General features: G+C 44.4%; 3 protein-coding genes across 3 annotated transcripts; all 3 read left to right on the forward strand.

Moving 5' to 3' along the window:
• Window positions 1-5946: 5946 nt before the first annotated feature.
• Window positions 5947-29530, forward strand: LOC115134524 (very-long-chain 3-oxoacyl-CoA reductase-A-like). Its single transcript, XM_029668588.2, has 11 exons — window positions 5947-6256; window positions 19578-19624; window positions 20246-20321; window positions 22041-22148; window positions 23416-23480; window positions 23788-23832; window positions 24567-24601; window positions 25421-25502; window positions 27845-27910; window positions 28305-28454; window positions 29366-29530. The coding sequence occupies exons 1-11, from the start codon at window positions 6079-6081 to the stop codon at window positions 29519-29521; spliced, it is 1008 nt and encodes a 335-aa protein (XP_029524448.1). The 5' UTR covers window positions 5947-6078; the 3' UTR covers window positions 29522-29530.
• Window positions 29531-42179: 12649 nt separating this feature from the next.
• LOC115134525 (alkB homolog 3, alpha-ketoglutarate dependent dioxygenase) lies at window positions 42180-59275 on the forward strand. The gene is made up of 10 exons (XM_029668589.1): window positions 42180-42265; window positions 42657-42768; window positions 43030-43133; window positions 43310-43344; window positions 43468-43515; window positions 43784-43887; window positions 51639-51727; window positions 52149-52358; window positions 54282-54380; window positions 58658-59275. Exons 2-10 carry the CDS (start codon window positions 42693-42695, stop codon window positions 58772-58774), a joined length of 882 nt encoding a protein of 293 aa, XP_029524449.1. The 5' UTR covers window positions 42180-42265; window positions 42657-42692; the 3' UTR covers window positions 58775-59275.
• Window positions 59276-77140: 17865 nt separating this feature from the next.
• On the forward strand, window positions 77141-79129 carry LOC115134526 (uncharacterized protein C11orf96 homolog). The gene has a single exon (XM_029668590.2). The coding sequence runs from the start codon at window positions 77910-77912 to the stop codon at window positions 78237-78239; it is 330 nt and encodes a 109-aa protein (XP_029524450.1). The 5' UTR covers window positions 77141-77909; the 3' UTR covers window positions 78240-79129.
• Window positions 79130-109777: the final 30648 nt, after the last annotated feature.

Raw genomic sequence — 109777 nt, forward strand, 5'->3', positions numbered from 1 at the left:
TATTTCATAGTTTTCACATCTTCACTATTATTCTACAATGTGGAAAATAGTAAAAATAAAGAAAACCCTTCAATGAGTAGGTGTGTCCATACTTTTGACTGGTAGTGTATATTAGGCTATTAATATATAGGCTATGTCCAGCACATATTAGGAAGTCAATTTTGATGCAGATAATTTATGATTTGATTACTAGAATACACAAATGTCCTTTGAACTCGCAAATAATATTCAGTGTGAGAGAAAAGTGTGTGTGTGTGTGTGTGTTTGAATAGTGTGTGTGTGACAGTATACAGTGTGTAAGAGGAGTCTGTGAAAGGGAGTGTGTGTGTTTGAAGAGTGTGTGTGTGAATGTATACAGTGTGTAAGAGGAGTCTGTGAAAGGGAGTGTGTGTGTTTGAAGAGAGTGTGTGTGTGTTTGAAGAGTGTGTGTGTGACAGTATACTGTGTGTAAGAGGAGTCTGTGAAAGGGAGTGTGTGTGTTTGTAGAGTGTGTGTGTGAGAGTATACAGTGTGTAAGAGGAGTCTGTGAAAGGGAGTGTGTGTGTTTGAAGACAGTGTGTGTGTGTGTTTGAAGAGTGTGTGTGACAGTATACAGTGTGTAAGATGAGTCTGTGAAAGGGAGTGTGTGTGTTTGAAGAGTGTGTGTGTGTGTTTGAAGAGTGTGTGTGTTTGAGTATACAGTGTGTAAGAGGAGTCTGTGAAAGGGAGCGTGTGTGTTTGAAGAGAGTGTGTGTGTGACAGTATACAGTGTGTAAGAGGAGTCTGTGAAAGGGAGTGTGTGTGTTTGAAGAGAGTGTGTGTGTGACAGTATACAGTGTGTAAGAGGAGTCTGTGAAAAGGAGTGTGTGTGTTTTGAAGAGAGTGTGTGTGTGACAGTATACAGTGTGTAAGAGGAGTCTGTGAAAGGGAGCGTGTGTGTTTGAAGAGAGTGTGTGTGTGACAGTACACAGTGTGTAAGAGGAGTCTGTGAAAAGGAGTGTGTGTGTTTTGAAGAGAGTGTGTGTGTGACAGTATACAGTGTGTAAGAGGAGTCTGAAAGGGAGCGTGTGTGTTTGAAGAGAGTGTGTGTGTGACAGTACACAGTGTGTAAGAGGATTCTGTGAAAGGGAGTGTGTGTGTTTGAAGAGAGTGTGTGTGTGACAGTACACAGTGTGTAAGAGGAGTCTGTGAAAGGAAGTGTGTGTGTTTGAAGAGTGTGTGTGTGCGAGTATACAGTGTGTAAGAGGAGTCTGTGAAAGGGAGCGTGCGTGTTTGAAGAGAGTGTGTGTGTGTGACAGTATACAGCGTGTAAGAGGAGTCTGTGAAAGGAAGTGTGTGTGTTTGAAGAGAGTGTGTGTGACAGTGTACAGTGTGTAAGAGGAGTCTGGAAAGGGAACGTGTGTGTTTGAAGAGAGTGTGTGTGACAGTGTACAGTGTGTAAGAGGAGTCTGTGAAAGGGAGTGTGTGTGTTTTGAAGAGAGTGTGTGTGTGACAGTGTACAGTGTGTAAGAGGAGTCTGAAAGGGTGCGTGTGTGTTTTGAAGAGAGTGTGTGTGTGACAGTGTACAGTGTGTAAGAGGAGTCTGTGAAAGGGACTGTGCTTGTAAAAGGGTGTGCATGAATATCTTGCTAGAAAAATATTTGAAGAAATGGAATCGATTTTAGCAGTAGACAGTTAGACTTTTTTTTGCTAGCAAAATCATGTGGCCTTTATGTACGACCTTGTGTAGTGATTTGATTTGACCACACAAATATTATCATTGTACTGTCATTTTTCAGATTGACTTTAATTATGTAGTAAAACTAAAACAATAGAAAATGGCTAGTTTGTTTGGGATTGTTTTATAAAGATAGAACTGAAATTATTCTGTGTGTGTGTGTGTGTGTGTGTATTATCACCATACTGTAATTTTTAAGAGGCAAAAAATACGTTAATTTCACATAAAATGCCATTTGTTCTGTGCAGTAATAGTATGACAATAGTAAATTGCTTCCCACTTGGCACAGACGTCTATTCCACTTAATTTAATTGAAATGACGTGAAAACGACGTTGATTCAACCAGTGTGTGCCCAGTAGATTGTTAGTTTCAGAAGTGTTTGATAAAGTTAGAACTGAAATGATTGATACACACAGCAACCTACATGGCAAGAAGACTATGCTTGGGATCTGTAGAGTATTGCTATTCTTCTCAGTTAGAACGCGGTTTACTCGTTTGTGAAGGAGTAGGCGGTTTTGTGGTAGCCTATTTGAAAACCCTGCGTGTGTGGTACTGTGACAGATGTTGCAGACGTTTGTCAGGACACCAGTCTTTTGTTCATTACTCCTACACAAAGGATGGTGTACAACTACCACTTTAATATTTTGTAAGCCTGTTTCAAAAGTTGTGAAATATTAGAGCAATTCGGTAGCCTAAACATGGCAGTTTCATTGTGTGACCAGGTTAGAATTGATCCGATACTTGAAGTGCAGGTCTGTAAATTCAAATATAATTTTAAAGCACGTGCAGCACGTGGTAGCAGTAAATAGCTCGAAAAAAATGCAGGCCCTGTGCATATTTTGTGCATACCGGTCTTTGGAACCCCAAAAAAGTTACAGAAAAAAAATATAAACAACTGCATTGATATCGAGGAAACGTTTCGAAGTCTGGGAACGTGTGAGTGGCGGAGGTGGAGACTGTTGACGAGTGTCGCTGTCCAATGAACGGTGGTGCTGAAATGTAGCGCTCTTCGTATGACTGTTGGAAGCCATTTTAAACACATACACATCAAGGAAATTATTGATTGGCATATAACAAATGTCAAATGTGGACTTTTAGTGCAGAACAGAGATAAACATGTACATGTGATTAAAAAAAATGGGTGCAAAGTTATATGCACTGGACATAAATGAGGGAAAGTTGCAGCCTAGTTTTCATTGTCAGACACCTCGTCAGCAATTATGTGGATGGGCTATGGGCACACTTGAATGTATCGATACTAGGGGAGTGGCTGTGTGTTTCAGTGGAAATGTATGCAACACCCAGGAGTTTCAGAATATTGTCAAGATGAGAGTCCATATATTTTCTATAATTCTGAATGAGTTTGTCCCATTCCAACTGCACAAGACTCTTTTGTTTATATTTCCCCTCAAAGGAGATATGGCGAATTTCAGTAACTTCCATATTTTGTATGTGTTACTGGGAACACTTTCTGTTTATGTATAATCGATGTGTGTGTTTGCCTATAGGCATGTGTGAATACATGCTTGTCTCTAATTTCAGACGTGATGATCCATTGAAAAATGACATGTTGCCAACATGTTCTCCAAAAGAGAATATGTTTTTTTTTGCAGGGCATGATAGTATAAAATTGTACCAAAAGAAGCTGTCGGTTGTTTAGAGAAGATCCACAGTCGTGAAGAATCTTTACAATTTGCTGCTGTTTTTATTTGATTTACAAATTGTCATATTTGAAATCATGGCTGATAATGACAGCTGTGAGTTATGTTGTGTTATAGCTGGGTAAATATGAATACTTCTTTGCTGGAGATTGAGAAGCTGTCGCATATTTTCAGCGTTGAGGTTGTTGCTGTTTTAAATCATTCAGAATATGCGTGTGTGAATGGGGTGATGAATTGTTGATTTCTCTTCTATTTTTTTTATTTAAAAAAAAAAATCTTCTATTTCTGGCTGCGGTGTCATTAAGTATTACTTTGAATGACTGTTTTTCAGATGTTTGTGGTGGGATCTGAGAGCAATTTGAACAACTACAGGTGCAACTCGTACAGATGGACGTAACGTATGAAATGTGCTGAATATATCCATGTATTTAGATCCTAATATGTACACATGGAATTGCTGTATTCATTTGATGCTTTTGGAACGTCTCTTCATAAAATCTCAAATGCTGAAATATCCTGGCAAAATACATGCTTGGTGAGTTTATTTGGCTCTTTGCTGTCTTTCATTTATAGATGAATTCTGAAGGACCTTTATAAGATAACACTGTAGTTGGCCACGTTAAATTACATCCTATTCATACGCCTGGTCATCTAAGCAGGATGAAAATAATGGGCTCCGTTTTAATGAACTACCAATTTTGGATTAATAGCCTATCATGTTAAGAGATAAGCATGTAAAAAAATATATGTTTGGTGATATGTCAAATGGGCTATAAAATGGGATTTCGTTGTAAACTGCTGAAAAGCCAGTTCATCCAATCCTATCGGCCCAATCCCATCAGCTCCACAAGCCTCCGGGAATATTCACTTCTGTCAAAGAATGCAAATGACGACATGACGATTTCTACAAGTCAATTGATTTTCCCAACAAGCACATTTTGATGAGTACACAACACCTGTCAGTTATACTCAGGCATTTCTGGTTGGTCCATACTTTATGTTTATTTACATTACGGTGTAAGCATACAGCTAGTATGGCGATAGTGTGTGTGTGTGTGTGTGGGGGGTCTTGAAGACAAAAGCAGCCTAGGCTACACTGTTGTGAGACTTTCTGTCTGGATTACAAGCTAATGCATTTAACATAAAAAATGTCCAACTCTCGAGTCGTGACATCCCGCCAAGGAGACGCATATTCTCTTAACAATCCTGTTCGAGTCGTGTGGTTCACAAATGTACAGTGCGATGGAATAAAGTGTTAAGACATCCACTGACTGTCTCTGTGTTTATTTAAGGGGAAACACTTTTCCCCCCCGTTAATCACACATTCTCCCATCTCTTTCTTCCGTGTTTGGGAAATGTACTATGGCAAATAATTTCTATTATATTGACAAGATAATCGAGTGACCGCACTAACAATGGAGATATACATGTCCTGAAAGATGGAAGGCAAGCTGGAGGCGAGATCATGTGGGACCATTCTATCCATTGAGAGGGCAGATATCGCTTGTGAACAACAGGTACTACTCCGATATAAAGGCTTTCCCCAAAGTCGCCGAAACATTCTCACTTATATCAGTGCATTCATAACAACCTGACAATTACAAAACATATATTCAATCAAATAAGCCTCGTGCAGCAAATTAGCAGATATATTGTTTGTTGACCAAATTCGGCACTCTCTCATTGACCTCCATACAAATGTTCCTCACTTCGTGGTCTTATTTTCGTGTACAGATTTTGGATGGAGTAAACAATCTCGCTTCGTTTCGTCTTCTCTGACTAGGGTAAACGGTCTCGCGAATCGTGAGAATAGAATTAAATGGCCATATGGGGTTTGTAGTTTTTTGGGGGGACAGGTGCTCTTGTGCTCATAAAATGTAAGCAAAAAAAATGGGCGCATTTGTTTGTTCTGTTTTAGGGCGCATATAAGCGTTTATCAGTGTGGTGTGTCCCATCACTTGTTGTAATTGTCAATATAATGGTACCAGGGTGCTTAAAATGGGTGAATGAGTCATGTTTAGAAGGGTGCGAGCTGATTTCATAATCGAATGACGTCTTTCCCAAAACTCTCCGGGAGGCGGGTGGATAGATTATTGTTCCACCAATCGGAGCATCCTTCCATTCATAAAGTGGTGTGGGCAGTTTTTTTTTTGAACACGTGGGTTTGGAGGGTTTCATAATCCTGACAAAACCTGAAAAACCTGTTACAACAGGAACCAATGAAAGGCTCGGAAGAGAAGTTTCCGTATTGTACGCCCAATCGCTCCTCACCTAGGACCACATTTGAGCCACCCTGCTTCATAAAGAACACTGGGCACGTTTGTTTTGCATGGCCCTGTGCCTCAGGGGAATGGAGACCAATGGAGACCAGTGGAATGGTCTATAATGTACATACTCCGTTTACCCGGAGCACCGGGACATGGAAAACGAATGCGCCCAATGCATGAATGGGAATGGAGTCTTGGGGATTGGCATGTAAATTCACCAAAGGGTGGGACGTTTCTATTGTTAGACAGCTGTTGTAACCAATCACGAGCAGAGGTGGGTTTGCAGGCAGGCTATAGAGTAGGTGGTGGGTGTGTGTTTAAATCAGGATAGACTAGTGTTGTGGGAGTGTGATGCTACAACCTCCTTATAAAGGGATTCGCACATTGTGTCTTGAAATTAGAGCACATTGCCTAAATTTGAGGTCTCCACAGAGTCACTGAAAAACAACTGTCATGTATTCGTTGAACGTGGAGGACATGCTTCCTGTGGTCGAGACGCCACTCTTCTGGGTCGGAGCATTCACCGTGGCCTCACTGTCTTTGTGGGTGCTCCACCGACTCGTCCAAGGTTTTCGGATTTGGGTCTGGGGAAATGGCCAGTTGCTCTCGCCGAAACTGGGCAAATGGGCAGGTGAGTTGGTCACATGGATTCCTTACGACAAAAAGTCACGAAGGCTTGAGCTCGACAAGAACATTTAAAAATTAGGCTATTTACTCCAACTTTATTATACATCAACGAAAATACTGCATTCTCATCATATTTGACGTATCACCGACTTTAGAAAGTTAAGTTGTGTATCAGGACTATCGCGTAAACGCCCTAACATGTTAACAAGATCACGTTTATTGGCAGTGTGCAACAGCCGCACTTCAGCACCCGAAGTTCCAGACCCCGAACCAGCATTGTTTTTCGCCGTCCATTCGAAAGGATGAAGATGTCCAGTACAGATAAACTACAAACCAAATTCCGCAGGTTGTGCGCTCATTTAGAGATAGGTAATATGTGGGTGAGAATTCATCCAGCGGCAAAGTGAACGAAATTAGCCCATCCACCTGATATATATATATATGCCCAATTAAGACGTGACCTATATTAGGATTTACCCCAAATATAGATTCCTCTCTGTAATGTTAACATTTTCATAGGTTATTCAACAGTTTATAATATACCCCAGGCTATATGTTGGTCATGCGTGCAATGTTGCCATATGTTTTTTTGTTTACGCAATTAATAGGCTACCTAAAATGGGTTATCAAATGGATTGATCTTAATTTTTCGATATTCTTATCTGATTAGCTTGAAATTGATTTGAGTTAACCACATTCTAAGCAGCCAGCTGTATTTGGTCTAACTCGTATCCTGTGTTTTTTTTTTTCAAGTTTTATTTGTTTTGTTCAAACTAGGGGCTTCTGTCGCCGTCCTGGTCAAATAAGAGTATATTCGCTGTTAAGACATTTTAGGATCGTGCCTTTGCATAATGTGGAGCCTAGTCTCGTTGAAATAGCCTTGGCCTATCTTGACCCAGTTATCCAGTCTTGTCTTTCGAGAATACTGCTGCGTCTAGAGCAAAAGCTCGTTCTCGTCTTGCTGCGCAATTTGCCGAGCGCCCCCCATACCATCCTCTACGTTCTCTTATCCAAAACGATGACAGTGTATTGTTTTTAAAGCTACGCTTTTATCTATGCATCACCACGTACGTTTGTCTAAAGTTGTTTCTGGGGTTTGATGGCTTTGTTTATTTGGTTTAAAATGAATGTCATGTGCGTTAGATGGATTCCAACTTGTGTCGCATTGGTGGAATGCTTATTGAATGCGTAATGGCATAGTTTGATGTTCTCTTGGTTTATATGCGTCGGGGTACCAGTGTACATCGGCGGTCTAGCTATGTGATCGGTCATTGCCTTGTCATATATTGCGACACGTTCCCAAAATCACGTCTTGGCGCTCACGTTGACTGGTCGCTTGAATGTAACCATTTATATAACCCTTGCAGCCCATCTCCGAATTTATTGTTGCACATTCTGAGGTTCGGCATGCTGCTAGCCCACATCACTATATACTAATGTTATAATTCATCATTTCTGACTGATAATTGGATTTATTTTGTTTTTTGTGGGGGTGCTATGTTTTTGTTTAAAGTGCTTACCTTCGTATTTTTTGTTCTTGTGAAATATGCATGCCTCACCCTGAAACCAACAGTCATAGGAGTACCAGTCTGACTTGTCTCTTCTCACATTAATTTCCAATGTCAGTCCCTAGAGTATGCACAGCGGTTGGAGGTGATAATGCCCCAGGGCATGGCGAAACTGGTTCCTGATCCTGAAGCACAGGTCTGGCAGCCAGGTTTACCACGCATGCATGCTCGCTCACTCTCAAGTCACTTTACAGCCTCTTCTCTTATAGCCTGATCCCACATCTGTTTGTGCTCTCTTGCCAACTCATATGGTCATTGTTTAAATCACACCAACAGATCTTGGACAAGGTTTCTCGGACATAAGTCCTGGACTAAAAAGGTGTATGCATACACTTTTGTAAATTAGGTCTTCACACTTAGGTTAATTATGTGGACACCCCTTCAAATGAGTGGATTTGGCTATTTCAGCCACACCCTCTTCTGACAGGTGTATAAAATTGAGCACACAGCCATGCAATCTCCATAGACAAACATTGGCAGTAGAATAGCCTTACTGAAGAGCTCAGTGACTTTCAACATAGCACTGTCTTAGGGTGCCACCTTTCCAACAAGTCAGTTCGTCACATTTCTGCCCTGCTACCCCGGTCAAACTGTAAGGGCTGTTATTGTGAAGTGGAAACGTCTAGGAGCAACAACAGCTCAGCCGCGAAGTGGTAGGCCACATGGCAACAACGGTTCAGTTGCGACGTGGTAGGCCACACAAGCTCACAGAACGGGACTGTCACATTTTGGATATGCCATGTCTTGCAATATGCAGACAGCTGGCTTAAAAGTACATTTACAAAAACACGATTTTTCAATTGCACACTTGTTGACCAGGACTAGGCTTAATCTGGTTCTGGGATACAGGCCCGAGAGTATTACTAAAAGGTCACCAGTGAAGAAATTCATTAAAGAAAGGAGACGTTCTCAAATCTCCATTCTGTTTTATGCCCCCCTTTTCAACCTTCATATGTATCGTGCTGTAGCCTGCCAGTACATTGGCTACATCTCTTGTGCACATACTTGATTTACGGGCTATGCAAGAATTTCACTGGTGTTCCTTTGGATGCTCCAGCGATGCTGTTGTGTTCCCTGAGTGGAGGGGACCCCTGGTGGTAGGTTTGGAGTCATACACCCTGCCTGACTCAAGGAGGCATCCCCTCTTGTTCTCCTTGCTTAACGATAACATCTTATGTGGTATGCAGTGTCCTCCAATAGTTATGAAATTCAAGTGATCTACGCATATATAAGTAACAGATTTATATCCAAAAATGTGACATTGTGGTTTGGGGGAAAATGAATAGTTGAGGGTGTTTTAGAAATGACCAAGATATTCTGTAGGTTTAAAAATTTATTTGAGACGTAACGAAGTTATTTCTAGACTCGACCGGTCTGTCTTGCAGAAATTCTCCCCACCTCTTCATTAGTTCACAGAGCAGCACATCTTGCATAAGGTTACCAGTGTGTTGCAGATTATATACATTGCATGTGTGAGGAGGGGGGGGGGGGGGGCAGTACAGAAGCTTCTAATTCCTTTTTTAGAGGCATGGATCAAACCAAGGAGTAAGATTTTAGGGGGAGGGGGGTTTTGCCTCTGTAAATCTAACCAAACGGATGATGCTACGGTGTAGGAGACTTTGAAAGGTTATTCTTAGGATGTGGCTCCTGAAAAGGTAATTGACATTGGATTCAACGTTAGGGCCACTAGGTTCTCTGCGCTGTGTTTCAGCCGTTGAGGGGCAGAGACTTCCCACAGGGCATTTGACATGCAACTTGTCACAACCTCTAGCTCGTCTTATCCCTTTCTCTTATCCCTTATCGCTGAATTAGTTTATTCAGGTTACATATTATAAGGGATGGGTGTAGCCATTCAGGAGTTGGTGTCGGCGTGACATGGAAGACTGGTCAGTTATTCCGGAATGTAAAGGACCCTTTTTACTTTGGTTATGACTGTCATGGCAACAGCCTATGGCTGTGCGGAAATTTGTCTTTCGATAAAGGGAAAGTTGTTGGAAAGTGACATGTCAAAAGGTTTTCAGTTGGTGTACTTGTCATGAATAGGCGCTGTGTTTCATTCATTGTAAGGAACATGCACATCCAGTCAAAAGTTTGGACACCTACTCATTCAAGGGTTTTTCTTTTCTAAATTGTAGAATAATAGCGGAGACATCAACTATGAAATAACGCATGGAATCATGTAGTAACTAAAAAAAAAAAAAAGTGTTAAACAAATCAAAATATATTTGAGATTCTTCAATGTAGCCACCCTCTGCCTTGGACCGCTTTACACACTCTTGGCATACTCTCAACCAGCTTCACCTGGAATGCTTTTCCAATAGTCTTGAAGGCGTTCCCACATATGCTGAGCACTTGTTGGCTGCTTTGTCTTTACGCTGCAGTCCAACTCATCCCACACCATCTCAATTGGGTTGAGGTCGGGGGATTGTGGAGGCCAGGTCATCTGATAAAGCACTCCATCACTCTCTTTCTTGGTAAAATAGCCCTTAAACAGCCTGGAGTTGTGTTGGGTCATTGTCCTATAGTCCCACTAGGCGTAAACCAGATTGGATGGCATATCGCTGCAGAAAGCTGTGGTAGCCATGCTGGCTAAGTGTCTTGAGTTCTAAATAAATCAGACCGTGTCACCAGCAAAGCACCATCACACCAGCAAAGCACTATCACACCAGCAAAGCACTAGGCTTCACGGTGGGAACCACACATGCGGAGATCATCTGTTCACCTACTCTGCGTCTCACACAGCCATGGCAGTTGGAACCAAAAATCTCAAATTTAGACTACTCAGACCAAAGGACGTATTTCCACCAGTCTTATGTCCATTGCTCGCATTTCTTGGCCCAAGCAAGTCTCCTTCTTGGTGTCTTGTCGTAGTGGGTTCTTTGCAGAAATTTGACCATTTGGGGGCGGCACACTAGTGGTTAGTGTTGGACTAGTAAACAAAAGGTTGCAAGATCAAATCCCCGAGCTGACAAGGTAAAAATCGGTCTTTCTGCCCCTGAACAAGACAGTTAACCCTCTGTTCCTAGGCCTTCATTGTAAATAAGAATTTGTCCTTAACTGACTTGCCTAGTTAAATAAAGGTTTAAAAAAATAAATGAAGGCCTAATTCATGCCTCTTAACAGTTTGTCTGTTACTTGAACTCTAAAGCATTTATTTGGCCTGCAATTTCTGAGGCTGTTAACTAATGAACTTATCCTCCTGCAGCAGAGGTAACTGTGCGTGTTCCTTTCCTATGGCGGCCCTCATGAGAGCCAGTTTCATCAAAACGCTTGATTGTTTTTGCGCCTGCACTTGAAGAAACGTTCTTTATTTTCCGGATTGATTAACTTTAATGTCTTGACGGAATGGACTGTCATTTCTCTTTGCTTATTTGAGCTGTTCTTGCCATAATATGGACTTGGTCTTTAACCAAATAGGGCTATCTTCTGTATACCACCCCTACCTTGTCACAACACGACTGATTGGCTGAAATGCGTTAAGGAAAAATTCAAGGGTGCAAAGCTGTCGTCAAGGCAAAGGATGGCTACTTTTGAAGAATATAAAATGTATTTTTATTTGTCTTACACTTTTTCCATATGTTTTGATGTGCCCATCTATTCTACAATGTAAAAAAAATAAAACCCCTTATTGAGTAGGTTTCAACTTTTGGCTGGTACTGTATATGAATGAAATGTGCCGGTCACTGAGGAAGGGTCAGCAGCTCCATCTGTGCTTGTGAATGTGCTTCCCCCTAGTGTTATAAATGGGAGGGGTGGATGGTTGGAGACGGGAGGGAGAGCAGCGTTGCGTTTCATGTGACGAACACGCGCTGTGACACGTGCTGCAGCCGGGGCTGCTGGGTAGAGAAAGCTGTAAGCGCTTAATTTCAAGCCCCCGTCACTCCTTTCCTAAAGCCAGCCTTTCTCATCTCTTGTTCTATCCCTCTTATCAATTTCTCATTCATTTCTTGCCCTCTGTGAGCCCCCCACTTCTCGCTCCGCTGTCACGACTCGTGTTACTTTATTTGTTAGAAAAGGAAGTTCCATCGGTTTCTTTAAAAAATATATTTTTAAATAGCCCATGTTTGCACTTAGTCTCAAAAAAAGAAATGCAATCAAACAAATACTGCTATTCCAGTCCACTTGTTCAGACCATTCGGTACGTGTATGAATGAGACTGGTGTAAACCTGCTGTTTTCAAATTCCTTTTGTTTAATGCCAGGTTTTTTTTTTTTTTTCGGCAGGTAGCCTAGTGGTTAGAGCGTTGGACTAGTAACTGGAAGGTTGCAAAATCGAATCCCCGAGCTGACAAGGTTCAGGGGCAGAACGACAGATTTGTACAAGGCAGTTAACCCACTTCCTAGGCCGTCATTGAAAATAAGAATTTGTTAACTGACTTGCCTAGTTAAATTAGGTTAAAATAAATTCCACCTTTTTATTTTAGTAATGGGTGCTGTTAGTGCTTAAGGGCACAGGTGCATGAAGTACATTTCACCAAGTTAGGAGAGCCCACCTTAGCAGTATAGTTGTAATGGGGTGAATTGAATACTATTCACTGCATAGAACTGCACAAGGTTTTTGTTGATTTCGGTAGCGCAACATGCCCAGAACCAGAGTCCATCAGTGCATTTGCATGCACAACACAATGTGATAACCTGTGATTGTATTGCATCATAAATTAACTTCCTTAAAGCCCAGGCTCTTTCAGTTGAGTTGATGGGTTTTGTAATCGGTACATCCCTAGGCAGTAACTCTGAACCCTAACCCAATTCTCCTCTTGCAAAGACTTCCTATGATGTCTTGGTTGTCTGAGAAACTTGTGTAGATTTGCTCAGCGTTGACGGAAAGCTTTAAAGACCTGCATTGACGTTGTGAAGCTCTACAGTTGAGTTTGGGTTATTGATTACCTCCTTGGCAAAAGTGTTAACTGCAGAGCTTTACACAATGTCGACGAGGAGTATTGTCTCCCCTATGTTTGATAACCAAGACCTTATTGGAAGAGTATGTAAGATGGGAATTGGGTTAGGGTTCAACTGAAGCAAGGGTTGTGTCCCAAATGGCACTACATGGGCTCTGATCTCTCGGACTCTGTCTGAGCAGCATAACGCTGTCCTACTGGGTTTTCCTGCTGTCTCCTGTTGAGGCGTCTGAAATCTCTCTAGTGCACTTTGGTACCCCTCTGCAGAAAAACCAGAAACCTTTTAAAGTTGTAGTTTGTCTTGCAGTTAAGGTTAGGTAACATTAATATACGTTCATCTGAATCTAGACAACTACAATTTCAAGTCTAGACTTTAATGCAATGTGCCGCCGTAGTTATTTACAATTGTAGTGCTCTACAGTTGTTACTGCACTGTTGGAGCTACGAACGCAAGCATTTTGCTACACCCGCAATAACATATGCTAAATATGTGTATGTGACCAATAAAATTAGATTTTATGATTGGCAGGTGCCACAGGAGGTAATGTGACGTTGCAATGGACAACCGTTGCAGATGACAGGGATTCATCATGGAGGCTCCTCAGGGGAGGACCATCCTCAGTGAATTTCATAAAAATGGAAATTCATTGAAGTGAATATATTTAGAATGGTTTTATCTAAAGGATAACATATGACCAAATTGATTAAAGCACACTGTTTTGCAATGGAGGTCTACAGTAGCTTCAACAGCACTCTGTAGGGTAGCACCATGGTGTAGCCGGAGGACAGCTAGCATCCGTCCTCTGGGTACATTGAGTAAAATACAAAACGTAGGAGGCTCTTGCGCCTCACCCCCTTCCGTAGACTTACACAGTAATTATGACAGGATGGGGGATGTCCTCCGGAAGTGCAGAGCTCTTGCAGCATGACCTGACATGTCCTCCACCCAATCAAAGGATCAGTGAATTAATCTACTACTTGAAAGAGTAAGCTACAGCTAGCTAGCATTGCATAAAATGTGATGAGTAGTTGACTCAAAGACTATAGTTCAACAGTTTCAACAAATAGATTTCTTAAATAGATGCAAGTTTCTTTTATGTTTTTCAGTTTCACTTAGCTAGAAAATAAATGCAACTGGCTAGTTTAGTGGCTCAAACAGAGGGATGCTATGTTAGCTAGCTGACTGACTATCCAACACAATACTGGAACTCTTCCAAGTCAAGGTAAGCTTTTGGTTGTATTAATTTGTTGCCACCTGGGCATGCTAGTAACTGCATGATTGTAGTGTGTTTACTAATGCTTTAGTTCTACAAGCTATGTTGGCTAGGATGTTACTTTAGCTAATATGGTGACAACTGTGTAGGGGTTATGATATGGTTTTGCTTGGAAAGGCTTTTTTTGCCTGGTCACATACAGCTGATGTGTTGTACATTGAAGTCCACTAACAAAGGGAAAATGTGAGGAGGCTAGAATGAATACAAGGTGGCTGTTATGATCAGGGGTGTGTTCATTCTACTGATTCTTCTGTTTTTCCTTTTTTTTTCTTAAATGTGAAATGAAATGGGGATAAAAAAAATACCTGAATTTGTCCAATAGAAACTCTTGTTTGCCACTGGACTAATGATTACAAGCTAGATGCAGGCAAGATTGTGAAAAGCCGTATTGAATGTCAGTCACGCACAAGGTTAATCTCGACCTGTGTGCACCTACATTGCACATTTTCATTAATATGCTAGGTTATCGCAACCTTATGATGGGTATAGGGAACATTTTGAGTATCATATAGTAGCCTAAACCTATCGATGTTACATTGAACTGGGTGACTGGAATATGAATGACAGTCATCCAACATGCTGTAATGGACATAAGGCCATGCTCATGAAAAAAATAATCGTCCTATCGCGCATCCTAAACTGCACTGACCGCCACTGGGATTCATAGTTACACTGTTGTAAAGGAAAGCCTGTTCTGGTCATCAAATTCATATCTGCGGCAGTTTATTGCCCATTGAGATTGAAGGAATTCATTTATTTCTTTTAGTAAGTTATCGCAACTTCTCACGGGGGATATGAAGAAAAATAACAAGCATGACTGGGAATTTTTACACACTGTACTCAAATATAGACGCTATATTTGGTCGTGGGCGGCTCGAAGTAGATTTATTTTTGCTCTCGGCTCATAAAGCAGTAGCTGTAGACTTTTTGCCCACGTGACTTGCTGCTTTTTCTGCTATTTAAAGCAACTTTTTGAGGTGGGTGAAGCCAGGGATGGCGGTCGCTTTGGGTTTTCTACTGCAGCCCGCCTCCCTACCCCACACCTTTCTCTGGCAAGGGGAGGGCTGGCTCGTTGATAGGAGGGACAGGGGTACGACAAATGACTTAACCGCTCCTGATGAAAGGAGAGGGGCAACAGGAGGACCGCATCCTCTCCACGAATGTTAATTGGGCTTTAGTGAGGGATGGAGATCCACTTTTAGTTTGGCACCCATTTTGATTTGCGCAGTTTTTCTGGAGCTGCAGCGCTATATTATATACAGCCATGAACGGTGCTGCAATAGGATGCTGAAATGAGCATGATTGCTCCAATGCCGTTCTGTACTTTCTTTTGGGATGCATTGCAGAGTAGACCCCGTTTTGCCCCCCCCCCTGTCCATTCCTTCCTTGTTGGTATTCAGGTGCTGCGGCAGGCAGGCGAGAACCAGACGAGGCTGCGCTCGGCTCCTCGCTGCTATTTTTAACTCGTGCTCCTTTTTTTAGCCCTCAATATGAATATTGAGCAGGCGACAGGCAGGGGCAGCTCCACTGTGCATCTGAGGTGGGAACGTCGATATGCAGCAGCGACGTGATGTGTAGCGCCGAGTGCAATTTAAGCCCCCCCCCAGGGGATAACTTGAAAATGTGTTATTGTCGTAAATCTATAGAGATGGGAGTGGCACATCGGAGCCTCTGAGACATTCTACACTGAACACAATATTAACGCAACATGTAAAGTGTTGGTTCCATGTTTTTAATGAGCTGGAAAAAAAAGCATGATCATTACCTTGTGCTGGGGAAAATAAAAGGCCACTCTAAAATGTGTAATTTTGTCAGTGTGCAATTAGTACGCTGACTGCAGGAATGTCCACCAGAACTGTTGCCAGAGGATTTAATGGTTAATTCTCTACCATAAGTTGCCTTCAACCTTGTTTGTAAAGAATTTGGCAGCATGTCCAACCGGCCTCCACTACAGACCAAGTGTAACCAGGGGGTGCTGAGGACTATTTCTGTCTGTAATATAGCCCTTTTGTGGGTAGAAATTAAAATTCTGATTGGCTGTGCCTGGCTCCCAAGTGGTCTGCAGCCCTGCCCCAGTCATGTGAAATCCATAGATTAGTGCCTAATTTTAAGTTGCTTGAGTTCATATAAAAAGGAAAATAACTCTGTCAACTTTTAGAATTGGAATAAAACAAATTCAACAGTAGAAAGGTGCCCATGGACAAAGACCGCTCCCCAGCGACTGACGTGTTAGGCACGTCAGTCGCTGTGGTGTCACTTGTGTGCCTGCTCGCGGAGCTCCTTCCTGTCTGCAGCCGTCACTGACCGTAAATGCTCACGTGAGGGTAATTTTAAAATCCTGCTCTGTGTGAATTTAACAATGGGGAAATTTGGGACACAATGTTCCTTTCCGGATCTAATGTGTGGAAATGTTGACTGAATGGGTGGTGTTTAATATTTATTTAAATGTGTATATATATATATATATATATATATATATTCCAGGGTCTTAACAGATTTGAGTTGAATCTATTTTATTTAGTTTGTTACATATCAGAGTATTTTGGTTGGCATGAGTAAATGCAAGTCTTAACATTGGTTGTCATTGTAGATGTAGCGCACAACACAATGGGGATGACTGGATGTAAAGTCTGTGGATGCATATGATCTGGCCCCCTATTCCCTATATAGTACACTACGTTTGAGTCCTATTTTGGGCTCTGGTCAAAGTAGTGCACTTCATAGGGAATCATGATCCTGACGTGCCACCTATACAGTGCGGGTGCCATGAATTACGATATCCACTTGCCAATTTTTTTATTTATTTGTCCTTTCATCCTTTCCAAAATGAGTTTGAGGGCACATGGTTCTCTTCTATGATATGAGGGAGCGGTGTAGCCCTTCAGGAGTTACAGAAGGGAGGCGTGAAGCGGCTACATTTCATACTGAGCTGCAAAACCATCTGACTAACTTGAATCAGCAATGGTCTTTTTGTGGAGGTGGAATCAGGGTTCAAAACCCAGTTCATATTCCCATTGCCCTCTTCACCGTTCCTGTAGGCAGATGGCGTGGTATGCAACCAATTGCGCTTCCTCCTCCCTCCCACTCACCCTGTGTCTTGTGAATACCCCTCAGTCTCCCGTCTTCTAGTCCCACATGAACACACTATATTCCGGCGACCATGAGAACCCGCAGTGGTGAAAGTGTAAGCGGTAATGCACTTGAGTGTACAGACACTACTCATCCCCTGACAGGTGGAGAGAAAAAAAACATGTGCCCTACAGTTCCTGTGGGATTCCATCGGCATTTAACTTCTAGTGAGTTGCATACCCTTTGTTCCACATGTTTAATATCTCCGTGGAATGCAGTCGGTGCAGATTCAGAACCTCTCCTACCCCCGGCCCATTCCGTTCTCTTTTTCTGTCCATCTGGTTTTGTTGGTTCATCCAACCAATCCATGGGACTGTATGGCCGTTGTTCCCCGAAAGAGAATGTGTTGCTGAGAGGTGTATGTGACCTGAACTTTGGGTCAAGTCTCGGGTGAAGCAGGGCGGGGGAGGAAGTTCAAGGAGTCCTTGAGTGCAGGAACTTCCAGTCCTGACAACACTGCCCTTGTCATAATGAACCTATGCGGTTGCGTTCACAAAACGATGTGCGACCATTTAATAAAAACTCGGATGAAATTACATGTGCAATTTGTGTAGGCATCATGCACTCTCCTATGCCGGATTAGGAATACACCAGATCTCACGACCAACTGCGTGGTTCACTATCTAGCATACATTTCCTCTGTTGCTCATGTACAGAAGCTCACTATGGCATTTCTCTTGAGGGATGTGTTGGTATACTGTCATCTTTAGCCTGGCCATACTCTGCATGTAGCCCCTTGTACAGGGGAGTGTACCGTCTCAGCCTGATGCGACAGTCAGTTGCCCATTGAGGCTTTTCTGCCAAGGAGTGTTTCATTCTTAAGCTGGGCGGGGGAAAACAATCTGCTTCTCTCTCCACTTTTGACTGCACTCTCTTTCTTCTCCCTCCTTTCACTCACTTGTTATTTTCCTCTCTGTTTCTATTTTTAGCCGCCCCTAGGATCCCTGTCCTCCCTCCCCTCCTTTCTCTCGTGCTCCTTGTTCGTCATCATTCCTCCCCTCCCTCTCCTTGTTTCCCCCTCCAGCTTTGTGCCAAAGAATGGCTACTACCTGTCTGAATCTTTTCATCAACCCTGGGTTGGTTCCTCTGTGCTATTTCATAGTGCACAATGGTTTGTGCTGGGGGAATAGTACGTATTGGTGCCCACTTAGCTTCCCACCCTAAAAATCCTGTATTTGGGTGCTTTGGTTAGTGTTAGCAAGAGGGGTGTGTGAGACTGTGACGATTGTTCAGGCATGGAATAGGGGTGATGGGCAGAAGGCTGGCTAAAAATAGCTGTACGTTGTCTTGACAAAGCGAGCAGAGAATGACACAGAACATCCGTCCGGACTCCTTGTACCTCCTAGCCATCCTCCTTTACCTCCACTGTCTAGTCTCTTGCTACCACTTTGAATGGAACTCTCTTCAGGCAACTGTAAAAGAGCATTGTCGAGAGGCCTTGTTTTAAAATGTAGTTTTAGCTTAATGGTCACATTTAGACTTACGTTTTTATTCGGTACCACATGATAATGGACGAACAAGGTTGTTGGGTGCGTCTCAGCTGATTTGGGTTTTGTCATTTATTTTTACTGTTTGCTATCCGGTCACCCTTGAAGGCTACAGTACTGTGTTGCTGTTTGCATCCCCCAAAGAAGCAGTCTGACCAGAAATGAAGGCGTGTCATGATTTCGGTTAAGACAAGAATTTTCTCTGCAATTGGTTTCTTTGAAAGCCTTGACAGAAATTACATGACACGTGTGTGTTACTTTATGTTGGACCCCCAATATATTGTATATTCCCCACTACATGTTAGCGTTATACACTGTTATCTAGTGACTTGGAGCCAGGCTGCATTTAAAAAAAAAAAAAAAAAAAAACTGAACCTATTGGCACCAAAGTGGTGATCGCCTCTGTCCAGAATGACTGTCACATTCCACTGTTGCCGAAATTATGACATTTACATTTACATTTAAGTCATTTAGCAGACGCTCTTATCCAGAGCGCACCACAAATTGGTGACCTTATGACATCAGTGGTCCAAAGTGCACTGTCTGAATTCCACTATAGTTCCTTAAAATCAGGTGTGACATTGCCAAAGTAGTCATATATTTAGTAGGAAATGACTTTGCTAGCAGCATGTGAACTCTCCTTTAGACAGATGGAAATGTTGTCACTAGCTAGCAAAGTTAGTCAAAAATAGCTAGCAATGCTAACATTGGTTAGCTAAAATCTGGTGGCCTCCCCTCAATCTTAGCTAGCTAACGTCATCTGGTGACATCAAAATGTTTTTTCTACTCATTTAGTTTTCCTCTTTTTGAATGGCATTGTATTTCCAAGCCACTGTAATGCACTTTGGACCATCTTCATCAGCTCTCATTGACTGTATTGAGTTGAATGCTCAGTCGAGGCATCGGTCCAAAACGACTGTACGAAACATGCAACCATGAGTACTATTTTTTTCTTTTTTTTTTTCTTCAGTTGTGACGGGAGCCACAGACGGCATCGGTAAAGTCTATGCGGAGGAGGTGAGTTTCCTGCATGACCCCTTTATTTAATTTCCTCCATTGGAAAAGCTTAGTGACGCACAGGCCATGGTAGGGAGGGCTCTTCCAGGTCTATTGTTTTAAAAGGATTCTTGCACGCGCCCACACTTGTTTTTTTTCTGTCCTTATGGTGACCTAAAATTTCCAGTCAATCCTATTTTCCCTTACACCTGACCTTAATTGTAACCCTCACGCTAAACCTAACCCCTAAGCTAAAAATAGCCTTTGTCCTTCTGGGTAATGTTCCCACCCAGAAGAATTTCTTGTTTTACTATCCTTGTGGGGTTGGGGGATTTCCCGTCTCCACGAGAATGGAAGAACAAGAGCTGTGGTAACAAGGCTACCACTCAGCTCCTCACGACATTCCATGTTGAGTTGGAGCACCCTTGTCAATGGGCCATGCATGTGTTTAGAGCAGTAGTGAAGGCTCTGTCAAGACCGTAGTTGGCTGAGGTAACCGTGACATGGTTCAATAGGAATCTAGTAAGTCTCTCCGTTTTTTTTTTAAAGAACCGCAGAGTTCCCTGTTTCAATATAGTCTTCAGTGCTTGTGGTGTACTGTTCCAGTCTACTCATCCCATCTTTCTTGCTCCCCTTTCTCAGCTCGCCCGTAAAGGGTTCGCCATGATTCTCATCAGTCGCTCCCAGGACAAGCTGGATGATGTCGCCAGGCAGCTTGGTAAGTGGGCAGCAGGTAGCCTAGTGGTTAGCGCTTGGGACTAGTAAACGAAAGGTTGCAAGTTCAAACCCCCGAGCTGACAAGGTAAAAATCTGTGGTTCTGCCCCTGAACAAGGCAGGTAACCCACTGTTCCTAGGCAGTCATTGAAAATAAGATTTTTTTTTCCTTAACTGACTTGCCTAGTTAAAGGTGTTTAAAGCACCTGTCTGTTGGACATGCTAATTGGTGGAGTATAGTGTGTGCCTCGTCAGCCAACTCTGTCTGCTGATGTACAAAATATGGCCACTGTAAAAAGCTTCCCCAGCCCTCTCTAAAAGGCTAGCCTGTATGTCATTACAGGACACTGGGATGAGCACACGCACTCCAGGAAAGCATGGAAGTTGAGGATGTCCAAATAGGCAGGCCTGCCTTGACGCATGTCTGCCCCCATTCCCTTAGCCCTTCACTCATCCATCAGTCAAATGTATTTATAAAGCCCTTCTTAAATCTGCTGATATCTCAAAGTGCTGTACAGAAACCCAGCCTAAAACCCCAAACCGCAAGCAAGGCCGGAACCTAGGAAGAAACCTAGAGGAACCAGGCTATGAAGGGTGGCCAGTCCTCTTCTGGTTGTGTTGTGCTGGGTGGAGCCCTTATCTTCACTTTTGGGGTGTGGAGTTGGCTGTATATTTAGTTTATCTGAAGACCCTGAAATTCTCAGTGCTGTGCAATTTTGTTTCTCAGGTGCCGTATATTAAATGTATAAAGGATACCGGCACACTGACTAAAGGCGCGTTTTCATTTTAAATGACAAATTGTTTGGTTGCGTAAGTCAGTGGTCTCGTTTCCTCATTGCGTTTGAATGAATGCTCCTTTTATTTTGGAAAATGGCACCCTAATCTTAGACATTCTAGCCTTCCGATAATGCAACCGTAAAAGCGATTGGATTCTGGTCTCTAAGCCTTCACCTTGGGTGCAATGTCCCCTGTCGTGCTGACGATTGAGTGGGCTGATGGGTTGTCACGTGCAGGGCTCAAGGTTCCAAACCGCTGGCACTCCTCCCGCTCAATCAGCCTGGCAACTTAACCCCCCCCAAATCTGCCATCCCCAATCACTGTGCCAACAAACTATACCTTTTCTGTACCTCTAGTCACCTTTTTTCTTCAATTGGCTCACAATGAACCTGGTAACCCAAACCTATTTAATCTGGCAGCCCCAATCACCATAACAAACCCTGTGACTAATTCCAACTCTTTCCCCCCCCTCAGTCTTGGACGCTTTGAGGATATAAAAAAAAAAAGGTCACGAGCTAAATATAGCTTCATGAATAGGGTGTGTCGGTTCATGGGGATATTCCAGCCCAGCCTTGTATCTCTCCACTAGACTTCTCTACTCTCTTGTGGAAATTTCAACCCTATCCAGCAGTGGTAACGCTTGCCTGCGTATCCCTCTGAGTGGCACATCCTGGGATTTTTTTCCCCTCTTGGAACTTACCGGGTTGCCCATCAGACAAACAAGTTTTTTTTTTATACATGCTAATTGCAGCAGGCATATCGATGGAAGGAGAGCATCGGGTGTTTTCAGGTTTTATTAGTGGGTACGCAGCGCCCTCTCCTGTTTGAGAAGTTGTCTTTTTACTGCTTATTTTTCAATGGAATATTTGGTGTTGAAAAGGGTACCATCTGTTTTTATGGGGTGACTGCTGAGTGTGATCTTCTTTATTTGCCTCCTGTCCACAGAGACTCAGTACAAGGTGGAGACCAAGACTATCGCTGTGGACTTTGGCCTGTCGGACATCTACCCCAAGATCGAGGCTGGACTGGCTGGACTGGAGATCGGAGTCCTGGGTAGGTGTTCCTTTGGTCTGGCCTTCGTCACCGTGTGGCTGTGTATACCACTTGTCCCCACACTACACTATCCTCTCTTTAGACTGAGTGTACAAAACTTTAGGAACACCTTCCTAGTATTGAGTTGTACTCCCTCTTGCCCTCGGAACAGCCTCAATTTGTCCGGGTATGGACTCTACAAGGTGTCTCAAGCTTTCCGTAGGTATGCTGGCCCATGTTGACTCCAATGCTTCCAACAGTTGGGTGGCGGTCCGTTCTTGACACACAGGAAACTGAGCGTGAAAAACGAAGCGGAGTTCTAACCAGTGTGCATGGCACCTACTACCATACCCCGTTCAAAGGCAATACACTATTTTTGTCATGCACATTCACCCTCTGAATGGCAGACATACACAATCCATGTCTCAAGGCTTTGAAATCCTTATTTAACCTGTCTCCTCCCCTTTATCTACACTGAAGTGGATTTAACAGGTGACATCAATTAGGGATCATGGCTTTCACCTGGTCAGTCTGTCATGGAAAGAGCAGGTGTTACTAATGTTTTGTACATTTCACCCACAAACTAATTATTTATCTAACTAGTCAAGTCTGTTAACATTCTTATTTACAATGACATCCTTCCCCTGCCAAGGCCATACTGTCATCGGTCTCATAATCACCACTGAGAAACTACTCTTGCTTGCACACACTATTGCCATTGAGCTTTTATTTGTCCATAATCGTGCAGAAGTGTAAAATTCTGTCATTGTTGCAATTATTTTAAGTACATTTCCAGAACACTGACAACGTGTTGTGGAATGCATGTTAGCGTTTTGCTTAACACAGCAACACATGCCACAGTCAGTCTTGAGTTCTAACCCTGGAGTTACCTGGGAGACACGAAGCCAAAGCAATATGAGTGGTATGCTATTGGGGCAGCGTCGTCATTTACAAATAGCCGCCTACTACTGTCATTTTAATTTCCTTGGGCGTTTTTATTAGGATGTGTTCGTACAGAAAGTGATACCTGTCCACATTCTTGGTGTGACTCACATTCAGGTAATTCTTTGAGGGCATATAAGTTCATGTGCTGCTTGGCTTGCTCTTCCAGTTTCTAAGGTGCGGTTATATGCCCCGTTAAAAAAAAAAAAATCTATTTATTTAAATGGAATGCCTGGCTCTCTGAGGTCCTGTTGCCTCCTGGTGGTTCGGAAGTGTAACGCCATCAGTTAGATTTTTCTTATTTGCAGTAACAATGGCCTCGTTGGCTTCTATTTTTATTTTACAGTGAATAATGTGGGGATATCCTATCCCTACCCTGAGTACTTCCTGCATATTCCTGACCTGGACAATGTGAGTTTTTCTGGAGTTAATTCTGTGTAGTTGAGGGACATGTTTACTTGAGACTTCTTCGAAACCAATTGAGTGTCAATTAGGCTGTTTTACACAGGCAGACAAATTCAGTAATTGTTCTTTTGAACAATCGGATCATCGTTTTATTTATTTTTAATTAAATTAATTTAATTGGGCAAAATATCAATATTGAACAGGGCTGCCTGTTTAACATTGCCAAAGTTCCTAGCTGTACTTTGTGTAGCAAGCACTTTTGGAGTTAAGAGGGGAGAGTAGGTGTCAAAGATCCTTGTTCTTTTTCTTGTAGTTCATCACCAACATGATCAATGTCAACATGACCTCTGTTTGCCAGGTAAGAGTTCTCTTGTTTCTGTAGCAGTTCTGTGTGTATAAATCTATACCACGGGGCAGCTATGCATGTCTATACCATAGCTGAAAAACTAGATGAATATCTATTTTATTTTTATTGCACAGGTTGTGTGCACTTTTGTCGGTCTGCGGCAAAGTTCAGGGAGTTCAGTGTTACAATGTGTCTGCTAAATGACTTAAATGTAAATGTACAGTGGCGCAGGTGGCATGTCAATGGGCGTCCCATCTTTCACGCTTCCTCTTCATCCTCTTTCCTCTCCGCCACCGTTGCTGCCGCGCTACCTGTGGTTCCCAGAGCAACGGTGAACTACACCAACGCTGTCTGTGTTCACCACCCACCCACGCACCACCATTTCTTCCCCCGATTTCTCTCGTTCCTTCTCTCGCTCGCCCTTGCCTCCTACGCGGCTGAAATGTACCCATGTGCTATACATCTCCCATAATGCTGCTGGGTGGAATCTGTAGTGGTAATGTGAACTTCCTCGTTGGTCCTGTGACTTCATTCCCTTGCCATTTCAGTATTTAATTTTTTAAATGAAACGATGTATAGGTCGTGTTAGCATCCATGGAAATGGAAATTTGTCTTGAAGTTGAATATTTACATATAATGGTGTCCTGTTTGACTTCCTTCATGTGTGCTTCCTGACCATGCTGTTTTGTCAGGTAATCGAACTGTTTGTTCAGGAGTTAACCTTTCTTTCCCTGCTCCCGTTTCAGATGACTCGTCTAGTTCTACCCAGAATGGTGGAGAGGTGAGTTTTTCTTTAAGTGCTATTGCCACATTATAAATGAACAAACTTTTTATTTATTTTTGATGCTATTGATAGTCCAAGTGTGTCTGACTGGTCAAAAAAGGTTGTCTCGGATGTAAATCATTAAAAAAAAAGGGTTTTACACGCTCATCCACATGACAAAGCTGTGCTGCACTGTAAAACTACAAACACTAAATCAAATCCTTTGTAGACCGAATTTTATTTTGGGTACCAGTCTGTTCAGCTTTCATCCCACTGCTTGCTGTTCCTTTTTCATAAAGGAACAGGCCGGCACCAAGGCTGTCCTAACGCTGGAACTTACATCAGAAAAGCCTAAATGTTCTCCATTTTTTATTTTATTTTTTAGAATGACCATGAAATGAAGACATGGGCCTGAAATGTTCAGGACATGGAGTTCAACAGTGTTATGCAGAGGATGCCTTTCTACCCTGCTTCTTTCTATCCCTTTGTTCCCTGATCTGACCAGCTGCTTTTCAATTCACACAAAGTGCACCCTCTTCCGATTGGCTCTGACGAATCACATGGGCTCTCTGCGCCAATGGGAAGGCGGGGCACATTTGGTGCCGTGAGGGGCAAACCAACCCGTTTTTCACTACATCACTGCAGCAACCGGAGTGCTAAATGCGTAAGCAAGCCGCTGCCATGGCAACCCGCACAGCGACTATGATTAGTGTGTGTGCATGGCAGTCTACAGTGGTACTAGGCTGCTTGTACTCTTGTGATGGACAGGAGGCTCTTTTGGCACTCCATGGCAGGAAAAAACAACTTCTAATTCCCTTTTGGTTTTTGTGGTTTCAGGTCCAAAGGTGTGGTCCTCAACATCTCCTCTGCCAGTGGCATGTACCCTGTCCCTCTTCTGACTGTGTACTCCTCTTCCAAGGCAAGTGCCAGTCTTAGACCTCCCACACGTTTACACCTTAAATGCACACACTTTGTATACATTGCATCGTTTAACTGCACAACTGCTAGTCAATGTCTGAGTATGCTTTTCTGTCCCCTACCACTGATTTCAGTTAGTCTTCACACTGATTTGGTGGAACAGCTTTGGTGACATGTCCTCTGACTTCAGACTCTGTGGCAGCAGATATGGTACAGCACTGATGAAGGCAAAGCTGAAACTTATGCTTTAAAGATTTTTATTTTTTTACATAGCACTTTGCTCTTTCGAGGATGGATTCAGTTCCTGTTTTTGCATCTCGGGCCTCCTTAGGTTATTCCTTTTTTTTAATGGTTTTGAGTGCCAGTACATTTTGAACTCTACAGATTCTCTCTCCTATGCGCCGGCTGCCTTCCACTCTAGCCTGACCTCAAACTCTAATACTAGCTATCTAGGCACCAGATATAACCCCCCCACCCCCCAAAAATTGTCTGCCTGTGGCTCACCCTGATTAAATGGCCACGCTCGTGCTTTAAAAAGTAACTCGGAAACGCTGAATGTAAATGGAAGACCTGCTTACTTCCTAGTATTCTGAGCTAATTAAGGATCTGAGAAGTTACGTTGTTGCTGTTGAAGAGGCAAGGGTGAACTACTTCGCTGCCCTGATCTGAGTTCTTCCACAATCCAATTCTGTGGAAGACTATTGTGTCTTACACACAACAATGCCATGCCTGCATCCCCTGATATCTTCAAACTGTTTGAGTCTTTACAGAAAAGATAAGATCCTATATTGACAGTAGCTGGGCCCCATAGTGTTTCTGGTCAGGAGGCACTTGAGACAACTACCCTGACTGTCTACTGCTTCCTTTGTGCTCCTTTGCGCAGATCCTTTGAGTCCCTCCTTGATACTGAAGACCTGTCCCTTGGGTGTGATCACTACTAGACCACTAGAGGTTATGACTTTTGGCCCCAGCATTCTGTCTATTGTAAATGGCTCCCTGACCTCTGGCTCCTTTCCAGACTATTTTAGAACTGCTCTGGTCCGACCTCTCCTTAATTAAAATGCCCAGTCTAGACCCCCCCCCCCTCCCTGAATAATTATAGACTCCTCTCTTAGCTTCCTTATTTATCCAAGATGTTAGTTGTTTTTCAATCAATTTGAGTATGAAGTCAGGCTTCCGCTCACGTCCTAGCACGGAAACGGCTTTATTGGAAGTCCGTAATAATGACCCGTCTCTGCCGGTAGACGCTCTCCTAGTTCTTTCGGATCTCTGTGCTGTGTTTGATACTATTGATCATAACGTCCTTGTTGACCAGCTGGAGAGGTGGGTGTGACTCTCTTGTGTTGCTCTAGACTGGTCCGGTCCTGCCTTTTAACGTCTAAGAAGTGTAGGTCAAGTCTGACTGATTTGGAGGAAGTTATGCATGGTTTTTATTTCCTCACGCCTAGATTACTGTAAATCTTTGTGTACCCATCTGTCAGAAATCACTCCACCCAGTTATTTCACAATGTTGCAGTACTGCTTTTACCTGGCACCAGGAAATGTGACATCACACTTAAAAAAGCTATTTTTTTTTTTAGCTGCTCTACACTGGCTGCCAGTCACTTTCTTTTTTTTTTTTTTTTTTGTGTTGTATAAAAATGAAGTTTAAGGCTAGATTTGGTTTAGACCCCAACATATATTGCAGAACTTCTCTCCCGTAGGAGCCAAAACGTAGCCTGAGGTCCCCTGGTAAAGCACTGACCGTTCCAAAGTCTAGGTTGAAAACAAAAAGGTGACCGGGCATTTTCCATTTAGTTCCCTAGACTTTGGAATGGTCTCCCAGAGGTGGTCAGGCTTGCACATTTATTGCAAATCCGCCTTGGAAACACCCTGTTTTCTATAGATTTTAATTGGTGCTTCTCCCTCTTTTTTAAAATGTTCTTTTGTTACTATTTATTTTATTTAATGATGTGAAGCACTTGTATAGAAAAGCACAATACAAATGGTGTTATTGGTGCCCATCACAGGAGGCTGCTGAGGGGAGGACTGCTTATAATGTCCAGAACTGAGCGAATGACATCAATCACGGGAGCAATGTGTTTTGACGTATTTGATACTATTCCGCTCCAGATGTTACCACAAGCCTGTCCTCTCCAATTAAGGTGTCACCAACCTCCTGTGGTGCCCATCCTCATACTGCAGGCCTATTTTCCATAGGATTTGTTACATATAGAAACAATGGCAAAGCTGTGTTTAAAAAATACATTTATTTTTTTGGTTATCCCAGTCTTACAGTTCAGTAGGGGAAGCACTTTCTCTCGTAGGTGGTAATGGTCAGTATTTCTTGTTCGCTCCTTTTAGGCTTTTGTGGACTTCTTCTCCCGGGGACTTCAGGAGGAGTATAAGGCAAAGGGAATCATTGTCCAGGTGAGTACTCTTCCTGTTCACCTGGGCCACATTCAGCAGGACACAATGTTGGCCACCATTCAGATACTTGTATTATGTTAAAAAAAAAAATTTTTTTAAAGAACCTGCTTCTCTGGCATTTTATCTGCGAAGTCCAGCAATGTTTTGTGTACTGAACACGGTGCTGTTCGCTACTAGTTGCTTTCCAGTTCGTGTGACATGTGACAGTTCCACAAAGGTCAGCTAGTATGGCTTCTTCCTGACTGCTCTTCAGCACAGAACCGTACCGTCATGCCTCTGTTTTTGTGGCTCACGCTACAAGGCTGTTTACCTCTGTCACGCGTCTCTTTTTAACGTGGCTACGTTTGCTGTGTTTTTATACATTGTTTAATTTAAGCCAACTTCTGTCCTCCAGAGTGTGCTGCCCTTCTTTGTGGCGACCAAGATGACCCGTATCAGGAAGCCCACCTTGGACAAGCCCACCCCGGAGCGCTATGTGGCTGCTGAGCTGACAACCATCGGACTGCAGGACCAGACCAACGGCTACTTCCCCCACGCAGTCATGGTACGGCTCCACCGCTCATCTCCCTGTTTTGATAACTTTGAAAACAAAAATGTCTTGTTGGACAAATCCAGGGGTGTATTCACTAGGAAGTAAATGGTAAGCCAAATGGAACAAAACCTGGAGGGACTTACCTGAATTTGTCCAATAAGTTGCAGAACGTTTTGCCACTGTTTGCGACAGTCTTCATCTCCTAAGGGCGTTTTCACACGATTCAAATCCAAGCTAGACTTCAAACGGGGGGGGGATGCGTAATCAAAACCACATGTCCATGCAGGTCATTTGTTTATTGGACAAATGTTATCAAGTTAAAAATCGGTTTACAGTAGGATCACTTATGTGTCCTAAACTTCATATTTTCGCTTAGGTCTTCCAGCGACATGCAGGAGAAACCGGCGCAATAGCAGTTTAAAACTGCGACGTGACCCCCGTCTCCCCTAATCTGCGTCGGATGCGCTCATAAATGTTCTGCTACGCACAATGTTTCAGATCTCGAGTTAACAACAAACAACCAATAGTAACAGAAAGGGAGGTAAGGACAGAAGAGAGAAAGGGAGGTAACTCGGGGGGGGGGGGGGGGGTCTGGACTGTGTTCTCACCTGCAGCGAACCGCATACCCAAGGGGGTAACCGCACCAGAGTTCTGGAAAAACCACATCAAACCAATTTGGTGTGAAAGACTCCTAACTGAATACACCCCACGTAGCCCCTCCCTTTTCAGTCGTTGTTCCTCCGTTTGGTGCTGAACTTTCCGTTTTAGAAATGTGATGTGTAGACCTGACCTATTTTATATAATTTTGTTTGTCATGTAGAAGCGACCAGTTCCGAATCACTGAATAGTGATTACGCCCCCAATGTGTTTATGTCCACACTGAGTGCCAACTAACCTCTGACCTTTTGTCCGTGTGTCCTCAGGGCTGGCTGACCACTGTCCTGGTGCCCATTAACCTGGTCATTTACTTTGGGGCAAGGATGAACCGAGCCCAGCGTACTGGCTACCTGAAGAGGAGAAAGCTGAGGGAGCTGGCCAACCAGAGTAACGGGAAGAGTGACAGGCTGAAGAACGAATAAGAACAACACCCCCCCCATATAACAGAATGGAAGCTGACCATAGAACTACCATACAACCACTCTGACTAGCCCTGACTCTGTCCATTAGTTAGTAATGTTGAATGATTCACGGGTGTGTTTTTGAGGATCTTTTTGTATGTTGACGCTAACGGATTTCTTCCTTGTAGCCCATATTGCCCCCACATGACACGTCCTTTTGAATGAAGTGGTTCAGCGACAACGTCTCTAACCAAAACGGCAGCTCTAACAGAGTGGCTGCGACAAAAATACATACTCTGCTCTCAGCACAGGGAATAGTTATTTTTCTATGTGACAAAAAATGATTGTAGAGAAGAACCTTTAAAGGCCAAGTGCAGTCAAATGTGATTTTTCTTTTCTTTTTTATATTAGTTTCCACACTGAGGATGGAATAATACTGTGACATTGTGTTAATGAAAATGCCCTTTTAGTGTAAATGCTGTTTGAAAAGACCGCCTGAACTTCAGCCTCTTTTGGTGGTATGGAGTTTTGGTCTTCTACATCACCATGCAGTAAATTAGTTAATAGCCCAATAAGAAAGCATTCCAAACCTTTCTGCCAATAACCGCTAATTTTCAGTCCCCTCCTCGCTCTGACTACTCCCAGATAGTCCTAGCAAAATCCTTGCTTGAGCAATTGCCCTATACTGTTATTTTTGACCATTTTAATGAACAATCACAATAATTTACTTGTTACCCAAAACATATTTGATATTGAGAAACATCTTCATTGGACCTTTAAACAGGGTGATTTTCGTTGACTCTGCTGTTGTAAGCAGAATGGTGGCGGGCCAAATTAGTTTTTTTATATATATATATATTTTTATACATGTACGTAAAACCAAGCCGCAGGCACATCTTCAGGTACTTCGCACAGTGAAGTGCAGTTTACGCATTGGCTGTGCCTGAAGTTTACAAGCGATCACTCTATTTACGTTTATTTGTGTATTTAAAAAAATATAATAATAATGGTGGGATTTGTTGCACTGATCTATTTCTCTTTTTTTCCCAGTTGTCTAAACTTTAATTTTCTTTTTTTTTTTCTCAATGTCATTCTTATCCACATGCCTTCCACCTCATGCTGGCATTGATCACGTCCAATGAGAGGGAGTCTTGCACATTCAAGGCTTTATATGGAGCTGTGAATGCGCTAAATGATAGTAGTTCTATTGAAGCTAATGCTATACAATTGCCCTACAGGCTCAGACTACTGCCAAAGATTGTATACTATATATTGTGCACAATAGCCTTTTTGGAGTGGCGAGGGACTTCAACAACATGCACAACTGTTTGTCTGTGTGTTGGTCTATGTTTGACTTGGATCTCTGTATGACTTGTTCTGACCAATGTCCAGACTTTAACCATGGTGCCTTATGAAGATTTCTCAGGTGTGAAACTAGACCAGTTTATCAGGAATTTTGGAATTGCAATGTACTCTGTCACTCTTGCTGCTTTGCACCTGTACGAGTTAATCTGAACTTTCTACTTGAGAAATTCTGTACAATAAAGAATGTGGTCTGTTTTATTTCCTCTCTGACTTGCTTTCTGAATATTAATGAACAAGAACTATGCTGTTTAAAAAAATAAAAATAAAGAATTCAATGTCAGCTGTTCCTTAATGGTGTCATGACGTTGGCCTGGAGGTAGGTTTATGACAGTCCAAATAACCCCCCCACCCCTTTTCCTCTCTACCCTACTGATGTTACATTTGCAAAAACCTTGGTTAACAGTTTCTGGGAACATCAGAATGTGGTGGGAAATCTGACCAATTGAACATATGCAGTGGTACTTAATGAATATGATGTCATCTGAGACATTCTCATCAATGAGAAGATGACATGTTCTACAGTGGAAAGTCTACACATCGGATTCACATGGAATTGTTCAATTTAAATGTTTGAATATGAAATTATTTGTGATGGTATGAAATGTGAGTTTCAACTTCTAAAATGTGAGATTTGGGTTTTCATAAGTTAGGGCTCTGCTCAGTGGCCTGCCCCTGTGAAGGGACATGGGCTATAAAACTTTTCAAACACGCCATCTCCCTTCCTATATAAAGCCTTGACGAGAATATAACCTCCTGTTCCGAGGATGTAGGACGGCGGTCCGATGTCAATGGTTCAGAACGAAGCCAACATCAGCGTGAGCTTTGGTTGCGAATGGTATGAACTTTGAACTCTTATTCACTACAGAAGTGATACCTCCTAGCCGCTGAGTTAGCAACAGTCGCTGCAAACGAGGGTTAGGACAGACAAAGTATATCATCTTTCACGCAGCAATTTTTCTTTCAAAAATTTGATGATATTACTCCAGTGCTAGCCTCTACACTGGCTTCCTGTCAAAGCAAGGGCTGATTTCAAGGTTTTACTGCTAACCTACAAAGCATTACATGGGCTTGCTCCTACCTATCTCTCTGATTTGGTCCTGCCGTACATACCTACACGTAAGCTACGGTCACAAGACGCAGGCCTCCTAATTGTCCCTAGAATTTCTAAGCAAACAGCTGGAGGCAGGGCTTTCTCCTATGGAGCTCCATGCCTACCCATGTCAGAGACGCAAACTCTGTCTCAACCTTTAAGTCTTTACTGAAGACTCATCTCTTCAGTGGGTCATATGATTGAGTGTAGTCTGGCCCAGGAGTGGGAAGGTGAACGGAAAGGCTCTGGAGCAACGAACCGCCCTTGCTGTCTCTGCCTGGCCGGTTCCCCTCTTTCCACTGGGATTCTCTGCCTCTAACCCTATTACAGGGGCTGAGTCACTGGCTTACTGGGGCTCTCTCATGCTGTCCCTGGAGGGGGTGCGTCACCTGAGTGGGTTGATTCACTGTTGTGGTCATCCTGTCTGGGTTGGCGCCCCCCCCCCCCTTGGGTTGTGCCGTGGCAGAGATCTTTGTGGGCTATACTCGGCCTTGTCTCAGGATGGTAAGTTGGTGGTTGAAGATATCCCTCTAGTGGTGTGGGGGCTGTGCTTTGGCAAAGTGGGTGGGGTTATATCCTTCCTGTTTTGCCCTGTCCGGGGCTGTCCTCGGATGGGGCCACAGTGTCTCCTGACCCCTCCTGTCTCAGCCTCCAGTATTTATGCTGCAGTAGTTTATGTGTCGGGGGGCTAGGGTCAGTTTGTTATATCTGGAGTACTTCTCCTTTCCTATTCGGTGTCCTGTGTGAATCTAAGTGTGCGTTCTCTAATTCTCTCCTTCTCTCTTTCTTTCTCTCTCTCGGAGGACCTGAGCCCTAGGACCATGCCCCAGGACTACCTGACATGATGACTCCTTGCTGTCCCCAGTCCACCTGGCCATGCTGCTGCTCCAGTTTCAACTGTTCTGCCTTACTATTATTCGACCATGCTGGTCATTTATGAACATTTGAACATCCTGGCCATGTTCTGTTATAATCTCCACCCGGCACAGCCAGAAGAGGACTGGCCACCCCACATATGCTCTCTCTAATTCTCTATTTATTTCTCTCTCTCGGAAGACCTGAGCCCTAGGACCGTGCCCCAGGACTACCTGACATGATGACTCCTTGCTGTCCCCAGTCCACCTGACTGTGCTGATGCTCCAGTTTCAACTGTTCTGCCTTATTATTATTCGACCATGCTGGTCATTTATGAACATTTGAACATCTTGGCCATGTTCTGTTATAATCTCTACCCGGCACAGCCAGAAGAGGACTGGCCACCCCACATAGCCTGGTTCCTCTCTAGGTTTCTTCCTAGGTTTTGGCCTTTCTAGGGAGTTTTTCCTAGCCACCGTGCTTTTACACCTGCATTGCTTGCTGTTTGGGGTTTTAGGCTGGGTTTCTGTACAGCACTTTGAGATATCAGCTGATGTAAGAAGGGCTATATAAATAAATTTGATTTTACTACAACGTATCCAATTGACAACCAGAGACATTCTTCAAAGGACGAAGGACCAGGTTTGGCAACACGGCCTTCCATCTACCACCAACCTACTGAAGCGCAGCTCAGAGTAAATATTTATTGCATTTTCCTTTTCCAAATGGGCGGTAATTTCAAATGCATAAGATACTGTATTTACGATAGCACAGCTTCGCCCTTTGTTCCTCAATTTTCCCGCTCTTTCACTCAAACCCAGCCCCTTTTCTTTTGTGTAACAAGCTGTCATATCTGTTCCGCCCGCTAGGGACGTTTTCCTTTATGGCGTAATTTGTAATCAAGTTGATTAATTATGTCTATATGTTATTCTGTGTGATTAGTTAGGTATTTAGTAAATAAATAATTAAACCCTATTTTGTATTGCTGATTCAACTTGTTAGCCAGGGTTTGTGCAGATAACCAAGAATTTACAACTTTCAGATGAGACTGAATTAAGATGACGATTAATATTGACTGCTATTGGTGTAAAATATTACTAGGTCTTTAAGAGTTTATTCTGAAGATAACAGCTCTATAAATATTATTTTGTGGTGTCCCGACTCTAGTTATTTACATTTACATGATTAGCTCAATCAGGTAATATTAATTGCGGATAAATTATTTTATAGAATAGCATGTCATATCACTTAATCCGGCATAGCCAAAGACAATGGTAAGATTTATCCCAACAGGGTGCCATTTCGGACCCCCACCCAAGTTTTATTAATTGTCCGCATTGGATTAATCGTCCAAAGAAATGCTTACCTGCAGGTTCCTTCTCAAAGCAACAAAGAAATGATATGACTGACGTAAATGGCGGTGGATATTCGCCTGTAGTCTTCCTTACGTCCACCAACAGCAGTTGGGTGACAAATCAAAAGGATCAAATTTCAATAGACATCTAACCATTACTCCTACAATTTTCAAAATTGGTTCTAGCTAACCAGATGGTATAGACACATTGCGCACTTATTTTTTTGTCGATTTACATCTCACACTATTAAATTATTTATTTACATTTTTAAATTTAAAAAGCTCCGTGGTCATGTGACCTAGTGACTTCAAACAAGGTTCAGAATGTCCACTCAGTGGGCCTACACATTGCACACCTTTTAGTTTGTCCATTTTCATCTCACATGACTTTACATTAGTTTTTCAATATGTAAAATGTCAATAGTTACTGACTTCAAACATGGTGCAGAATGTGCCCTTCTATATTGCACACTCTTGTTTGTGTGCTGTAAAATCAAGCAGTGTAACGTACATTTTTCATAGTTCATAGTTCATAAATTTCAACAGCTCCTTGGTCATGTCAATTACACACCCAAGAAGTGTGCAGTGGATATACACCCATATTGCATAACCTCTAGTTATGTCTCTTCCATATTGTTGTACATTAATATTAGTTTGACAATTAGGGGGTTCAGTCCAATGTTTACTCTTTTATTTCATATTTATAATAATTGGTAGTTCTAAGTACTTATTTTCCCTGTTTGTTTGTCCACAGTATAACAGTGGTACACAATAGAGATATCTCCTTTCGTAGCTAATATCAACAGTAATGGTGACCAGTAAATCAATGAATAAAAATGGAATATTGACAAATTAAACAGAAATTGTAGACCTTCAATATTTTTCAACATGTCAACAGACACTTAACTTCAAATAAGTACGAAACATTTCAGCGTTAACTTTCTCTTTATCCCTGGTTGATGTACATTTCAGAGCCTCTTCAGTGTGGATGGGATATAGCATACATTTTCAACAACAAAGACCGCACTTCCAGTTTGTGTTCTTTACTCTGTTGAACTCTTTAGTCTTCATACCTAGTTACAGCACATGGAACCACCGTTGGCATGCAATACAGTCCATCTAAAACAAAACAAAGTGTAACACGTTATAAATAATATCAAATATCAATTCAGTATAACGAATGACGAATTAGCCCTCCATTGTGTTATATCATAAATTGTCTTACATGCTGTCACTGTTGTCAAAAGATTATAAACATGTTAAATAAAGTTACTAACCCAGTCAGTCTTTGGCCCACATCCAGGTTCTTTATCAGTGGCACACATGAAGCAGTTGTTGGCTTTGTTGAACTCTGAAATCATAGGCATGAACTGAACATATGGCTGTCCCACACAACTACATAAAAATAAAGAATTTACAAAAACCTTTTAAAAAACCTCAAAAAGACTTTTAAAATCAAAATCATCATAAACCAGTCTGGCATTGACTTAGCTGAGAACCTGCTACCAACAAGACAACTGATTGATCACCATATCAAGCTGAGTTCTCTGAACACATGGGCGGGCAGGCAGGTGCGGGCAGCGATCGGTTGAAGAGCATGCATTTAGTTTTACTTGCATTTAAGAGCAGTTGAAAGCCACGAAAGGAGAGTTGTATGGTTAGTTAACACAGTGTCCAAAGAAGGGCCAGAAGTATACACAATGGTGTCGTCTGCGCAGAGGTGGATCAGAGAATCACCAGCTGCAAGAGCGACATCATTGATGTATACAGAGAAAAGAGTCGACCCGAGAATTGAACCCTGTGGCACCCCCAAAGAGACTGCCAGAGGTCTGGACAACAGGCCCTCCAATTTGACAACCTGAACTCTATCTGAGAAGTAGTTGGTGAACCAGGCGAGGCAGTCATTTGAGAAACCAAGGCTGTTGAGTCTGCCGATAAGGTCCTAACTTCCCTGAAAAGTCTCATATCGTGGGGGCTATTCGATGCTAATGCTGTACGGCACAGGGTGTTTTTGTGCTGGTCAAGGGCAGTCAGGTCTGGAGGGAACCAAGGGCTATATCTGTTCCTGGTTCAATTTTTTGGGAACGGGGCATGCTTATTTAAGATGGTGAGGAAAGCACTTTTAAAGAATAACCAGGCATCCTCTACTGACGGAATGAGGCCAATATCTTTCTAGGATACCAGGGCCAGGTCGATTAGAAAGGCCTACTTGCTGAAGTGTTTTAGGGAGCGTTTGACTGTGATGAGGGGTGGTCGTTTGACCGCGGACCCATTACAGATGCAGGCAATGAGGCAGTGATCGCTGAGATCCTGGTTGAAGACAGCAGAGGTGTATTTAGGGGACAGGTTGGTCAGGATGATATCTATGAGGGTGCCCGAGTTTACGAATTTGGGATTGTACCTGGTAGGTTCCATGATAATTTGGGTGAGATTGAGGGCATCTATCTTAGATTGTAGGACGGCCGGGTTGTTAAGCATATCCCAGTTTAGGTCACCTAACAGTACAAACTCTGAAGATAAATGGGGGGCAATTTATTCACATATGGTGTCCAGGGCACAGCTGGGGGCTGAGGGGGGTCTGTAACAAGCGGCAACAGTGAGAGATTTATTTCTGGAAAGGTGGATTGTTTGGGGACAGACCTGGATAGCATGACAGAACTCTGCCGGCTGGATCTACTGCAACTCCACCCCCTTTGGCAGTTCTGTCTTGGCGGAAAATGTATACACATACAGAGAGACATTATTCAGCTGTGATTTTACCACTCAGAATCCAGAATGGATATGACAATGGGGCCAGCACAGGATGTAATACACCCTTACAACAATCTACTTTTTGATCTTCTTGACTTCTTATCTGGTTAACTGCTACTGTGTGTCAAGAAAAGAGCCCCAATTAGGGGTTAGTGTCCTCCAGTAAAAAAGGACTGGTATAGATTAAAAACCATTTCCCTGTGTCCCCGTTCATAGGGGCATGAGAGACTAGGCAGTGGTAGAATTGAGTTGGCACTTTATTGGCCCAAACACTCATTGAACCACAAGGTTGAGGTTACTCATGGACAGTAATTAGTATTTATTTATGTTTTGTATTAATGCCTTGTGTCTTCTAACTGTCCAAGAATAGGATCCAAAGTGTTAGGAAATATTTGTTGCTATAAATACAAAGGAGGATGTCTCTCCTCATACCTCTGGCACTTTAGTCAGACTGCCAGACTGTGCACCACAGAGCCAATCAAGAGAGAATACATACAGGTCAACGGTGCCAACTGAAAGTCAAGGGGAGTGTCTGTGCCTTTTGGATTACTCTCTCTTTACAGAGAACCCCTGTGGTTCAAGTCAAGAGCTATCCTTCCCCTTTCAGTTTGCTCTGCGCATGTCTGAAAGTGACAGAGCCAGCAGCCAAGAGAGTTTTTCAAAGTATGTAATAAAAAATCATTACACTTATGAATGTATGTAAAATGCTAATATGTATTAGATCCAGTACAATGGAATAACTAAGACCTGAATTTGAGTGCAGCGTGTTCCGATTCCTCCTTCACCAAAAACACTTGGCCTGATGGTTCATGCAGATACTGGGGAAGCAATATAGAAATGTATTGATCCCTTAAAGGATTTTACCATTAAATGACCCATATCACAACCCTCATACCTCTTCACAAAAATGCACCTAAATACATTTTGGAAAAAGGATTTTACTCACAAAAGACGTAGGAATTTATTTTCCCAGTTAGAAATAGTAGGCCATGCATCAAATAACTATTTTCATCCGAAAAACGAACTGTCAAATGCACTATTGCTTTTTGCAAGTTGTCTGCAGGAGGCTTGTTGTGAACGCACTCAAATATGAAGTCATTATCAGGTTATGGAAACTGCTTTCTAATTCTCAACGTAGAAGGATTTGTCTTCATGTACAGTATATGAAAGTGATGCTATGAAAAGGATCAAGCTCATCAATCTGACTTAGAAATCACTGCCTATTACTGTGATTAAAAATAACTTATGAAACATTGTTTTTCATGAGGCCCACCTGTGCACCTTCCTTTAAGCACCTCTGTTCGAACACCTCTCCTGTCCTTGATCCATTCCACATACAGCCAATTGCGGATCTTTTCAGTGTCCATGTGAAAGATTATTGCGAGGATGGAACATTTGTTGACTTAAACATATTTTTTAACACCCATGTAAAATGAAGGCCTGCAAAGCTTACAGATTTAAGTCTAATAGCATGATATGTAAGTAGACAAACATCAGAGTGTGCGATATGAAGGTATAGTCAGTGGACATTCTGAACCTTGTTTGAGATCAGTAGGTCACATGACCAAGGAGCTGTTGAAATTTTACATTTAGAAAAATACATGTCAAATCTTGTGAGACGAAAATGGACAAAATAAAGGGTGTGCAACATAGATGTTTAGTCAGTGGACATTCTGGACCTTGTTTGAGTCAAGTGACCAAGGAGCTATTGAAATTCGAATGTAAACAAACGTTTGTACTTTGTTTATGCTCCCTAACTAATTCAACTAGGAATACAAAATGCTGCTCACATTTCCACATGTTTATTAGCTTTGGAAAGCGAATTAACGTTCAAATCGTGAAAATAAGACCTGTGCAATTTTTCCACCGTAATGACACTTATTTGGAGTCTGTGGCTCAAGTGGTTTGAAAGCACAAATATCCGTTGAATATCCAACTTGAAACTGTCTTTACCTCGGTGTGGAATATAATATTTTTGCAGTAGTATAATACATAAAGGTACAATATTTACACGTATTGGGGAGGGATGGGGGGACAAGTGTAAATTGAACAGTATAATGAGTCTGGCACATGTAACGTGGAGAGTCTGAGCCTGTTGGTATCGGACTTCATGCTCCGATACAGTCTGCCTGATTTGCAAGGGAGAGAACAGCTCGGGCGTGGGGGGGTCCTTGATGCTGTGTGCCTTCCTCAGGCACCGTTTCGAGTAGCTATCCTGGATGGGTGGAAGTACGGTCCCGGTGATTTACTGGGCCGTATTCAGCTGCTGGAGGGTCTTGTGGTTGTGGATAGAGCAATTCCCGTACCAGGCCGCGATGCATGGTTCAACAGTAGTATTGGGAGAGGTCCCAGGGCGGAATGCCACGTTTTTATCAGCCGCCTTTAAGAAGTAGAGATGCTTTTGCGCCCTCTATACAAGAGTGGTGGTGTTGGTCTAGGACAAGTCCTCGGTGATGTGAATGCCGAGGAACTTAACTCGTGACTCCCCCTACTACAGTCCCATTGATATGGATCGGAGCATGTGACCTTCTCTGCTTCCTGAAGTCAACAATCAAACTCTTTGCTTTGCTGACGTTGAGGGAGCGGTTGTTGTGATGACACCACAATGCCATTTCACTTACCAACTCCCCATAGGCTGACTCGTAGTTGTTGATTATCAGGCCTACAACCGTGATGTCGTCAGAACATGATGGAGTGGGTGAACAGGGAGTACAGTAGAGGACTGAGGACATACCCCTGTGTTAGGTCAGTGTGGAGGGGGTGTTGCCAATCCTCACAGCCTGTGGTCTGCCCATCTGGAAGTCCAGGGTCGAGTTGCAAAGGGTGGTGTCCATACCCAGGGCTCTGAGCTTGGAGGGAACGATAGTGTTGAATGCTGAACTGTAGTCAGTAAACAACATTCTCACATAAGTGTTCCTCTTGTCCAGATACACTACATAGATAAAAGTATGAGGACACCGCTTCAAATGAGTGGAGTCAGCTACTTCAGCCACACCCGTTGCTGACAGGTGTATAAAATCGTGCAACCAGCCACACAATCTCCATAGACAAACACTGGCAGTAGAATGGCCTTACTGAAGAGCTCAGGGACTTTCAACATGGCACTGTCATAGGATGCCACCTTTCCAACAAGTCAGTTCGTCAAATTTCTGCCCTGCTAGAGCTGCCCTGGTCAACGGTAAGTGCTGTTATTGTGAAGTGGAAACATCTAGGAGCAACAGCGACTCAGCCACGAAGTGGTTGGCCACACAAGTTCACAGAACGGGACCGCAGACTGCTGAAACGCGTAGCCTGTAAACATTGTCTGTCCTCAGTTGCAACACTCACTACCGAGTTCCAAACTGCCTCTGGAAGCAACGTCAGCACAATAACTGTCCATCAGGAGCTTCATGAAATGTGTCTCCATGGCCTAGCAGCCGCACACAAGCCTAAGTTCACTACGCGCAATGCCAAGCATCGGCTGGAGTGGTGTAAATCTCACTGCCATTGGACTCTGGAGCAGTGGAAATGCACTCTCTGGAGTAATGAATCACACTTCATCATCTGGCAGGCCAACAGACAAATCTGGGTGTGGCAGGTGCCAGAAGAATGCTACCTGCCCGAATGCATAGTGCCAACTGTAAAGTTTGGTGGAGGAAGAATAATGGTCTGGTGCTGTTTTTCATGGTTTGGGCTAGGCCCCTTATTTCCAGTGAAGGGAAATCTTAACACTACAGGATACAATGACATTCTAGACAATTCTGTGCTTCCAACTTTGTGGAAACAGTTTGGGGAAGGCCTTTTCCTGTTTCAGCATGACAATGCCCACGTGCACAAAGCGAGGTCCATACAGAAACGGTTTGTCGAGATCGGTGGGGAAGAACATGACTGGCCTGCACAGGGCCCTGACTTCAACCCCATCTAACACCTTTGGGTGTCCGGAGATGGTGTCCGGTTTGCTGTTCATTTAAACCTGGGTATCGTCAACGTAGCAGTGAATGTTGATGTCATAACCTCTGAGCATTTGCCCAAGAGGGGGCATAGCATGTCAATTAAAAACAAGATAGACTCCAGGGCTGACCCCTGCGGGACGCTTCATGTGACTGATGGTGTCAATCTTTTTCTTCAAAAAATCTGAGACACAATTGCACTGCAAAGATGAGGCTGCAGGAGAGCATGAGATTGCAGGGTTGAAATGGTGGTTGATGTTAATCATGGCAGAGATGAAGGCCGATTGTGCTGCTTTTAAGGCAGCAGGGTAGCTTGCCTAGTGGTCTTTATGACTCTGATGGGGAAGAGGTTCCCAAAACTATTTCATTTAAAGGGCTCCTCCAGTAAAATAAGAAACAAGCCAATAGGATTTGTGGAAAAGTGAACTTTCCTGACTCAAAAGTATTTCATAAATAAAAAGGGGTGGGGGAATCAACAATGAAATAGTCAGTTGACGTTCTGAGCGTTTCAATAACCTTTTATGTGTTTTTTTAATGTGTTTTTTCCCACTTGCCGAGCTATTGAATTTGATTAGGTCTTTGTACCCGCATAGGTTTCTGGTTACTCAGAGTAAGCCTCTGGGTATTCAGGTACCTGAGAGCCAATCATATCAACTCAGTACCGGTACCCCGTGTATATAGCCAGGTTATAGTTACTCATTGTGTATTTATTCCTTGTGTTATTATTTTTCTATTTTTATACTATTTCAATTTTTTGGTTAATCTGAATTATTGGGAAGGGCCCGTAAGTAAGCATTTCACTGTTAGTCTACACCTGTTGTTTACAAGGCATGTCACAAATACAATTTGATTTGAAGTCAATAGGCTCAGTGAAACCTGAGATATGAATGGAGACAGATTGGAGAGACATCTGGAGCTGAGTACCGGCACCTAAAACGTTCTACTGCTTGAGCTCCTGATCCTCTTATAGACTATTATCTCAAAAGTATAATGGAGCTCCTTTACCTAAATATTAACAGTACGGACACCCAAATTGAATACCGGCACATATTTTAGTTCAAGTCAGGCTTTCAAGTGGGACATTTCATTATCTGATGGACATATGAACCAACCTACTGAGCAACAGCCTCGCAACGTCACATTCAGATGGGGAAAAGGTTGATGACACAAGACATGGGTTTAAATTTGCACTAATATATACATGTGATATATATGATATAACATTTGCAGCCTGAAATAGATAATACTACTTATTTTGGGACTACACTGTACAATTGTTGGACCGTTTAGGATTGCATAACTAAATAGGAACCCTTAAATTTACTTGAAGTTTCAGGGGGATTTTTTTTCGAGTAACACAGGATAGAGCTGTCAAATTTGATATGTGGATAGCTAGCTTTTAAATTGTTCTAATCCTGTTGGTAAGTAACAACAAGTGATATTTAATACCAAAATATGTTGGAGACCATAGTCCATGTACTGATCTAGTGATACATTTCACTCAAGCTGTAAATTAGCACTATAAGTAACGTTACCAAGCTATGGACTCCAAATGGGTTGCCACAATGCTGCTATTCGCTTAGCTTGCTATATTGTAACGTTAGCTTGGTGGCTGATAAAATCATGTCATTTATGCTATGCCTTTTTATTATACATTGTGTTATTGGAACAGAATTCTACATGGCTTTTGAAATGCATTTTAGCACAACCAGCTTCCTGGCTTCAGAGAACATGCAGTTTGATGTTGTTACACAAAGTTGGCCTCTGGGTGGCAGTATATGCGAACTAAATGTGACTGCTTGTTTCAACCAGTTTCAGACATCCAATCGGTGTCCTCATCTCGATGTGATGTCGGATAAACGTCAGCGTGCAAGGGTCCAGGGCTCTTGGGCCAAACCAATGCCCAAACAACCACGTCCAACAGGTTCTCTCTCTGCCATGCAGACTAAATTAGACCAGGGCCCATATTCACAAAGCGATTCAGAATAGGCTGGGCTAGGATCAGTTTTTACCTTTCAGATGTTAATGATTAAGAAAGATTATATGGGTGGTGGGGCAGCTCTCCTACTCTGAGACACTTTGTGAAAACAAGTCCAACTCTCCTACTGTCATTTGAGAATTACATCCATGGTAATATACATGTTTTTAAATGGTCATATGGAAGCATATACATTTTCTTTGGCAGGAGCAATTCCCAATTCCAGCACTGTTGTGATACCAAGTGCCAATCCACCACCTGCTGGTTGGGGAGTGGGACAGCGGATGTTTGAGTATCAACAGCCCGCTAAGGTAAAAAAAAAAACGAGTATTGGACGTTATTGTGTGAATTGTATTAATAAATAGATATTTTCCGAGAGAAGAAGTTTTTGATTTGAGGTGTCGCCATTGACGAGAGATTAAATCGGCCTTGGGCTGACAAGGATCAACTAATACATTTCCCTTCTTTCTTTCTTTCCCTTGCTCAGCCAGTCAGAAATGTCCCTACGGAGAAGGTGATGGAGTGAGTAACTTGATCAAACAGTCATCTTCTCTACTCTACGTCATTAAAACAACCCCAAATGAAAAATGGTTACGCCTAGTGGAAATATAACAACAATTCTTTACACATGCTCCTGTTCCACAGAATGGGGGGTGATTATAAGATCAGCCATGGTCCATCAGGAGTGTCAAGGTGAGTTCTAATCTAATGCATAAGGAGGACAAATAGACATTGGGTCAACCATATAAATGACAACAGGGGAACACCGTAGCAAAATGCTTCACAATGGAAAATCAAAATGTGTTTTTTAAAATTTTTGGTTCAGACAATACCTCTCCATTTCGAACTGTTTCCTACCATTTGTGTCTACTTAACACAACCCAGAATCTCAGTCAGCTACTGCCTTCCACCCACTTAACCCGTATGCTTCCCCATTCAACAATTCTCTACCCCCCCCCAGACTGAGGCTGATCCATGGGTTCCTACCACCAGAGGAGGCTGACTGGGCCTTCAGTAAACTGCTAGCAGAGCTGCCTTGGTCTCAAAAGACTAACTACAGACAAGGTAGGTCGACAATCATGTCCCCAAGGATAGACCACAGACCAATACTGTACACTCAGCCTATAGATGTGAGCAAACTGAATTTTTTATTTTTATGGGTGCCATGTTGGCATTGGAAGTTTCTCCCAATTAGAATGTTATTGTCATGGAACGTTTGGTATCAATGTAAGATCGACCATCCCTGTACTGCTGATCCAGGATTCAATCTCGACAACACGTCCTATTCTCAAGCTAACGTGCTATTCATTGCCCTACCAAAACTATAGTTATCTACATAGCCGCCTTTACCCACCGTTCCTTCCCATTTTCACCACATGACGGAAGGACTGGATCAGGACAAGTCTTCTCCAACCATAGGTCACAGAAGGAAAAGAGACAAGGAAGGACCATTTAAGTGGAATTGGAACCCAGCCCTGAATGAAGTTGCATCAGATTCCCTATTGGTCTCTCTGTTGGATTGAATCCAGCCACGTTCCATCATTGAGCAAGACACAGTAGCAGACGACAACAACGCGAAGGAGGCGCATGACTCAAAACCATTAAGCCCAACAAGCATATGTAGGAAGAACATGGCCCAGCCACTGCCCCTCACATTGTGTCAACACGAGTCAATTGTGACATCTAGGTTCAAGAGGAAATAGAGGGGGTGCTACTGTTACACACACACACACACTATATGCACACACACACACACACACACACACACACACACACACTATACACACACACACACACACACACACTATATGTACACACACACACACTCCTCTTTATAGACTTTCTGCACATTGACTCACTTTTTCCTACTCAAGCAAGACTCTAAATAGGCTCTACATGACTAAGGTTGTGTTCCAAATAGCACCCTATTCCCTAAAGAGTGCAATACTTTTGACCAGAGCCTTAGTGGCGTGTATTCATGGATGCCAATAATCCAAAGGCTGGCAGATGGTGATATTGATCTGGTATTGAGGGTTTTGTCTTACCGTCCAAACACATTCCATGCAGCTGGCAATACATTTGTATCCTAAAACATTCTCCAGTCAGGCTGCCAAGGTGTCGATTTCCTCCTTAACTAGAGTTAATGGCTAGAAGAATTTGGAAAATATGCATACTTTTCTTTATGAAACACAATTTTCCGCCACCTTATTAGTGGCTAATGCTACATCCCGATGTTGCGCCCTGTGTACAGCCAGGGGTAAACAACAGACTGCTGCAACTTGATTGGCTGAATGTGATAAGCAACATCCGGTACTAGCACTCCAAGGCATTTTGGTGGAAATTGCCATGGAATTTTCCGTGGTGGTGGAAAATTGTGTTTCATAAAGTAAGTTATGCAGATTTTCCCTGTTTGTTATAACTGCCTTCTCGCCATTAAATCTAGTTAAGGAGGAAATGTTTAAGGTACGAATTGGTCCACGGGGATACGAGTGTATTGCTGGCTGCATACAATGCTTTTGGATGGTAAGATGGAAATGACTCTTGCCATCTGCAAGCCTTTTTGCTAGGATGCCAAGGGAAGCCAGGCTTTCCCCAAAATTTGACCAAGAAAGAAAGAAAGAAAGAAATAAAATCATTTATTAAGTTGCTCTGTGTATGACATTGTTGCTGCCCATAGCTTTAAATTCAATAGCAATGGAAGCCAGTGAGCATTTGGCCTCCCTTGATAAAAACAAAATACAAAAGAAAAGCCAATCAGCGTTGAGATGAACTGAGTGAGCTCAAAACTGAGTGCACCAAAAGAAAGTATCAAGGGAAGCCAGTTTGGGTTTGGCTTCACACCAATCACATCAAAAGTAAAACGTCATTGACAGAAACAACGTGAAGTGTTGCATCTCATTGTGTCGTCCTCCGGTGGCTAGCTAGCTAAAATCTGCCCCTACCCTGAGAGGATGGAAGTTCAATATGTAGCTAGATGTACATTGTAGGTTCACATTAAGTAGCTGGCTCATCGTCAAAGCCTTTTAGCTAAGTAGCGTAGTCTAGGTCAACAAAAACAAAACTTGTGTAGGCTACTCAGAGTCATAGACCGTTTTGCTAACTTGAAAGAGAGGACAATGGCATTGGCGTTCCTCAGTCTTCAAGTAGGGTGACATGTTTTTTTCTACTTGAATGCATACATACATACACACACACACACACACATACATGCACGTGCACACAGATTTAATTTGAAAACGGTATTATGGACAGCCACATGATAATTAGCTTAAGTTGATTAGACAATTTGTTTTTTGTATCTTTAAGTTGTCACGGTATTAGACTAAGCATAGGTGATTGGATGATGTTGAAATGGTGAGGAAAGACGTTTGCGGCAGCAGTCCTGTTTTTTTTTGCGACTTGCAGTAATTCTGCAATGGTTCTAAATCAATAGTTGTTTAGTAGTCCGAAAATGTTGAAAACATTCAATTGTTGACCATGCTGTAGGTCATGTAACCGTTTGTTACGTTCAATATTTGCTTTGTGGACTTCACCGGATAGATGTTGCTCTCAGGTTTTGTGAGGAAACAAGCATGTGGTTGAATTTATTCTGTCTACTGTGACTGTCTTCTAGTTGTCTCGCCCTTATGTAACAATGTTGCTTCCGTCCCGCTCCTCGCCCCAGCCTGGGCTTGAACCAGGGACCATTTGCTCACATCCTCAACTGCCTCCCGCGAAGCATCGTTACCTATTGCTCCACAAAAGCCGCGGTCCTTGTAGAGCAAGGGAAACGACTACTTCAAGGACTCAGAGCGAGTAACGTCACCAATTGAAACACAACTTGGGCGCCCTGCTAACTAGTTAGCCACTTTACACCGGTTACACTTATACTGAACAAAAATCTAAACGCAACATGTAAAGTGTTGGTCCCATGTTTCACGAGCTGAAATAAAAAGTCCCAAAAGCTTATTTCTCAAAAATGTTGTGCACAAATTTGTTTATCCCTGTTAGTGAGCATTTCTCCTTTGCCAAGATAATCCAACCACCTGACAGGTGTGGCATATCAAGAAGCTGATTGAACGCCATGATCATTACACCGGCGTACCTTGTGCTGGGGACAATAAAAGGCCACTCTAAAATGTGCAATTTTGTCACAACACAATGCCACAGACGTCTCAAGTTTTGAGGGAGCATGCAATTGGCGTGCCCCCTGCCCAGTCATGTGAAATCCATAGATTAGGGCTTTTTCTTGTATGAATTGTAACTCAGTAAAATCATTGAAATTGTTGCGGCATGCATGAGAGCATCAGCTGTTCCGGACGACTGTGTGATCACGCTCTCCGTAGCCGACGTGAGTAAGACTAATACACAAGGCTGCGGGGACAGACGGATTACCAGGAGGTGTGCTCCAGGCATGTGCTGACCAACTGGCAGGTGTCTTTACTGACATTTTCAACATGTCCCTGATTGAGTCTGTAATACCAACAGGCTTAAAGCAGACCACCATAGTCCCTGTGCCCGAGAACACAAAGGCAACCTGCCCAAATGACTACAGACCCGTAGCACTCACGTCCGTAGCCATGAAGTGCTTTGAAAGGCTGGTAATGGCTCACATCAACACTATTATCCCAGAAACCCTAGACCCACTCCAATTTGCATACTGCCCAAACAGATCCACAGATGATGCAATCTCTATTGCACTCCACACTGCCTTTTCCCACCTGGACAAAAGGAACACCGGTGTGAGAATGACTTCATTGACTACAGCTCAGAGTTCAACACCATAGTACCCTCAAAGCTCATCACCAAGCTAAGGATCCTGGGACTAAACACCTCCCTCTGCAACTGTATCCTGGACTTCATGACAGGCCACCCCCAGGTGGTGAGGGTAGGTAGCAACACATCTGCCACGCTGATCCTCAACACTGGAGCTCCCCAGGGGTGCGTGCTCAGTCCACTCCTGTACTCCCTGTTCACCCACGACTGCATGGCCAGGCACGACTCCAACACCATCATTAAGTTTGCTGACGACACAACAGAGCCTGATCACCGACAACGATGAGACAGCCTATAGGGAGGAGGTCAGAGACCTGGCCGGGTGGTGCTAGGATAACAACCTATCCTTCAATGTAACCAAGACCAAGGAGATTATTGTGGACTACAGGAAAAGGAACACCGAGCACGTCCCCATTCTCATTGACGGGGCTGTAGTGGAGCAGGTTGAGAGCTTCAAATTCCTTGGTGTCCACATCAACAACAAACTAGATTGGTCCAAACACACCAAGACAGTCGTGAAGAGGGCACGACAAAGCCTATTCCCCCTCAGGAAACTAAAAAGATTTGGCATGGGTCCTGAGATCCTCAAAAGGTTTTACAGCTGCAACATTGAGAGTGTCCCGACCGGTTGCATCACTGCCTGGTACGGCAATTGCTCGGCCTCCGACCGCAAGGCACTTCAGAGGGTAGTGCATACTGCCCAGTACATCACTGGGGCAAAGCTGCCTGCCATCCAGGACCTCTACACCAGGCGGTGTCAGAGGAAGGCCCTAAAGATTCTCAAAGACCCCAGCCAACCCAGTCATAGACTGTTCTCTCTACTTGCATGGCAAGCGGTACCGGAGTGTCAAGTCTAGGACAAAAAGGCTTCTCAACAGTTTTTACCCCCAAGCCATAAGACTCCTGAACAGGTAACCAAATGGTTACCCGGACTATTTGCATTGTGTGCCCCGCCCCAACCCCTCTTTTACGCTGCTGCTACTCTCTGTAAATCTTATATGCATAGTCACTTTAACTATACATTCATGTACATACTAACTAAATTGGCCCGGACAACCAGTGCTCCCACACATTGGCTAACCGTGCTATCTGCATTGTGTCCCACCACCCGCCAACCCCTCTTTTTACGCTTCTGCTACTCTCTGTTCATCATATATGCATAGTCACTTTAACCATACCTACATGTACATACTACCTCAATAAGCCTGACTAACAGGTATAAAGCCTTGCTACTTTTTTTTTCAAATGTCTTTTTACTGTTTTATTTCTTTACTTACCTACACACACACAACTTTTTTTTCCTCTACACTATTGGTTAGAGCCTGTAAGTAAGCATTTCACTGTAAGATCTACACCTGTTGTATTCGGCGCACGTGACAAATAAACTTTGATTTGAAGTTGGATTCATATTTTTGTTCAGGAAATATCACAGTGGTGTATAAACTAACGGGTAATAGAGCAAACAATGCAATTATCACAACACACCGTTTGTAATATGGCTTTTTTTCCTGGCTTGGCTTCCCGAATGAATTTACCCACGCACTGCTACTGGAACCATATGGGCCCTGGTCAAAAGTAGTGCACTGTGAACGGAATAGGGTGCCATTTGGGTTGCAGCCCCATGACCGACTAGAGTTTTGTTTATCCTTGTCCTGATATCATCTTTTTTATGGGTACAGTGAAAGGTTTTGTTTTTAGCAATAATAAATGAAGTCATGTCTAAATATTTGCTTTGGGCCTAATGTATGAACTGTGAAGTCTCAACTTGAGGACCAGTGGGACAACGTTTTGGCTTTGTGACTGTTTTCTTTTATGAAATGCCCAAATGGAGCTCTTTGAGAAATGTATTAGTGCTTGCTTCCATAGAAAAGAGCGATGGAGCAAGGTTTTATAAAGATGACCTGGGAACTGCAGGTTTACCACATTTGGGGTGGCTATTTCATGGTACAGAATAATTTATGAAAATGTCTCCCTTGGAATAAAACAAAGCAGTGGAAGGCACTTAGAACAATGACCACATTACTTTGCCCACACACTGCCAAATATGGATGCAAATGTATGTTTTTTGGTAATTTCTCAAGAAACACACACACAGTATCAGTCACAAGTTTGGACACTTACTCATTCAAGATTTTTTCTTTATTTTGACCATTTTCTACATTGTAGAATAATAGTGAAGACATCAAAATGATGAAACAACATATGGAATAATGTGGTAACAAAAAAATGTGTTAAACAAATCAAAATATATTTTATATTTGATATTCTTCAAAGTAGCCACCCTTTGCCTTGATGACAGCTTTGCACACTCTTGGCATTCTCTCAACCATCTTCATGAGGAATGCTTTTCCAACAGTCTTGAAGGAGTTCCCACATATGCTGAACACTTTTTGGCTGCTTTTCCTTCACTCTGTGGTCCAACTCATCCCAAACCATCTCAATTGGATTGAGGTCGGGTGATTGTGGAGGCCACGTCATCTGATGCAGCACTCCATCACTCTCCTTGGTCAAATAGCCCTTACACAGCCTAGAGGTGTGTTTTGGGTCATTGTCCTGTTGAAAAACAATGATAGTCCCACTAAGCGCAAACCAGATGGGATGGCGTCTCACTGCAGAATGCTGTGGTAGCCATGATGGTTAAGTGTGGCTTGAATTCTAAATAAATCACTGACAGTGTCACCAGCAAACCACCCCAAAACCATCACACCACCTCTTCCATGCTTCACTTTGGGAACCACACATGCAGAGATCATCCGTTCACCTACTCTGCATCTCACAAAGACATGGCGGTTGGAACCAAAAATCTCAAAGTTGGACTCATCAGACATAAGGAGAGATTTCCACCTGTCTAATGTCTTTGCTCGTGTTTTTTGGCCCAAGCAAGTCTCTTCTTCTTATTGGTGTCCTTTAGTTGTGGTTTCTTTGCAGCAATTCGACCATGAAGGCCTGATTCACGCATTCTCCTCTGAACAGTTGATTTTGAAATGTGTCTGTTACTTGAACTATGTGAAGCATTTATTTGGGCTGTAATCTAAGATGCAGTTAACTCTGCTGCAGAGGATATGTTCATTAGAGGTAACTCTGGGTCTTCCTTTCCTGTGGCGGTCCTCATGAGAGAGTTTCATCATAGCGCTTGATGTTTTTTGCGACTGCGCTTGAAGAAACGTTCAAATTTTCCACATTGACTGACCTTAATGTCTTAAACTAATGATGGACTGTCGTTTCTCTTTGCTTATTTGAGCTGTTCTTGCCATAATATAGACCTGGTCATTTACCAACTAGGTCTTCTGTCTTCTTGTCACAACACAACTGATTGGCTTAAATGCATTAAGAAGGAAAGAAATTTCACAAATTAAGTTAAGGCACACCTATTAATTGAAATGCATTCCAGGTGACTACCTCATGAAGCTGGTTGAGAGAATGCCAAGAGTGTGCAAAGCTGTCATCAAGGCAAAGGGTGGCTACTTTGAAGAATCTCAAATATATAAAATATATTTTGCTTTGTTAAACACTTTTTTTGGTTACTACATGATTTCCATGTGTTATTTTATTGTTTTGATGTCTTTACTAGTATTCTACAATGTAGAAAATAGTAAAAAATAAGGGAAAACCCTGGAATGAGTAGGTGTCAACTTTTGACTGGTGCTGTATATATTTAAGTATACATCACCATTTACAATGACATTACTGGGACCTGAAATACAGTTTTGTTGTTTACTGTCCATATGTGTTCAACTTTATATCACTACACTATTTATTCTTGTCCCTGACAGAGCTCCAACTAGTCATGATTTCTCATTTTTGTCAAATTGTCTTGACGCAAATTTAGTACCAGTTTAGAGATGATTCACTTGTCCCTGACTGCCCAGCTCTATTGAGTCAACTCATTTCTGTGTGTGTGCAATGTACATGCACTACAGTAAGTGGTTTTGTGTGTGTGTGTGTGCGTGCGTGCGCGCCTGCACCTCAGTATGTACAGAAAATGTGCTTCTATCACTAGGGTCTATTCAAGAACCCAGGTTATTCATGCAGTGTAACTGTATTGTCACTGTGTTGTATAGGTGAGGCCTACGAGGAGCCCAGGTTAACCTGCTGGTATGGAGAACTCCCTTACACATATGCCCACTCTACTCTGGAGGCCAACGCACAGGTATGGTATATCCGCACCTCCTGCTGCATGACGGGAAAAGTGGAGCTGAATTGAACGAGTGTTGTGCCTGCTTGTAAAAGAGATTTGACCATTTCCTCATGTATTTCCCCTTCACCTCAACCACTTTTGCTCTTTACCATTTCTCTCGGACTCTTGCGTTCGCTCTACCTCACTCTTCTTGTTCCTCCTTTTTACTCTCCTCTGCCAATGTTTACACTACTGCTCACACAACAGCAGCTTATCTATATACTTATTCCCCATCCCCTACTACCTCCCTAAGAAATGCTAAGCATATAAATAGTCAGTGAACATGGTGAAACACTGTTGAAAAAAGGGCACTATTAACATCTAACATGAGCCGCGGTGCATAACCTTGTTCTCCCTCTCCGCCCTTCTCTCTCTCTCTCTCTCTCTCTCTCAGTGGCACCCGCTGCTGGTCACCCTGCGCTGCGCCGTAGAGAAGGCGAGTGGCCACCGTTTCAACTCGCTGATGTGTAACCTGTATAGGAACTGCAAAGACAGCATCGGCTGGCACAGTGACGACGAGGCCGCGCTGGGCACCCGGCCCACCATCGCCTCCCTCAGCCTGGGAGACATGAGGGTGTTCAGCCTCCGCAAGCAGCCTGCACCGGTAAGACTGGGATCATGGGGGAGAGGGAGACAGAGGATGAGAGGGAGATCGCCTCACTCAGCCTGGGGGACATGAGGCCCACCATCGCCTCGCCTCCCTCAGCCTGGGGGACATGATGGAGGGATGGGAGAGGGGATATAAGGTCCACCATCGCCTCACTCAGCCTGGGGGACATGAGGGTGGAGGGATGGGAGAGACAGGGAATATAAGGCCCACCATCGCCTCACTCAGCCTGGGGGACATGAGGGTGGAGGGATGGGAGAGACAGGGAATATAAGGCCCACCATCGCCTCACTCAGCCTGGGGGACATGAGGGTGGAGGGAGATGGGAGAGACAGGGGATATAAGGCCCACCATCGCCTCCCTCAGCCTGGTGGACATGATGGAGGGATGGGAGAGACAGGGGATATAAGGCCCACCATCGCCTCACTCAGCCTGGGGGACATGAGGGTGGAGGGAGATGGGAGAGACAGGGGATATAAGGCCCACCATCGCCTCACTCAGCCTGGGGGACATGAGGGTGGAGGGATGGGAGAGACAGGGGATATAAGGCCCACCATCGCCTCCCTCAGCCTGGGGGACATGAGGGTGGAGGGATGGGAGAGACAGGGGATATAAGGCCCACCATCGCCTCCCTCAGCCTGGGGGACATGATGATGGAGGGATGGGAGAGACAGGGGATATAAGGCCCACCATCGCCTCACTCAGCCTGGGGGACATGAGGGTGGAGGGAGATGGGAGAGACATGAGGTGGAGGGATGGGAGAGACAGGGGATAAGGCCCACCATCGCCTCACTCAGCCTGGGGGACATGAGGGTGGAGGGATGGGAGAGACAGAGGATATAAGGCCCACCATCGCCTCACTCAGCCTGGGGGACATGAGGGTGGAGGGATGGGAGAGACAGGGGATATAAGGCCCACCATCGCCTCACTCAGCCTGGGGGACATGAGGGTGGAGGGATGGGAGCCTCCCTCAGCCTGGGGGACAGGGGATATAAGGCCCACCATCGCCTCCCTCAGCCTGGGGGACATGAGGGTGGAGGGATGGGAGAGACAGGGGATATAAGGCCCACCATCGCCTCCCTCAGCCTGGGGGACATGAGGGTGGAGGGATGGGAGAGACAGGGGATATAAGGCCCACCATCGCCTCCCTCAGCCTGGTGGACATGAGGGTGGAGGGAGATGGAGGGATGGGAGAGACAGGGGATATAAGGCCCACCATCGCCTCACTCAGCCTGGGGGATATATAGTAAATACTACCGTGTTTAATTTGCATATAAGGTACCCTGCCCATTCCCCTCCCGCATATCCCAATTTGTGCCACCCACAGTTGAGAAACCTACATGCCAAGTATAGACCATATATTGTGTTCCCTACAGGTTACAGTAAAGAACAGACACTCAGACTCCAGTCCTACCTACAAGTTATGAAACATTTGCTCTTTTACTCTTTCTCCAAGTTTCCTCAAGGAGAAAGCCTGCACTTCAATGTCAAAGATAATAAAACAAAAACACTATAGTAAATACTACAGTATACTACAATCCGCCACAATCCATGAAAACACTACATTAATTACTTTAGTATACAATACAGTTCTTTTACTACAGTATTTACAATATAGTTAACTGTAAATACTACAGAACACTAACAGAATTTTTGCCTGACTTAAGTCTTTAGTCCCCAAAGACACTGCAGTTAATACTGTTAGTATTTACTGTAATATACCGTAGTATTTCTTTTCATGTGGGTACATCAGTGTTTATACTAACTAGCTGGTAACACTCCTCCATCGTAATGTAGATGAACTGTGCTAGTTGTGTAAGTATACAGAGCTGATATGTGGTGATAGTTTGTACCCTAGACTCAGTATTTGTGTGTGTGTACATTTGTGTACTCGTGTGTGTGTGTGTGTGTGTGTGTCAGGAGGAGGACGGGGATTACACTTATGTGGAGAGGCTGCGGATCCCTCTAACTCACGGCACTCTCCTGATGATGGAAGGAGCCACTCAGGATGACTGGCAGGTAAGCCCGGCTAATCAAATACAGGGACACACCCTAACTACACCATCTACAGGTAACTGCCAAAATAAAGGAAACTAACATAGTGTCTTAATAGGGCGTTGGGCCACCACGAACTGACAGTGTCTGGTACTCTATTGGAGGGATGTGACACCATTCTACCACGAGGAATCCCGTCATTTGGTGTTTTGTTGATGGTGGTGGAATACGCTGTTTCAGGCGCTGCTCCATGATCTCCCATAAGTGTTAAATTGGGTTGAGATCTGGTGACTGAGCCGGATGACTGGCGACTGGCGCATATGGTTAACATTGTTTTCATGCTCATCAAACCATTGTGTCCACTCATGCCCGTTGGATGGAAGCATTGTCTTCTTATGTGGGGAGCCAAAAATAATGGCCTGTCCATCATTTTTATACATGACCCTAAGCATGATGGGATGTAAATTGCTTAAATAACTCCGGAACCACACCTGTGTGAAAACAACTGCTTTCAATATACTTTGTATCCGTCATTTACTCAAGTGTTTCCACTTTTTTTTTTACTTGTGTGTCCCACACTGGATGACTTGCAGGTAAGCCAGGCCAATCAAACACAGGGACACGCCCCAACAACACCAGGTCGTGTTCATTAGGCCACGCAATGGAAAACATTTAAAAACAGAAAACAAAAGTAATTTTTTTATTGTGTGTGGGTATATATATGTGTGTGTGTATGTATGTATATATATATATATATATATATATATTACATTTTGTTGTCAAGTTACACACATTAATGTAAAAGTGAGTTTATATTTATTAGGGATATTTCTTATTCACAATTTACATTTCACAAATACATATTGACAATTGAGTTAGCTAGCTTTAAAGCTCATGTTCATTTATAGATCATGGTCCCCCAAGAACAAATGACCGAACATGTACAGTACCAGTCAGAATTTTGGACACACCTACTCATTACATGGTTTTTCTTTATTTTTACTTTTTTCTACGTTGTAGAATAATAGTGACGATATCAAAACTATGTGTGTGAAGTAGTAACCAAAAAAGTGTTAAACAAATCAAAGTATATTTTATATTTCATATTCTTCAAAGTAGCCACCCTTTGCCTTGATGATAGCTTTGCACACTCTTGGCATTCTCTCAACCAGCTTAAGCTGCAATGCTTTTCCAAAAGTCTTGAAGGAGTTCCCACATATGCTGAGCACTTGTAGGCTGCTGATCCTTCACTCTGCAGTCCAGCTCATCCCAACCATCTCAATTGGATTGAGGTCGGGTGATTGTGGAGGCCACATCATCTGATGCAGCACTCCATCACTCTCCTTGGTCAAATAGCTCTTAGACAGCCTGGAGGGGAGATGAGTCATTGTCCTGTTGAAAAACGCAAACCAGATGTGATGGCGTATCACTGCAGAATGCTGTGGTAGCCATGCTGGGTAAGTGTGCCTTGAATTCTAAATAAATCACTGACAGTTTCACCAGCAAAGCACCATCACACCTCCTACATGCTTCACAGTGGGAACCACACATGCGGAGATCATCGGTTCACCTACTCTGAGTTTCACAAAGACATGGCGGTTGGAACCAAAAATCTCAAATTTGGACTCATCAGACTAAAGGACAGATTTCCACCGGTCTAATGTCCATTGCTCGTGTTTCTTGGCCCAAGCAAGTCTCTTCTTCTTATTGGTGTCCTTTAGTTGTGGTTTCTTTGCAGCAATTCGACCATGAAGGCCTGATTCACACAGTCTCCTCTGAACCGTTGATGTTGAGATCTTTCTCCTACTCGAACTCTGTGACGCATTTATTTGGGCTGCAATTTCTGAGGCTGGTAACTAATGAACGTATCCTCTGCAGCAGAAGTAACTCTGGGTCTTCCTTTCCTGTGGCGGTCCTCATGAGAGCCAGTTTCATCATAGAGCTTGATGGTTTTTGCGACTGCACTTGAAGAAACTTTCAAAGTTCTGGACATTTTCCGTATTGACTGACCTTCATGTCTTAAAGTAATGATGGACTGTCATTTCTCTTTGCTTATTTGAGCTGATCTTGCCATGATATGGACTTGGTCTTTTACCAAATAGGGCTGTCTTCTGTATGTCACCCCTACCTTGTCACAACACAACTGATTGGCTTAAGGCACACTTGTTAATTGAAATGCATTCCAGGTGACTACCTCATGAAGCTGGCTGAGAGAATTCCAAGAGTCTGCAAAGCTGTCACCAAGGCCAAAGGGTGGCTACTTTGAAGAATCTCAAATATAACATACTTTGATTTGATTCCATATGTGTTATTTCATAGTTCATACAATGTAGAAAATAGTCCAAATAAAGAGAAACCCTTGAATGAGTAGGTGTCCACACTTTTGACTGGTAGTGTAGCTTGCCTGTCCCTGGCGCAGAAAGGTTGAGAAACACTGATCTAAGCCAATAGAAGTGTTTTGGTATTCAAAATCATACTCTTTATCGACCTTGCCAGGAACAACAACAACCCAGTTAGCCGACTGCTAGTGCTAGCGACCGTGCGTGTTGTCATCTAATCACATGGTATGTCATAACAGGCTTTAGTCCTAGTGGGTTATGAGTCATCAGACAACAGCAAAGACTTTTTTTCTAAAGTAAAGAACATTGTGTCTGTCTCGCTCTGTCGTTCCGAGCTTTTCTATCAGACAAGGATTTCTTAAGAGAGAGAGAGAGAGGGTGTGTTGGTGTCTAGACCACCTCCATACACTTCCAGTGACCTGAAACGATAGAACAGTGTCTGCAGTTTTATAACCCTAGCGCCCATAACAAACTGCACTTATTTAGGACTGTTACGGTTATGCCATTTCCCTATTATACACAAAGAATGCTGTGTGACGGAAAGTAAAGTCAGAGAGCTCCCAGACAGATTGACAGCCAGACCGAGGGATTTGATAGGGAGCGTGATGGGGAAGGAAAAATGACGTCAGAGATTTAATGATAGCAATTTATTTGCTCTCGGGGACCAACGTGTGTGTGTGTGTGTTTGTGTGTGAGAGAGCACGCACTTGGCTGTGGTCATCTGCGGATGTCATAGGTGTATGTGTGGATGACTGTGTGTGTCTTCGGGTCGGATCACACCGCCGGACCGTCTGTCTCCGTCACTAGGACGGTAGGAGCCATTTATCCTGTCAAGACAGTGGAGTCTTCCAATCCTGCTGGACCCCGTGTTCTCCCGCTCCACAGTCAGTTCCCCTAGTTTCCTGGCCCCAACACTGGACCCCGTGTTCTCCCGCTCCACAGTCAGTTCCCGTAGTTTCCTGGCCCCAACACCGGACCTCGTGTTCTCCCGCTCCACAGTCAGTTCCCCTAGTTTCCTGGCCCCAACACTGGACCCCGTGTTCTCCCGCTCCACAGTCAGTTCCCCTAGTTTCCTGGCCCCAACACTGGACCCCGTCTTCTCCCGCTCCACAGTCAGTTCCCCTAGTTTCCTGGCCCCAACACTGGACCCCGTGTTCTCCCGCTCCACAGTCAGTTCCCCTAGTTTCCTGGCCCCAACACTGGACCCCGTGTTCTCCCGCTCCACAGTGTGGCCCCAACACTCGTGTTCTCCCGCTCCACAGTCAGTTCCCCTAGTTTCCTGGCCCCAACACTGGACCCCGTGTTCTCCCGCTCCACAGTCAGTTCCCGTAGTTTCCTGGCCCCAACACTGGACCCCGTGTTGGATTGCCGTAGTTAGTCTGGCCCCCCCACCTTGCCCCCCACTTACTCAAGCTGCTTTTCACACAAAACCACCCAGCGCTTAGTTAATTCGCCATCTGTTTGAAACAGACACTAAATATTTAGACTGGGACGTAGATCCTTGTTGTGTAACCGCTGCGATAACTCTTCCCCCTCTTCTAAATCCGGACTGAGCGGTTGTCTTCGCCAAGACTCGTTCCCTGGCGACAGTTTGTAGATTAACAACGAACAGTGTATCTGATTTTGGTTGAAGTTGGAGGTGAGAAGTGGGACTATGTCTGCCAAGTCACTAGTGAGACATTTTGTGTGTGTGTGTGAGGGCGAGAGAATGAAATAGTCTCCTGTCTCTGATACAAGGCCAAGGAGCAGTAGGACAAAGGACTGATGTTACTGTCTGTCTGTGTTGTACACAGTGTGTGCATGTGTTTTGTCTCTGGACTTAACTGCGCTATGGGAAGGCTCCTTAAAGTGACGGTGGTTTAAAACAGGAAAAACCAACATAGTGGAGGCACTTGACTAACGCTGTTCAGTGACGTCTCTCTAATACACAGCACTGTTATATGCTTTTGTTGTCCTCAACAGCATTCAGTGGCCAAAGAGTACCACGACCGAGGGCCTCGCATCAACCTGACCTTCCGCACCATGTACCCAGAGCATGAGGGACCGAGACCAAGAGCCAGACTACCACCCCAACACTAAACACACTGTCCTTCACAAACACCTTCACACTTCACACTCTGGGTGGGACTGCTATAAAGAGTAGAAATGGGAGATTGTGTGGAGGAGGAGGAGGACATGACCTCGGCCCTTGATGGACATTGTTAAATACACTTTATGGGATAGTGAGGAAGACTAGTGTTGACATCAGGAGAAAATACAAGCTTAAAACCACCTGACAAGATTTGTAAGGAGTTGTCAACGTTTACAGTTATGCTCACTAAATATGTGGAGAGCAATGTTGTTGTTTCATTGCATCATACGGTAGATTTAATTAGGTATTCTATTTACAATTACAAGTCATCATTTAATACCCCTTGGTTTGTAGCCTTTCGAGAGAACATCCCAGCTATATAAAATGTGAAAGAACAACTACAGTGGCCAAGTTGACCAAATTATAGCCCCGTTTTATTTTGTAACACTAAAGGATGAAGCTGTTGTGTTGAATGTTTGGTAAATTAAAAACAGAGCGAGAGAATCATACATTTTTTATTTTTTTATTGGTCACATACACATATTTAGCAGACGTTATTGTGGCTGTAGTGAAATGGTTAGCTTGCAGACGTTTGAAGAGATCTCTCACTGTCATTGTCACCGTGTATAAGGAGGAGAAACCCGTTGGTAGCGGTTCTGCCTTCTGTTTGCAACCTTTTCATTCCATTCCATTTCATTTTAAATGCCTTCATTTCATTTTCAGGTATTTTCAAGGCCATTTTATAATGCATTACCAAGGCACATACCCAACAGTGTGTTCTGGAGTAAGCTCGTACCGCGATAATATCTTATTCAACGGCCAAGTGGTTACATGGTTATAGCCATCACACCCATCACCTCACCCTTGATATGTAGAGGTCCCATTTGAGTGCCTGTGAAGTTTTATGTAGAGATAAATTAGCCTCAGTCCTCCTCACACATGTCACAGCTTGGACCTGATACTGAGAGAGTCATGGCCCCACACTAATGTGATACAGGTAGCTGCCAAAATAAAGGAAACACTCCACACACACACACAAAGCGTCTCAATAGGGTGTTGGGCCACCACGAGCCGCGGGAACAGCTTCAATGCGCCTTGGCATAGATTCGACAAGTGTCTGGGACTCAAATGGAGGGATGCAACGCCTTTCTTCCCCAAGAAGTTCCATCAATTGGTGTTTTGGTGGGAAACCCTGTCTCAGGTGTTGCTCCAGAATCCCCCATAAGTGTTCAATTGGGGTGAAATCTGGTGACCGAGACACACACCCTTTAAACCCCCTATGCTCCTCTTGAGACCCCTGTTTCACTGAGATCTCTTCTACCAATGGTAGCCAAAATAATGGGCAATTGGGCATTTTTATACATGACCCTAAGCATGATGGGATGTTAATTGCTTAATTAGCTCACGAACCACACCTTTGTTTTGGCAGTTACCTGTATATTTAGTACCATGGGGAAAGTTTCCCCTTCACGACCGTGGACCATGGAGGGCTCCCCTCTCCCCTCGTATCTACAGTAGCCTATTTCAATACCCCCAACCAAAGCAGAATGTCTCCTCTTAATTTGGTTATCCATCTGGTTCATTTGTGTTGACATGCAAATGTACGTAAGGTAATACTCATTTTGACCACGCACCTGAATGTTGGAGAGAGAAACGTATGTTATTAAATGGACGTAAGTTTGAATTTATTTAACGAAAGCTGTTAAATCTCAGTAATACATGTACTTTTTTGCAACACACTGAAAGGGGCATTCGGTCCATATATCGTTTTCTTTTATACAGTCCCACGTTCAAGATATCAGTGTCCTCTTGCCCAAAAAGCAAGCAAGAGCAAACAGTCTCATGATGTGTTTTGAAGTGAACAGGCCTGCTGTTAGGATATCGTTGAGTCTTGTACAGTGTGTGAAATTTTACGGTTGACTGATGAGAATTTTGGTTTTGAATGGACCTCTCCATGCAGATGCACTACTATATGTTTATATATAGACACTACCTCAATCTCTGGCTACTAGGTTACATCAACATGTCAAAGCACGTAATCCAGTCATACCACAGCAGCTCCGGTCATTAGAAGATGTATTTATTAATAGGTGTTAGTACGATATCTATTGCCGGCATCATTGCAAACAGAAGCTCTCCTTGTGCCAGAGTTTTTAGACCAGGGCCATGTTCATGAGGGCCCAATGTTTTAACGCATTCTGCGATAGAAAATGAAAATGAAATCAGGTCTCAACAACCCCGTTTCAGTCAGTTCTCTTCTTTGGATGTCTAATGAATACACCCCATGTTCATGTTCATTAGGGCACCTGTTTTGCAATGGAAAATGAAAACCAGCTTATCTTCATTTCACCCCGTTTTCTTTTGTTTTGTGCATACTGAACAAGACCCTGTGCTCTGGTTGGAGGGGTGCATCTCAATAATCTAAGCTGGCGTCCTATCCTTGTCTTCTCTCCTCCTCCGCCACTGATAGAAAAGATCTGGACAAGTGAAATCCTGCAATGTCCTGCAGACGCTAGCATCCATCACATTGCTTCGAAAAAATATGTTGCTTATGCTTTGAAAGAGAGGAGAAAAAGAAACACCATGATATGAGGGTGATAAACTTCAAGGTGTTGACACTGGTGAACCACATTGGCAGTGACTTATCCGAAGCTTCACTTTCTTAGGCTACTGTTGCCGCCAGTGTAGAGACTTAAGACTTTTCAGTTTAAACTAGTTTCAGTTCTAGTATAAACTGCCCGTCCTGGGCCCTCGCCCGTGAGTTATTCTCCCATAGTGATTTGTTGACGCATTTAATGAAGGTAATAATGTGTTCCCAAACACTTAATGGGCAGTGGCACCCCAATCACTACCCAGTGCCTCCTCCCCTTTATTCCTCTGGGACTGACCTGGAGGGGAGAGAAGGAGGAGAGGTAGTACTCTGTTTGCTCTCCTGTCAGACAGACACCCAGTACATTTGGAGAGTCACACTGTGGGTTCAGTGGGCGCCACCTTGGCACCTTCACTTTGCAACGAACATCCCTTGAAGAATAATTGTTCTGTGTGAAGCACGTACATGCGTGGGTGGCTAGCACGGGGATGTTGTGTAACAGGTTAAAGCCCCTTGGTTGAGCAGGGATGTGTGTGTCTGTGTGTGTGTGGAGCTAACCCTGGCCAGCCCACACGGGGGTGGGACTATTTGTTCCTAGAGAGAGGTTGAAGGTGGAACTCTTGTGTACAAATGGATAGGGATAGTGTTTGTGGGTAAAGCGCTTGTATACCGCTCTTGTTTGAGAATACAATTTCTAACAAAGATATCTACATACATTTCCGGATGTTGTGTATCCCTAGAAATAATCAAAATTTGTCCGAATTTAAAACATAGCGTATCCCCCAAAAAGTTGAGCCGCCTTGGTGGTAAGATTTTCCACGTCTACAATGTATATTCTGAATTAAACACGTTTAAAAAATGCATGATCTTGAGTTCTTATGCATGACAAACTGCTCAAATACTATGCATATTACTGACAAAAATGTAATCATAATTTGTATGGGGTATGTTGAGCCAAATGGAACCTTGGCACAATTTATCCCAAAGCAACCATTTTGACTATATCAGCCCACACAGCTACAAGGATGCACGTTCATGCTAGGTTTTTAAGACCTAATATTGAAGCTGATGTATGAAAGTCTAAAAACAATCTACTTTGGTTTAGATACAAGCGTCACGAAATCTATAGCACAATAAATATATTTGAAAATACATTCAATTGCGGTTTATTGCGTCACAGCCGACATGACCTCTTCCTACATATTTGGTCACATGATTCATTTTGTGTATGGTTTCCTAGAAACAAGGTGGCTAAACTAACCCTTTGGCATGACTTACCCCCACTCTCCCCTATATAAGGGCTTTAAAGTTCCTAGACAGGAAATGTAATATCTCTAAAACGTTCCATTCCTGTTTCCATTTCCATTATACTCTACTGACACGCTAAAATAAATAGGTATATAGGCTTACAGCAAATTGTACTGCACCCCCTTACAGTATATGTAAATATATATATAGGCTCAAACATTGAAGCATATTTATTTTAGCATCACTTTTATGTTTTTTTAATTCTTTGGAACATATTCCATTTATATACATAGTTGACATGTTTATGTTCGAACGGGACAAATCCAATTTCTCATCTCTTGAGCACTTTTAAACCCTACCTTCCAGTATCTCCCTGGCTTTTTGAGCCTTATCTATTCCTTGTCGACGTTTCCTCTTGGAAAGGTTTTTTGGCATGTGAACAGAAACTTCATGCGGATAATTACTACGTTAGCCGCTGTGTGCTTGCCCCTGATCCCGACACCTGTTATTACAAGCCGGAAATGGGTCCTTGTGGTATCGCGTGTTAGCCACGGGAGCCACTGGATTCCCAAATAGTCTGGACTCACCCACATGAAAAAATACTATAGAGTACTATGTTATAAATACTGTAGTAGTCACTGTAGTGTTTTTGTGGACGTTACTGTAGTACTCTGGTATTTACTGTAGTATACTGCAGTATTTACAGTTAACTACAGTATAAATACTGTAATAACATAACATATGCTATAGTAATTGTTTTTGCGGATTGTAGTATACTGTAGTATTTACTGTTGTGTTTCTGGGGATATTACTGTAGTATTTACTAAAGTATTTTTATTTTTTATCTTTGACATAGAAGTGGACGTTTTCTCCCTCATGAAACCTACTGGAGAAATACTAAAATACTTTATACAATACAAGTACATTCTACATAACCTGTAGGTAAGTAGGACTGGGGTCTTAATGAATAGTTCAGAGCTTCTGCTCTTTTCTGTAACTTGTAGGGAACACAATATGGTCTATTCTTAGCATGTAGGTTCCTCTCTTATGGGTGGCAGAAATTGGGATATGGGGGAAGGGAATGGGCAGGGTATATACACATTAAAAACTGTAATATTTACTATAGATAAATTCTACAGTATACTACAACATTCTATAGTAAGTACTACACATGATCAAGGGATACCACAGTGTGTAGTATAGTATACTACAGTTTCCTATATAATTCTATAGTAAACTGTAGTATTTTTTAATGTGGGCAGCCCAGTGACTTTACTGTTAATGCTATTACAGTAGTCCGTGACGTGTATTGTGCTATCACTGGTCTTCACGGACAGAAATGTCCCTCACAAGGTAATCTCTGAACCCAGAAACAAGGCCTACTTTTCATTAGAAACAGTTCACGTGATAAGACTCATGTTTGCTTCTAAGATAGGGTCTTCGAAAGCTTGCGTCAAACAGGAATTATGCTAAAGTGCTATTGTTTACTGATATATATTAGTGCTTTAGCCAACTTGTCGTTGCCTTGACAATCAACTATGCAACACTGTTGAGAGCACTGAGGAGAGGCATTCCAGGGTAATGTTCATCATGGTACACTGTAGCAAAATGTTTTGCAATGGGAAAACAAAAACAAGCCTTCCTTGGACAAGTGGGCCTACTGATAGCCTATGCCTCACACTTTGCTTCATAGTGTTTTGTTCCCGTTTTGTGTCTACTGAACACGACCCTTGGCCCCTTTCTTCCCTACGCAACATGATGATGGCTCATTTTAGGTTTCCAATAGCCTTGGAGTTCCCGCCATATTGCTTACAAGCAATCCCGTCAAAACAACAACATTCATCCGGGAGGGACAGAAAAAGCCCAAGTATCCTCCTACAAAGCCAGAAACTGGACACCTAGCCATGGCCCGGGACTGGAAGATGCTTGTCGATATTGGCCAGCAACTCATTTTTCCACCTGAGATTGCTCCTACCAACCTTAGGCCAGACATGGTACTCTGGTCCCCTTCACGAAAGGCTGTGTACATCATAGAGCTCACAGTCCCGTGGGAAAACTCTGTGGAAGAGGCCTACGAGCGTAAGAAACTGCGTTACACAGAGTTGGCAGCAGACGCAACTCAGCGTGGCTGGAATGCAAAGGTCTGGCCAGTTGAAGTGGGATGCAGAGGATTCGTGGCTTCTTCCATCATCAGGTTGCTGAAAGAACTTGGAATCCATGGACAGGCTCTGCGGCAGACCGTCAGAGCAGTTTCTCAAGCAGCTGAAAGAGGCAGCCAGTGGATCTGGATCAAACGGAAGGACCCTTGCTGGGCTATAACTTCATGACCCCCCACCCCCACCTGAGAACCCAATTCAGATCCCTCCAACTTGAGGAGGGCATATGAGGTATGCGGTCAGCTGTATGGCTGGCTCAGGGAAGAGGACGCCCCTGCCTTGCATAGTCCCGTGGGACATCTTAATTGGGCATGGGACACAAGCTAAGGCTTGATTACCCTTTAGCTGGCCACCTTTGATGAGGGTGTTTAGTGATTAAAGGCCGAAACACCCACTGATTCGAAGGCACACTACTGAGGATGTGTCCCAAAATTGACATCTTACCCCAGTCTAAGAAATAAACCTCCCATGCCACTCTGTCAACATCACGGCAAATCTCATGTGAGTGCATTCCATCTATTGGCAAAATGGACAGTTTAACATCTCGTCCCGTGTTTTATGATTCAGGTTCCTTAAGATTTGCAAAAATCTATTGACAAGTTGCTAGGCCAGAAGTCTGGGGTTCAGTTGATTTAGTAGATTTTAGTTTTAACCCTAAGGGGCAGTTTCATGGACACAGATTAAGCCTAGTCCTGGATTAAAAAGTCAACTCTAAACAGAATCTCTATTGAAAATACTTGTTAGTCCAGGATTAGATTTAATCTGTGTCCAGGAAACCACCCCCAAGGGAGTTACCATGTCCTCTGATGTGTGAAAAGAGACAGGGTATAGAATGCACTCAAAAAAAGTACACACTCATGGGCTGATGGAAACTGGGACACATTGTGTAGATGTGTGTGTGTGTGTGAGAGCAATATGCATGGTCATGACGTCCAGGCTCCTGCTGTGTTTTGCTGAGAGGCCTGCTGTCTGTGAACGAAGTGACCGATAGGCACAATTTCTCAGACAGACGACTCCTTTCCATCAAACTACATAAAACACACACACACACACACACACAGGTTCAGACAGAGACTTTTGTCTACCGTGTGTGTGTGACCCTTACCTACCCAAACCAGAAACTGTGGATAAATGGCAGCATTCGTACAAAACTGAAAGCACAAACCACATTCAACTATGGCAATGTGACTGGGAATATTGCCAAATACAATCAGTGTAGTTATTCTCTCCGTAAGGCAATCAAACAGGCAAAACGTCAGTACAGAAATAAAGTGGAGTCGTAATTCAAGGCTCAGTACGAAATGTTTGTGGCAGGATCTACAGACAATCACAGATTACAAAGTGGAGAATCAGCTGACGTCTTGCTCCCAGACAAGCTAAACACCTTCTCCCCGCTTTGAGGATAACACAGTGCCACCAAGGACTGTGGGCTCTCGTTCTCCGTGGCCGACGTGAGTAAGACATTTAAGCGCGTTAACCTCGAAAGGCTGCCGGCCCAGACGGCATCCCTAACAGCATCCTCAGAGCACGGACATATTCAATATCTCCCTATCCCAGTCTGCTGTCCCCACTTGCTTCAAGATGTCCACCTTTGTTACTGTACCCAAGAAAGCAAAGGTAACTGAACTAAATGAATATCGCCCCAGAGCACTCACTTCTGTCATCACGAATTTTGAGAGGTTAGTTAAGAATCATGTCACTTCCACCTTACCTGACACCCTAGACCAACTTCTATTTGCATACCGCCCCAATAGATCTACAGACGATGCAGTCGCCATCACACTGCCCTATCCAATCTGGACAGGAGGAATACCTACTTCAAAATCCTGTTCATTGACAAAAGCTCTGCCTTCAACACCATAGTACCCTCTAAGCTCATCATCTAGCTCGAGGCCCTGGGTCTGAACACCCCCCTGTTCAACTGGGTCCTGGACTTCCTGACGGGCCGCCCCCAGGTGGTGAAGGTAGGAAACAACACATCCTCTTCGCTGATCCTCAACACTGGGGCCCCACAAGAGTGCGTGCTCAGCCCCTGCCTGTACTCCCTGTTCACCCATGACTGCGTGGACAAGCACGCTTCCAACTCAATCATCAAGTTTGCAGACGACACAACAGTAGTAGGCTTAATTACCAACAATGATGAGACAGCCTACAGGGAGGAGGTGAGGGCTCTTGGAGTGTGATGCCAGTAAAATAACCTCTCAATCAACATCAACAAAACTAAGGTGGTGGTCGTGGACTTCAGGAAACAGCAGAGGGAGCACCCCCCTATTCACATCGATGGGACCGCAATGGAGAAGGTGGAAAGCTTCAAGTTCCTCGGCATACACATCACTGACAAACTGAAATGCTCCACCCACATAGACAGCGTGGTGAATAAGGCGCAACAGCACCTCATCAACCTCAGGAGGCTCAAGAAATTTGGCTTAACATCTAAAACCCTCATAAACGTTTAAAGATGCACAATTGAGAGCATCCTGTCGGTCTGTATCACCTCCTGGTACGGCAACTGCACCGCCCACACCCGCAAAGCTCTCCAGAGGGTGGCCTTCCCAATGTATTACCGGGGACAAACTTCCCGCCCTCCTGGACACCTACAGCACCCGATGCCATAGGAAGGCCAAAAAGATCATCAAGGGCATCAACCACCCGAGCCACTGCCTGTTCACCCTGCTATCATCCAGAAGGCGAGGTCTTTACAGGTGCATCAAAGCTGGGACCGAGAGACTGAAAAACAGCTTCTATCTCAAGGCCATCAGACTGTTAAACAGCAATCACTAGCACATCCGAGGCGGCTGCCTATAGACATAGATTAGGAATCACAGGCCACTTTAATAATGTTTCCGTATCTAGCATTACTCATCTCATATGTATAAACTGTACTCTATACTATGCCACTATCTTAGTCCAATGCCGCTCTGACATATACAGTATGGTCACTAAGAAATTGCCTTGTTTTTGAAAGAAAAGCAAAAAATTTTGTTAATTAAAATAACATAAAATTGATCAGAAATACAGTGTAGACATTGCTAATGTTGTAAAAGACTATTGTAGATGGAAATGTCAGATTTTGTATGGAGTATCGACATACAGTGGGGCAAAAAAAGTAGTTAGTCAGGCACCAATTGTGCATGTTCTCCCACTTAAAAAGATGAGGGAGGCCTGTAATTTTCATCATAGGTACACAAAATGAGGAAAAAATATCCAGAAAACCACATTGTAGGATTTTGAATGAATTTATTTGCAAATTATGGTGGAAAATAAGTATTTATTTCAATAACAAAAGTTTCTCAATACTTTGTTATATACCCTTTGTTGGCAATGACTGAGGTCAAACGTTTTCTGTAAGTCTTCAAGGTTTTCACACACTGTTGCTGGTATTTTGGCCCATTCCTCCATGCAGATCTCCCCTAGATCGGTGATGTTTTGGGGCTGTTGCTGGGCAACACGGACTTTCAACTCCCTCCAAAGATTTTCTATGGGGTTGAGATCTGGAGACTGGCTAGGCCACTCCAGGACCTTGAAATGCTTATTACGAAGCCACTCCTTCGTTGCCCGGGCGGTGTGTTTGGGATCATTGTCATGCTGAAAGCCCCAGCCACGTTTCATCTTCAATGCACTTGCTGATGGAAGGAGGTTTTCACTCCAAATCTCACGATACATGGCCCCATTCATTCTTTCCTTTACACGGATCAGTCGTCCTGGTCCCTTTGCAGAAAAACAGCCCCAAAGCATGATGTTTCCACCCCCATGCTTCACAGTAGGTATGGTGTTCTTTGGATGCAACTCAGCATTCTTTGTCCTCCAAACACGACGAGTTGAGTTTTTACCAAAAAGTTATATTTTGGTTTCATCTGACCATATGACATTCTCCCAATCTTCTTCTGGATCATCCAAATGCTCTCTAGCAAACTTCAGACGGGCCTGGACATGTACTGGCTTAAGCAGGGGGACACATCTGGCACTGCAGGATTTGAGTCCCTGGCGGCGTAGTGTGTTACTGATGGTAGGCTTTGTTACTTTGGTCCCAGCTCTCTGCAGGTCATTCACTAGGTCCCCCCGTGTGGTTCTGGGATTTTTGCTCACCGTTCTTGTGATCATTTTTGACACCACGGGGTGAGATCTTGCGTGGAGCCCCAGATCGAGGGAGATTATCAGTGGTCTTGTATGTCTTCCATTTCCTAATAATTGCTCCCACGGTTGATTTCTTCAAACCAAGCTGCTCACCTATTGCAGATTCAGTCTTCCTAGCCTGGTGCAGGTCTACAATTTTGTTTCTGGTGTCCTTTGACAGCTCTTTGGTCTTGGCCATAGTGGAGTTTGTAGTGTGACTGTTTGAGGTTGTGGACAGGTGTTTTTTATACTGATAAGTTCAAACAGGTGCCATTAATACAGGTAATGAGTGGAGGACAGAGGAGCCTCTTAAAGAAGAAGTTACAGGTCTGTGAGAGCCAGAAATCTTGCTTGTTTTTAGGTGACCAAATACTTATTTTCCACCATAATTTGCAAATAAATTCATTAAAAATCCTACAATGTGATTTTCTGGATTTCTTTTTCTTATTTTGTCTGTCATAGTTGAAGTGTACCTATGATGACAATTACAGGCCTCTCATCTTTTTAAGTGGGAGAACTTGCACAATTGGTGGCTGACTAAATACTTTTTTGCCCCACAGGCTTCTGCTATGGTTACATGCCAAATAACCCTTATGTGGAACTAAAGAACCATTTCTTTTTAAGTGTGTATACACGGTATTGACAGCATCCATCGCCATCGTAACCCTGCAAATGTCAGGGCACCAAGAAAGGGAGCAAGGGAAGGAGAGAGGGAGAATTTGTGTGTGTATAACACCACAGTAAAGAAAGAGAGGGAGTGTGTTTGTACACAAGATGTGAGCGTGTGTGTACAGTACATACATTGTGTGTGGGGTCGTGTGTCCTCGATCTTATGAGTGTGTGTATATAAACGACGTGTGAGCTCCATGTAGAATGCATGTAAAGGGGCGGGATGATGGAGAGGGGGTAAGAAAATATAGCCCATCTATGGAGTAAGAGTTCCTTCAGAGATCAGACTCACCCTGGAAAACACAGCGATCCACAAGATTATTTATAGATAAGGGCTCCGTGCCGGGGAGACATTCCCACGCTGGGGCAAATACCTTCAGATATCGTTCTAATAACATACTTAGATGCACTCAAGTGACCTTACAGCCAATTTATTCTTGATCCGGCATCTGTGGTGATGGATTTGCGTCTGATCCTCTTAAAAGACTGCCTCTTGATAAAATGGGAATACGTCAATCTAATAGGATTTCTCTGTGGAGTTGCAAAATGTATTTTTTATTAATTGAATAATAATAGTAATTGTAGTTAAGAACAAATTCTTATTTACAATGACGGCCTACCAAAAGGCCTCCTGCAGGGACGGGGGCTGGGATAAAAAAAAATATATAGGACAAAACACGCATCACGACAAGAGAGACACCTCAACACTACAGAAAGAGAGACCTTAGAAAACAACAAAGCATGGCAGCAACACAGTAGCAACACAACATGGAACAGACAACAGCACAAATCAAATCAAAGTTTATTTGTCACGTGTGCCAAATACAGTGAAATGCTTACTTACTAACCAACAATGCAATTGTTAAGTAAAATCAAAAGGTGAACAATTGAACAGTGAAAAATAACAGTAGCGAGGCTGTATACGATAGAGAGGCTATATACGGTAGAGAGGCTATATACGGTAGAGAGGCTATATACGGTAGAGAGGCTATATACGGCAGCGAGGCTATATACAGGCACCGGTTAGTTGGGCTGATTTGAGGTAGTATGTACATGTAGGTATGGTTAAAGTGACTATGCATATATGATAAACCGAGAGTAGCAGTAGCGTAAAAGAGGGGTTGGTGGGTGGCGGGACACAATGCAGATAGTCCGGGTAGCCAATGTGCGGGGGCACCGGTTAGTCAGGCTAATTGAGGTAGTATTTACATGAATGTATAGTTAAACTGACTGCATATTTGATCAACCGAGAGTAGCAGCAGCGTAAAAGCTGTTGGGGGGGTCACACAATGCAAATAGTCCGGGTAGCCATTTGATTACCTGTTCAGGAGTCTTATGGCTTGAGGGTAAAAACTATTGAGAAGCCTTTTGGTCCTAGACTTGGCGCTCCGGTACCGCTTGCCGTGCGGTAGGGCCTTCCTCTGACATCGCCTGGTATAGAGGTCCTGGATGGCAGGCAGCTTAGCCCCAAGTGATGTACTGGGCCATACGCACTACCCTCTGTAGTGCCTTGCGGTCGGAGGCTGAGCAGTTTCCGTACCAGGCGGTGATGCAACCAGTCAGGATGTCCTCGATTTTGCAGCTGTAGAACCTTTTGAGGATCTGAGAACCAATGCCAAATCTTTTTAGTTTCCTGAGGAGGAATAGGCTTTGTCGTGCCCTCTTCACGACTGTCTTGGTGTGTTTGGACCATTCTAGTTTGTTGGTGATGTGGACACCAAGGAACTTGAAGCTCTCAACCTGCTCAAAAACAGCCCTGTCGATGAGAATGGGGGCGTGCTCGGTCCTCCTTTTATTTTAGTCCACAATCATCTCCTTAGTCTTGGTTACGTTGAGGGATAAGTTGTTATTCTGGCACCACCTGGCCAGGTCTGTGACCTCCTCCCTATAGGCTGTCTCATCGTTGTCGGTAACCAGGCCTACCGCTGTTGTGTCATCTGCAAATTTAATGATGGTGTTGGAGTCGTACCTGGCCACGCAGTCGTGGGTGAACAGGGAGTACAGGAGGGTACTGAGCACGCACCCCTGAGGGACTTCAGTGTTGAGGATCAGCGTGGCAGATGTGTTGCTACCTACCCTCACCACCTGGGGCCGGCCTGTCAGGAAGTCCAGGATCCAGTTGCGGAGGGAGGTGTTTAGTCCCAGGATATTTAGCTTAGTGATGAGCTTTGAGGGTACTATGGTTTTGAACGCTGAGCTGTAGTCAATGAATAGCATTCTCACGTAGGTGTTCCTTTTGTACAGGTGCAAAGGGCAGTGTGGAGTGCAATAGAGATTGCATCATCTGTGGATCTGTTTGGGCGGTATGCAAATTGGAGTGGGTCTAGGGTTTCTGGGATAATGGTGTTGATGTGAGCCATTACCAGCCTTTCAAAGCACTTGATGGCTACGGACGTGAGTGCTACAGGTCTGTAGTCATTTAGGCAGGATGCCTTAGTGTTCTTGGGCACAGAGGCTATGGTGGTATGCTTGAAACATGTTGGTATTACAGACATGTTGAAAATGTCAGAGGGCAAGTAGGTAGTTTAAATAAAGGTTACATTTAATATTTAAAAAATCGAAGAGTGGGTCATACATTCTACTCGGAAGTGTTGGAAAGTAGAGGAGAGGAGGAGGACGAAGAGAGGGTGAGGAGCCGTGAGGAGCCATGGAGCCGTGTGTTTATGTAGTTTGAACACATGCACATGTATGTGTGTGTGTGTGCTTTTGGTCTGGAGCTCATTTCAAAGACCAGCACAACCTTGACAGGCTCAGGGTAGAAGTGTTGGATCTTTGTGCAGATAACTGATGCGTTGTGAAGTGTATAATTGAGCATGCCCTTTCCCTTTTTTGACATGAGTTTGACAACGTTAGGTTAACGTCTCCGCAACCATTTGCTCATTACATTTTTATCATACAGCAAGGACCTCTTTTGTATACAGTAGCTTACATATTACTATGACACGCAGACAGATTGACAAGCCTCCTCTGTCCTCCGGCCTTGGCGTGACATAACGAGTGAAAAACAATCCTCTCCCTCTCTGCAGTCCCTCCGCTCTGAGGATCGCCTCTATTGAGCCGTGTGACACTGCTCCCCCATAGACCGCTGTACTCCAACCATCTGGCATTACTTAATCTACCCAATGGAAAGTGAAAGGCAAGCCCACCCTTGAATTAAAAAACAGACATTTGTTTTCCATCCGCCCCGACGACCTTGTCGTCTTTAATGAGGTTTCATAGCTACGCTCTTAGATAAGAAGGCGCTATCTAGAAACCTAAAAGGGTTCTTCAGCTCTCCCCATAGGAGAACCCTTGGAAGAATCGTTTTTGGTTCCAGGTAGAATCCTTTACACAGAGGGTTCTACATGAAACCAAAAAGAGTTCTACCTGGAATCAAAAAAGGGTTCTCCTATGGTGACATTCGAAGAACCCTTCTGTCTACGAGTGTACGCAACCAGAACTGTGTTCAAGATAGAATTGAGCAGTCCGAGACTCCTCTCGTTCGTTCTACTTGTTTTTACAGCCCTGTTACAAAACCTCATCGACATGCCCCATGTGCCAGATCATCATAGGAAAAACAATGTGCCACAGAGGGCACATTCCAGTCTTTCCCAACAACGAGCCTGTCTCTGGGCCAACATTGTGCAAACTGCTCATTCGTCTAGGAGCATGGGTGGATACAAAAGTAGTAAATCATATGCAGTTGCACACACTTGCGCACACACACACACACTTGCGCACCCACACACACACATGCACACACAAACGCAAGTGCACACACATGGTCTTTACCGCCAAACAAGAATGTCATGTGAGTGTGATATCACTTGAATGGCAACTGGTGGCCTGAGGGAATGACCTTACTGCTGAGTTACCAAAAATAGAGCTGAGAGGTGTAGGGTTTATTTACGACTTTACATCGACATACACCCCTGATGTGTGTTTAAGTGAAGGGTATTGGTATACGGCAACCTAGTCTCCTTCCAATTCTCCTGAGGTCTCATCCTAAGAATACAGTACATGATGAAACAATTTTAGAACCTGCCGTCATTGCCATAACCCTAGGATGACATCAAAGCCGTAAATGTACTGTCCATAAGGGTCAATGTCGTTGCAGCACTGACAAACTTGCCTCAGAGATGATGTGCCTCAATCCACAGGGTTATTGCTATCTGGAATCGTTGGGACGTCCATGCCCTAGACTAACCCTAACTCCTAACCATAAACCCCTACCTAACTCTTACCTTAATCATTTTAAATGTAAACTTCAATGGGTTAGGGACGTCCCGAAGATCCTGGATAGCAAGTATCGAATCCACAGACACATTAGATCATTTTTGTTATTACCGCTATGCATTACAGTCAAGATGACGATACTGAAGGGGATGACAACAGCTATGCAAATACAGTTGAAGTCGGAAGTTTACAATCACTTAAGTTGGAATCATTAAAACTAGTTTTTCAACCACTCCATAAATGTCTTGTTAACAAACTATAGTTTTGGCAAGTCATTTAGGACATCTACTTTGTGCATGACGCAAGTAATTTTTCCAACAATTGTTTACAGACAGATTATTTCACTTATAATTCACTGTATCACAATTCCAGTGGGTCAGAAGTTTACATACACTAAGTTGACTGTGCCTTTAAACAGCTTGGAAAATTCCAGAAAATGTTATCATGGCTTTAGAAGCTTCTGATCAGCTAATTGACATAATTTGAGTCAATTGGAGGTGTACCTGTGGATGTATTTCAAGGCCTACCTTCAAATTCAGTGTCTATTTGCTTGACATCATGGGAAAATCAAAAGAAATCAGCAAATACCTCAGAAAAGAAATTGTAGACCTCCACAAGTCTGGTTCATCATTGGGAGCAATTTCCAAACGCCTGAAGGTACCACGTTCATCTGTACAAACAATAATACGCAAGTATAAACACCATGGGACCACGCAGCCGCCATACCGCTCAGGAAGGAGAAGCATTCTGTCTCCTAGAGATGAACGTACTTTGGTGCGAAAAGTGCAAATCAATCCCAGAACAACAGCAAAGGACCTTATGAAGATGCTGGAGTAAACAGGTACAAATGTATCTTTATCCACAGTAAAACGAGTCCGATATTGACATAACCTGAAAGGCTGCTCAGCATGGAAGAAGCCACTGCTCCAAAACCAGGAAGAGGAAAAATAAATAGGAAGTTAAAGCTTGGTCGCAAATGGGTCTTCAAAATGGATAATGACCCCAAAGCATACTTCCAAAGTTGTGGAAAAAAGGCTTAAGGACAACAAAGTCAAGGTATTGGAGTGGCCATCACAAAGCCCTGACCTCAATCCTATAAACAATGTGTGGGCAGAACTGAAAAAGCGTGTGGGAGCAAGGAGGCCTACAAACCTGACTCAGTTACACCAGCTCTGGCCAGAGGAATGGGCCAAAATTCCCCAAACTTACTGTGGAAGGCTACCCGAAACGTTTGACCCAAGTTCAACAATTTAAAGGCAATGCTACCAAATACTAATTGAGTGTATGTAAACTTCTGACCCACTGGGAATGTGATGAAGGAAATAAAAGCTGAAATAAATAACTCTCTCTACTATTATTCTGACATTTCACATTCTTAAAATAAAGTGATCTTAACTGACCTAAGACAGGGAGTATTTACTTGGATTAAATGTCAGGAATGTTGAAAAACTGAGTTTAAATGTATTTGGCGAAGGTGTATGTAAACTTCCAACTTCAACTGTATGTACTGCGCTGGGGGTTGCCTGGTGGACTCCTTGTGTTTGGCTCTGCGTTGCCATGCCAACAATCACATTTCCAGCTAGGGCCTAGGGACGTCCCTGACCCTGCCAGTTCCTATTAATCCATGGGTCGGAGGGCCAAATTTCACATATTTGTCCGCTTTGGAGTGGTGGTCTCATGTTTATTTTTATTGAGGTCCATGTTCTGTGGGTTATATTTTGGTATGATAACATCATCGGAGGTAGCTGAATGTGGTTATCACTGCATTATATGTTATGACCCTATGCGGTTTGTTGAGCCAACAAGATTGAGGGTATTAAACATGTTTTATTATCTGGGAACAGTCTTCTCAAATGAAGGTAATTGATATGTAATTAACTTCATAATACAACACAAATTAAGGTATGAAACAATTGAAATGGCAATGACATCTCTATGGGCCCACCTTGGGGGTCAAAGGAAATACATGTACGCATTTTGGGGTATATTGAGTGTTGGGATGTGCTTTATGGTACCCTAGATGATAACTGTACTACATTTCCCAGAACAAGTAGACCCATTGAGAATGTTTTTTTAGCTATATATTTTCAAGATGGTCGCCATTCACTTTAATGTGGAGTTACTGCAATGATTTTGCATGTCCATAGCTGAATAAATAATTGGTGTAATAAGACCAATAATGGCTTAAAATGTGTGTTACAATGAGGACACATCAAAATGATGGCCCACGTATGTCAATTATATGTATTTAGCTAAATATTACCAGAATGCTGGTAAAATATGCAGAATGCTGTGCGAATTGCTTGATTTCAAATATATTGCATTAAAACACTGAAAATATTCTAGAATCATTCACTGATGCATGTTGATAAAAATTATACACAATATGATTCTATAAATTGTGTTAACATCAAGAAATGTGACATGAAACCTGCCCTGTACATTGACCCTATGATATCCCATTGGAATGCATTATGTCCAGCAAAGAGATACAGCTCACCCATCCATAATGAGTGCACCAAACTTTACATAAAGCTAGGAAAAGTCTAAACAATGATGCCTAGTTATTGATGATCTTAACTTCCCATTTAGAAAACAGCCTAAGTGGCATTGATAGGAGTCAGGAACATTGATTCTACAGTCAAAATGGACCCCCAAAAAGTGTAAATAGGATCATTTATCATTTGTTTATCAGTCTCGTCCAAAACTGAGTTTTGTGGTCGTGACTGCATCACAACGTAAATGAAGGTTGGGTTTGTTTCAATCCTGCCCACGTGCCCACATGTAATCATCAATTTGGAGTGCAGCTGAACGCGACCCAATCGCAAAGCGTGGTAAATCCAGACCCGGAGATAGACTGTCCAAAATCAAACCAATTTTGCCACGGTCACACACCAGCCGGCTGAACCTAATTGGCTAAATAATTTGTGTAACTCTTCCCACCTGCGCACACACACATCAAAACACTTCCCAAAACCAACTCAGTCATGGCCGCTAGCATTTCTCAATGAACCAAATCTAAAATGAGGCCAAATCAGGAAGTACAGTTGCCTTTTAATGCCACGGTTTATCTTTGCTTGTTAGCATACATATAAGCACAGGTAACTAGCTACATGTTTCCCCCAACAATTTGGAAGAGTAACAGCTCATGCCCCTCTAGGACCCTCAACCTCTAAATCTTTTGGTTTATTTCAGTCTTCCCTTTACTCTCATTCGTGCCCACTCTCCACCATCCCATCCCTCTCTCTCTCTTTCTCGCTCTCGACCACACGGCACACCCCTCTTTCTCTTACTCCTCTCTCACTTCATCTCTGTCTATTTAGGGAGACTGACTCTGGGCAACTGCTATGGAAGCTGGAACGATGACTGAGAAGGAGCGATTTGATTTTGGCACAGAGAGATATCGAGGGTTTCCACTAGATAATACAGCCACAAAGTCAAATGTGTTCTATCGTAAAAATGATTGAAAACAAACATTTTCTTTTTGGTCTTCATTTAAGGTTAAAGTTAGGCATAAGGTTAGCAGAGTGGTTAAGGTAAGGGTTAAGGTTAGGTTTAAAAATCTGATTTTAAGAAGAGAAATTGTAGAAATAGGCGGCATTGCGGCTGTGTTAACTAGTGACGACCGAGCCCGAGAGGGAAGGGGGTGGAGTAGTAAAGTTGAGTGGGTAGTGAGACGACGCTATAAAAGCCAGTGCCGGAGCTGTCTGTGTCAGTAGCACTCGCTGACTGAGGCAGATACAGCGACATAGAGAAACAACAACAACAACAACAACAACAACAACAACAACAAGAAGGAGGAGGAGGAGGAGGAGGAGGAACAGCTTACAGCACGAGTGGACATATGTAGCAACCTCAGCTCGCACAGGCACTGCAGTACTGACAAGGACTCAAAGATTAGAGAATTGGAAAAAAGAGGCCGACATCTGATACAGCAGCTCTTTGGTACAGACAGAGTTTCATCATCCAGGACTTTGGGAGATTTTGGTATGGTTAAGAGAACTTTGCTTCACCGTCTTTCCTGAGAAAGAGCATCTGACAATAGAGGAGGCACCAGAGAGAGAGAGAGAGAGGGAGAACTGTGGGACAATAGCATACGAAGGAGCAAAACAACTGCTTTTTCCATCTGCTTTCACACCCAGTGTTCCACACATGGCTGCTGTCCGTCAGATGCCCATGGAGGAGTTCCCCCAGCAGCTCCCCGTCCCCAAGGGGCACGCCCGTGGCAAGAGCCGCCCCCGCCGGGCCCGCGAGGCCCGCTTCAAGACCCAGCCCGTCACCTTCGCCGAGATCACCGAGGTGGAGGAGGAGGGCGCCTCGCCCCTGGAAGAGGAGAGGGCACGCCGGTCTTTCCTGCAGTCCCTGGAGAACCTTCGCCGGAGCACGCAGGCGCTCTACTGTCCGACGACTGGTCGACGCACGCCCACGGCCACGGCCACACAGCAAAGCCTGGACTCTAGTGACTCTGACTCTGCCCATTGACGGGCAGGACCTGAGGAGAAGTGGAGAAGTGTACGCACCCTGCCTGGCACTGGCACAAGCCCCTTTCCCTTCCATTTCTGCTTCACACAGGGGCCCAATGAACTAAACTGAACTGAACTGATATCCAAGCTGCTCCTGTGCATATAGGCCATTCTCCTTGAAAATATATGTTTCCACATACACATATATTAGCATACCAATATATGTGGCTACGGTATGCATGACACATTTTTGTAAAGAACGCTACCCTGTAATATATATCACTGGCTGGTTATATTGCTAACACCTCTTAGAGAAGCTAAGTGTAGAATATAAGCTATGATGCAGTGTTGAATACACCACTTCAGAGATATTCTTCTTCAGATATATTCCTTTTCTACTGGCGAGGACTTCAGGCCAGGAGGGGCTTTGAACTTGAAATGTGTTAAATGTGGAATGTCTTTGTTTCCATCCTTTTATATAAAAGAAAGGACAATGTTGTTTTTCTATGTTGTACTTGTTTTGTATTCTGCTTCAAACAGATTCTCCAAGTGCAGTCATGATTGAAAGAGACAGCTCATTCAGATTTGACTGACTGAACTCTGTGTATGGAAAGATACTCAATGCTAACTGAAGTTAGGAGTTACTTTGCAATGTTTTGGCACTGCTCTTATATCTATGTTAAGCTCCACAGCTAGCGAATGCCACTCACAAAAAAAGCCTTTCCAGATGTGAAAATATTTATTCTCTTATTTTGTTTGTAACAGCAAATCTACAAATATTATTTTGTCGTTCTCGTTTGACTTCTAAAGTCACACTTGATTTCTAAGATGAATATCTTTTTTTTTTTACATAGTTTTACATCCATATTTGTTAGTTTGCTTCAAGTGTAATAAATATTTGCAACGATATCCACCTGTTTTCTCTTTTGCTCACATGCGAACACTTGAAGATACAATGTAGAAGTTAGTTGTTAATTAGTTACATAACATTTTGGTTTGAATGTTAGCTGAATGGTTCATATTATGATATAATAGGAATCAATCTGTTACCTCATGAGAGAATAGGATAGGATATGCATATATTTCTGTCCATTTAGGGGACCCCTTTTGTCTCAGGAACAGCCCCAGAATCAAAGGTTCTGCATACAGCCTCTTTCAACAGGTGCACAGCTTTTTTTTCACGCAAATGCACATCCTTAAATCACATCTCTCTGCACATATTTCTGCCACGTTCCAAACTCCTCTGGTCTGGTTCATATATAAACACTCAACTGAGGAACTTGACCTTCTTCTTCACGCTCACTGGCTTCATGACGCACTTAAATCATGTTCAGCTTGCGTCAGCAAGCAAAACCATAACAAAACCCTGCTGGAAGGATAGTGTCCTCTTCAGTTTTCATGAAACCTTCAGCTGTCCCTTGGAGACCTATTGATGACGGGAGCTACAGATAGTACCAGGGTACATAAGCGCCCAGGTGAAATAAAATATGAACATATTCAGGTTGTATCTTCCAGTTACTGTAGTTGCCTCCTAAACATCAACAGGCAGTACTAGTTATGCAACAAGTGAAAATATAAACCACGAATAAAGTTCCTGGAGATCATAGCGATCTGATTCCCCCTTCTGTCTGAACTTGGAATATTCCTATTAGCGCAACCTGGGCTCAGGGCATTTTGTATTATTCTGTAAGGAAATCAAGACACTCCTGTTGGATATATTACGTTTCGTATGGTACGTATTCATTTGTGAATGTCCATCACCCATTTAGTATGTTAAGCTAAGAATTAAAATTCACACTATATGTTACACATTTGCAAAACGTACAATATGTTACGAATTTGCAAAAACGTTTTATATGTTATGGGCCACTGACTCTTAAAAGTGACAGGCAAAGGCTTCCCTGTTTTCCAAACCTTTCTTTATACAACAGCTAAATGCGCCATAAAATGATCTGAAGTAATATGTTGGTCAGGGTAGATTTTGTATCCTTGGTATAAGACTAAAATAGGCATCGCTACCTGTCAGCGTGCTCCTCTGGCATGCTTGGAAATGATGTAATTTGAGGGCATTGTGAAAATTCCATAATTTGAAAAAGTTAAAAGTGATCAGATTTTAATGTACAATTTCACACATCTCTGAGGTCACATGCTCAGTATTGTACTGTTGAGAACACAATCAGAACTCTATTTCATGTTTTACATTTGATCCAGCTATTCCAGTCAGGAAATAATCCAGTGCCGGGATTTCGAAGCAGTTTACATTTTTCCTTTGTGCTGCAATGTGAAGGTAGGTGGTCAGTCGGATTTGTGCTGCAGAATGAGAAGGCAAGACACAGTTCTCCTTCTAGCTAGCTCCCTCTGCTGTTGAGTTAGTGTCACGATCGTCGTATGAAGCGGACCAAAATGCAGCGTGGTGTGTGTTCATGACGATTTTTTAAATAAAAGAAAGCACTGAACACTGAATACAAACTATACAAAACAATAAACGAATAACGACCGTGAAGCTATAATGAGAACTGTGCTGACACAAGCAACTAACATAGACAATCACCCACAAACAAACAGTGAAACCCAGGCTACCTAAGTATGATTCTCAATCAGAGACAACTAATGACACCTGCCTCTGATTGAGAACCATACTGGGCCGAAACATAGAAATCCCAAAATCATAGAAAAACAAACATAGACTGCCCACCCCAACTCACGCCCTGACCATACTAAATAACAACAAAATAAAGGTCAGAACGTGACAGTTAGAGGTATTTTCCTGGCACCAGGGCTCTCACCTCCTCTCTGTAGGCTGTCTCGTCATTGTTGGTAATCAGGCCTACTACTGTTGTGTCGTCTGCAAACTTGATGATTTAGTTGGAGGCGTGCATTGCCACACAGTCATGGGTGAACAGGGAGTACAGGAGGGGGCTGAGCACGCACCCTTGTGGGGCCCCTTTGTCGAGGACCAGCAAAGTGGAGGTGTTGTTTCACCACCTGGTGGCGGCCCGTCAGGAAGTCCAGGACCCAGTTGCACAGGGCGGGGTTCAGACCCAGGGCCACGAGCTTAATGATCAAATCAAATCAAATCAAATTTATTTATATAGCCCTTCGTACATCAGCTGATATCTCAAAGTGCTGTACAGAAACCCAGCCTAAAACCCCAAACAGCAAACAATGCAGGTGTAAAAGCACGGTGGCTAGGAAAAACTCCCTAGAAAGGCCAAAACCTAGGAAGAAACCTAGAGAGGAACCAGGCTATGTGGGGTGGCCAGTCCCCTTCTGGCTGTGCCGGGTAGAGATTATAACAGAACATGACCAAGATGTTCAAATGTTCATAAATGACCAGCATGGTCGAATAATAATAAGGCAGAACAGTTGAAACTGGAGCAGCAGCACAGTCAGGTGGACTGGGGACAGCAAGGAGTCATCATGTCAGGTAGTCCTGGGGCACGGTCCTAGGGCTCAGGTCCTCCGAGAGAGAGAAAGAAAGAGAGAATTAGAGAGAGCATATGTGGGGTGGCCAGTCCTCTTCTGGCTGTGCCGGGTAGAGATTATAACAGAACATGACCAAGATGTTCAAATGTTCATAAATGACCAGCATGGTCGAATAATAATAAGGCAGAACAGTTGAAACTGGAGCAGCAGCATGGCCAGGTGGACTGGGGACAGCAAGGAGTCATCATGTCAGGTAGTCCTGGGACATGGTCCTAGGGCTCAGGTCCTCCGAGAGAGAGAAAGAAAGAGAGAAGGAGAGAATTAGAGAACGCACACTTAGATTCACACAGGACACCGAATAGGACAGGAGAAGTACTCCAGATATAACAAACTGACCCTAGCCCCCCGACACATAAACTAATGCAGCATAAATACTGGAGGCTGAGACAGGAGGGGTCAGGAGACACTGTGGCCCCATCCGAGGAGGCCCGGACAGGGCCAAACAGGAAGGATATAACCCCACCCACTTTGCCAAAGCACAGCCCCCACACCACTAGAGGGATATCTTCAACCACCAACTTACCATCCTGAGACAAGGCCGAGTATAGCCCACAAAGATCTCCGCCACGGCACAACCCAAGGGGGGGCGCCAACCCAGACAGGCCGACCACAACAGTGAATCAACCCACCCAGGTGACGCACCCCCCAGGGACGGCATGAGAGAGCCCCAGTAAGCCAGTGACTCAGCCCCGTAACAGGGTAGAGGCAGAGAATCCCAGTGGAAAAGGGGAATCGGCCAGGCAGAGACAGCAAGGGCGGTTCGTTGCTCCAGAGCCTTTCCGTTCACCTTCCCACTCCTGGGCCAGACTACACTCAATCATATGACCCACTGAAGAGATGAGTCTTCAGTAAAGACTTAAAGGTTGAGACCGAGTTTGCGTCTCTGACATGGGTAGGCAGACCGTTCCATAAAAATGGAGCTCTATAGGAGAAAGCCCTGCCTCCAGCTGTTTGCTTAGAAATTCTAGGGACAATTAGGAGGCCTGCGTCTTGTGACCGTAGCATACGTGTAGGTATGTACGGCAGGACCAAATCAGAGAGATAGGTAGGAGCAAGCCCATGTAATGCTTTGTAGGTTAGCAGTAAAACCTTGAAATCAGCCCTTGCTTTGACAGGAAGCCAGTGTAGAGAGGCTAGCACTGGAGTAATATGATCAAATTTTTTGGTTCTAGTCAGGATTCTAGCAGCCGTATTCAGCACTAACTGAAGTTTATTTAGTGCTTTATCCGGGTAGCCGGAAAATAGAGCATTGCAGTAGTCTAACCTAGAAGTGACAAAAGCATGGATTAATTTTTCTGCATCATTTTTGGACAGAAAGTTTCTGATTTTTGCAATGTTACGAAGATGGAAAAAAGCTGTCCTCGAAATGGTCTTGATATGTTCTTCAAAAGAGAGATCAGGGTCCAGAGTAACGCCGAGGTCCTTCACAGTTTTATTTGAGACGACTGTACAACCATTAAGATTAATTGTCAGATTCAACAGAAGATCTCTTTGTTTCTTGGGACCTAGAACAAGCATCTCTGTTTTGTCCGAGTTTAATAGTAGAAAGTTTGCAGCCATCCACTTCCTTATGTCTGAAACACATGCTTCTAGCGAGGGCAATTTTGGGGCTTCACCATGTTTCATTGAAATGTACAGCTGTGTGTCATCCGCATAGCAGTGAAAGTTTACATTATGTTTTCGAATAACATCCCCAAGAGGTAAAATATATAGTGAAAACAATAGTGGTCCTAAAACAGAACCTTGAGGAACACCGAAATTTACAGTTGATTTGTCAGAGGACAAACCATTCACAGAGACAAACTGATATCTTTCCGACAGATAAGATCTAAACCAGGCCAGAACATGTCCGTGTAGACCAATTTGGGTTTCCAGTCTCTCCAAAAGAATGTGGTGATCGATGGTATCAAAAGCAGCACTAAGGTCTAGGAGCACGAGGACAGATGCAGAGCCTCGGTCCGTTGCCATTAAAATGTCATTTACCACCTTCTCAAGTGCCGTCTCAGTGCTATGATGGGGTTTAAAACCAGACTGAAGCATTTCGTATACATTGTTTGTCTTCAGGAAGGCAGTGAGTTGCTGCGCAACAGCCTTCTCTAAAATTTTGAGAGGAATGGAAGATTCGATATAGGCCGATAGTTTTTATATTTTCTGGGTCAAGGTTTGGCTTTTTCAAGAGAGGCTTTATTACTGCCACTTTTAGTGAGTTTGGTACACATCCAGTGGATAGAGAGCCGTTTATTATGTTCAACATAGAGGGCCAAGCACAGGAAGCAGCTCTTTCAGTAGTTTAGTTGGAATAGGGTCCAGTATGCAGCTTGAAGGTTTAGAGGCCATGATTATTTTCATCATTGTGTCAAGAGATATAGTACTAAAAGACTTGAGCGTCTCTCTTGATCCTAGGTCCTGGCAGAGTTGTGCAGACTCAGGACAACTGAGGTTTGGAGGAATACGCAGGTTTAAAGAGGAGTCCGTAATTTGCTTTCTAATAATCATAATCTTTTCCTCAAAGAAGTTCATGAATTTATCACTGCTAAAGTGAAAGTCATCCTCTCTTGGGGAATGCTGCTTTTTAGTTAGCTTTGCGACAGTATCAAAAAGGAATTTCGGATTGTTCTTATTTTCCTCAATTAAGTTAGAAAAATAGGATGATCGAGCAGCAGTAAGGGCTCTTCGGTACTGCACGGTACCGTCCTTCCAAGCTAGTCGGAAGACTTCCAGTTTGGTGTGGCGCCATTTCCGTTCCAATTTTCTGGAAGCTTGCTTCAGAGCTCGGGTATTTTCTGTGTACCAGGGAGCTAGTTTCTTATGAGACATTTTTAGTTTTCAGGGGTGCAACTGCATCTAGGGTATTGCGCAAGGTTAAATTGAGATACTCAGTTAGGTGGTTAACGGATTTTTGTCCTCTGGCGTCCTTGGGTAGGCAGAGGAGTCTGGAAGGGCATCAAGGAATCTTTGTGTTGTCTGTGAATTTATAGCACGACTTTTGATGTTCCTTGGTTGGGGTCTGAGCAGATTATTTGTTGCAATTGCAAACGTAATAAAATGGTGGTCCGATAGTCCAGGATTATGAGGAAAAACATTAAGATCCACAACATTTATTCCATGGGACAAAACTAGGTCCAGCGTATGACTGTGACAGTGAGTGGGTCCAGAGACATGTTGGACAAAACCCACTGAGTCGATGATGGCTCCGAAAGCCTTTTGGAGTGGGTCTGTGGACTTTTCCATGTGAATATTAAAGTCACCAAAGATTAGAATATTATCTGCAATGACTACAAGGTCCGATAGGAATTCAGGGAACTCAGTGAGAAACGCTGTATATGGCCCAGGAGGCCTGTAAACAGTAGCTATAAAAAGTGATTGAGTAGGCTGCATAGATTTCATGACTAGAAGCTCAAAAGACGAAAACGTCATTTTTTTTTTTGTAAATTGAAATTTGCTATCGTAAATGTTAGCAACACCTCCGCCTTTGCGGGATGCACGGGGGATATGGTCACTAGTGTAGCCAGGAGGTGAGGCCTCATTTAACACAGTAAATTCATCAGGCTTAAGCCATGTTTCAGTCAGGCCAATTATGATCAGTGATTAGTTCATTGACTATAATTGCCTTTGAAGTAAGGGATCTAACATTAAGTAGCCCTATTTTGAGAAGTGAGGTATCATGATCTCTTTCAGTAATGACAGGAATGGAGGTGGTCTTTATCCTAGTGAGATTGCTAAGGCGAACACCGCCATGTTTAGTTTTGCCCAACCTAGGTCGAGGCACAGACACGGTCTCAATGGTGATAGCTGAGCTGACTACACTGACTATGCTAGTGGCAGACTCCACTATGCTGGCAGGCTGGCTAATAGCCTGCTGCCTGGCCTGCACCCTATTTCATTGTGGAGCTAGAGGAGTTAGAGCCCTGTCTATGTTGGTAGATAAGATGAGAGCACCCCTCCAGCTAGGATGGAGTCCGTCACTCCTCAGCAGGTCAGGCTTGGTCCTGTTTGTGGGTGAGTCCCAGAAAGAGGGCCAATTATCTACAAATTCTATCTTTTGGGAGGGGCAGAAAACAGTTTTCAACCAGCGATTGAGTTGTGAGACTCTGCTGTAGAGCTCATCACTCCCCTAACTGGGAGGGGGCCAGAGACAATTACTCGATGCCGACACATCTTTCTAGCTGATATGCACGCAGAAGCTATGTTGCGCTTGGTGATCTCTGACTGTTTCATCCTAACATCGTTGGTGCCGACGTGGATAACAATATCTCTATACTCTCTACACTCGCCAGTTTTAGCTTTAGCCAGCACCATCTTCAGATTAGCCTTAACGTCGGTAGCCCCCCCGGGTAAACAGTGTATGATCGCTGGATGATTCGCTTTAAGTCTAATACTGCGGGTAATGGAGTCGCCAATGACTAGAGTTTTCAATTTGTCAGAGCTAATGGTGGGAAGCTTCGGCGTCTCAGACCCCGTAACGGGAGGAGTAGAGACCAGAGAAGACTCGGCCTCTGACACCACCCGCTGCTTAATGGGGAAAACCGGTTGAAAGTTTCTGTCGGCTGAATGAGCGACACCGGTTGAGCGTTCCTACAGCATTTCCTTCCAGAAACCGTGAGAAAATTGTCCGGCTGCGGGGGACTGTGCCAGGGGATTTATACTACTATCTGTACTTACTGGTGGCACAGACGCTGTTTCATCCTTTCCTACACTAAAATTACCCTTGCCTAACGATTGCGTCTGAAGCTGGGCTTGCAGTACAGCTATCCTCGCCGTAAGGCGAGCACAGCGGCTGCAATTAGAAGGCATCATGTTAATGTTACTACTTAGCTTCGGCTGTTGGAGGTCCTGACGAATCGTGTCCAGATAAAGCGTCCGGAGTGAAAAAGTTGAGGAAAAAATAAATAAATATATGAACGGTAATTAAAAAGTGAAAACCGTAAAGTTGTCAGGTAGCAAAATAGGCAAAATAGGTTGGCCTTGATGAGCTTGGAGGGTACTATGGTGCTGAATGATGAGCAATAGTCAATGAACAGCAATCTTACATAGGTCTTCCTCTTGTGCAGATGGGATAGGTGGTGTGCAGTGCGATGGCGATTGCATCGTCTGTGGATTTATTGTGGCAGTAAGCAAATTGAAGTGGGTCTAGGGCATCAGGTAAGGTAGAGGTGTGATCCTTTACTAGTTTCTCAAATAATTTCATGATGACAGAAGTGAGTGCTACATGGCGATAGTCATTTACTTCAATTACCTTTGCTTTCTTTGGTACAGGAACAATTGCGGACATTTTGATGCAAGTGGGGACACCAGACTGGGATAGCGAGAGATTGAATATGTTCGTAAACACTCCAGCTAGCTGGTCTGCGCATGCTCTGAGGACACAGCTAGGAAACGTCTGGGCCGGCAGCCTTGCGAGGGTTAACATGCTTAAATGTCTTACTCATGTCGGCCTCCATAGTCCTTGGCAGTGGGCCACGTTGGCGAAGAAGGTGTTCAGCTTGTCCGGATGGAAGATGTCAGTGTCCGCAAAGTGGCTGGTTTTCCCTTTGTAGTCCGTGATTGTCTGTAGACCCTGCCACATATGTCTCGTGTCTGAGCCATTGAATTGCGGCGTCAGGATATGTGGTTTCCAGTTTGCATAAAGTCCAGTGTAGTTCTTTGAGGGCTGTCGTGGTATCGGCTGGAGGGGGAATATACACGGCTGTGAATATGTGAACTGAAGTGAATTCTCTTGGGAAGTCATGCGGACAGCATTTGACTGTGAGGTATTTTAGGTTGGGTAAACAAAATAACTTCAGTTTCTCTATGTTATTTTTTACCACCCTCATGGAGTCTGTTTCTGACCGTTTGAGCAGACACATGCACATTTGTGGCCTGCTGGAGGTAATTTTGCAGGGCTCTGGCAGTGCTCCTCCTTGCACAAAGCCGGAGGTAGCGGTCCTGCTGCTGGGTTGTTGCCCTACCGACGTCCACAGATGGGGGTTGTGCTTACAGCCCAACACCGTGCAGGACGTTTGGCATTTGCCAGAGAACACCAAGATTGGCAAATTCGCCACTGGCGCCCTGTGCTCTTCACAGATGAAAGCAGGTTCACACTGAGCACATGTGACAGACGTGACAGTCTGGAGACACCGTGGAGGACGTTCTGCTGCCTGCAACATCCTCCAGCATGACCGGTTTGGCGGTGGGTCAGTCATGGTGTGGGGTGGCATTTCTTTGGGGGGCCGCACAGCCCTCCATGTGCTCGCCAGAGGTAGCCTGACTGCCATTAGGTACTGAGATGAGATCCTCAGACCCCTTGTGAGACCATATGCTGGTGCGGTTGGCCCTGGGTTCCTCCTAATGCAAGACAATGCTAGACCTCATGTGGCTGGAGTGTGTCAGCAGTTCCTGCAAGAGGAAGGCATTGATGCTATGGACTGGCCCGCCCGTTCCCCAGACCTGAATCCAGTTGAGCACATCTGGGACATCATGTCTCGCTCCATCCACCAACGACACGTTGCACCACAGACCGTCCAGGAGTTAGCGGATGCTTTAGTCCAGGTCTGAGAGGAGATCCCTCAGGAGACCATCCGCCACCTCATCAGGAGCATGCCAAGGCGTTGTAGGGAGGTCATACAGGCACGTGGAGGCCACACACACTACTGAGCCTAATTTTGACTTGTTTTAAGGACATTACATTAAAGTTGAATGAGCCTGTAGTGTGGTTTTCCACTTTAATTTTGAGTGTGATTCCAAATCCAGACCTCCATGGGTTGATAAATTTGATTTCCATTGATAATTTTTGTGTGATTTTGTTGTCAGCACATTCAACTATGTAAAGAAAAAAGTATTTAATAAGAATATTTCATTCATTCAGATCTAGGATGTGTTATTTTAGTGTTCCCTTTATTTTTTTGAGCAGTGTATTTACTTCGGATCTGGAATCCCTCAACTGAAGCTAGCCAGCTAACTATCAGCAATCAGTCAGCAAACCATTGCCAGCGGTCATCAGCTAACCTTCAGCTCGGAAAGCTCTCGTCAGTTCGAACAACGTGACTCTAACCAGAGCATAACGGACTTGTTATTTTTATCCCCGGATTCCTACCGCAAACTGAACATTTTCATCTGGATCTTCTCAACTAGCTAACCGCAATCCCGGATGACTACTCCTGGCTAGTGTTTCCATCCCAGAGCAAGCACAAATTAGCTTGAAGCTAGCCCGGCCAGGGCTCCTGTGCTACCACCAAAGTATACTCCTGGGCTACCACCGAAGCATACTCCTGGGCTACAATATCCGGACCCCTTCTACAGCCGGTACGGGGGCCCGCAGATCCCCTACGACTGGAATACTGACATAATCTGCCCGAGGACTCCCAACAGGCCCCTCTGGCGCGACGCCCGCTGAAGGCCCATTATGCTAACCAGCTAGGCCTGCTAGCTACCTAGAGCTACTTGGAACCCTACTAATTCCACGACTGGTCTATCGACGTCACCGCACGAAGAGGCAAAAACAGACTTACCCCCATCGCGACGCCCCCCAAAGGCTAACTTTCTAGCCCCTGCTATCTGTTTGCTTGCTAACCTGGTCGGCTAACTGCTAGCTTGCTTGCCCGGTCTGCTAACTGCTAGCCCTTGCTAACTGCTTGCTTGCTAACCTGGTCTGCTAACTGCCAGCCCTTGCTAATCCGGTCTGCTAACTGCTAGCTTGCCCCGGTCTGCTAACTACTAGTTTCCGGCCCCGGCCTGCTAACTGCTAGCTTACCTGCCCGGTCTGTAACTGCTAACCTGGGCTGCTAACTGCTAGCTTGCCCCGGTCTACTAGCTGCTAGCTTGCTTAGCCCCGGCCTACTAACTGTTAGCTTGTTAGCATCGGCCTGCTAACTGTCTGAATCGCTGTGTCCCCAGCCAGCCCAACCACTCACTGGACCCATATGTTCACTTGGCTACGCATGCCTCTCTCTAATATCAATATGCCTTGTCCATTACTGTCCTGGTTAGTGATTACTGTCTTATTTCACTGTAGAGCCTCTAGCCCTGCTCAATATGCCTTAACCAACCATGTTGTTCCACCTCCTACATATGCAATGACATCACCTGGTTTAAACATCTCTAGAGACTATATCTCTCTCTTCATTATCTAATGCCTAGGTTTACCTCCAATGTACTCATATCCTACCTTACCTTTGTCTGTACACTATGCCTTGAATCTATGCTATCGTGCCCAGAATCCTGCTCCTCTGTTCTGAACGTGCTAGACGGCCAGTTCGTATAGTCTTTAGCCGTACCCTTATCCTACTTCTCCTCTGTTCCTCTGGTGATGTGGAGGTTAATCCAGGTCCTGCAGTGCCTAGCTCCACTCCCACCCCACAGGCGCTCTCATTTGTTGACTTCTGTAAACGTAATAGCCTTGGTTTCATGCATGTTAACATTAGAAGCCTACTCCCTAAGTTTGTTTTACTCACTGCTTTAGCACACTCTGCCAATCCAGATGTCTTTGCCGTGTCTCAATCCTGGCTTAGGAAAACCACCAAAAACCTTGACATTTCCATTCCTAACTATAACGTTTTCCGCCAAGATAGAACTGCCAAAGGGGGCGGTGTTGCAATCTACTGCAGAGACAGCCTGCAGAGTTCTGTATTACTATATAAGTCTGTACCCAAACAATTTGAGTTTCTACTTCTAAAAATTCACCTTTCCAGAAACAAGTCTGTCACTGTTGTCGCTTGCTATAGACCTCCCGCTGCCCCCAGCTGTGCCCTCGATACCATATGTGAATTGATTGCCCCCCATCTATCTTCTGAGCTCGTGCTACTAGGTGACCGAAACTGGGACATGCTTAACACCCCAGCCATCCTACAAACTAAGCTTGATGCCCTCAATCTCACACAAATTATCAATGAACCTACCAGGTTCAACCCCAAATCAGTAAACACGGGCACCCTCATAGATGTCATCCTAACTAACTCGCCCTCCAAATACACCTCTGCTGTTTTCAATCAAGATCTCAGCGATCACTGCCTCGTTGCCTGCATCCGTAATGGGTCTGCGGTCAAATGACCACCCCTCATCACTGTCAAACGCTCCCTAAAACACTTCTGCGAGCAGGCCTTTCTAATCGACCTGGCCAGGGTATCCTGGAATGACATTGACCTCATCCCGTCAGTAGATGATACCTGGCTATTCTTTAAAAGTGCCTTCTTCACCATCTTAAATAAGCATGCCCCTCTCAAAAAATGTAGAACTAGGAATAGGTATAGTCCTTGGTTCACTCCAGACCTGTCTGCCCTTGACCAGCACAAAAACATCCTGTGGCGTTCTGCATTAGCATCGAATAGCCCCATGATATGCAACTTTTCAGGGAAGTTAGGAACAAATATACACAGGCAGTTAGAAAAGCTAAGGTAAGTTTTTCAAACAGAAATTTGCATCCTGTAGTACTAACTCAAAAAAGTTCTGGGACACTGTAAAGTCCATGGAGAATAAGAGAACCTCATCCCAGCTGCCCACTGCTCTGAGGCTAGGAAACACTGTCACCACCGATAAATCCACTATAATTGAGAATTTCAATAAGCATTTCTCTACGGCTGGCCATGCTTTCCACTTGGCTACCCCTACCCCGGTCAACTGCCCGGCACCCTCCACAGCAACCCGCCAAAGCTCCCACCATTTCTCCTTTACCAAAATCCAGATAGCTGATGTTCTGAAAGAGCTGCAAAATCTGGTCCCCTACAAATCAGCCGGGCTAGACAATCTGGACCCTCTCTTTCTAAAAATATCTGCTGAAATTGTTGCAACCCCTATTACTAGCCTGTTCAACCTCTCTTTCGTATCGTCTGATTGGAAAGCTGCCGCGGTCATCCCCCTCTTCAAAGGGGGTGACACTCTAAACCCAAACTGCTTCAGACCTATATCTATCCTACCCTGTCTTTCTAAGGTCTTCGAAAGCCAAGTTAACAAAAAGATAACTGACCATTTCGATTCCCACCATACCTTCTCCGCTATGCAATCTGGTTTCAGAGCTGGTCATGGGTGCACCTCAGCCACGCTCAAGGTTCTAAACGACATCATAACTGCCATCGATAAGAGACATCACTGTGCAGCCGTATTCATTGACCTGGCCAAGGCTTTCGACTCTGTCAATCACAACATTCTTATTGGCAGACTCGACAGCCTTGGTTTCTCAAATGATTGCCTCACCTGGTTTACCAACTACTTCTCAGATAGAGTTCAGTGTGTCAAATCGGAGGGACTGTTGTCCGGTCTTCTGACAGTCTCTATGGGTGTGCCACAGGGTTCAATTCTCGGGCCGACTCTCTTTTCTGTATACATCAATGATGTTGCTCTTGCTGCTGGTGATTCTCTGATCCACCTATACGCAGACGACACCATTCTGTATACTTCTGGCCCCTAATTGGACACTGTGTTAACTAACCTCCAGACGAGCTTCAATGCAATACAACTCTCCTTCCATGGCCTCCAACTGCTCTTAAATGCAAATAAAACTAAATGCATGCTATTCAATCGATCACTGCCCGCACCTGCCCGCCCGTCCAGCATCACTACTCTGGACGGCTCTGACTTAGAATACGTGGACAACTACAAATACCTGGGTTAGACTGTAAACTCTCCTTCCAGACTCACATTAAGCATCTCCAATCCAAAACTAAATCTAGAATCGGCTTTCTATATCGCAACAAAGCATCCTTCACTCATGCTGTCAAACATACCCTCGTAAAACTGACCATCCTACCGATCCTCTAATTCGGTGATGTCACCTATAAAATAGCCTCCAACACTCTACTCAACAAACTGGATGCAGTCTATCACAGTGCCATCCGTTTTGTCACCAAAGCCCCATACACTACCCACCATTGCGACCTGTACACTCTCGTTGGTTGGCCCTCGCTTCATACTCGTCACCAAATCCACTGGCTACAGGTTATCTACAAGTCTCTGCTAGGTAAAGCCCCGCCTTATCTCCGCTCACTGGTCACCATAGCAGCACCCACTCGTAGCACGCGCTCCAGCAGATATATATCACTGGTCACCCCCAAAGCCAATTCCTCCTTTGGTCGTCTTTCCTTCCAGTTCTCTGCTGCCCATGACTGGAACGAATTGCAAAAATCTCTGAAGCTGGAGACTCATATCTCCCTCACTAGCTTTAAGCACCAGCTGTCAGAGCAGCTTACAGATCACTGCACCTGTACATAGCCTATCTGTAGACAGCCCATCTATCTATCTACCTCATCCCCATACTGGTATTTATTTATTTATTTTGTTCCTTCGCACCCCAGTATCTCTACCTGCACATTCATCTTCTGCCGATCTACCATTCCAGTGTTTAATTGCTATATTGTAATTACTTCGCCACCATGACCTATTTATTTCCTTAACTTACCTCATTTGCACTCACTGTATATAGACTTTTTGTTTTCTTTTGTTTTACTGTATTATTGACTGTATGTTTTGTTTATTCCATGTGTAACTCTGTGTTGTTGTATGTGTCAAATTGCTATGCTTTATCTTGGCTAGGTCGCAGTTGCAAATGAGAACTTGTTCTCAACTAGCCTACCTGGTTAAATAAAGGTGAAATATATATTTTTTTTAAATGAAACATACACCACCTTTCTTCTTCCTGGAGAGTTCTTTATTCCTGTCTGCGCGATGTACTGAGAACCCAGATGTCTGTATGGACGGGGACAGTATATCCCGAGAGAGCCATGTTTCCGTGAAACAGAGTATGTCACAATCCCTGATGTCTCGCTGGAAGAAGATCCTCGCCCTGAGCTCATCTACTTTATTGTCCTTAGACTGAACATTAGCGAGTAATATACTGGGAAGCGATGGATGGTGTGCACGCCTCCTGATTCGGACTAGAAGTCCATTCCAAATACCTCTTCTCTGCCGGCAGTGTTTTGACGCAGCCTCTGGAATAAGTTAAATAGCCCTGGGGGATACGAACAAAGGATCCCATTTGGGACGTATTCCTGGTCGTAATGCTGGTGAGTTACCGCTGCTCTGATATCCAAAAGTTATTTCCAACTGTATGGAATAACACCAAAATAATGCTGGGCTAATAATGTAAGAAATAACACACACAAAAAAAAAATACTGCAAAGTTTCTTAGGAGCTAGAAGCTAGAAACAGCCGTCTTAACAATGGCAGCCTCATCACCTTGATTGGGAATACACTGTCTGGCTATAGATAGCTAACTAGCTATCTAGATCATAGCTCATTATCTTAGTAATCATTATTAACATACACTGTAGATGTTTATTTCCGAGTTATACAACTAAAACAACAACTAAAATGTAGTGATAGACAAAAAAAAATTGTCGAGGCTTATTTAATCAAGCCTAAATGAGCATTAATATTAAGTGTTATGGTATTTGTGGAGACCTTTTTGCACACCTTTAACTATTCTCGTCATTTGAAGAATGATGGAATAACTGTTTCACTCACCCTCATGTGCATGTGTGTGTAAGTTTATGGGTGCATCCACCTCTATGCTTGTACACATGCATGATCTATTACACTCCACACCAATGGTGTGTGATTTGGTCGTGAGCCTGCTTGGTGACCCTGCTCGTGTAATGTCGTAAACAGACCCAGCACTCCAGACAGCTGGATGAATATAAATAGTCAATGACCCCACCAGGCCCCCCAAGAAACCCCAAAACACGCTAATCATTGTGTTTACCATGACCTTCTATAGGTGTCATATATCTCATACATGTTCTTCTCATTTTACCAGACCATGCAAGTCAACAAACATTTGTTTCACAGATCAGAGGGCAGGACTTGAGGGAAGGGAGGGATGGAGTGGAGAGAAAGAAGGAGAGCAAGAAAGAGATACATGTTTTTCTCATTGCTCGTGTCGTGGTGACAGATTGGCCACTCTAGTTCATGTCTCCTTTCTCGCTCTCCTTCTCCAACAACCTACTTTTTATACTGTTGCCCTGGAGATGGGAACGAGTGATAAAAATGTGATTCACAAAAAACAACCCCCACCCTTCGCTTTTGGTAACACCTCCCTCCAAGGCTGATACTCAACACCGCTTCATTCCTCCTGATGCTAACTCCCTCTGACATTTTGATCATGAGGAACCATTCCGGCTCAACAACATGTTCAGTTTCCTTATCGTTAATGATGTTTCACAGTTGGTGATCCTCACTGTGCTGCTGTATTTTGGCCACTTGAATATTGAGATACACTAGTATAACTAATATTTTATCTCACCCTATGTCTCCAAAAACGGTTAAGCCTAAAGTTGGTTTGAGGTGTTTGTGTTCCAATGAAATGTTTTTTTGTTTGTTCTGGGCAGTACTGTGGAATCATCAGTTGTTCTGTCGTTTCTTATGTAACAGTCAGTTCTGATACATAAAGATTTCAGTTCAGGATCAGATGGAGTCTCACAGGGAAAGAGAGTGGTGGGGACAAGAGTCGTGCCAATAATGGGAGTAAACAACAAGGCAACATGCACAGAACTCCTGCTTGTGCTGTGCTTATTAATATTTTTGCATTGTTTTGCCTTTTGAGCATCCATGCCTTGTCCAAAGGATAGTCAAGGTGAGTCCCATTGAGATAAGAATCCCGAGCCCCATTTATACCTGCTAACATTTGTCCTTTGACCTGATTGCGCCCACGGCCTGATTGTGCTCACATATTTTAGACAGGTGTAGACGATCAAAAAACACACTGCGAACTGATTATAATCTGATATTTTTGACCACCTCCGGAGGTAGTCAGGGACGCACTATGTATCGATAGCTCACAAGTGTAGACAGATTTGGACCAGGAAAATCTGGTCACAATGCCGACACGGTGGACAGACGAGACACATTTTAATGCCATGTGTAGACGTAGATCATCTTGATCAAATAGTGATTGGATCATCTTGATCGGATGACGACAACCATATATTAGCACCAGGTATAAACGGCTTCTTTTTCAGGGGAGCCCAATATCAGTTCAATCGAGTACAGGCTTAACCGAATGAACAACAAAGACGGATTGCAATGGGAATGGCCTGGTCTCTTAAGGAAGATCCTTGGAGCCAGATGATGTAATGGCAGTTTGCTCTATGGCTGGTTGCATAGGTTGCTTGTATCGAAACCCCACCGCTGGGCAAAAGGAGTTCCAATGACAGGTTATTATAGTTGGTGGTGGTGGGGAGGTAGATGGTTGTCAAAAACTGTGGCTGAAAACAACAAGTGAGAGAACGAGGGTGAGTTGGCACACTGAGTGTACAAAATATTAAGAACATGACAGAGATTGACCAGGTGAAACCAGTGTAAATCAAAGCAAATCAAATGTTATTCTTATGGCTTGGAGGTAGAAGCTGTTGAGAAGCCTCTTGGACCTAGACTTGTCGCTCCAGCACCGCTTGCCGTGCGGTAGCAGAGAGATCAGTCTATGACTAGGGTGGCTGGAGTCTTTGACAATTTTTAGGGCCTTCCTCTAACACCGCCTGGTATAGAGGTCCTGGATGGCAGGATGCTTGGCCCCAGTGATGTACTGGGCCGTACGCACTACCCTCTGTAGTGTCTTGCGGTCAGAGGCCAAGCAGTTTCCATACCAGGCAGTGATGCAACCAGTCAGGATGCTCTCGATGGTGCAGTTATAGAACCTTTTGAGGATCTGAGGATCCATGCCAAATCTTTTCAGTCTCCTGAGGAGGAATAGGTTTTTGGCATGCCCTCTTCACAACTGTCTTGGTGTGTTTGGACCATGTTAATTTGTTGGTGATGTGGACTCCAAGGAACTTAAAGCTCTCAACCTGCTCCACTACAGGCCTGTTGATGAGAATGCGGCGTGCTCGGTCCTCCTTTTCCTGTAGTCAACAATCATCTCCTTTGTCTTGATCACATTGAGGGAGAGATTGTTTTCCTGACACCACCTGGCCAGGTCTCTGACCTCCTCCCTATAGGCTGTCAAGTCGTTGTTGGTGATCAGGCCTACCACTGGCATTGGCAAATTTAATGGCAAACTTAATGATGGCGTTGGAGTCGTGCCTTGCCGTGCAGTCGTGAGTGAACAGGGAGTACAGGAGAGGATTGAGCACGCACCCCTGAGGGACCCCTGTGTTGAGGATCAGCGTGATGGATGTGTTGTTACTTACCCTTATCACCTGGGGGCGGCCCGTCAGGAAGTCCAGGATCCAGTTGCAGAGGGAGGTGTTATGACCCAGGATCCTTAGCTTATTTATGAGCTTTGATGGCACTATGGTGTGGACGCTGAGCTGTAGTCAATGAAAAGCATTCTCACATGGGTGTTCCTTTTGTCCAGGTGGGAAAAGGCAGTTTGGAGTGCAATAGAGATGGCATCATCTGTGGATCTGTAAGGGTGGTATGCAAATTGGAGTGGGTCTAGAGTTTCTGCCATAATGGTGTTGATGTGAGCCATGACCAGACTTTCAAAGCACTTCATGGCGACAGACGTGTGTGCTGCAGGTCAGTAGTCTTTTAGGCAGATTACCTTAGCGTTTCTTGGGCACAGGGTCTATGGTGGTCTGCTTAAAACATGTTGGAATTACATACTCGGACAGGGAGAGGTTGAAAATGTGAATGAAGACACTTGCCAGTTGGTCAGCGCATGCTCATATTATACGTTCTGGTAATCCGTCTTGCCCTGCGGCCTTGTGAATGTTGACCTGTTTAAAGGCATGCATGTTTCAGTGTTATTTTCCTCGAAGCGAGCATAGAAGTAGTTTAGCTCATCTTGTGGGCTTGTGTCATTGGGCAGCTCTCGGCTGTGCTTCTCTTTGTAGTCTGTAATGGTTTGCAAGCCCTGCCACATCCGACGAGTTTCGAAGCCGGTGTAGTACGATTCGATCTTAGTCCTGTATTGACGCTTTGCCTGTTTGATGGTTCGTCTGACGGCAGAGCAGGATTTCCTATAAGCTTCCGGGTTAGAGTCCCGCTCCTTGAAAGTGGCAGATCTAGGCTTTAGCCCAGTGCGGATGTTGCCTGTAATCCATGGCTTCTGGTCCACTTCAATCAGTGTAGATAAGGGAGAGGAGACAGCTTAAAGAAGTATATTTAAGCCGAGAGACAATTGAGACATGGATTATGCATGTGTTCTATTCAGAGGGTGAATGGGCAAGACCAAAGGATTTAAGTGCCTTCAAACGGTACATATATGATAGTAGGTACCAGGCGCACCGGTTGAACTGCAACACTGCTGGGTTTTTCAAGCTCAACAGTTTCCTGTGTGCATCAAGAATGGTCCACCACCAAAAGGACATCCAGCAAACTTGACACAACTGTGGGTGTCACACCCTGATCTGTTTCACCTGTCTTGTGCTGGTCTCCAACCCCCACCAGGTGTCTCCCATTTGTCCCCATTTTCTCCTGTGCATTTATACCTGCGTTTCTGTTTGTCTGTTGCCAGTTCGTCTTGTCCTGTCAAGTACTACCAGCGTGTTCCTGTGTGCTAGTTTTTCTTAGTCTTCCCAGTTCTGACCTTTCTGCCTGTCCTGTCCCTGATCGTGCCCGCCGTCCTGTACCTGCCTGACTCTGAGTTGGATTACTACCGTTTGCCTGCCTCTTGAACTATAATAAACTGTGAGACTTGTACTATCTGGCTCCTGTGTCTGCATCTGGGTCTTAGCCTGAGTCCTGATAGTGGGTAGAATTGGAGTCAACATGGGCCAGCATCCCTGTGGAATGCAGAGTCCATGCCCTGATGAATTGAGGCTGTTCTGAGGACAAAAGGGGGCGTGGGGTGCAAGCGATTCAATATTATAAAGGTGTTCCTAATGTTTGATATGCTCAGTGTACACCATCAGTTACAGGCTTCATTAGGAAATGCGGGCAGAACAACAGATTTTTACCTTGTCAGCTAAGGGATTCGATCCATCAACTTTTCAGTTACTGGCCCAATGCTCTAACCACTAAGCTACCTGTCACCCCGATGAAGTTGTACCCACAATAACAGTCTGGACATACCCCAACCAAAAACTCTGGATGAATGCAAAAATCCATACAATGCTGAGAGCCTGTACTGCAGCATTCAATGTCAGCAGAAGGAACCCTGATGACTTGGTGGTGCGCGATGTGTACAAGGCAAGCGAGCGATGTGTACAAGGCAAGCGAGCGATGTGTACAAGGCAAGCGAGCGATGTGTACAAGGCAAGCAAGCGATGTGTACAAGGCAAGCGAGCGATGTGTACGAGGCAAGCGAGCGATGTGTACAAGGTACGAGCTCCGCAAATCCATTAAGGACACAAAAAGACAATACAATCTCAAACTTGCATCGACATTCGACAACTCAGGATTGCGACGCATGTGGCAATGAGCACAGACTTTCACAGATATCAAAGACACCCACCGTAGCCTCCCTCCCAGACGAGCTTAATACATACTATGCTTGCTTTGAGGCAGACAATACTGAGCCATCCAGGAAGACTCTCGCTGCTCCAGAAGACCAGGTGCTTTCGCTCTCCGAGGCTGACACGAGGAAAACTCTCAAAAGAGTGAATATTCACCAAGTCGCTATCCCAGATGGAATCCCTGGCCATGTCCTCAGAGAGTTTGCTGTTCAGCCTGCGGGCGTCTTCTCTGACGTCTTCAACCTGTCCCTCTCACATGCTGCAGTCCCCACTTGCTTCAAGTAGACTATCATCATCCAAGTGCCCAAGAAAAACTAAGGTGACATGTCCAAATCACTATCGCCCCATCGCACTGTGGTAGAAAAAGTTACAAGATTATGTTTCAATACTGTTTATGCATCGAATAAGGTTTCTCAGTACTGTCTCATCTGTGTCTGTGGGACTGAATTGGGCCTCTGGGGCTTGGCGCCAGAAATTGATCTATGATGGCTTGGTGATAGAACCTACAGCCTGCATTCCATTGAATGATTAGTGTGGTATCTGTGTGTTAAGGAGTGTGAAACTTGTTTGTCATGAACATTCAGGAGGATGTACTTTGCTAGAAAGAGCTGTTCTAATGAACACGATGGGAGACAGAGAGCTGGTTTCAAGCGCAGGGCGCAGCAGGTGTTTATTTGTAAAGGACCACTAGAGGAGGCAGGTAGCTGGGTCCAGGGGCAGGCAGAAGGTCATACACAGGGGGTCCAAAAAGGCAACAGTACAGACAGGGAAAAGGCTAGTAGCGTCATCCAGGAGAACAGGCAACAGGTTGATAACAGGAAATCTGATAGGCTAAGGTACAGGCAGGGAATAGGCAAAAGGCGTCGTTAGTGAGGCAGGCAAAAACTATCATACACGGTAGGATTGAATTACGGGGAAAAACAGAGCTCTGAATAGAAGTGTGTCACAAAATAAACAATACCTCACAATGATGGGGTGCAAAGAACTGAACTAAACAGTGTGTGATAATGACATACAGGTGTGTGATCAGAATTCAGGTGATTGGGATCTGGAGAGTGAGCTGCGTTCAGGGGATCTCGTGTTTGAGTGTGTGAGTTGGAAGCAGACGTTATAGCTGTAACACAAATCTGCTCGTCGGGCTCCCAACGATTACCGATAGCTGGAGTGGTCGTTGACCAGCTCCATTATTGTAATCCTTAAATCGATAATAAAGATAGATTTTTTTGAAGAAATAACAAAGTTTCTCTCACTTGGTTAGAATTTACACCACAGCGCTCACTCCTCTCATCATGAATTGCTTGAAGAGGTTGGCCACGGCCCACATCAAGGCCAGCATGCCAGGCAGACTGGACCCACTCCAATTTACCTACCTCTCCAACTGATCCACAGAAGATGCCATTTCCATCACTATTCACAAGGCCCTAACACATCTGGACAAGAGGAACAGCTACAGTATATGATAATTCTGTTCATTGACTACAGTTCAGCATTCAACACTATTGTTCCCCCCAAGCTCGTCACCAAGCTCAGAGCCCTGGGTCTGGACACCACCCGCTGCAACTGAATCCTGATGGGCAGATCACAGGCTGTGAGGATTGGCAACAACACCTCCTCCACACTGACTCAGTGTGTCCTCGGCTCTCTGCTGTACTCCCTGTTCAGATACGACTGCATGGCTTTGCACGGCACCAACTCCATCGTCAAGCTTGCTGAAGACACCACGGTTGTAGGCCTGATAACCAACAACGACGAGTCAGCCTATAGGGAGGAGGTAAGTGAACTGGCATTGTGGTGCCAGGACAACAACCTCAACATCAGCAAAACAAAGGAATTGATTGTTGACTTCAGGAAGCAGAGGAGGGAACATGCCCCGATCCACATAAACGGGACTGCAGTAGAGAGAGTCAGAGTCACGCACACCCACACAGACTTACACACATCCACAAACACATCCACATACGCGCACGCGCACACACTCACACACATGCACACACACACACACACACACACACACACAAACATTCATGCTACACACACATCACAACAGACTCTTATTTACAATTGAACCACTTTCCCCCCAAACCCATTTCTCTGATACATGTGTAAATATTGTACTATAAAACACTCCTATAATTGCAAGCTTCCATTGTATCTCATCAGCCTGGGCTAACAGCATGTTTCTTCACTGACCTGTCCACTCAAGGGAATCCAACTTCAATATGCCCATAAACTCACATACAGTAGGGGAGAATCGGGTAAGTTGAACCAAAGAGGTAAGTTGAGACACCTTTGTTTCTAGGAAACCATACACAAAATTAATACTTTTAAATATTTAGGAAGAGGTATTCATCTCATGGAGTCTGTGAAGGAAGAAACCACATGGAAAAAGTGGTAAGCAAATTATGTTCAAAGAAATAAGTCCAATTAATTTATTGTGTTAGAGGTTTCATGATGTTTGTATCTAAACCAAAGAAGATAATTGAACGATTGTTCTATACATCAGTTGGGGTCTCTATAAGCTTCAATATAAGGTCATAAACCTAGCATGAAAGTGCATCCTTGTATCTGTCTGGGCTAATATAGTCCAAATGTTTGCCTTGGGGTAAGTTGAGCCCATGGCCTTGGGGTAAGTTGAGCCAATGGTTGAGCCAATGGTTGAGCCAATGGTTGAGCCAATGGCAAGTTGAGCAAACTGAAGTGTTTTCTTCCCAGGCGTAATACAAGGCATTATCGACAAAAGACAACAAAAAAAGAAGCTATTGTGACAGTGTTGAGTTGTGTTTGGGAAATAAAGATAGACACAGATTTTTAAAAAGTAGTGGTAATATTTGATTCAGTACAGAAATTTGAAGCTGTCTTAACCCTGTCCCGCGGCTCAACTAACACCATACCCAGGATAAGTTGTGCCAAGAGACCCCTTTTCTTCCGCACAAGCTATGTTTACTACAATGTTTACATGAATTCTGATTATTTCCAGGCATACACAACATCCTGAAATATATGTAGATATCTTTGTTCGAAATAAAACCATATTTCCCTTAATGGAGTGATGCTGAATGTAAAAAAATCTCAATTGAACCCTTCTCCCCTACAGTACCCACCTCTGAGGCACAACCCAAAGAATGGGTAAGGCAATCTGGAGATGTTTTGAGTTCGTATGTACCCCATGCCTCATCATATTAAATCAAGAGAAATGTGCCAGTGTTTAGGTTACAGTTTCATTAGTACTTTCTTTAAATAACTGGGGACATTTTAGATTACGATACATTAGGTCACACAGCAAAACGTTTTGCAACAGAAAACAAAAATGATACATTCTTAATGGACAAGTTCAGGTAGTCCCTCCCTATTTTAGTCCGTTTTCTTTCATTTGATGCCTCAGGAACACGACTCTCTTGGTCATTGTCATGAATACCACCGAAGGTGGCTCCCCTTCCTGCTCGGGTGGAGCTCGGCGGTCGTCGTCGCCGGTCTATTAGCTGCCACCGATCCCTTTTTCCTTTTCGTTTGTTTTTGTCTAATTGTTTTCACCTGTTCCTTGTTGGGGTTTTGGGATGGGTGTTATTTAAGTTTGTTTTGACCGCTGGTGTTTGTGCGGGCTTGTTGGTTGTTACGTTTGGTGATGTATCGTGTTTTGGTTTTGGGTTTTTCGCTGTCCAGTGTGCGTCTAGGTTTTGGGTTGGTTTAGCGCCAGTGTTTTGGGCATTCACCCATGTTTTGGACCTGTTACGATTTGAAGGACATTAAAGCATTTTCCCGTTCATTTCGCTCTCTGCATCTGACTCCTCACTCATTTCACTCACCCGGCGTTACAGAAGCCCGCACCACCAGATATGGAGTCAGCAGGAGCAGCGACCACCCCTCTCCCCACGATGGAGGAGAGAGTCCTTCATCATACGTCCATCTTCCATCGCATCGGATCAGCAATAGATCAAATGATGGAGAGGATGGATTGTTGGGAGAGGAGTGGTCTCCCTACTACCCCACCTACCCACTCACCAACAACTCTACCATTTCCTCCACCGGGATCCGGTGCCAGCGCTCTGCACATCACGCCTCCGAGGGAGTACGATGGAGCGGCGGCGGGGTGCCAGAGATTTCTGCTACAACTAGAGCTCTACCTGGCCACCGTTCGGCCTGCTCCCTCGGACGAGGAGAGCGTGAGTGTCCTCGTCTCCTGCCTGACGGGTAGGGCCCTGGAGTGGGCCAACGCCGTTTGGAACGGGCCCGACTCAGCGAGGGGCCACTACCTGGAGTTCACCCGCCGTTTCCGGGCTGTGTTCGATCATCCTCCGGAGGGCCGAGCGGCGGGTGAGAGGTTGTTCCATCTCCGGCAGGGGACGAGGAGCGGGCAGGACTTTGCATTGGATTTCCGGACTTTGGCCGATGGAGCTGGGTGGAACGATAGGGCCCTGATAGACCATTATAGGTGTAGCCTAAGAGAGGACGTCCGCAGGGAGCTGGCTTGTCGGGACACTCCGCTCAGCTTGGATGAGCTGATCGACATGTCTATCCGGCTAGACCATCTGCTGGCTGCTCGCGGACGTTCTGAAAGGGTCCTGTCAGTTCCACCACCTGCCCCCCGCTCCAAGGAGCTGCGTCTAGGGAGACCGGAGGAAGAGGCTCCTCCTGTACCCATTCTGGCCGGAGAGGGCACACTTCCGGTTGGTGCTGGAGGAGTCCATCTGGGAGTCGAGAGGGCAGGCGGAACACTCCTCGGTCACCCCAGGTGAGTCAGCACCACACTCTCCCAGAGCTTCCTGTTGGACACATGTTTTTGTTAATCTGATCCCTTAAGGTTTTCCCCTCTCTCCAGCATAAGGCGCTAGTCGATTCATTTACATTTACATTTAAGTCATTTAGCAGACGCTCTTATCCAGAGCGACTTACAAATTGGTGCATTCACCTTATGACATCCAGTGGAACAGCCACTTTACAATAGTGCATCTAAATCTTTTAAGGGGGGTGAGAAGGATTACTTTATCCTATCCTAGGTATTCCTTAAAGAGGTGGGGTTTCAGGTGTCTTCGGAAGGTGGTGATTGACTCCGCTGTCCTGGCGTCGTGAGGGAGTTTGTTCCACCATTGGGGGCCAGAGCAGCGAACAGTTTTGACTGGGCTGAGCGGGAACTGTACTTCCTCAGTGGTAGGGAGGCGAGCAGGCCAGAGGTGGATGAACGCAGTGCCCTTGTTTGGGTGTAGGGCCTGATCAGAGCCTGGAGGTACTGAGGTGCCCTTCCCCTCACAGCTCCGTAGGCAAGCACCATGGTCTTGTAGCGGATGCGAGCTTCAACTGGAAGCCAGTGGAGAGAGCGGAGGAGCGGGGTGACGTGAGAGAACTTGGGAAGGTTGAACACCAGACGGGCTGCGGCGTTCTGGATGAGTTGTAGGGGTTTAATGGCACAGGCAGGGAGCCCAGTCAATAGCGTAGCGAGTTGCAGTAATCCAGACGGGAGATGACAAGTGCCTGGATTAGGACCTGCGCCGCTTCCTGTGTGAGGCAGGGTCGTACTCTGCGGATGTTGTAGAGCATGAACCTACAGGAACGGGCCACCGCCTTGATGTTATTTGAGAACGACAGGGTGTTGTCCAGGATCACGCCAAGGTTCTTAGCGCTCTGGGAGGAGGACACAATGGAGTTGTCAACCGTGATGGCGAGATCATGGAACGGGCAGTCCTTCCCCGGGAGGAAGAGCAGCTCCGTCTTGCCGAGGTTCAGCTTGAGGTGGTGATCCGTCATCCACACTGATATGTCTGCCAGACATGCAGAGATGCGATTCGCCACCTGGTCATCAGAAGGGGGAAAGGAGAAGATTAATTGTGTGTCGTCTGCATAGCAATGATAGGAGAGACCATGTGAGGTTATGACAGAGCCAAGTGACTTGGTGTATAGCGAGAATAGGAGAGGGCCTAGAACAGAGCCCTGGGGGACACCAGTGGTGAGAGCACGTGGTGAGGAGACAGATTCTCGCCACGCCACCTGGTAGGAGCGACCTGTCAGGTAGGACGCAATCCAAGCGTGGGCCGCGCCGGAGGTGCCCAACTCGGAGAGGGTGGAGAGGAGGATCTGATTCAGGCGCAGCGGGGAATTTTATAGATCGCGGACTCGCTCAGAGGTTGAGGATTCCGTTAGTTAAGGTAGACCCCCCCCTTCCCCGTGCACTCCTTAGATAGTTGACCGTTAGGGTCAGGGCTGGTCAGGGAGGCCACGATTCCTCTGGAGATGATTACGCAGGGGGATCACAAGGAACGGATTAGTCTGTTCCTTATCGATTCACCTGCGTTTCCGGTGGTACTGGGGATTCCCTGGCTGGCTATTCACAATCCTAAACTTTCGTGGAGACAGGGAGCTCTCCAGGGGTGGTCTGATGAGTGTTCAGGCAGGTGTTTAGGAGTTTCCATCGGTGCGACAACGGTGGAGAGTTCAGACCAGGTTTCCACCGTGCGCATTCCTGCTGAATATGCCGATTTGGCTATCGCCTTCAGTAAGAAGAAGACGACCCTATTACCACCCCATCGACATGGGGGATTGCGTGATAGACCTCCAGGTAAACGCTGCACTGCCCAGGAGTCATGTGTATCCGTTGTCCCAGGAGGAGACGTTGGCTATGGAGACATGTCACGGAAGCTCTGGGACAGGGGTACATTTGGCCCTCCATGTCACCCGTCTCCTCAAGTTTCTTTTTCGTGAAGAAAAAGGAGGGTGGTTTCGTCCGTGTATTGATTATCGAGGTCTAAATTCCATCACTGTGGGTTTTAGTTACTTTTTATTTTATTTATTTATTTCACCTTTATTTAACCAGGTAGGCTAGTTGAGAACAAGTTCTCATTTGCAACTGCGACCTGGCCAAGATAAAGCATAGCAGTGTGAACAGACAACACAGAGTTACACATGGAGTAAACAATTAACAAGTCAATAACACAGTAGAAAAAAATGGGCAGTCTATACACAATGTGTGCAAAAGGCATGAGGAGGTAGGCGAATAATACAATTTTGCAGATTAACACTGGAGTGATAAATGATCAGATGGTCATGTACAGGTAGAGATATTGGTGTGCAAAAGAGCAGAAAAGTAAATAAATAAAAAACAGTATAAAAACAGTATGGGAATGAGGTAGGTGAAAATGGGTGGGCTATTTACCAATAGACTATGTACAGCTGCAGCGATCGGTTAGCTGCTCGGATAGCTGATGAAGTTGGTGAGGGAGATAAAAGTCTCCAACTTCAGCGATTTTTGCAGTTCGTTCCAGTCACAGGCAGCAGAGTACTGGAACGAAAGGCGGCCAAATGAGGTGTTGGCTTTAGGGATGATCAGTGAGATACACCTGCTGGAGCGCGTGCTACGGATGGGTGTTGCCATCGTGACCAGTGAACTGAGATAAGGCGGAGCTTTACCTAGCATGGACTTGTAGATGACCTGGAGCCAGTGGGTCTGGCGACGAATATCTGCGAGGGCCAGCCGACTAGAGCATACAAGTCGCAGTGGTGGGTGGTATAAGGTGCTTTGGTGACAAAACGGATGGCACTGTGATAGACTGCATCCAGTTTGCTGAGTAGAGTGTTGGAAGCCATTTTGTAGATGACATCCGAAGTCGAGGATCGGTAGGATAGTCAGTTTTACTAGGGTAAGCTTGGCGGCGTGAGTGAAGGAGGCTTTGTTGCGGAATAGAAAGCCGACTCTTGATTTGATTTTCGATTGGAGATGTTTGATGTGAGTCTGGAAGGAGAGTTTGCAGTCTAGCCAGACACCTAGGTACTTATAGATGTCCACATATTCAAGGTCGGAACCATCCAGGGTGGTGATGCTAGTCGGGCATGCGGGTGCAGGCAACGGTTGAAAAGCATGCATTTGGTTTTACTCGCGTTTAAGAGCAGTTGGAGGCCACGGAAGGAGTGCTGTATGGCATTGAAGCTCGTTTGAGGTTAGATAGCACAGTGTCCAATGACGGGCCGAAAGTATATAGAATGGTGTCGTCTCGTGAGAGGTGGATCAGGGAATCGCCCGAGCAAGAGCAACATCATTGATATACACAGAGAAAAGAGTCGGCCCGAGAATTGAACCCTGTGGCACCCCCACAGAGACTGCCAGAGGACCGGACAGCATGCCCTCCGATTTGACACACTGAACTCTGTCTGCAAAGTAATTGGTGAACCAGGCAAGGCAGTCATCCGAAAAACCGAGGCTATTGAGTCTGCCGATAAGAATATGGTGATTGACAGAGTCGAAAGCCTTGGCGAGGTCGATGAAGACGGCTGCACAGTACTGTCTTTTATCGATGGCGGTTATGATATCGTTTAGTACCTTGAGTGTGGCTGAGGTGCACCCCGTCTCGGAAACCAGATTGCACAGCGGAGAAGGTACGGTGGGATTCGAGATGGTCAGTGACCTGTTTGTTGACTTGGCTTTCGAGAAGACCTTAGATAGGCAGGGCAGGATGGATATAGGTCTATAGCAGTTTGGGTCCAGGGTGTCTCCCCCTTGAAGAGGGGATGACTGCGGCAGCTTTCAATCCTTGGGGATCTCAGACGATATGAAAGAGAGGTTGAACAGGCTGGTAATAGGGGTTGCGACAATGGCGGCAGATAGTTTCAGAAATAGAGGGTCCAGATTGTCAAGCCCAGCTGATTTGTACGGGTCCAGGTTTTGCAGCTCTTTCAGAACATCTGCTATCTGGATTTGGGTAAGGAGAACCTGGAGAGGCCTGGGCGAGGAGCTGCGGGGGGGCGGAGCTGTTGGCCGAGGTTGGAGTAGCCAGGCAGAAGGCATGGCCAGCCGTTGAAGTGCTTATTGAAGTTTTCGATAATCATGGATTTATCGGTGGAGACCGTGTTACCTAGCCTCAGTGCAGTGGGCAGCTGGGAGGAGGTGCTCTTGTTCTCCATGGACTTCACAGTGTCCCAGAACTTTTTGGAGTTGGAGCTACAGGATGCAAACTTCTGCCTGAAGAAGCTGGCCTTAGCTATCCTGACTGACTGAGTGTATTGGTTCCTGACTTCCCTGAACAGTTGCATATCACGGGGGCTATTCGATGCTATTGCAGTCCGCCACAGGATGTTTTTGTGCTGGTCGAGGGCAGTCAGGTCTGGAGTGAACCAAGGGCTGTATCTGTTCTTGGTTCTGCATTTTTTGAACGGAGCATGCTTATCTAAAATGGTGAGGAAGTTACTTTTAAAGAATGACCAGGCATCCTCAACTGACGGGATGAGGTCAATGTCCTTCCAGGATACCCGGGCCAGGTCGATTAGAAAGGCCTGCTCACAGAAGTGTTTTAGGGAGCGTTTGACAGTGATGAGGGGTGGTCGTTTGACTGCGGCTCCGTGGCGGATACAGGCAATGAGGCAGTGATCGCTGAGATCCTGGTTGAAGACAGCGGAGGTGTATTTGGAGGGCCAGTTGGTCAGGATGACGTCTATGAGGGTGCCCTTGTTTACAGAGTTAGGGTTGTACCTGGTGGGTTCCTTGATGATTTGAGTGAGATTGAGGGCATCAGCTTACATTGTAGGACTGCCGGGGTGTTAAGCATATCCCAGTTTAGGTCACCTAACAGAACAAACTCTGAAGCTAGATGGGGGCGATCAATTCACAAATGGTGTCAGGGCACAGCTGGGAGCTGAGGGTGGTCGGTAGCAGGCGGCAACAGTGAGAGACTTATTTCTGGAGAGAGTAATTTTCAAAATTAGTAGTTCGAACTGTTTGGGTATGGACCTGGAAAGTATGACATTACTTTGCAGGCTATCTCTGTAGACTGCAACTCCGCCCCTTAGGCAGTTCTATCTTGACGGAAGATGTTATAGTTGGGTATGGAAATCTCTGAATTTTGGTGGCCTTCCTGAGCCAGGATTCAGACACGGCAAGGACATCAGGGTTAGCAGAGTGTGCTAAAGCAGTGAGTAAAACAAACTTAGGGAGGAGGCTTCTGATGTTGACATGCATAAAACCAAGGCTTTTTCGATCAACAAATGAGGGTACCTGGGGACATGCAGGGCCTGGGTTTACCTCCACATCACCCGCGGAACAGAGAAGGAGTAGTATGAGGGTGCGGCTAAAGGCTATCAAAACTGGTCGCCTAGAGCGTTGGGGGCAGAGGATAAGAGGAGCAGGTTTCTGGGCATGGTAGAATATATTCAGGGCATAATGCGCAGACAGGGGTATGGTGGGGTGCGGGTACAGCGGAGGTAAGCCCAGGCACTGGGTGATGATGAGAGAGGTTGTATCTCTGGACATGCTGGTTGTAATGGGTGAGGTCACCGCATGTGTGGGAGGTGGGACAAAGGAGGTAACAGGGGTATGCAGAGTGGATCTAGGGGCTCCATTGTGAACTAAAACAATGATAACTAACCTGAACAACAGTATACAAGGCATATTGACATCTGAGAGAGACATACAGCGAGGCATACAGTAATCACAGGTGTTGAATTTGGAAAGCTAGCTAAAAACAGTAGGCGAGGCTAATCAGCTAGCACAACAAACAACAGGTAAAATGGCGTTGACTAGGCAACGGGGCCGACAGGTAAAACAAACAAGCAGAATGGAGTACCGTGATTAATGGACAGTCCAGCGTGCGTCAGCTATGTAGCCAAGAGATCAGTGTCCAGGGGGCAGCGGTGGATGGGCAGGGAAGCTGGGCTGGCGAGTGTTATCCAGGTTTTTAAAAAAGCTAACAATGACTAAATAGCTTGTAGCTAGTTAGCTGGTTAGCGTCTGGAGGTTCTTGAGTGTGTCATAAAAATAAAATTAAAATTAAAAGTAATAGCGATTCCGTATCACATT

Source organism: Oncorhynchus nerka, linkage group LG9a (assembly GCF_034236695.1).
Source record: "Oncorhynchus nerka isolate Pitt River linkage group LG9a, Oner_Uvic_2.0, whole genome shotgun sequence".
NCBI classification, from domain to species: domain Eukaryota; kingdom Metazoa; phylum Chordata; class Actinopteri; order Salmoniformes; family Salmonidae; genus Oncorhynchus; species Oncorhynchus nerka.

Excerpts from the sequence above, each read along its gene's own strand:
- LOC115134526 (XM_029668590.2), top strand. The coding sequence starts at position 77,910 with ATGGCTGCTGTCCGTCAGATGCCCATGGAGGAGTTCCCCCAGCAGCTC.
- LOC115134524 (XM_029668588.2), top strand. The coding sequence starts at position 6,079 with ATGTATTCGTTGAACGTGGAGGACATGCTTCCTGTGGTCGAGACGCCA. Across the intron at positions 25,503-27,844 it reads CTGTGTACTCCTCTTCCAAG|GCTTTTGTGGACTTCTTCTC; the intron begins GCAAGTGCCAGT and ends CGCTCCTTTTAG. Across the intron at positions 27,911-28,304 it reads CAAAGGGAATCATTGTCCAG|AGTGTGCTGCCCTTCTTTGT; the intron begins GTGAGTACTCTT and ends TCTGTCCTCCAG.
- LOC115134525 (XM_029668589.1), top strand. The coding sequence starts at position 42,693 with ATGTCGGATAAACGTCAGCGTGCAAGGGTCCAGGGCTCTTGGGCCAAA. Across the intron at positions 42,769-43,029 it reads CAAACAACCACGTCCAACAG|GAGCAATTCCCAATTCCAGC; the intron begins GTTCTCTCTCTG and ends TTTCTTTGGCAG. Across the intron at positions 43,345-43,467 it reads CCTACGGAGAAGGTGATGGA|AATGGGGGGTGATTATAAGA; the intron begins GTGAGTAACTTG and ends CCTGTTCCACAG.